The following is a 137,230-nucleotide window of genomic DNA, read 5'->3' as shown; positions in this document are numbered from 1 at the left end:
TTTCCTGTTATAATATATGGTGATCTTAAAAAATTAAATAAAATTTAAAAGGAAAAATGTTGCCATAATTAGTAAGAGTGTTGTTAGGGGTATCATAATTTTTACAACGCATTCTTTTAGAAAATGATGTGATAGTACGTACTTCATAATTTGTTAGATAGTATTTAAGCAAACAAAATCTAGGAATATGATCATCATCTTGATTTCAAATGAAAATAGAGATGAACCATTCTCTCTTAATTAAGATTCATTTCACAAACATGATGAATATGTTTCCACTTTCAAGTTTAAATGGTGTGCTATCATGTATATACTTACCATACGCTAGATTCAACAAAATAAAATCTTGACCATGAACTGACTCATCTTTACAATCAAACACAGGAAGTATAAACTTATTCATTTGGTGAGATTACAGTAATTTTGTTTGATCTCTTTAATTAGCTCTGTTTGGCTTGTCTCCCTTAAAAAAATCTTCTTGTTGTTGTTTAATTAGGTGTAGGCAGTACACCCCTACACCTCTGTTCTTTTTCACAGCCTCTGTTGTAACGGTTGACTGGTGGAGGCAAGCATTGCCCCCTCTTGCATTTGAGGAATCTGTCTTCTTCTATAGGCTTATATCCAATGAATCTAGCATTTGCAGCTTCAATGAACAGCAAGCAACCCAAGAGAGTCGCAATGCAGATAAGCAATAATAATGCTTTGGAGGTTGCCATCATGTACGTCTTTGAAGCTAGGAAGCAAGCAAATGTGGGAAGACCTTATGCATAAAGAGGCATATAAATAAGATCAAGTATGGAGGAGGTGGTGGCCAGAGGCCAGAGCAGTGGTGCTGATGCGTTTGAGGAAGCTGAAATAACTTGCGGAAGTTTGATATATATCTATTTTCGGGAATTAATCAATTAATAAGTTAATTTGTTAGAACTTAGAACTGAACTAGTAATTAATCTGCATTGATACTTATTTTCAAGCACATGTTTCCATTTCTGTTGCCAACAACTCCTTCACCTCTTCTTATTTATAGGCCTCATTGTGAAAGCTCGTCCAGCAACACATCATTTGCTTCAAAGACATAAAGTGCAGCCTAGTATTTCTACAAAGACATGGCGACATCTAAAGCAATATTGGTTATATGCCTTGCCGCTCTCTTGGTTTGCTCAGTTGTGTTTGTTGAAGGTAAAAGTATTGGATATGGGCCTATTAGAAGCGGCACGGTAGACCCTTGTAAGGGTAATCCGAGCTCTCTACCTCCACCGGCCAACCCTTATGAAAGGGGTTGTGAAAAACACCTGAGGTGCAGGGGTTCACCACCACCACCATCCATGGCGGCGCCCACTTGAAAAGGAAGACTACTTTAATGATCATTACATTATGATGCTTTGATATTCATTTTCATTAAATAAATTAGAGAAAGTTTTTACATTATTATATATTTTTTTACCATTTATCCCAGCTCTGTGTAAGTGTGTGTTCATTCTCTGTATTGCCTTTTCGGTTAGGGTTTTGACATTGGGGAGTCCACCCCATTTTGTTTGTTTTTTCCCTTGTAACCCTTGTTCCACTATTGAAAAAAAAAAAAGAAAAAAAAAGGGGGCATGTTCTGAGTAGTACTCCAGTATATGCATGGGTGCCTTGACAAACAAGTGCATATATAAATTTCTTGTATCACAAAATGGTAAGTAATTAATGAGGAAGCCTGCTGGGGCAAAAAGCCATGGTCCTGTAGGAGTAATTCTAGAGGTCCCTCTTGTGTCCCTCCAAAAATGAGGTGGCTCTTAAAATCTCAATTTCATCGAAATCCAATAATGATCAATTATAAGTTCAATTGTGATTTTAAAAGTCACATCATCTTTGAAGGGATACAAAAGTGACACAAGAGAAATTTGTAGCATTACTTGGTCATGTAGTAATGATGAAACAACACATGCATGCTTTAGGTCTTGAGAGCCTTTGAGCGTATTTGAGATTGCGTTAGATAGCTTAAAAAATACTTTTAGAATCTAAAAAGTTGTTCTAAACAAAAGCTAACATATTTAGTAAGAAAATTCTAAAAGTATTTTTTTTTGACTTTTTAATTATAAATATGGATAAAACACATTTTTGGTAAAAATTTAAAAATGAAACTTTTGCCAAAAAAATGATTTTTGACTTAAAAACTCTATTTCTCAAACACAATCTCAAACGTATTCTTAGATACGTATGAGATTGTGATTTCACCAGAATAAGCAGAGTTTTTGGAAGATATCGTAAAACGTAAGACGTTTGGCATTGCAATTTGAAAAACACTTAATTTAAAATAAGAAAAAAATCTGCGATTTCTATAAGCATGATAAGGGTGCTTATTTGAAAAAAAAAATGCGAATTTAAACCAAAATCACGATTTCCCATAACAAATATTTGATAAAAAAAAAAAAACTTTTTTTAACATGTTTTACCAAACGCCTTTGCGATTTTAAAAAGTATCAATTTAAAAAAACGCAAATTTTAAAATCACACTTATTGAAACCACAATCCCAAACGGACTATTAGGGTGCATTTGAAAATAATAATCTGTTTTTTTAAAGGATATCGCAAAACGTAAGGGGTTTGACATTGCGATTTAAAAAGTACTTAATATAAAATAGGAAACGAATCTACGATTTCTATAAGCAGGATATGGGATGCTTATTTAAAAAAACGCGAATTTAAACTAAAATCATGATTTTGCATAACAAATATTTGATAAAAAAAATATTTTTTAACATGTTTTACCAAACGCCTTTGTGATTTTAAAAAGTAGCGATTTCAAAAACGCAATTTTTTTATAATCTCAATTATTGAAATCACAATTCCAAATAGACCCTTAGCTCCAGAGAAATTTAGCTTATAAATTCCTCTTAATTATTTCACTATTTATAAATTACCTTATCAGTTTGTAAATTATGTTGTAATAAAAGTTTTAGGATGTAGCATTACTCAAGTTGTAGTGCCCAATCATTTACCCTAAATAAATTGTCAAGTCATATTTTTTGCTCAATTATTTCATTAATTATGGGCTGCCATGTCAAAAAAAAAAAAAAAAAAATTAGACCTACATCTTCTTTACAACTCTTTTGCAATCTGCTCATGTATAAGTATCAACGGATGATTGAAGGGTATAAAAAAAAATGGGAAAAGTCTACATACTCCCCTCAAATTACCACCTAATTGACAGTGTCCTTTCAAACTTTCAATTGTAACAATATCTCCTCAAACTTTCAATTGTGACAATGTCCCCCCAAACTACAAAAATATTGTCAATATCCCCCCAATGACGAAACTACCCTTAGTAATTTTTTTTTAAAATACTAAAACTTCTAAAAATAAACTAAAGTAAAATTTTAAAAAATAAAATAAAAAAATCCAAGGAGTGACCATTCCTTTTAATAAGAAAAAAAAATTAAAAAAATTTGATTTTTATAAAAATTGAAAATGTTCGTTTTTATTTTTGTTTTGTAATTTTTAAAATAAAAACTTCCGTTTTTTAAAAAATAAAAATTTATGTTTAAAAAAATTAAAAATTTTCGATTTTTAAACCAGAATTTTTTAAAAAAAATTTAAATAAAAATTTCCGTTTTAAAATAAAAAAAAAATTAAAATAAAAAATCGTTTTTTAAAAATAAATATATATTTTTTAATTAATTAATTTTTTTAATTTATAAGGGTATTTTTGTGTTATTGGGAAAGAGATAGGAACATTTTTATATTTTTGCCAGCCTTGGAGGAATATTGATAATGTTTTGGTAGTTTAGGGGGAACACTGTCACAATTGAAAGTTTTTGGGAGACATTGTTAATTGAGTGGTTGTTTAAAGAGATATGTGAACTTCACAAAAAAAAAAAAAAAAAAAAATTGTAACTGATGTGGCTTCAATCACAAATTAACATCAATAAGCAAATTGGGAAATAGTTATTTTGTTGGATAACTACAAATCAGTAAGTTTTATTTGTTAATTTTTAACTTTTTTAAATACATTTTCATTGTTAAGTGGTGATTGTACTCTCTTTAACCAAACAAAATAGACATGCAAAAGCAATAATAATGCTTTGGAGGTTGCCATCATGTACGTCTTTGAACCTAGGAAGCAAGCAAATGTGGGAAGACCTTATGCATAAAGAGGCATATAAATAAGATCAAGTATGGAGGAGGTGGTGGCCAGAGGCCAGAGCAGTGGTGCTGATGCGTTTGGGGAAGCTGAAATAACCTGCGGAAGTTTGATATATATCTACTTTCGGGAATTAATTAATTAATAAGTTAATTTGTTAGAACTGAACTAGTAATTAATTTGCATTAATACTTATTTTCAAGCGCATGTTTCCACTTCTCTCACCACCAACTCTTTTTTTTTTTTTTTTTGAGCAAGTACAAACATAAGGGAAGGGTTACGGGGATCCTTCCCACTATTAATTCTAATGGAATAGGAATTGGGAATGCTAACAAACACAAGGTTGGTAGCAGCCCACTTGGCGAGGTGGTGCGTACGAAAGTTTGTACTTTTAGAAACTTTTGTAGCATTCCAAACTTGAAATTGTTGAAGTTTCAACTGAATGTCGGCGATGATTGGAGCTATGGTCCATTCGGTGAAGAGATTCTGATTGTTAATAGCTAAGATGGAAACCAAAGAGTCACCCTCAATCAACAAATTGTTGCAGACTTGTAAGATAGCGAGATCAATCCCTATAAGAGCAGCCATGGATTTTCCCTTGTTCACGTCAGTGGAAAGAATTTTTTTGGTGAATGCTGAGATGATGTCACCTGAAGAGTTGCTTAGGATAGCAGCAGTGACTGAAAAATAAGCATTAGTAGCAACATCAAAGTTAATCTTTATAGAACCTGTAGAAGGAGGATGCCAAATAGATTGAACAAATGAAGATGTTTTCCAAGCCTGGAGATGCGTCTGGATGACATTAGAGATGGACTTCAAAGTGTTGGAGATAATCGGAGTGATATTTTTGTGAATCAATTGGTTACGGGCAAACCAAATTTGGTCTAGAACAATTACTGTAGTCAATTGGAATTCAAAAACTTCCTCAAAGGGGATGCCAAGCATAGAGTGTGGCCTATGCAAAATTCTAATCCAAGAGGGAATAGAAATATTGCTAAAGGCAGTAGTATCCAAGGGCCATTTTTGGTTTCTCCAAATAATCTTGGCAAAGGGACAATCCAAGAAAAGATGGTATTGAGATTCCACATTACTATTGCAGAGAGGGCATTCTCACACCTCCGGGTCTGAATGAGAGACAAATCTCCCAATGTTTTCTCTAACATAAAGGGCACTCCAACTCAGTTTCCATAGGAAGTGCTTGTGTCTATGTTGGAGTTTTAGGCTCCAAAGAAGGTTCCAATCATCATTGTCTAGGGGAGGAATTTTGGAATTTTGTGAATGAATAAGCAATTCATGGGCTAATTTGACAGAGAACTTTGCTGTGGGGGAAGGAGCCCAAATTAATTTGTCATTTCTAATGGAAATAGGGAGATGGATGTTGAGAATTTGGGAGGTTGATAATGGTTCGAAAAGGTCATGGATAACTCCTTCACCTCTTCTTATTTATAGGCCTCATTGTGAAAGTTCGTCTAGCAACACATCATTTGCTTCAAAGACATAAAGTACGGCGTAGTATTTCTACAAAGACATGGCAACATCTAAAGCAATATTGGTTATATGCCTTGCTGCTCTCTTGGTTTGCTCAGTTGTGTTTGTTGAAGGTAAAAGGATTGGATATGGGTCTATTAGAAGCGGCATGGTAAACCCTTGTAAGGGTAATCCGAGCTGTCTGCCTCCACCGGCCAACCCTTTCGAAAGGGGTTGTGAAAAAGGCCTGAGGTGCAGGGGTTCACCACCACCATCCATGGCAGCGTGTACTTGAAAAGAAAGAGTACTTTGATGATTATTACGTTGACGATGCTTTGATATTCATTTTCATTAAATAAATTGGAGAAAGGTTTTCCATTTTTATATATCTTTTTACCATTTTTCCCAGCTCTGTGTAAGTGTGTATTTATTCTCTGTATTGCGTTTTTCGTTTAGGTTTTGTCATTAGGGAGCCCACCTCATTTTGTTTGTTTTCTCTACTATAACCCTTGTCCCATTATTAAATAAAAAAAAAAAAAGAAAAAAAAAAAGGGTGTGTTCTGAGTAGTACTCCAGTATATGCATGGCTGCTTGACAAACAAGTGCATACATAAATTTCTTGCATGATAAGATGTTAAGTAATTAATGACGAGGCCTGTCGGGGCAAAAAGCCATGGTGTTGTAGTACTAATAAAACAATGCATGCCTGCTTCATGTCTTGGGAGCTTAGAACTAAATTGAGATTGCGTTAGCGACATTAAAAAATACTTTTAGAACTTAAAAAATTGTGCCAAATAAAAGCTAACATGTTTGAAAAAAAAAATTCAAAAATATCTTTTTTGGCTTTTTTATTATAAAAATAGCAAAAACGCACTTTTGGTAAAAATTTAAAAATGAAGCTTATGCAAAAAAACGATTTTTGAGTTAAAAACTCTATTTCTCAAACATAATCCCAAACATACTTTTAGCACAGGAGAAACTTGGCTTATAAATTTCTCTTAATTATTTCACTATTTATAAATTACCATATCAGTTTGTAAATTATTTTGTAGTAAAAATTTAGAATGTAGCATTACTCAAGTTGTAGTGCCCAATCATTTACCCCAAATAAATTGTCAATTCATATTTTTTGCTCAATTATTTCATTAATTATGGGCTGCCACGTCAAAAAAGAAAAAGAAAAAAAATTAAAATCTAAACTTACAACTTATTTACAACTCTTTTGCAATTTGCTGTATGTATAAACATAAACATATGATTGAAGGCTGTAAAGACATTTGTGATTGATGTGACTTCAATTACAAATTAACATCGTTTAACAAATTGTAAAAGAGTTATTTTCGTTGGATAACTATAAATCAGTAAGTTTTATTTGTTAATTTTTAACTTTTTGAAATACCTTTCCATTGTTAAGTGATGATTGTACTCTTTCTTTCTTTTTTAATCGAAAATCGTAAGTTAAAAAGACCAATTATAACTATTTTACCGAACATAACCAAACAATATAGACATGCAAAATTTTAATATTGAATATGACGTAAAAACATTGCTGCGACCGCCGCTTCATGTATTTGTGTGGCCTTGTTTGACGTACGACAGAGCCCAGTAACGACGACGGTATCACTGTCGTCCGTCGCTACTCTTTAGAAAGGAGCAAAGAAGTCTTTTCACACCTGTTTCCCCAATTTTGGGAAAAACTTGAAAAGGTGGACAATGGACGACCGGCGATGAAGCTTAAGCTATTAGCAAAGCCCATTGCTGTGATTGGAATCACCCTGATTGGCACCATTCTGTTCATACTACTCTCGCAGCCAAACCAACCCTCTTCAAAACCAGACCCAATGGCTCGGAGCTTTGTTCTGTGGCTGCATGGGCTGGGGGACTCGGGCCCTGCCAACGAACCCATCAAGACCCTCTTCAGTTCCCCTGAGTTCAGGAACACTGTTTGGTCCTTCCCTTCTGCTCCTTCCAATCCAGTCACCTGCAACTGTAAAGTCTATACCTTGTGTATTTACAATTAAGTTTTCTGTTATGGCTTTCTGTAGGTTTTGCTTTCTGGTATGTGTCTGACTGAGTTTGTGAATCTGGTTTGGTGATTTACTGTAATTTCTCACATGGGTATTTTCTGTTTTGTGGAATTGAGGGTTTTATATGCTTTTTGTCATGGATTTGGAGAGTAAATTCTTGTGGGGTTTGGCTTTGGTTTTTGTGTGTAATATGCTGTTTATGGCATTTTTTCGTTACCGATAACTTAGGCTATTTGTGAAATAGTCTGGCATGGGCTACAGAGTAGAATGTATATGGGTTTTAACATTATAATCGCGTTTGTTTTGTTTCAACCAAATACTTCTCTGGGGCTATAAGTTACATTTGTTAGGTGGATCTGATCTACCTTTCCTTGCTGGACCCTTGAATCATACTGAAAGCTGAACTGGTTTTAGTAGAACTCCAAACAATCAGTTGCTAGTCAATTTGTCTAAACCAAACAGTGCATGATATGATATACTGTAGGATATTTTTGCAGTGACAAATATTGGTTTGAACAATTGGAAATCTAGTTGAGTAGATGAGGGATCAAGTAGATAATATACAATTCTAATGTGACCACTTTTTCAAAACAATTAATTTCGTAGTCCAGTTTTTGGGAATATTATTTTGAAGGATTCCACAAAGGGAGCGTCAAGTTCTTTTTAGTCAGGTGGAAACATGAGGCATCATGATTTTCAATACATGACTTTCCTCACTTATACAGAGTAGAAAAATTCCGTACTACATTGAACTAGACAGTCAATGCTAGTTATGTGAAAGAAACTGATGTAAGGCTACAGTACATGCGTGTTTCAAAACTATGATACTTGGTGGTACTTGTTTATAAATTATACACATTCTTCCTTTCATGCTCTTTTGGTTGCAGACCTAAAAAATTTTGTAAATACTGATAGCATATTCATTTGGTTTGTTAATGGTCATTGTATTCTTAAAATGTGCAATCCTGATGAACTTCTGATGTTGCATAATAGAAATAGAGATAGAATTTTATTCGGACTAACTATTTCATTTCAAGCGGGATAGACTATCCCGCCTGCTAATGCTTATCGGTCTCAACTCTTACATGTATAATTTTCATCACCTTAATAAAGTGGTTGTGTGTTTCATCTTCTTGGGTTGGTTTTGATGGCCCATGGGTATCAATAATGTTTTTCCTTATTTTTTTTATTTTTTATTTTTTATTTTTTCATGTTGTTTTGCCTGGCATGTTACCTCACAATTTGGCAATCTTAGTTGCAAAATTTTCACAACAAAGTAGAGTAGCAAATACAAGGTCATCCCTGGAAACCATAAAATGCCCTTTTGGTCTATGAATTAAACGGACATAATTGAAAATAAATTGTACCAAATATTCAGAGAATTGTCTTAAACCATTAAGTTTCCATATAGTCTTGAAATACTCATTTCAAGACTCTGGGATGTCCAGCCACCCTGGTATTTTATCTTATTGAAGTATTTTTTTTTTCATGATTGATTATTCCCGTCAATTTGCTCCGGTGATATCATTGGGAGCACTTCCTTGCTCTGTGTGTTAATAAACAGGCTTTCGAATAAATTTCGGGGATGCTTCTTGTCTTGAGAAAATAACCTCACACTAGTGGGCATTCCTCAACATCGACTATAACAAGTTAAAGATTTTCTCATTCTGATGAAGATGTTTTAAAACTTCTCTTCATCTAATGCCTTGCTGTCTTTGCTTCTCTTTGTAGATGGTTCTGTGATGCCTTCATGGTTTGACATTCACGAGATTCCTGTGACAGCTGTAAGTTATGCTTCCCTCTTTTTTTTAAAAAAAGGGATGTTTGTATATAAAATTGAATTGAACCTTAAAATCGACTTTTTTTGGTGCTGATAAGGGATTTGATTGTTGATTCTTGTGTGAAGTAGAATTCTGTTCAATGGGTTGCGATTTACGTTTTTATTATACATATGGTAATTGATCACTTTTAATGCACAGACTCTTGTAAATGATAAGCTCATCTGATAGGCATTAGTCAATTTGACTTGGCATTCATTTATGCATCCTCAAATGGTCTAAGGGCCTTAATAGGATTAGGGGTTTAGGGCTCAGCCAACGCATCTGATTCACTCAACCTTCTGCCTTAGAGCTCAACCTTCTGACTTAGAGATGCCATAATCTTCTGGTACATTATTGTGTAGTGGGTTAGAAAAACATTGAAAATATGAAATTTTGGAGATTCTGTTATAATCATACCATTGATGTTTGATTGCATTATTGGCCTTTACTAGTATTTACCTGATCGTTAACTCTTTTCCTCTTTTAACTTGAACGCCAAAAATCTCTGTTGGTATAGTTTACATGCACCATACCCATGCATGTGGTGCAAAATTCATCTCCTTGTCTAAATATGGTTGACCTTAAGGTCCACTCTTTTGAGGATCACAAGTTTTTTGTAGGTTTGTGACACCATCTCAAGTATTATGTGACTTTTTGTGTATTAAGAGGAATAGGCAACCAGTGAGAAGGATAACTGTGTTGTCTAGTAGATACATTTTATTCAGAAAACTGAGTTTGGCTAGCTTTACAGTTTATCGGGATACATCTCCATTTGAACCTTTTATGGATTACCATTGGTCGATGTCTTTGGAATTTGTCAGTTACTCTTGGACAGTTAAAAGTGATGTAGCAAGTGCCTAAGGAATCTTCCAGAGGGGTTGTGAATTTACTTTAATACCATACTAGTTGATGATGCTGATTTGTTGAGCACTTATTGAAGATTATTCTGCTAACATTCAGGATTCTCCAAAAGATGAAAGTAGTGTGCTTAAAGCAGTTCAGAATGTGCATGCAATGATAGACAAGGAAATAGCTGCTGGCACAGATCCCAATAATGTATTTGTGTGTGGATTCAGTCAAGGAGGTTTCTCTTTCGCTCTCCCTCCCTCTTCAATACCCCCCCCCCCCCCCCCCCCCCCCCCCCCAAAAAAAAAAAAAAATCAACACGCACAGCAAAACATCTTTGCATTCATTGATTTTCATTAGTGCTGGTAATTTGAAAATTTTAACAATTCTTTTGCAGGTGCCTTGACCTTGGCAAGTGTTCTGCTGTACCCAAAAACTCTAGGAGGAGGTGCTGTCTTCAGCGGATGGCTTCCTTTTAATACATCTATAATAGAACAAATTTCATCAAATGCTAAGAGGGTACTTTCTTCAAAAATACTATGATTTCCAGTTTTAGTTTACAAACTTTATTTTTACTTTATAAATTTTTGGACCATAAATCTGGTTTTCCATTTTTTTTTTTTTCTTTCACTATATTTTCTTGACTTGCCATTCTATGAATATGAAATAAAGATCTTAATAAACATTTGTAGATGGACAGTCGACCATTGTGATGGTGGTGACATACATGTATTCATTACTCACTACAGCCTCCATCTTGACATATTTATCTCCTAAACTAGTTATGGAATTTGTTTTTTTCTATTTTTTGTTCAAATGAACTAGTACTCCCTGTGTGCAGGTTCAGTGATGCCATGTCAGATGGTAAGAAGCGTAATCTTGCTACTTGTAATGAGAATAATTTCTCATGTACAAGTTTTCATATTGTGTCACCAATAGTCGCATAGATTTAATTTGGTGATAGGTTCCATTTAAGTGGTGATAGATGGCTTGAAAGTCTCTGACTAAAACAAGTTGTATGCATCTAGTTCTAATGACTGACAATAACTACTCTTCAGACACAGTTCAATGCCAGATGCTTCCAAGAGATTACTCAGGTCGGAGGATCTGTATATCATTTCTAAGTACCTTCTAGTCCAAGGAAAAGATCTTGTTAGAATGAGCCAATATATTTGCTAATTTATCTAACTGTTAAAGTCCCACGGATAATCTCCTTTCCATATTCATAGGTTTGTATGTATACTTGTATCTGGGAACGTGCTTTAGGATCACCTAGTCATATCTACTAGAGAAGTGTTACACATCCCAAATTTTCTTCCCAAAAGCTAGTTCCAAAATGATGAATCACCATCTCATGAGATTTATTATTTTGGGAAGTGTGTCACCAACTCATGAGATGGTGACACATTATTTGGGAACCAACTTTTGGGAAGAAATTTTAGAATGTGTAGCATTTCTCTATCTACTAATAGGCTTCACTAGCATTGTCAAATATTCTGATCTTTTCGGGTGTAAAACCTTGAGTTGAAAAGGTTGAGGAGGCAAATTTGTATTATTTCTCTGTAAATTTTCTTGCAACTCTTCAACTTGCATATGTTTTGTTTCTGAACCTGAACGTTGCGCAGACACCAATTTTGTGGTCCCATGGGATGGCTGACAGAACTGTATTGTTTGAAGCTGGACAAGCCGGTCCCCCTTTCCTTGAACGAGCTGGTTTAAGCTGCGAGTTTAAGGTAATATATTTGTTAAAATATTAATTAAATAATTGAATTCAGCTTAAGCTTTTGGGATAATTGATGATTTGATATGGTATCAAAACGAAAGTCTTGAACTTTGTTGAGAAGAAGTTTAAGCTCACACGTGATGGAAAGTGTTAAAGTGTTTAATTAAATGATTAAATTTACCTTTGAGATAACCGATAATTTGACAATATCCAAATATTTCAGTACTTTTTTGAATGTCCTCTTCCTAAAAAATTTTGATTTGTCAGGCTTATCCTGGTCTTGGCCATTCAATAAGCCATGAGGAGCTGCAGTACCTGGAATCGTGGATCAAAACTCGTTTGCAGAGTTCTTCTTGAAGGCTTGGGTGGAAGAAGATTTTCACCTGATTACAATCATTGGCCTTTGATTTTCTGGTTGTCAAAGAACCAATATGTAAAGAGACAACATGATTGTCAAGCTACTTCGTATATTATGATGAAAGTAAATCTAAATAATGCTTGAATAACTTTTGTCTGAGGATTGTTCAGATAATGCAGAGAATAAAAACATGCTATTTAGATGAGCATGGACCTTACTTTGCTTTGTTCGTCACTGTTACTATAAACTATAAAGTGTGTGTGCATGCCTGTTGAGCCTGCTGTTCACTAATTGAAGATTAGACAGACAATTATTAACGGAGGGTGTTAATTGAAATTTTTTGAAACATTAGGGGAGTACATTGCAAATTTTTAAATATTGGGGTTCAAACTGAAAAGCACCTCAAACTTCAGGGGGTATAAAGTGAATTTTCTCTTCTATTTTTTTGGTAGAATTGGGATCCTTTCAATTGTCTACCCTCATAATTGGGGAAGCAATTGTGAGAAGCTCTCAAGAAAGCCCACTTATTTGAGTAGGTGCTCAGACAATCCGAGTAGATGAGGCACCTTAATAGGGCATAACTTACGTGTATGATGTGATGCTTATTGAATATTCTGATACAATATACTCCCTTTGCTTCCATCTTTTAAGGTTCTCTGCATGTGGCTTAGGTTCACTTTAACCTTAGTACCTAAGGAGATTCCTTCTTTAATCCATGTTTTGCATCAAGTAATTTGTGCAAGCTTTTATCATCATGGCCTTTCAAGTGCATGAGACAATAATTATTAGCTGCAATGTGGCATCATGGCATGAACTGTTGAATTTTTAACAGAAGGAAAATACTGCACAGAATTTCATAATGATCAAAGGATAATTGTTTTTTTCTTTTCTAAATTGGATTGAAGAACTTAAATTTTTTATTTATTAAATTAATATATGTCTTTAAAATGCGAATTCTCATATACACACACGCTCTAAAGATAAATATCAATTAATATTAAAAATACATACTCCAATCACAAGCTCTAAAATAACTAAATGATTTTCCTTACTCTTTTTGTGTGTCTATATGAGGTAGAGAATCCCCCTTGTCATTTTCATAGGACAAACACAAAAGTCAAAAGATTTTATATATATATATACAAAGTAGAGTACACATTACACATACCATTTGGACAAGTAATGTAGACCAAAGGGCTTCTAATCCAAATTAATGGCAAATTGAGGAGATTTGACTTTATCCAAAAAATCAAGCAGCATTTGATATTATAAATGAAGAGTATAAATTAGCACGCTCCAATTGTTTTTTATTTTATTGTATTTTACAATGTAAAAGAGTGTTACTCAATCTGCACTTAGTATATATATATAATTTTTTTCCTAAACCCGCTGATTACTTTAATCTCTAATGTCCCAAGCCCCTCATGTTGTCAACCATTATCAACTTTTCATGATCTTAAGAGAGAGAGAGAGAGAGAGCAATTTCAAACTTTATTAGCTTAATTTCAAACTTGACTGCAATTTTAAAGTCTTTATTTGCTTGGACAAAGTTTTTATACAATTGGATTCGGAGAAAAAAAAAATCACCATGATTATTAAATTGACATATGCCTTTAGAACATGTAATTCTTATATATATTTTAAAAAATACACATGATAATCACATATTCTATTAAAAATGCATGTAAAAATCACATATATCAGTTAAGGACAAATGTCAGTATAAACTCGATCCAAAAGAAAACTTCGTCTAATTTGCTTTGCCAACTCTCTTGATTTGACAAATTCCAACTCTCTCTTTTATCCTTGGTTCATTCAACCAAAGATCAAATAGCCAAAGCTTGTCAATTTAACTAATATGAGTATTTGGATTTAATTTAGTTATATATTGAACTCTAAAGCTCAGCCCAATTTATGCCCATAAGCCAATTTTTGTTTTTTCCCATTCTGGAGAGGGCAACATAAAAAAGAGTTTTCCTCTCATCCAAATTTTCTCAAATTTAGTTTATTAAGTTCACATTTATTCTTAAAACATGTGATAAATTCTCACAAGTTTTTTTTTTTTTTTTTTTAATTATTATTATTTTATTTAAATGCAAATGAATGACATGTTTTTATTAAAAATGTATGTGAAAATCACATATTTTAAGTGCGATATCAGTTTAATAAACTGGGTTGAAAGAATTTTCTCAAACTCAATTTGAAATAAAAAGCTAGAATTTAACTAGCTTCGTGTATAAAATTTTTTAAGGATGTGGTGTACGAAATTAGGGTTTACTTTATACGGGTGGATTCGAAGGACCCTGCCTTTGAATATTTATGCATTAATTCATAATGCTTCTCCACATTTTGGAAAGAAGTAATGTAAACTCAAATACATTTGGTTCAGACAATCAAATAGACACATTTTTTTTAAACAGTCATTTTACATACAATCTAAAATACAAGAGATTATGTCTGATAATTTTTGACATTACTTGCGAAGCCAACACAAAATAGACGGGGTAAAGATAAAGGATCCAATCAATTTGATTAAATAAATTTGATTATAATTAACATATACTTATATTTTAACACAATTAAAATTAGACACACGAAAGGGACAATGTGGATGGTCTGAAGGGTTAAAAAGACCAAAGTCAAAACAAAGAGTCCAGGTGGCCGGTGGCAAGGTGGCCGGTGGTCGATGGCACCTAACACAAGCCAGAGCAGTTGACTCGATTGAGTAAGCCGGAGTCCCGACCAATCCCCTCTCCCTACCCTAGCCTCTCCCACCAACCCCAACGTATGAAAAGAGGCAGTGAAATAAGTGCTAACGCTGACACTCAACATAGGGGAAACCTCACCATTGTACGTAGGTCCCATCTCATGATCACTGCGTTAATCTCAGTCGTCCAACGCAAAAATCATATCCAATTCATCATATCATCCATAATTCTATATTTTAAATTGGCTTATATATAACTCAATGATATATGTATAATTAATTAAATTTAAAAATAAAAATCTTAACAGTAAATATAATTATAAAATGTAAAAGAACTTAATGATTATAAAGCATATATCATAATATTTATTAATTGGGCTTACATTGATTATGAATTTTAATTTGTTAAAATGGGTTTAACATACAATCTATATATATATATATATATATATATATATATATATATTTTAAATGAACAAAAAATATATTAGAGAATGAGACCCAACACATTTTCAAAATTTAATAATTCAATAACATTTGGGCATATTATTTTAGATTGTATGTTAAACCCATTTTAACAAATTAAAATTCATAATCAATGTAAGCCCAATTAATATATATATATATATATATATATATATATCATTGAATAAGTAAAATTCACACGAAGATCTTACAAATTTAATAATAGATTTGCATATTTCTTATAAAGAGATGAACAAAAAATATATAAGAAATTATAATGAATTGAATCCGTGCTAGAGGTGAAAAATAGTAAACCTATATAACCCTATTAATTAATGTTAAAGTTTCATGGTAGGTGGGCTTTATAAATTTGTCTATATATAGGTTAATTAGGTCCCCACCTTTTTTTCAAAAGTTTTTTATTTTTGAAAAAATTACAGTTTACTCCCTTAAAGTTGACAGTGTTTTTCAATTCAAATATCAAAGTTTCAATTTTTGCAATCCACACTCACAAAGTTCCAATTTTTTTTTTAATTTGACCAATATTATCCCAAAATTTTTATATTGCTCATAATTTTTATTTTTTATGAAAAAAAAAAAAATTTGGAGTGCAAAAATGGCCCGATAGCCAAAGGGGTGGTTATGGCCGCCCCGAATTTAAAAATAAATAAATAAATAAATAAAAATTAGGGGCAATATGGAAAGTTTTAGATACAATTGGTCAAATTACAAAAATTTGAAACTTTGGGAGGTGGATTACAAAAATTGAAACTTTGGTGTTCGAATTGAAAAACGTTGTCAACTTTGGGGGGTAATCTATAATTTTTTTTTTTTTTTTGACATGTCCACACAAAAGAAGGATGTAGAATTCGAACTAGCGAGTTTCGCTTCATGAAGCATGGTCTTCAGTCGATTGAGCTACCTCTTGAAACACCGTTAATGGCCATGTTAAGAGAAAAACAAGGAAGGAAAAATCTGATAATTAATTTTGCACAGATTTATTATGTTTTATTTCTTTGCACGCTTTATTGTAAAGTTTGATAAGTCTCATCTCATCACTGCACTAATCTCAGTCGTCCAACATAAAAATCATGTCCAATAGATCATATCATGATTATTTTAATAGTTATTTTTTTAATTAAATAATTTAAATCTGACTATAACTTAATGATATATGGTTATAATGCACTAAACATTAATCATATCGGTAAAAATAAAGGGTTATTAAATCCTTTCTTTGATCGATTGTCACTAATTAAGTATAATACCTTGGAATGATAAATTTTTTAAAATTATTCGATTAAAAATAATCTGATCCGTATCTATGCGACTGTGTCCCGCGTCGCACGTGATTCTCCCCCCCATTAATCAGCAGCTATTATACGTCACCAACTGCGATGCTCTTCTCTCTCTTGCTCTCGGAGAAAAAATTATAACCTCATCAACCTTTCAAAGTCCAAAGTCCAAACCTAGTCTCTCTCTCTCTCTCTCTCTCTCTCTCAGGCATCTCTGTCTTGAAAACCTTAACTATGAAGAAATTGTACCGCAGAGGGACCGTCCACCCGTCACCGCCGATCACCTCCGACGACCTGTCCTTCCTTCCAGCAACGATCCTAACCCTCACGGCGGTTCTCTCGCCCGAGGACCGAGAAGTGCTGGCCTACCTCCTCTTCTGCTCCAACAGCTCCATCAACTTTAACGGCCGCCAGAGGAGCACCGCCGCCCAGAGAGGAACCTGCGCCGATCACCCTCCTCAGTTCAACTGCAACTGTTTCCGGTGCTACAAGAGCTACTGGGTCAGGTGGGACTCGTCGCCGAATCGCCAAGCGATACACGAAATCATTGATGCGTTCGAGGCGGAGCTCATGGCGCAGAGTAAGAAGGGGAAGGGTAGGAAGGAGAGGAGGAAGAGAGGGTGCAACAGCGAGTCGGGTGAGTTGAAGCGGTCGGAGGCGAGTTCCGGGAAGGACGAGTCGGGCGAGTTGGGTGGAGAGAGTAGCAACAGTGGGCATGAGGGTGGTGGTGGTGATGGGGAGGAAGGCTTGGATAAAGGGTCGGTGAGAAAGCTTGTGAGTTTCATTGGGGAGAGGATTTGGGGTGTTTGGAGCCAATGAATTGGTGGGGGAAAGTGAAGGAAAACCAGAGAGAAGTAAAAAAAAAAAAAAAAAGGTGGGTTTTTTGTTTTTCTATATATCATCTCCCTCTTAATTTTTGTTTTTTTTTTTTTAATTTTTCTCTTTTGTATATTACCACCCTTTTACAATGTAAAAATGGGTAGTGTAATTTTGGATCATCGATCAAGAACTGGTTTTGTTCGAACAAAGACATCCAAATTGATGTTCCTATAATTATTGTGGTTTTCTATCTTTTTCTGTGAATATTGAATAAGTTTAGGAGGAAGCCTTTGTCTGTAAATGGCTTTTTGTATAACTATTTGGACTAATTCCATCAAATATGGAAAGCTTTTGGTTGGAAGATCACCTTCTTGTGTAATCAGACATTAATTGTTGGGTTTTTGGCATTGATCAAGCACTTTTGCTCCTAAGTAGTTCATTTTTTGGTTAATTATGATTCCATACATGAACAATTTGAAGGGAAGGGGGGGTAGAAGAGAAACATAATATTAAATGGAACTTGCAATTACATTTTTCCAATAAAGGTGGAAAATGAGTTTTTTTTTGGGGGGTGGGGGTTCTTTTGATATAATTTACATTTCATGGGCTTTTTTTTTTAAAAAAAATTTTATTTATTTGGAAATGGAACATGACAACATGTTGCCAGGTGAAGTATCGTTTGGTGCAAAGGTAGGAAGAATCGGCGCGTTTCGTTGTTTTAGAGATGAAACCCTGTCGTTTTGTACTTTGGCTTGGCTTTATCGTCCTTGAAAAAGTCTGTCTCGGCAAAATGGTCCCTCAATTTTTGTCATAAACGCTGGAAAATCCCAGACATGCATAAATTTCCATTAATGTTCGCTCTGACCCATTCATTCATATCATGCCCCGACCCGTCACTGTCTTTAGTTTGTCTTAATTTCAGTGAAAAAAATTACTTATTTTCTTAAAAAGAATTAACTATGAAGATGGTCAGTGAAAAATTAACCAAAGTATTTATCTAAATTTACTGTTTATTTTATTTTATTTTATTTTTTATTTTTATTTTTTTAACTACAGAAAATCTCCATGTGTTATGTAGTTTATTCGTACCAACAAAATCGTTTCAATTTTCATTTCACTTGAAATGGGAGTCGGTCATGTCAAAGCAGGATATAAGATTAAGTTAATTAATCTATTTCATTAATTCATTAATTTCTCATTGAATTTATGTTGAGTTTGTAAATAATTACCGGTTTTAAATGTTGTGTGTCGAGTTTAGATCGTACTAAAATATTAGTATAAGACTATATAATTTAATACCAATCCGATTAAGGGTAGTGGTTCGACAGCACATGAAAATTTTCAAGTAGTCAAGATATGTATTAAGGCATGGACTTGAATCTCTACAATAAAAAATTTTCACATATGCCTGGCTGAAAGTGTATGCAGTTTCTACCGTCTATGTCTTTCTTGTGTAACTCTCAGCATGTAAGTGCTACTATTAATTTCTCCGATCAATCATTTTGCTAAAAAAGAAAAAAAATCCTATCGCTTAATCAAATAGTTCAAATTCTTTCACTACAATTCGTCAATTTTATATTAAATATGTATTAAATTTGCAAATCATATGAAAAATACATCAATCATAATTGTTGTATTGGTATTTTGTATGGTAGAGTAGACAAAAAAAGTATGTGATGGGATAGGTTGGTGTTGCAATTGACGAGGTCGGCAAAAGCGAGGCTTCGATTAAAGCAAAGGGAGCTGAAAAGTCCCACTAATGCTCGAGTCCAAACCCCCTTTTCGTTGTTCCCCAAGGCCATTTATTTATTTTTATTTATTTTCCCTTAAGTGTGTGAAATCAATTCAACCCCATTTTAAAGACAAAACTATTTTAATAACCAAATGGACCCAAACAAGCTTTATAGAGTAATTGGGTGTATGTGTTGTACCCCATAACCCCATCCAATGGCTCAATAGTTATTGAACACCCTATCTTGTTGCTCATGTTAGGTTTTTAGTGCATTGGTTACTCAGGTTTTGCTTTATGAAGCATAATCTTCTTAAAATATCTATGCTTTTAAGTTTTATATTGCACAATTGGGATCACGATCCTCTTACTAGACTCTTCGAATTTCAAATATATTTAACAGTTTAAGAGAAATCGCAGAACTCATTTAATTTTTAGAGTAAACAGAATTCACAATAATCATTTATATTCTGTACGTCAATTTAATAGACTGAATTTAAAAAAATTTCTCCGACCAAAATTTAGAAAACTTTGTCAAAGTGATTCTTATTGGAAGAATAATTGTTTTAATCTTGCATAAGCTATTGCCCTAACTCTATTCTTATAGCATTACCAAACAGTCCATACTTTCTACTGAACCATTTGTAAGCATATGGCCATTGTGCTGTCTTACGAGGCCTGCACCGTTCAGAACACAAACTTTTAAGAAAGGGTCTCTTCCTACCTGACAAAGGTTTTTGTTTCTTCTGTTTGTTTTTGTTTTCTTTTTCTGTTTCTTTTTCTTTTCAGAGTGGTGGAAAATTTTGCTTGTTATTATTCTGATGTGTCTTTGGAACTTCTAACATATACTTTTAAATAAAATTCATATGTCAAATACATGTCGGTTTAATTAGGAGTGACAAAATCCATATAAGACTATATGGATCAAATCTAACCCGATTTATTATATTAAACGTACTCAAACCTCTAAATCCGAACTTGTTATTTTTGTACTAGATTCGCGGGTTGTATAAAAAATTATCAGTCTTTACATTGCGTTTCGGGTTAGGGTCGTATTGAGACATGAGTGTAAAATTATATAGGTTAATCATATATTAAACGGATCAAGCCTCTAAATCCGAACTTGTTATTTTTGTACTAGATTCGCGGGTTGTATCAAAAATTGTCAGCCTTTACATTGCGTTTCAGGTTAAGGTCGTATTGAGACACGAGTATAAAATTATATAGGTTAATCATAATCTGATTAATTTAATTAAACGGGTCAAACCTCTAAACCATATCTCACTAATTTTGTGTTGGTATACAAAATTGTGAGCCCTATATTTAATAGATTCGATGGAAAATAAATTATTTGAGTTCATTACAGGTGAAGGGTGCATGGGTAATTTAGTCAAAAATGGAACAGAATATATATTTGTTGAGGAAATTTTGCACCCATGTCTTTATCTCTTTGTTCCATTACTTAAATATTAATATCTCAATTGAATTGGCAAGGGCATCTTTGAAATGTGGATCTCTGCCTGCTTTGAGTTAGGCCAATAAATACAGAAAGTGGGAACAATCGTCTCACTCTGTAGCCCTAGCACATATTCCCCTACCATAATCTCACCATACCAGACACGCAAGCATCTATTTGAGCACCACCGTACACGTGTCACTTGGAGGCCCTCATATATAGATCCTTGATAACCACCACTGTCTCCAATTATATATATATAATCATCTCTAAGGATTAAAAATATTTTAGAGGTTCTTTAGGTATCTTGCATTATCAAATCGCTCCCTTCATACTTCTTCGGTTAGGGTTTGTAACGATGTATGTACAACGTTCTGTAATACTATAGCATGTGTCCAACTCGCATAATGTTATTTTAACCATGTCATATTGATGTCAAGTACCGACACTCGCCGTGTCAATTAAAATGCCCACATCAATAACCAAGAAACGGGTAAAAAAAAACCTTAAAAAAAGATAAAAAAAATTGATGGATCAGCCCTGATGTGGACATACTTGAAAGAAAAATGTTACATACCATCCATTTATCTTACTATACTAACACGGGAACGCGTAGTAATTATTAGATCAACCTTTTCCGCTATTCAATAAATGGACATGTGGAGGGCTTAAATGGCTACTATTGGCATCCAAGTTGTAGGGGAGCAAGATGGGCAAAAGTATAAATTTGAAAATCTCAAGTAGAGTTTACAAATAAATTTGCTCTGCTTCTTTAGCTGTTGTTTGCTAGCTTAACAAGTCAATGCTTACATGACTGCACGATCAAACTTTTGTGTGATTCTACGCGTATTCGCCAAACTAATATCAATAAGTATTATTGCGCCTTTGATTAACTAATTGATTAAGCTTTTCCAAGAGATTATGCTAATCACTATCTTTCAATAATCTAAAGTATTAGGACTTTTTGCACACCACAAAATTTTTCTCTAAATTGGCCGGATTGAAAGAAATTCTTTTAATTTAGTCCGTTAAATTGATATTTGTTCTTAAAACACGTGATTCTTGCATGATTCTCTAATTATCTTATTAAAAATGCATGTGAAAATTACATGCTTTGAGAATAGATATCAGTTTAATAGATTGAATTGAGTGAATTTATTTCAACACAATTTAGACAAAAAACAAAAAAGAAATACTTGATTTGTTACTCTGTGTTTTGAAAAATGATTTTGTTTTTAGTTTGAATTAGTCAGAGATGAGCCAGACTTTAGTATGAGTAGGGGCCACAGGCTAAAAAATTTAGTGGGTAGGGGCCAATTTCCCTTCTTTTTTTTTTTTTTTTTTTTTTTCTTTGTACTAGGGCGGCGGCTATCCTAGCTCCGTCCTTGAAATTAGTGTTTTGATATGACATAAAAGTAAAAACTTGTTTCTAAAATAAAATGTTTTTAGGAATGTTTGCTTGAAAAGAAAAAACAAAAGACAAAAAAACAAACGGTGGAACGCGTCGGTGATTGGTTTTCAAATCATCTGATCAAGAATTGTCAAACGAATCTAAGCAAAGACAAAGCTCATCCACAATAACAATATGCAAGAAGGTCACTAGAGCTTTTGTTGCCACTTATTGCAACCTTAAAGCTCACGTTAAAGTGTGAGAGGCATTTAGAGCTTTTTTTTTTTTTCTCAAAATCAACCTGACGTGTTTGACTCGGTCTAGTGTAGATGGACCTAAAAAAAACAAGAACAGTTTTATTTCATGGACAAATTAACCTAAAGCAAAATGTTTTAACTTTAGTAAAAATGTAAAGTTTTCCCCATAGTGTATCGAAAGGTATAACTGCGGTGATTCTATCAACCCCGTCAGGCAAAAATACGCGCCTTGATTTGGCAAGGTGTCTATGTTCATGCAATGGTATAAAAATAAGTTCGATTCCGTTTGATCCGGAGATGGGATAGACACATTGTGGGCTGTGGTGGTTCGATCCGCAGGCAAAATTACGCAACTCGGGGCCAATTGCTTGGAAGTTGTCAAGTGGATCCATCATTGTCATGTTGCAAGTAGTTCTTCCAAATGGTGCATGATTCAAGCTCAACTTTGGCAAGGATTGAGGTTGAGATGAATGCTAGTGGGCTGCTCCTATTGTTGGGCCTCCATTCAACATATTAGCTTTTGGACACAGATTTAATGTTAGCATGGGCCTGCCAGATTTTTTCACCGATAGGAGGTGGACTTCGGATTGGAATCTCGTACAATTGGTGTGCACGAATTGTAGTATAATTTGAGCACCCCAATTGTAAGGGATCCTAATTCTCAGACTTTAGAGTATCTTCTTGCCTTGGAGAAGTTCAAGAAACAATTCACAAGATTGGTATCTCCAGCACATGTGAGAGAGAGAGAGAGGCCATATGGAACCCACCAACCCGGTCCAAAATTTATTTGGGCAAGTGGATTTTATATAAGCTCACTCGACATCTCAATTCAAATCAACATGGCCTTAAACCTCAACTTTAGAAACAAAATAGAGTATGCTTTAATAAAAGAACATACTTGTACATCATATTTGTACATTGCAATAACTAAAGTAAGGAAACCAAAATACTCTTCTGCATTCTAATAAGATTAGGGCATACCAACACGAATTAGACCCACCCCCACCCCCACTTGGTAGCTACTACTTGGGTGATGAAAGATGGTACATATGATAATATACCAATGCAGCATATTTACTCTTCTTTTTTTTTTTCTTTTTTTTTCTTCCAATTTTTTGGGTATATGAGCATATTTACTCTTTCTTTGTAATTGTACAGAAAAGCAAGCACATATAATCAACTTATTGAAAGTAGGGGAACTACCAAATGGGGGCCCAACAATCACTCCTTGTGGAGTAGACTGATATGCCTACAGTGGAACACCAACCTTATAATCTTCAAATACAGTCACAATAGCTAGTTGAAAAGAAATTTAGCTACTGTTTAATCTACTGACATGATTACCTAAATAGGGAGACAATAATAATACCTTCTAATGGAGTCAGGCATGTACAGGTATGGACGAGCTGCTCGTGGATACGCAGCCTTTCAAGCGTTCGAGAATGGCATTCCGGCTGACCAGCCTCGAGTGGTGTGTAAGAGGAAGGCCGTCCTTGACACACTCATCATACTTCTCCAAAGCAGAAACAATGTCACTGAAATCCGGCCGCTTCGAGGGGTTCGCTGCCCAGCAGCGCTTTATGAGGTGTGCAAGTGCAGGCTGACAACTAGCTGGTAATGGAGGGCGCTCATTCTGCCATTCAATGGAAACATTATAAAGAAAATTAGCATCTGTATGGCACATGTAACTGCATGCCTTTCCATTTTCTTAATAAATATAGAAGGAAGATCATGCCCATGTCTTCCTTTTGGTAAAATTTTAGGCCAGAAGAGCCCTATATGTAGCAGGCTACTAAAGGGCCACTCAAGAGACTTGGAGCAGAGCACATCAAACAACTTATGCCATGAAAAACTCGTCTTTCTCCATCTTTGGGTTAAAATGGTATGGCTTTAATAGCCATAGTGTTCAGGCTCTCAAACTACAGTAGACATAGACATAACATGACTAACTATGAAAACTAGATATGCCGCATGGATTTTTCCTCTGCCTTCAGTTAGTATATAGGCCTATAACAGCCTGCAGATCCCCTTTGCAGACAGCAGATTACATGTGCCAGTGCTAAGTAACTTAAATAACTTAGAGTAATGGTTACTAAGGTTTTTTTGCCTTGTTTAATTAAATACCAAATAGTAGCCACTCATTAATTTGGCAAACTTGATGAAAGCATTTAAATGGGAAATCCACCAGGTGATTAATGCTCTAACAGTCTAGCTAGTTTTACTATTTTGATCAATTCAACCAAAAGTATATAATGAACTAGTTGGACTTTAGCCAGAGATATGCCAATAAGAGTCCTTAAAGATAGACATCAGAAATTCAAAGGCAGAGAAGTATGACATTGCAAGAAAGCAAGCAAGTAGTTTAAATACTGCATAGAAGACTTAGAAGGAAGGATTTAGCATTTCGGATATAGCTAGCTGACCTTCTCAGCCACAGCAAATGCAGCCTGCACAGGAGTCATCCCTTGAAAGGGAAGCAAAGCTGTTGTGAGCTCCCATAGCACAATCCCGAAACTGTACACGTCAACCTTCCGAGTACAAGGTTTCTCCTTGATCATCTCAGGTGCCATCCAACGGTAAGTACCCTTGTTTCCCTTAGTTTCCTGGCACTGTGTCTCAAGACATGACGTACCAAAATCTGCCACCTTAACCCTCATTTCATCATTAAGAAGCAAGTTATTTGATTTGAGATCTCTATGGATCACCCCTTGTGAATGAAGATACTCCATTCCGCGGGATATGTCAAGAGCTAACCTCAGTATTGTTTCTGTTGAAAGAGAGTATGGCTCTTTCTTGTTAAGGTACATCCTCAGTGTTCCTTGTGACATGTACTCGGTGATAATACAATAAACAGGAGGCTTTTGACAAGCTGCAATAAACTGTAAAGAAGATGAATCAGCAATTTGAAAGGAAGATAAAAGGGGATGTGGATTGAAGTACTGAGAAAAGGCAGAGGGAAAGGTCTTTTTTTCATTAACTATGGCCCAAGATTAAGTGAAATCAGGAATTCTAGCTGACAAAGGCTTTGATGAACTTAGTAGGATACCCTGAAAATTTGAGGTTCTAATTGAGCATATAACAGAATTCCATAAGCAATTTCATTAGAACAAAAAAAATCAGTGAGAATAATTTTATATACACCAAACTATAATACCGATAAGAATAATGATAATAGTACTAAATTGTAATTTTGTTTTTTTTTTTTCCAACTTTAGCATGAAAGGTTACCTGCACTATATTTGAATGAAAGAGACGTGAAAGCAAGGCAACTTCAGACTTAAATTGCTGCTCCAATAAGGTTCTAGTCTCGTCCTTCTGGTTTGGAATCCTAACCATTTTTACAGCCACAGCTCTCTGCTTGTAAATTCCACGGTAAATTCTACTATGTGCTCCTGAAGCGAATTTGTTACCGATAAAGAGCTGTGAGAGATCAGCGGTCCATTCTTCCTGATCCTCCTTTGATACCTCCCAAGTCTCCACATTCTCTGAATCCAAAATCATAGACCATGAGTCCAAGCTATCAAATCTCCTTCTTTCCATGTTTTCCATGTCAGAATTCAACTGGGTCTTGGACGAGGAAGGTATTGAAAAGTGTTTGCTCTTCGACCTTCGAAGGCGAAGCATGTGGAAACACGAGGTTGCCATTGAAGCTGTTGGCGAGCTCCTCCAAAAAACTCTTAATATGAAATGGCTATGTGAAATTACAGAGAATTTTGTATCAAAGCAAACAATCCAAAGGAATTTTCCTTCTGAATGTGTGAATTGATTTGAGGAAATGCATGAACTGATTCAGAAACATGGGTTTCGAAGAGAAATGAAAAAGAAATATGGGTTTTCATGAATTATTATTAAAAAACTATGAGAGATCGAAGACTACCCACCGAGTTTTTCAGAAATAAAATACAGAGAGAACCAAAAAGACTTAGAGATTTTTATCCCAACCATTTGTACCAAAACGGTCATGAATGGGTGAAAAACTCGTGAAAATATATATATGGGAACGAAAAACATAGAGAGAAAGATAATGGGGTTTCATGGTGTCAAGGATTGTAATGGAAGGAAGAAGAAATTCATGAAAATGAAAATTTTCCAGAGGAAGCAGATTTTCACGGTTGGCTCTAATAGGGGGATCATCAAAAGGATTAGGTCCTTTGGCAGCAGAAAGATGAATTCAAAGGCACAGATTTCAGGGACCTCCCGTGATTGCTTGGTTTAAAAAGTAGACTTTTTTGTACACAGAGAGAGACAGAGAGAGAGAGGGAGCCTTTTTTTCTGGACCGAATTAAGCTCCTTCTGTTTCTTGTTTCTGTTTTTGTTTCTTTTTTCTGCATCATCAATGCGAAGTGGCCACAGTGGCAAAGGTTCTGAGGTTCATCATAGATTAAGCTTACTTTGCCCGCTTTCCAGTCTTTGCAAGCTTGGCATATATCCCCATCCTTTTAACGGTAACACAACATCGTCGTACTGGAAAAACAAAAACAAAAAAAAAAACAAAGAAAAAGTCGTACAAGTGGCATTTACAGGTGGGCTTGTTGGGTTGTTGACACCTGGCAAATCATTAGCCGTCTGCGATGAAGAACATGATTCTCGTTCTTAGTTAATCACCGCATGCATGCATGCATGCATATTAATTGGGTTAAAATAGTATGATTAAATGTCATATTAATCACAAAAAAAATAGTTAATATATTTAATTGGGGTTAAAATCTATAAACTAGAACTTTTATATTAGTTATAAGGATAAGTAATATTCTAAAATATAATTTCATAATCTCTTCCAAGACTCATATTATCTTATATCATCCTACTCTTTCATATATTGTACGTGATTTTGTTGGTTTCGGTTTTGAGCATAGGATTTATATTTAATTTTTTTTTTACAAACTGTTCATAATTGTTGAAATGATTTAGAAAAAAATATGACTTACCAATTTAATTAATTTGTAACATACTTATCAAACATTTTAGACTAAAAATGGAACAAAATAATAATAATAATCAAACAAACAAGTGGAACAACAAACCACCTATTGTTGTACGATAAGTGCTAGAGAGCCAAATAAATTAACCTAAAATTTTTTTAAACTGATGTAGCAGACCGTAAGTGGCAAATAAGGAAGAGAGAACTATTTTTTTTTTAATTTAAAAACTCTTGTTACGTCAATTTAAAAAAAAATTAAATTAATTTGTTTGGCTCACTATCACTTCTTTTATTGCACAAGTTGAGGTTCCAATCAAAATTATTTGCAATCCCTGTTCTGTGTCGTCTCTCCCAAGTCGGAATGCATTGTCTTTGTCAGCTATTAATTGTGCATTGGATAGCGTCCCTTATTCTTTACGGGTCCCTTGTTCTACAGGGTAATATTGATAGAATATATTTCCATATATATTTGTGAATACAATACAAATAAAAATAAGGTAATCAAATTACAAAGATTTGATTATCAATTACAAGGATTTGATATGAAATTATGATTTGGATTTGATTGTAATCACAAATATATATTAACAAATATTGTCGGCCAGTCCCTTACTTTAAAAGAGATAATATTGCCATTTCACTTTTAAATAAAACGGAAATGATACGTTTTCTTCATTTATCCTTTTTCTAGTATTGAATAAAAAAATAAAAAATAAAAGCAATGTGATGCAGTTTTATCAACTCCTATGAATATGAAACCAAACAGTAGAACTTAATTTTTGTAACGGGTCATACGTCAACAATGTTGGAAGTCCCACATTGCTTGAGTATTAAGGAGATTGTCAATTTATAAGGTGAGGGGAACCTCAACTCTTGAGCTAGCTTTTGGGTTGAGTTAGGCCCAAGACTCATTTCTAACATGGTATCAGAGCTTAACCCAATTAATTGACTGTGGCCCACCGTCACCAATTGTCACGTGTTGGCTTGGATGTTCTCCCGCCACACGTGAGGGGGCGTGTTGGCCACATTGCCTAGGTATTAAAGAGATTGTCCATTTATAAGTTGAGGGGAAACCTCAACTCTTGAACTAGCTTTTGGGTTGAATTAGGTTCAATACCCATTTCTAACAAACAAGAGACTTTGCTCAGAAGACTCTTAATTTTTGGCGCTTGTGACTTGGGCCTGACTTCTCAGGCTCAGGGCCGTATTCTTCACCTAGGCCGGTCGGGAGATTTCTCATTTCATGACATGAGATGAAGAGGCAGCTCTGATGGTGCTAGGCGGCCAATGCCATCTCCTCTCTCTTTTTGACTTGCTAAATGCCCGATTGTCTGCTACTTTCTCTGGTTTGGTGCTGGCGGCTACGTTCATAACTCTTTCTTCCACTTCTCATAATTTTGTGGGGATTCCTCGATAGCTGAGAAAAGGGAATGCACAATATAATAGAAGTTTGCAAACTCTCAACCAAGAAGGGGAATTTGCTGTGGTTTAATCTCTCACCAAGAGTAATAGTAAAAACTTAAGCTGAGAGATTAAACGTATGCGAATCCCCCTTCTTGGTTGAGAGTTTGCAAACTTCTGTTATACACCAATTCAACTATTTATAATGAAATATATATATATATATATTCTTCTAGTATCGAATTATAAACATAAATAAATAACAAAACACATAAACATAAAATATGAACTTACATCCAATCCTGGCGGTGGCCTTGATGGAATGGCCCTTGTTCTTATATGCCTCCAACACAATCATTCTCCAAGTAGCACCTCCGCTATCTTTTTGATCATAGAATGTGGCATTACCAATCAACCTTGACCCGTGTAGGTCTTTTCTTCTTTGACCAATAGTTAATTGTATCTAGTTCATCATCACGCGATATTTTTCGGCTAAAAAAATACAATCGATCGCACTTTTGAGGAATAGGGTAAATTTGCAAAACCCTATGTATATTCTTATTGAGGCTTCTCACATGCAGCACCTAAATTTTGGAAATAACTTCGCACCAACCGTGAAATTGGCTGATTCCGAATTTTTGGAATAAGGAAGTCTCGAATAAAAATGCCGTGAGGGGGATTGAATAAAAACCGAATGTTTCATTCACGGTTGTTTGAAAGACACACTATTACAAACGCTAACGCTCTACTAATGGCGACTGACGTAGCGATAGCGAAAGACTAATTTTTTTGATTTGATAATAATTCGAATGAGTGAGTTTTACATTACAAACCAACCTATTTATATAAGAGGAATACTTTTTTTATAAGAGAGTAAACAAACCTACTCCTCCTAGTAGTGAAAATAAACCAACTCCTAGTAAGAAAAGTAAACCTTTTAAACATAACCCACCCTAATAGGAAAATAAAATAATTTCTTAATGAAAAAAATCAAATAAAATCTTATTTGGCTTTAGTGGGAGACGTGTGAGTTGAGACACATTCAAGCTTATATAATAGTTTAAAAAGCTCTTCCAAAAAAAAAAAAAAAAAAAAAAAATAGTTTAAAAAGATTCTTTCAATAACAGGCAAATTGGTGGGAGATTCCTTGTGGCTTATCACAATATGGGGTTAAATGTAATATATTTATTTATATATTTATCAATACAATCCTCTCTCCAAATCAGATCTTCACTTTTTGCATTTTATTTTATTTTCTGGTTTCAAAACAAAAGCATGCATTAACAAAAAAAACACAAAAATCTTTATATCAAGTCAAAACATTTTTCAAAACCAAAAACAAAAATACCCCAAAACACATTAACAAACACAACTTAAGTTTTAAGGCTCTTCCCAAACTAAGAATTTCCAATACAATAATTAATAACCATTATAAATATAGAAATGTTTACTTAAAAGGAAACAAAATTCTATGAGTTGAAGCCGCCCTCTGTTCAATTGTCTTCGTGATATATTATTGCCAAGAAGGTGGATAAACGATGTCATATCTGCTCCAATTCTGTGGCATTCTTGAGAATATAGTCTAGGAGCTGCAATTAATTATTGGCTTAAGGAACAATGAATTATTTCCAAATAGGTCTATCCTTAGCATCACTTCAAAAAAAAAAAAAAAAAAAAAAATTGAATAAACATCAATTTTTGGAATTCTCAATATTTTGCATTAAATTTGGATGCCTTGATAGAGAATGATGATGTCACCTACTTTTTTTTTATATAAAATTTGGGGGGAGGGGGAAGCAGATAAAAAAAATTGGCACAATTTAAAAAGACAAAATATATATCATTAAGAGTTTGGAAATTAGCAAAAAAGAAAAAAAAAAAAAAAAGCTTGGATTTGGCAAAGCTTACATGCTTGTTTGTCATATAACCTAGAGTCTCAATTCACATAGTTAGGTACCACAAACTACATAAAAATAAAAATAAAAACAAAAACAAAAGATGGTACCACAAACTACATTGGAGAGGAAAGTAAACACCCCACCCCCAATATGAATATGTCAAACGTCAATCTTTTACACTAGAAAGATAATTCATTAAAAATAGAAAGGAATAACCATTTCTCTTCATTTGTTTGCTGACAACACATAAATGACCAATTTTTTTTAATTGAATTTTCAAAAATACCCCAACAAAAGCACAAGGGGTGGCCGGCCACCCTTTGAAACAATTTGTTTCCTTTTTTTTTTTTTTCTTTTTTTTTGGAGGGGATAAAATAGAAGGATTTTTGGGTGGAAAAAAAAAGAGGAATTTTGAAGCTATTATATTCCCCATAAATAGCTATTCATGCCCTTTTGGGGGGAATAAGTGAAGAATAATTATTCTAATTATTCCTAGGAATAATGGAAAAACCAAACGATAGGAATGAATATTCTATTTTATTTTTTTTTATGACGAGGAACTCCTCTTAAGCAGAATTACTTCGTGTACTCACCCTTGTTGGATAAACCTCGAACCCATGCATAGCGCCCCTCCACACAGATCAGGTTATATTCCGGCTCGTCGGCAGATTGACCCCAATAAATTGTTTGCACTCAAGTGGATTAGAACCTTAGACGTAATGGAAATGCCACCAAGACAAAGGGAAGGCCCTTACCACTTGAGCCAACCCCTTGGGGTTACAATTATTCCATTTCATTATTGTCTACCAAACGTGACCTAAACTCTAAGACTTTACCTTATGCTTCTCTCTTTTCCATTTAGTTCCTTAAAAAAAGAAAAAAAGAAAAAAAAAAATCTAATTCACAGCCACAACCATTTAATTTTAGAATCCTTGTTTACAAAAGCTCTAGCTACCCTTAAAACCACAATCCTTAGTGTTAACTAACAACCAACAAAGCTACCCCTCAGGGTGCAACCTATTGGTCAAAGGGTGCCATAGACTCGGATATCCTAAGTTCGATTTCGCACTAGGAGTTTCCTTGGATTACCTAATACACAATTCTTGCGAGTGGGATCATGTATTCGGGGTTTACTCCTTAAGGGTGGGTCCAAAGGGCCTTGCCTTAGAGAGGTTCCACGTCATTTAAAAAAAAAAAAAACCAACAAAACTAAAACCCCTAGCAAATAATTGAACACTTATTTCACACTACAATACAAATGACATTATTATAACCCACATTATTTTCCAGATGAGTAATGCCATACATCACTTTTTTTATCCCATAAAGCTGATTTGGCGTAGTTTCACATAGCATATGGTGCATGAAAATAGGTTTTTTTTTTTTTTTGGGGGGGGGGGGGAGGACCAAGCCACATCAACTTGGGAGATAAAAGCATGGAGTATAGAATTACTAATGAAACCACAAACCAATAGCATTTTAGATCTTAAAGTACTAGTTTTGACTACATCCTACTATTAATCTTTTTTCTGTATTCTGTAATAAATATGGTCCAAGAGTAACTATTTTAGATGATTTATTGCAACCATTGACTATGGAATATGGAAAAGTAGCTCCTCCTGGTTGATGAAACACTCCTTTGAATGGTACCCGAATGACTTTATTCAGGAATATTTTGGAGATTTAAATTCTTCCATTTTTTTGGGATGAAATTTCAATGAATTGATTAGCAAGAATTACAAACTATATTTAAGTGTATGCATCCATGTGGTCATGTGCAAGAGAGAGAGATTGAGGCACCTTTCCTCTGGAATATGCTTCGCATATATGAACAAGTCTCGTACATTAGGCACTCCTTTCTTAAGTAAGGCAAATGCTCGATATAAATCGTCATCCACATTATCTGGAGAGCTAAAGGTTATACACACAGTATGTAAATGCTTCAAAGGAATCCGCAGCATGTCTGCCTTAAATAATGCCTGCAATATTACGAATGTCAATAATTAGCTCCCCAAGGACATTAAGATGGAAGAGGTCATCATGCTCATAACTCCTAATTTCGAGATATTTTAGAGATGAGGACCCGATGTTAATGTTATTCACCCCTTCAACATCATCTAGGCATAACTTTTTAAAGGAGTTGCAGGAAGACAAGATCTGTTCCGCAAAAATCTCTTCAAGAACTCGAATACTTGTTAGTGATAACAATTGAAGCTTCATGAACCCAGTTGAGGACGGCAATTAGAGAACCGCTCCATGCAAATGCATTGTTAGAAACCTCAACGATTCACAATGCAAAACACAAAGTGGCATTTTAAATGTCCTTGGAATAACTATAAGGAGCTCAAGATAAAGCACTTCAACATTGCACCTTACTGCATCATGCAACTGTATGAGAAAACGATATTCTTCATAATGCCACTTAAGAAAAGTCCGGTGAACGCAAAACTGTACCATCTTCATTCCATTGCGTTGAATCATCCACCTATCAAGAAAATTCTGGAAGTGAAATAGTGAAAAATCCAAGAGCCCATATTGCATGCTGTCAACGGTCAAGGACGGAATAGATATGCATAACTCTTGCCACCACTTTGACACTAAGCTCAATCGTACAGTATCTTCCATCATAAGAAATGAAAGGATGTGATGAGCAATGTGGGCTGGAAGATTGCTGATTCTGTCACTATTCTCTACTAAACTTCCTTTAGATTGAGACAGAGAAGAACATGCCTCTAGTTTAGGCCGCTTAATTTTGACCAGCCATTTTCATGGAATAAAGTGACTCTCCATGTTTAAAAGTTCTTTAATTCTAGCCTACACAACCATTACCTAATAAAGCATGTTTTGTTTCATTGCTTAAGGTGTTAAAAACACAGATACCTTTTAACAAATAAACATATATAAGAAATCCAAGAGTAAGCAATTATGAAAAAGAGCAAGCAAAATTTCCTTTCACTGTTTTGGCTTAGGTTAAAATGAAACAGATAGCTATTCTAGAGTACAATGAACAGATAGCAATTCCATTAGAGTACACTCCCCACATAATCCCTTCACTTCCACGCAAAACCTCCAAAACAAATTTTATACAAATACAAAAGAAGAAGAAGTCACTCTCCATCTTAAGAACGTAAAATACTCCCAAAAGCAGAGTATTAATAGTTGATAGAACATACCTCTTTCAAATGCTGCCGAAGCTGTTGGATCGTAGGCTTTTGTAAACTCTGTAATAATCTATTGACTTTGAATCTCCACGAGTATCTTGCAAATTCCAGATCAAGGCTGCACTTACCTTGATGATCATACAAATCCGCCACTTCAAAACCTACAAACAATTAAACAATATAACATTTATTCCAATCTTCCTGAATTTTACTCTTTCTATCCAGAATTACCCAAATAAAATGGTCCAAGCGAATATAATCAGAATTCATCTCAAATTAAAGTACTTAGGAAATTGTCCACAATTATCCCATAAAGACAACAAAACTACTTATGGCTACGATAATTTCAATACCATAGATGCATAAACACGGTCCAGCACCGACAAAACTATACCTTTTTGTTTGTTTGCTGAGAAAAACATGGAAAAGAAAAAGGAAATGCAAAATTCAACAGAATTGTCTTATTATGATCATTTTAGCGGAGCTTTTGTTTTCTCAAGCCCCACATGCTAACAAGTGATAACTAAACAATCAAAATTTCATCCAAATTCCTTTCCTGCATTTTCCCAGCAAAGAAACAGAATCCCAGGATTTCTTTAAACTGAACACTCATAACCCAACTGTAATTCACTAAACAAACAATATTACTAATCAAAATCAGTAACTACTCTGAACCCAGAAATGAAAAGGCATAAAAAGGAACACAAACAGAAATTTTAAGAACCAAACGACACACCCGGCAACTTAAGCCAAAACTATCCTTGTGACTTAAGCCATGATCACATGATACTAAAGGGGTTCATTAATACTAGGACAGATCTTTATACTATCACATTTGAAAGCATAACTAGTTGATGCCATCAACTTCTGCCCTTCCTAACAGGAGGTGGGGTATCTGATCTGAAAGGGAGACTTGCATTGGAATATCTATCTAAACCGACCAATTCCTTATTAATTTTTGTAAAATTTGGTCAGTTTAATAACAAGGGTCTCAATCTACTAAAAAAGAGGCTAGAAAAATCAATTTGATTGATCTCTTCCAGCCACGAGTTTGTCACATTGTGTGTGAATGAAGTCAAATAAGGCACCCACCTTCATTAACATGAATAGTCACCACACACTAAGCATGCCATAGTTTTGGGTAGCAAGACACAAACCTAGTGTCAAGTCGGTTTTCTTGTGACACTTGCAACTTGATTTATCTACCAATCAAACATACAAAATACGGTGGTCATCTTTTAATGCTATGTGATAACTTGGTCGGTTGATCGATCAAGCATTAATTAAATAATAAAATCTATCTTTTCTATCAGTTTGAGATGAGATAGATGGTAATTAAAAGTAATGCTAAGAACCATCTTTTTATCCTCCTAAAATTGGTGTGACTTTTAAAATTACTATTAATTTTTAGATGAATTATACTTGAATTTTGATCTAATGGTGATTTTGAAAGCCACGTCAGTTTTAAGAGGATAAAAATAAGATAAAAAAATGGTCCCTAGTATTACTCGGTAATTTAACATTACTTGAAGAACAAAAATAAATACTAATTTAACATAATATCATAATCGAATTTTTGAGTTCGTGTTGTTTGGTCCCATTCGTGAGAGAAGTGTTCAAGTATTTAATTAACCAAGTACGTTATCTCTAATCAAAATTCTTGCGAACATGAATTTATTTTAAAGACAAAGGCACAAAAGAGAGGATTTTGGAAAACGTACATATAACATACCTCTTCAAATTAGCACTCGATTTGTAATATTTTAATGTTAGAATATTAATTAAAGGGAAAAATATAAAAAAGCTCTCCAAACTACCAGCCATTTGTAATATGGCCCCCCAATGTTCAAAAGGTACTAAAGTAGCCCCCAACTTACCAAAATGTATCAAAAATGCCACTTATTTTTTTTTATATTCTTATAATACCCATATTCTTTTAACAAATAAAATAATTGTAAAAAAAAAATCAATAGATGAATAAATACAAAAAAAAAAATAAATAAATAAATAATTAGTCATTGTAATCGGCCTAAATTACAAATTGCTTCATGTCGTATTAAAGTAAAATTAATTTGGTAGTTTGATGGGTTCCTTTTTTTTTTTTGGGAATATCTCAAGAACCGTACTTTTGATTTTACTTTAATACGACATGAAACAATTTGTAATTTAGGCCAACTACAGTGACTAATTATTTATTATTTATTCCAAAAAACTGTTTTTTTGTTTTTTTTTTCGCCCATTGGTTTTTTTGTATTTTTTAAAAATTATTTTTTATTTATTTATTTACAATTATTTTATTATTTTATTTGTTAAAAGAATAGAAGTATTATAGAAATATAAAAAAATAAAATAAATAAGTGGCATTTTTTATACATTTTGAAAGTTTAGGGGCTACTTTAGTATCTTTTAAACATTGGGGGGCTATATTGCAAACGGCTGATAGTTTGAGAGCTTTTTTTATATTTTTTTTCCTATGCATGCCCAACGTTTGCTGCATGTTTGTAGCTTATGAAAGCAAAAGATCACCCACCATCCTCTCCTTTGGAAAAGATCCGAAAGCGACGGGAAGTGTATTAAAGTTTCAAAAGCAATTCAAAGGGAGCCTCTTACACTCATCATATGAACCATTTAAATAATATAAGTAATAATTAATCAAGTTCAAAGGTGTTTCCTTAGTAGGATCTCAAGCAACTCTTTATGTCATTGTTTGAGTCCCATCCTTTGATAGTTTGATGATCAATCCATTTTATAGAAAGAGTGCTCCCCCTTTTCATAAATAAGTTCCATATATATATACCTTTGGCCCATTTAAGCATTCTATTAATTTCCCCATGCACTCATTAACAGTCACCTTCACACATGCAATCTCTAAATTACGAATTGACTAAACTTATGATTATATAAGTCAATTAGTTATGATGATCAGTCCAAGTTATCAATTTAGTAGACCCATTTGGAGATTAGGTTAAAATAATATCCCATTTAGCCCTAGAGAGAGAGAAAGAAGACTAGGGTACGCCAATGATTAGGTTGGTGGGTGGTCTTTATTAACTAAGAAACATGTGCTACAAAAAACATGATTATTTCCATTTTTAAGTGAAGTTAAGACGATTTATCGACGGGTAAAATTAAAATTGTAAAGGACTTTCTAAAATTTTGGGAGGAGATTGCCTCTAACCCAAAGACAAAAGGTGGTTCCGCTCCTGATTTCATGATTTAGATTTTGTTTGTTGCATTGAATGGTGTATGCGATGTCGTATCGTTTATAAATTTTGAATGATGTTGCAAATATACACCATAAAAAATATAAAATTTAGTTAGAACGTATAAAATGAATTATTTCGGATTGTAATTCGGGTTACATCGGGCGTTTATTGGCAAATTTTAGAGTGGTGGGCGTTGATAAAACAAGCTTTAAATCTTAAAGAACAAAAAGAAAGATGCAAAGGTAGCTATCAAGGAGACGTAATTTTCAATTTTCAAATGAAGAGAAGCAAACAAGAATCCTTTTGCAAAAAAAGAGAGAGGCTTTAGAACAAGCAAATTCTGCCCCACGAACAATCTAATGACGACAATACCCATGTAAAGTTTATAAGATTTTTGAAGTCCCAATGGGATAATCCACAAAGCAAAGCACTTTAGCTTCCGATAAAATCATCCTGCTCTTTCCTTTTCATAAACATGAAAATTCCTAAGTCCACGGACAACCTCAAATTTTAGCTTCAAAGTTCCAACCATGGACAACCTATCATGCTTGTCAAATTATAGTCGACAATTTGTTCCACGACATGTAAATTCAATACAAAATTAATGGATTCGAGTTAAGAGGTTTGACACTTTTAATTAAATTGATCGAGTTATGACTGACGTATATAACTCATGTCTTAACACGATCCAAACCTTATGCACAAACATAAATTGTCACTCATTTTTTTTAAATTGTTCTAAACTCCTTGGTAATGATCCTTGCCCTTGGCTACACTCACCTGATATCAGATCGCATCATTAATCTCATATGTACTTAGAGTGCTAACCTCTTTTCAAAATGTGCAAACCCTCGCCCTTATCTTTTTTGTATCGAAAATTAGCAACAATTGGAGACATTAGGCAGACTCTAGTGATAGATTCCGGCGAACTTTAGCGGTGGCAAAGAATGAATTTCAAAAAAGAACACGTGCGAGAAAGATAAGCTTAAATTCAAAAAATAGTTTGCCGTTTAAAAAACGACAATTTTCAATCGTACTAAACACTGAAAATTAGAAGAAACATATTAATTGATAGCAGACTAAAAAAAAAAAAAAAAACTAGCTCAGTGGTAGTTGGGACAGCTGTCTGCAATCTTGCATTATTGTTGTCAAACATATACTTCACAATTATATGTACATTGTGACTTTTTTTAAAAAGAAAAAAATTATAAGTACTTTGACCCTTGGGCCGACAAAAAGCATTTTTCTTATGGGTAAGCTTAGGTTTCATTAATTTAATAGAAGATAGATACCCATAGGACCCAACAAGTTTTCCACAATTGATACGGTGTTAAATAAATAAATAACCAAAAAAAAAAAAAAAAAAGAAGCTAGATAAATTACTTGATCCAGTAACTTTTTGGCATACCAATTAAGAAACGACTTATAATTTCTTCTAAATTAGATTTAGTATATGAAAAAAAACGAAAAACAAAATACTTTTTTACATGTTCAAATAACAGGTAAGAAGTAGGGTAGAATGTTTAGGTTAAACGGATTCATGACATAAACAAGAATTAACACAAACCCAACACGTGAACCCATTTTGCGAGCCCTAAGACACACCAAAAGATTTGGTTGAGACGCTAAAACTCACGTCAGCTTACCAATTCAACCTTATGTGACCCATTGACATGCTTTGCTCCACGTAGTAATTAGTAAATCATTAGAAGATACTTCAAATAGATTTTAGTGCGAAATCGGCCTAATAAATAATATTAATACATTATTTTTTGTCAGGATAAACAGTTTAATGGCAATTTAGTGGAATTTATATTTTACAAAATTCAGCTTAATTATCACTTGACTTATCCCATGAGATTTTGTATATTATAAACACTTACATGAGCTTTTAACATCCTACTTGAGCTAATTATTTATTTATTTATTTAAAAAAATAAAAAATAAAATGATTAAAGTAAAGAATAATAATTTGATTTATTACTGTTTGTCTGTACAAGGAAATATCAAATATTCCCCCACTTGGGGAGGCATCAATTTCACCACCGATCTTCTGGAAGAGCGGATTGCCAACATTGCCCTCCTGAGTATCCAATAACCTATTGACTGAGAAGTGTCAAAAAAGGGTCCGCCGACAGGGAGGGATCCTATGAAATTTATCCATCTTTGTCCTATATGCATCTGTTTGCCCTTGCCATCCACAAGTTAAAATTCATATTCTTTTTTTTTATATTTTAAGTTGATCGAGACATTTGCTTTTTGATAACTCAGGCCTGATTGGCACGATCACCGTCAGATTTGATGAAACAGAAGGGGCCCATTCTCATAATCGGTAGAGCATTTGATGTGGATTGTAGATCTACCACTCGTTTTACCAGTGAAAAAAATAAAAATGATTGGGTCCCATTTACAACCCAGATTCAATTGAAGGCTGTCGGATTTTATATATCCTCAACGGTCTGATTAGTAGATCCCATCGTTATGCAGAATGTAACACAATGTAGTTGCCAGAAATAAAGAAAAATACAATATAAAAGATTTATCTGGCCAGCAGATCTAGGCTGTAGGTCCATCAACCCACAACACTAACCTCCTAATGGGACCAATCGGATGACTTCGACCATGACACATGATAAAAGAAGAATAACTAGTTTTGAGTGAGGATAAAATTCCCACAAGTCTCTTCTTCTTCTTCTCTTTCAAAAAAAAAAAAAAAACAATTGTTAAAGAATAGGAAAAATTACAGTTTATCCCTTCAAAGTTGATAGTGTTTTTTAATTCAAATATCAAAGTTTTAATTTTTGCAATCCATCCTCACAAAGTTTCAATTTTTTTCAATTCAATCAATATCATCCCAAAATTCTCATATTGCCCCTCACTTTTTTTTTTTTTTTTTTTTTAATGAAAACGAAAACAAATTTGGGGGTGCAAAAATAACCAGATGACCAAAGAGCCACCCCGAATTTTTTTTAAAAAACATTTTATAAAAAATAAAAAAATAAAAAATAGGGGTAATATGAGAAGTTTTGGATAAAATTGGTCAAATTGCAAAAATTTGGAACTTTGGAGGGTGGATTGCAAAAATTAAAACTTTGGTGTTTGAATTGAAAAACACTGTAAACTTTGAAAAGGGTAAACTGTAATTTTTCCTAAAGAATATTAACAATATATTCCATTATGTTGCATATTGAAAATTAAAATCTATATATAATTTATTATTATAAATAATAATTATAATTTTAAGAATCCTAATTTGATAAGTTTTGACTGCCATTACTTCATTATAGATGTGTACTTACTTTGTTATTGAATAATTTATAAATGGGAATAATTTGGAAACTTAAGACTAATTATAACATTTAGTAAGGTCGGGACTAGTTCGAATCTTTCTTCCATTTTTTTCTCATTTTGTGCGGACATTTACAAAAAAAAAAAAAAAAATTACAACATTTACTAAGGTGATAGTCAAGTCACAGACTCTTTAAAATCCATTAAACCACCATTTAACGTAAAAAAAATTATTAAAATGCTTCTTAATGTAAGATATGTTATCAAATTACTCCCTCAATACATACATACATCGTTAGAGTTTTAAACGGAGAAAGGTAAGATGTAGGTTCGTGGCCACGCTAAAACCAATCACTTTCAACCACTTTCCTACGAAGAAAGTAGTTAAGTTACCGCCCATCAAACAAGACGTGAGTGGACGAACCACCACACTTTACCCTTAGGTGGTGGTCATGGAATGGTTCTAACTATTTTCAAAGGTTTAATTGTGTAGTTAAGTGACTTTTTAAGTACTAATTTTTCTTAGGATTTCATTTTCCCTTTAAATTATATGTTTGAATTTAAGTTTTTTGATGGGACATTTTTAAATGACAAGACATGTTGAAGATGATATCATGAAGTTGACTGGCGCATATCAAATCACCATGCACTTTCTCAAGGACCTCTATATTAATATTTTCTACAAAACATTGACAATATAAATAAAAGAAATTATAAATTAGATATGGGAGAATTAGTGAGATTTTATGTTTGTTTATGAGTTTTCGGTAGTATTTTTTTTTTTATTTTTTTATTAAAAAATTTATGAAATGATATAAAAGATAAAATCATATTTTGTATTTTATGGCAAAAAGAAAAAAATTATAACAAACATTTCGAAAATCCGTACTGTTTTTTGTTTTTTTTTTTTTAATGAAAATTAGTGAGAGATGATGGACAAAAAGGTAAATTGACTCACTCACTCATTCACTCACTCGCCAGTCACCAAAACAACTAATCAGCCCCCCAGAGCGGAACTGGTTCGGTAACGAACACTGTGCCGCAATATCAAGACAGGGATACAGGCGTCATTTTATCAAAATCCCAGTCCCATTTCCGCCATTTCATCCCCTAACTTCCCACCATCACCTCCCTTTCACCTCCTCTACCTACACACACACACACACACTCTCTCTCTTTCTCAACTCTCTCTCTCAGCTATCTCTGTGTACAGAAATGGGCAGCCGAACGACGTCGCACCAGCTGAGCGGTGGGCTCTACGTGTCAGGCAGACCGGAGCAGCAGTCCAAGGAGCGACCACTCACAATGGCGTCACGCGCCATGCCGTACACTGGCGGTGACGTTAAGAAGTCCGGTGAGCTCGGCAAAATGTTCGACATCCATCAATTCCTCGATCCATCATCCACTGGTCCTCCTCCTCCGAAGATATCCCGCCCCTCCTCCTCCTCATCCCACTCCCAGTCCCAGCACAACAGCGGATCCGTCCGATCCGGGCCCAACTCGGGCCCGATCCCCAAGAAATCCTCTGGCCCGATGCCTCTCCAGCCCACGGGTCTCATCACCTCCGGCCCCATCGGGTCCGGTCCGCTCGGAACCTCTACGGGCCGTCGGTCGGGGCACATGGAGCCGCCCGGGAAGGCCGTGTACGGGTCTGCGGTGACGAGCTTGGCGGGGGAGAAGAAGGTGCGGGCGATGAGGGTGCCGAAAGCGGCGGTGTGGGTGGTGGTGGTGGCAGTGGCGATGGGACTTCTGGTGGGCGCGTTCCTGATGGTGGCCGTGAAGAAGGCAGTGGTGCTGGTGGCGGTGGGGGGCGTGCTGGTGCTGGTGCTGGCGGCCGTGGCGTGGAATTGCGTGTGGGGGAGGAGAGGGTTGCTAGGGTTTGTGAGGGGGTACCCTGACGCGGAGCTCAGGGGTGCTATTGACGGACAGTACGTCAAGGTCACTGGGGTAATTTCACTCTCAGCACCTTTCTTTGTTGGAAATCTATTAACTCTTTTTGCTTAATTGAAATGAAGAGTAGCTGATCGTAATAATCGTTGTTCTAGTGTTTATTTCCGAGTCGTGATTAACGGATAGTGCTAGCTGGAAAAAAACAAAAAAATGGATTTTTTTTTTGAAATTGACATTTTGAATATTAGAATTCTGAATGAGGTTGAATGTGGAATTTTGATGAGTCTACTTTGACCCGGCTGGTTTTGATTGAGATTGACATTTTGGGTATCGTTCAGATTACGTACTTATCTATTTTATTTTATTTTGAATTATTTTGGATTTGTTGGGTTGATAAAAATGTTCACTAGGAAGGTGAACGAGGTTGTAGATAAAGTGTCCGTTTGGTTTGTTGGAGATTTGGTAAAATTGCGGTTCGGCCTTTAAAATGGTGCTAATGCTTTTTTAAGAACACACCCCTTGCTTGCTAAGCAAATTTGCCGTTTTTTTTTTTTTTTTAAATGCACTCCCAAACAAAACACTCCAATTTTATTTAAAAACATGCGTTTGACCTGCAAAATTGTGGGGCCAAATGCACTCAAAGTGCAAACGAAATTGAGTATTTGTTCTTGGATGTGAATACTTTACTTGCACCTTGGATGGTGCGGTTTACTTTGCAAGATACAAACTTGTTGAAGGTTTGGGTCCATGTGACCCATAGGATTCAGCAAGCAAAGTTATCAAGGATAGTGGCCAGGTTGCATGTGCTAGTTAGTTAGGCTTTGCGAGGGACCATATTTTGCTTCTCTAGGGGTTAAAGGATATTGAATTCTGTAAGGGGACCGTGAACTCGGCTTTGGGAATGGGTTCTGGTAGTAATCTTTTACCTTGATATTTTTACTGCCCCGATGCATGTAAACTACTTGGACGCCTTTAAAGGCCGCTGGACCTTGCCAATTTCTTAGGATGCTCCCCAAGGCTGATTTCAAGATGAGCCTTTTTAGGTGATTACCAGTCAAATCCCGAGGCAGATGCATCTGGGGTCTTCAGTTTTTATGTAGTCAAGCTGACACAATGTTTCAAATTTTGTCGGATGAGGGTGGAAGATATTGTTGAACATCCAGCTTCCTTATAAACTCTGGTTCGCTATTGAACTACACATTTCTTTTTCTTCTTTCTAATGTCATATATTGGGTAATCTCTTGGCTATTAATGTGGATGGTCTCTTTAATATTCATGTTGAATATATATATGCCAAATTCCTGGTTGAGATTTAAATGATTTTGGAGATTTAAGGGCATTGTTTTTTCGTTGGCTTGAAAATTGTTTGGGCTGGTGGCTAAGAAAAAGAGATACTGATGGGAAAAATATATTGAAGGTTTTAAAATCTCTTTATTGATAAACCTGGTTTCAAGGCCATGATAAAGCAGTTAGGTTGGTTGATAGAAGCAATGGCTGTAACACGCAGTTAAAGCAACAAATTTATGAGGAAGAGTTACAGTGAGTTGTATGAAAAATCTTGTTAAGAGTCTTGGTTTAGAGGCTGTTATTTAGCCTCATCATTAAATTTTACTGGATAGATGGAGGCTGAGTATTTATCAAAAAAGAAAGAAAGATGGAGGCTGAGATAGTCCAAGTGGCAGAAGAGTATTCTCTGAAGATGAAAAGAAGAAGAAGAAAAAAAAAATATTGGAGGTTTTTGATGGAGCTTTTACAGGCGAGTTTTATCACCACTGGCTATTTGGCGGCATCCACTTCCTCAGGCTATCCAAATGTTCCATTCTCTGATATTACGAAAGTGTTCTGCTCAAATAGGATCACTTTTGTGAAAGGGTTGACTCGCCTTTTGGAGTAATCTCCAACTTGAAGTGGAAGATTAGTTTTCAAAAGCATTTACAAGTGTTATGATGTAGTATGTAGTGCTTCTTGTTCTGATATATCTCTAAATTCATTTGTTACATCAGAATATATAAACTATTTTTGGAATTTTATTTGTTGTAGAGGTTCCTTATCAGACTTGCACAATTTGACTTGTATTTGTTTCGATAACTAGATCCTTAAAGTCTTTGAAAGTGGGGAGGAGAGGGAAAAAAAAAAAAAAAAGTGGAAAAATTCCGAAAGGATAATTGATCAGTTTTCCTGCACACTTTCATTTTTCTATACTTTTGATTTTCATCAGGAGTAATGTCATCTTTATCTCTTCATGTAGGTTGTAACCTGTGGCAGTATTCCTTTGGAGTCATCGTACCAGAGGATACCTAGGTGTGTATATGTTTCAACAGAGTTGTATGAATACAAAGGATTGGGTGGGAAATCTGCAAATCCGAAACACCGTTGCTTCTCGTGGGGATCCAGACACGCAGAGGTTAGTTTGTTGAACTAATTCTATTGATTTGCTCCATATAGTTTGAGAATCAAAGTTTGGTAAATGACAATTTAGTTTCTTCCGATGAACAGAAATATGTGGCTGATTTTTACATATCAGACTTCCAAACTGGGTTAAGAGCATTAGTAAAAGCAGGTTATGGGGCTAAGGTTGCTGCATTTGTCAAACCAACTACTGCAGTTGATGTATCAAAGGAAAACAGAGACTTGTCTCCAAGCTTTTTACGCTGGCTAGCTGACCGCAACCTCTCTAGTGATGACCGTGTAATGCGCCTCAAAGAAGGGTATGCCCCTAATTGTTCTGTTTCGAGTGTTTTATCAATACCATGACTTCTCAATGTCATATTTGCAGGATTTTGCATATATATGTTTTGAGAACGGTAGATTCGAAGCTCATGATTTATTAAATTTTCAGTCTTCATTCCACTTGCAATTGAATGCTTCATAGAAGATGTTTGTTGTATATCAGGTATATCAAGGAAGGGAGCACTGTAAGTGTGATGGGGGTTGTTCGACGCCAAGAAAATGTGCTTATGATTGTTCCACCAGCAGAGCCTGTCTCAACAGGCTGCCAGTGGGTCCGTTGCCTCCTCCCAACCTATGTTGAAGGACTAATTTTGACGTGTGATGAGAGCCAAAATGCCGATGTGGTTCCTGTGTAAAAATTTTGAATTTCGTCTTTATGTTTCGATGATGTCGCAAGTAAAATACTGGAAGGGTGGAACTGATGGAAATATGCCACGCTGCCCGACCACTCTGTTCTTTCTGTCCAAATTTGTAAGTGTATGTAAATCACCATAGAAGATGCATAGCAAGAAGCTCAAAACCGTAATAGTTAATGAACTCTACATGGGAGGTTAAGACGCGGTGAGGATGCTGATGTGGAGATAATGGGGAAAAAGGATTTCCTATATCAAGAAGCTAGAAGATGGTGTATTGTGAAGATGCACATTTTGATTTGTGCTAATTTATTATGTACATAAGTCGTTGAGTTGCCCTAAGCGGTTCAAAATGTTTGCGACTCCCAGTTCTACCACGGAAATTAGAATTATCAGTATGTATGTTTTACTATCTGATTCTAAATTTGTTTTTATTTGATAGTGTGAATTGTTTATGAGAATCTCATCAATGTTCATATTCTTCTTTCCATTATATGTAAAGAGAGCTCCCCATTGTATTTCATTATCCTAGAATGTGCACTGTAGATGATATCGATGTTCGTTAATGAGTCCTGAATTTGGCTTGTAGGTGCCGTTGAAGTGGCCAAACCATCCCTAAACTGATTGTTAAGTGGTTTAGTCATCCCTTAATAAGCTATTAGGTTTTGTTGAACCATTTGCGTTGGTAGTTCGGCTACCTCCAATGACCACTTTTTTTTTTTAATGCTGTCGCAATATGTAATGGCAAGAGGAGATCATATAAACCCACACACAATGTATTTGTACTGACGTCTTTCAATTAATTCATGTCTTCCATATTCAAGTAAATTATCTGGTTACAATGTTGCATTTTGAATCAAATTTGGTACAGAAAACTTAAGAATTAGACAATGAATAACTCAAGCCATTGGCATTCAAAAGAAACTTGTGCTCATCAGCCGAGGCGTATACCACAATTTGAACGCAAGAAGTATAAGAATCTATACTCACTGATGTACCACAATTTTCTGTAGTCTTCTGGGTGGAGCTTTTCACAATTCTGTACTTTGCTTCAACCTAATGCACAGGAATTAAAATAATTTAAAGGAAAACAAAGTAAATTATTTAACTTGTGAACTTACAGTTCTTGCATTCTAATTATCCCATTGAAAACAAGTAATTAAACCAATGGGGGGTTATTGAGATAAGAAGAAAGGGAACTAGAGTCTCGAGGGCGTCCCTCCCCCAACCACCAGAGTTTCTCCTGTTATATAAGCTGCATCATCAGACGCCAAAAACGCAGTAGCAGCAGCCATGTCTTGAGTGGTACCAAGCCTGTTAAGCAAAGACCTCCCCTCGATCTCCTGCTTCTGCAATAGATTAAACCCATATTTGATTAAGTGCAGTGATCAATGTTCACGATCTTCTCAAGGGGGGAAAAGTGCAGACAAGCAACTTGGGGCGAATATGAACTTACAGCAGATTCATTTTCTATAAGGGATGCGGCAAAGTACGTTGGCACAAAGCCCGGAGCAACACAGTTTACACGAGTGTCTGGGGCCATCTCAGCTGCGAGAGCCTAAATGAAGATCAAGAGAGAATAAGAGCATGAAAAGAAACCATTCATGATCTGAGAAGTTCTTGAATAAACAACTAATATAAAACAGGAATATGGGAACCAAGTCACACCTTGGTAAGCCCAAGAAGTGCTGTTTTAGTCACCGCATACATAGCCATGGAAGTTGGTGGTTGGTAGGCGGTGATAGAAGAGATTATAACCACCGACGATCCCTTCTGCAAGTAAGGAGCTGCATCCTGTAAAAATTAATGAAGTGAGTTTCAAAGCCTTAAAATTCACACAAAAAATGTCAGCGCATGAATACCACAAAGAGAATATCTACCAGCTGCGAGAAAAGTCTATGGAAAAGGTTAGCAAGGCCACCAAGTAAATAGACCACTGACATAGTATCCATAAGAACAAAAATATAGGTATCCGTAAAGGTGTAGCCTAGTGGTCAAAAGCCGGGCTTGGGATGAGCGGTAAATTCAGACATCTTAGGTTTGATTTCGCATTAAGAGTTTTCCTGGATCATGTAATATATGGTTCTGGCGGGAGAGGTCATGTATCTGGGATTTGCTACCCAAGGGGTGGGTCTAAGGACCCTGCCTTGGTGAGATGAGGTTCCACGTCATAAAAAAAAGGGAAAAAAGAGGCAGACATTGACGCTAGCCATATTATAGAAATTCAGTATGGATCTGCCATGCTTGCCCCAAAATGGCATTCTGCCATTCTTCCTTCCTACAGTGAAGAAAATTCTCCTAGAGAAATTACCTTTAAAATAAGTATGCAGGATTTGACATTTATCTCCCACAATTTGTCCAGGACAGATTCTTTCATTTGCAAAATTGGATCAATAGACGGATTAGCAGCAGCATTGGATACAACTACATCTACTTTCCCATATCTCTGCATTAGTAAAGACAGATATGCTTATTATATTAAACATGAAAACTTGCCCTCCAAAGAAAAGTAAGCACACACGGCCATATGTTGTGATCAAGAAAGCATGTATGTTAAAATATAGCAAGATGCTGTGATCATTATGGGAAGAACTTATCATTTAAAAAAGTGATTAGATTATAGATTTCACTAATATAGTATGATAGTTACTAAGCTTCAGCATGAAATAGCCACCCATTACTTATCATGAAACCAAAAGGCATTGGGAAATTAACCAAGTCCAGCTTTTGAACTTCTCTGACTTCCAAAGCAGAAAACCATATGCAAAAGATCAATTTGAGCCTTTCCTTCTTTTTATTTATTTATTTTTTTATAAGTGAGCCTTTCGTTTCTATACCAAATCAAAGCTAAGACTTTCTAAAGTTCATATATATATATATATGTATCCTTTTTTCTGGGTGATTCGTACAAAGATCTACTATTCAACTTCATTTCTCACCTGAACAGTCTTGTCTATGAGGTTCTTCCTTTGTTCTGCACTAGACACATGACAAACGACACCCAACACTTCGATTCCTCGAGCTTTGAGTTTTTCAACTGCCTCATCTACATTTTTCTGTAACAATTTCACCACAGAAAAAAAATCAACATAATATATCTATAACAAAACAATTCGAGACTTATTGCCTTGTTGCTAATATAAGTCGAGAAAAGAAGAAAATCAAATTATTTGTTTATTTTTCCTACCATCCCAGATTTCATTTTTCTTTTTTCTATCTTGAGTTCTCTAGGCATTAAACTGTGGCCGAAAGAAAATCCAACTTGAAAGCAATTTGGAAAATACTTGTTGGAATATTAATCAAATTATTAAACCAATCAATTTCTATTAGCTTAATCTTTTGAAATAAGTGGTATTTTAATATGGTATTAGAACAAAGGCATTGAATTCGAATATTTTCTCCATCATTTACCTCTCATTTTAAATAAATATTTCATATATTTAGCCTTACTTGTTAAGGGGGGAGTTTGAGCCTGTTAGAATATTTAATTAAATGAGTAAATCAATCATTTTCTATCCGCTTAAGTATTTGAGATAAATGGTAATTTAACAATACTCATTCTCACATATCGATCGCTTAAAATATTAATTCAATCATCTTAAATTCTTTAAATAAGTGATAATACTAATGATTACCCAAATCCCACCTTACCGTTCCTCTTACCAATTCCAGGCGAAATCAGCTCTAACTCTCCGTCCAAGTAAAAATGATACCAGCATTAGGTTCGTTGAGATAAAAATTCATTTTTTTCAAAACCGAAACAACATAATTCCTTTTACTGTTCTCAGATTTCAAAGCAATCAAACATATATTAGAAAGAAAAAAAACCAACTTTGGCTAGAAAGAGAAACCCCAGATGAACTAGAGCGTAATTACACCAAAATATGAAGCAACAACCGAAAATTGAGAGGGAGAGAATACACCCACGAACCTGTTTGCGAGAAGAGACGACGACAGAGGCGCCTTCCAGGCCGAGCCGCTCGGCTATGCCGAAGCCAATACCCTGAGTCGAAGCCGTTACGATCGCCACCTTTCCTTCAAATCTCTTCCCAATTTTCATCGTCTTCTCCATTTTCCCGTCAAATCTGGTACCGAGTTCTATCTCAGAATCAGAAATAGGATTTGTCGTCGGATCTTTGTAAGCATTTCTTGGGAATCACAATCGATACGCTGCCGATGGAAGATATTTTGGATTGTTTCGATGGGACCGGAAGATTTCAATGCGCGCGGTGTGCTTAAAATATTATTATTATTTTTACTATTTAAATATCATTTTAATAATATTTTAACACCGGCCTGCTCAAACACGCCAGTGTGCTTAAAGATAATTACTTACTCGGAACGACAGCGTTATTGAGGGTTCATTTGCTAAACTATTTTGTTAACGAGTTCGATTCAATACCGTAATAAAAATTAATTGATGTAAAAAAAAAAAAAATTAAAGAAAAAAGTAAAAGAGTAAGAATGTTTGGTATGAAAAAATAAAAGAAATTTATTTTAAAATAATTTTTTTATTTAAATAGTAATAAAAAATGACTAATGTGATATAAATAATAAGAGAATGTTAAAAAAATAAAAAAGTAAGATAAATAGTATTATGCTGAAATCATGTCAAAACCATTTATCGAACGAACCCTAAATATCTCATTGGTTTGCTTTTGCGTTGTTGTTGCTGCTAAAGTGTTCACATTTCAGTTAAAAAAATGCCACGAATATCAAATTTTTATTAAAAAACAATACTAAAATAACGGAAAGCTTATTTATCAATACACATAATAACTTTTATATTAATTATTTTCATTATCTCTTATCTATATATATATATATATATATATATATATATATATATTTTTGACATGTCAACATAAGAAAAAAATAAAAATTTAAATTAATGACCTCGACTTCATAAGACATATAGTCCATCACCTATCAATAAGCTTCCATCTTCATAATATTTTTCTTGATAAAAAATTTAATACCCCTAACTTTTCTCTTTCCATTAACATTTTTATTTTCAATCCAATACTAAGGAAATGAATACAGGAGATATAAGGAAAAAGATAAATAAAAAAAAAAATCAAGGTACAAAGATCCCAACAATCCTCAATTCCCCTTAAAGATGCATTTCAACATGCAACTCTCAAAAATACTAGACAAAAACAATACACATCAGAACTCTAAACATAGAACAATTGATCTGCACAAGTTTGCTACATAATAATAATAATAAACTATTTCAACTCTTTTCCTTATAGTACCACACAAGTAAGAACATTTTTAGTCATAAGGGTTTCTGAAATTCTTCAATAGTTCTGGGATTTCATATCCAAGCATATCATCTACCGCTTGAATCATTTTAGGCTTCAATTTCTCAAATTTGTCGATGCTATAACCATTCAAGACCTCCCTGAAGTGCTCGACATTTGGAAAGTCACCCGCGGGAAGATGGAACTCCCTCTGGACCTATTTTGCACAACCAATAATCATATCTTTGCACGCACAAGAGAGACATAACAAGAGAGAAATTAAGAGAGAGAAAGAGAGAGACCTTTCCAAATTCATTTTCCAGATTATCAGTAAGTCGTTGTTGGGTCTTAGCTTTGCCCATCATGGCAGGCATCTCCTTCTTGAGATGACTGATTATATAGGCATGAATCTTAGCAGCTCTAGCACGTTTTACAAATTCATTGATCTACAATATGGGCAATCAGACTAAGTTAATTAGCATGTAAATCTAACAAATGGGATTAAAGAAAAAAAAGGATTAGTGATAGCATACTCGACGGTCACAAGCCTTCTTTGGAATATCAATCAAATCTGCAAGGAGATCATCTTGTTCTTTCTCAAAAAGATCCCGCCCTATTGGGCCCACAGCTGCCTCATCAACTGGCTTGTCATTGAATGAGCTGCAAAGCAAGAAAGAAAGACTTCAACTCCAGAATATTGAAGTGAAGGTTCTAGAAACATACATACAAAAAAGAAATAACCTACCCAATATAAACACGCACAACCTCTGGAGTATTTAAAACTTTTCCAAGTGACCACATCAATGCCCCATAAACTCTCATCAGCTTAAATCATATGACATCAACATACAAGCAAGTCAGATTGAACTTATCAATGATGCCAACAAAAAGACCAGACAGCAAATGACAAAATGAAAGAGCACATATCTTACTTGTTGGGTATCAACTTGGTCAGCTTTATTTAGAACAACACGGATCTTGTCATCGTTACCGCGTAGAGATGAAATGACACGTTTGAACTCATCACTGATATCAAGTTTATGGGGATCAAATAAAAGAAGAATAAGATCACATTTTGCTGCAAACCATGATATAACACCAGTGAAATCATAACTCCTTTGTGTTCGTTGCTTTTCTCCAGATAGAACTCCAGGAGTGTCTACAAGTGTAATTTGATCTAACAACTATAAGCACAAGGGGAAAAGATTAGCTTCTTTAAGTGATGAGGATAATATTTATAATAAATATATTTGGATAAATGTTAATTAAATAACAATCATCGAGAAATACTTGTCAATTTATTACTCACAGGATGAGGCATTTGAGAACACTCAAATTTTGATAAGAATGCTCCTCCAAAAGTTGTCAACCCACCAAATGGCATCTCTGCATTAACAGCTATAGTGTTCCCAGGAATACTCCTCTCATCAGGTCCGGACTAGATTCAAGAAGATAATATGGTATTCAGTATTTGCAGAAAAAAAAATAAAAAAATAAAAAAGAAGAAAATTTTTTGACCCGAAAAATCTACACATAAGGCTACACTTATTTGTTTAGACACAATCTCTTGTGACAGTATGGGCGGGGAAAAAAAACACAATTCTAAGGTATGCAAAAAAAGAAAGCAAAAAAGAAAAAAGATAATTTGGAAAAATGAACATGTAATGTATTTAGATCTGCATTCAATGTCTCATCCAGGAAACAAAAAAGAGGAAAGGAGACAATCTTTGTCCGTGTTCACTTAGAAGTGATAAATCTAAAACAGTGAAATATTGGTGTAGCAGTGATTGAATTTACATCCAAAATAAGTCTACAAAATATACATGTAGATAACAACTATAGAAGCATAAATAACACACATATTACAGAAAACAGCAATGGTAGTTCCCATCATGAAAAAGAAAAAAAAAACATTTGTACAGTTCATATAACCTTAATTAGCCTCGATAATAACATGGGGAGATGAGGATGACTTATTATACCATAACAACAACAAATCTGTCAGTGGTAGGCTCTGGTCCAATGTGAGCTCCTGTTCAAAGAGAAGATTATAGTGAATCCGAGGCATTTATCATTATGATGAAGTCATATTAACAAACTAAAAGTGACAAACAGCAACAAATGAACTTAACTAACCTGGGTAGTTGCATCTTAGCAAATGTTTTATAAATGTTGTCTTTCCTGTTGAATATTGACCCAAAAGCATGACCATGGGCTTAGCATCAAAATCACTGTGAGTCTGAAAAAGAACAAATAAAAAATCAATCCTCAACGTTACAAAAGCTTTCAAACCTAGAGTCGAAAACAAGCTAGAAAGAGAAGTATACCTCCATTTGCCAAACCACAATCTCTAGTTTAAATAACAATAAACCAAACAATGATATCTAGTGTTGTATAAATTGAAGAATATGTCAAGTCTACTCACCATCAAGGGAGAAACAAAATCATTAAAACGATATGTGACTTCCAATGGCTTTAGCTTTTCAATGTACAATCTGTTCAACCCATCAATGATTGATGTAACTGCATTGGGAGGAAGCTGAGCAAGAGAGAATGAGGGATGCAACACATCAGGCAACAAACCCAAAAAAGATATACTCGTAAAAACAAGTCTACCTTGTATGCTACAAGAATATAATGGCAAAAAAATTTAAATATAAAAAAATCTTAATCTTCTGAAAAAAAAAAAAATGAAAAAAAAAAGAAGAAGATAAAATAATGAATAAAAAAAATCAACCATCAGAAGTATGGATCATTAACTTCCTACGAATTATTTGGCTTATAAATAATAACAAACGAGGTTGCCATTAAGTGGTAAACTCATCAATACTAAAGGGTAAATATATTTCATACTAAGCTCATGTTTGCATTAGAAAAGAATCATCCTCGCTAATACTAAAAAGTAAAGCAACAAAATGCTCTAGAATTTGTTTGATCGCTTCCTGTTCAGATTTTGTCTACGCACTACAAGCAAATTGCCAAATAGCCTTGCAAATCTCTTAATTAGTTCATACTTTGATTGATAAGAAGTCAAAAGAAAAAGAAGACCATTCAGCCATATGGAACAGACGGAAAGTAAACGCATCTGGTTAATCAATTCATAATAAATTACTAATAACGAAAGAAAAACACTAACAAATGTAAAAGGGAGCTTGTCAATTCTCAAGCAATTGTTATTAATTTGAGTTGGTAAAACAACAATATTGTATGCATCATTTAAGTAGAAATCTCAAACTCTTCACCAGAAAAAATCTTTCAGTTGCTCATGGGACCAATAGGTATATATATATATATATAGAGAGAGAGAGAGAGAGAGAGAGAGAGAGAGATAATAAAGAAAGAAAAAAAATCTTCACAGACCTTTCGAACACATACATAGGCATAAGGAAAACTCATAAAAGATAATACAAAGGTCATTGAATAAGAAATTAAGCTCAATTTCTATAAAGAATATACCAAATTTTGACAAATACAGATTTAAAAAAGCATGAAAGATAACACAAAAAAAAAATAAAAATGAAACATTTCAATTAAGATACCAAAAAAGTCTCTCAATGACAAATGGAAAAATGCAGATCCTACCTTCTTTGCTGATTTTGAACCAAACCATTGAGTTGATGGTGGTTGGGGCTGAACGTTTCCTATAACACATCAGTAAAACTAACATAGTGAAAGACTGGTTAAACTATGTCACTCATAACAATGACAAATTAGAAAATTCACGAACCATTTACTTCAAGGTGGCCATTTATCGTCAAAGCCTTAGTTTTCTGAAAAAAAGAAGAAAGAAACAAGAAAAGGAATCAATGGATTAATGATTTCAACCATAAAAGTACACCAAGGAGGACAAGGAAGACTCTTACAGCTATTAAATTATCCAAACCTTCCATCAATGGAGGTTTGATATTCTCGATGTCAGCTGTAATAAAAGAAAGGCAATGCATCAACTTAACTTGAACAAATAAAATACAAGAAAAGCAATGTTTTTATAAAATATGGAGCATAATATTTAAACTAGTCTAGAGGAACGGCTCATAAGGAACAATCCAAAGATCAAGCTTGGCGTCTCAATTCCTTGATGCTAATTCAGCAATACTGAATGGACTATGACATGCATATTCTTAAAGCTACATTTAAATGATACAAGAGAGGGATGTTTTCTAAACTCCTTACAATATTTGTTACTAAATGTTTTGCCTACATAGGGTTGTGATGCACAAGAAGGATGCCCATTAATTGACAGAGATGGGCTTAATCTATTCTTGAAGTTTTATCTCCCATTTCATGTTAAAAAGAAGGTTCAATGTGCATTGTTAGCTTGAAATCTAATGTATAATCCCAAAACTAAACTTTACCTCATCTTTTAATATCTAAATTAACTTTAATCATTTACAAGGACAGTGATGCCTACAAATTACAATCATGCTTAGAAGTACCATTAAAGGTCCTGTACCTTGGCACCTTCCATATATAATTTTACTAAAATATATGATAATGTGAGGTTTATGACGCCAGGAGTAACCCATCAGGTCCATGAGCATGAATTCTTCATTTACTAAAGTTAATGCAAGGAGTAGCCAATCTTAAAAATTGATAATGAATTTGTTAAGGTCATGAGTAAAAACTCCAGTGCATATGCGCTCAAGCATGTTGCTCTATACTACACGTATGAGAAAGAGCAAAGCTAGTGAAACATATTCTTCTACTTGCCTGCAGTTTTAATGATATCTGGGGTTAATTCGTGTCCTGCTTGTGCCAGGGATGCCAGCTGTACATTAAAACAATTAGTCAAAAGTAAAAGGTTTTATTATAAAATCCCCGAAACAATAGTTCAATGTACAACCTGCATTGCAGTGATGAACTCTGTAAAGCCCAGAAACCCTTGTCGCTTTGAATCTGCAATTGCCCACACCTTTGGAGACAAATAAGAAATAAATATGTGAGTTTCGAACAATCATATCACTAATAGTTGTTAAAGTCGAGTAAAAAGGATATGGTTAGTCAGAATACTTGAAAATTATAGAAATTTTGCATAAATTGATCATGATAGGAGTATGATTAATATCCTTGGTAGAGTTCTCCAAAATTTTTGACTAAATAATTTAAATTTTTTCAACTCGGATCCTCTAGAGTGGTAAATTCGAAGGTAGCAAAATCTAAAGTAGTTAAATAAAAATAATGATTCAAATTTTAAAAACTCCACCATAAATTTAGCGGAAAAAATCTAGGGGATCTTCATCCATAGAAGTAGCATAACAAATCAAAAAATGGAAGGCCAAATACAAACAGAATCGGTTTCTAATAATATATCTAATTGGACCAAATCAAGGAAAAAATCATCTTTTATTCTTTATCCTTCTTCAATTCAAAACTCAATAGGTGCAACCAACGGCAAGCTAAAGCACGTAGTAGTAGTATCGATCTATGCAAACCCCATTCTTCATACTAAGAAGCCTGATTACTTACAATAAATTCACTAAAACGCTTGGCGAAACACAATCTACTTGAAAAAATCACATAAAAACATCAACAAGGAAATTTCTGATAATACAACACACAATCAGCGCTCAACTGAATCACACCACACAGAATCTAACTAGACTCCACAGGTAATGGTAAATCTTATCCGACTTTCTATGTGTCAGTAAAAATACTAAAATACGAATCAAATCAAATCAAATCTACAAACCTAGATATAGATAAATTACTTGAAAAAAAATATCGACAAGCATAATCTACTTGAAAAAATCAACAAGCAACCATCGCTCAACTGAATCACACCACACAGAATCTAAACTCCGCAGGTAACCGGTAAATGTTATGAGACTTTCTATATGTCAGTAAAAACACTAAAATACGAATCGAATCAAATCAAATCTACCTGCTTGAGTTCTGATCGGGATAGCTTCGACATGGCAAAAAACTTCGTGGCGTCATTTCCAGTAATACGGCCATCTCCATCTAAAGGAATGAATATTAGCATATGATTTTTGAGATTTGATTCAACGAAATGAGTTTGATAATGATTAAGGCAGAGTGAAAGGAAAAGGAACCTGAATCGGCCAAGTTGAACCATTCCTGGTAGATCTTCTGGTCGTCTTTGGAGCACGAAGCAATCGGACCCGATCCTATCTCCATTTGCGAGAACCAAGAGAAGCGAAAAACCACTCGCTTGGAAGATTTGAAATTTTGAAAAGAGAGAACCTGGTTTTTATCAGTTTTTATGACAGTTTTGGCGCTTGGGGGATTTCATTTTGAGGTGTCGTTGTTAGGTTGTGGTGGAGGGACGTCGTCGTTTTATGAGCCGATTGCGATTGAGCTCGGCTCCTGTGCGGGGTCAAATCAGATTGCTTTGTATGAACTTTTGACGCCAGATAATCATGGCCGTAGAGACTGGCACTTGGGGTGGACCCCTTGGCAGTGGGGTATTTTTCTGTCGGTTTATTTTCGAAATTTTAAATTTAAGCGCCATTAGCAGGGTCCTTAACCAACAATAATAAATAAATGGGTAAAGTTCACTTAACTCTTTCAAACTACTACTCCAATGACAATTTATCCTCAAACTATCAATTGCGACAATTTACTCCCCAAACTACCAAAACAATGACAATGTACCTCCAATTTTAAAAAATGATGAAATTACTCTTACTAAAATAAAAACAAAAATACTAAAAATTAATTTTTTTTCAAAATTTTAAGGGCATTTTTGTCTTATTGAAAATTTTATAGGGGCAATTTTGTTATTTTGCTAGCATTGGGGGTACATTGTCATTGTTTTGATAGTTTGAGAGGTAAATTATTATAATTGATAGTTTGGGGGGTAGATTGTCATTGGGTTGTAGTTTGAAGGGGTTAAAGTAAATTTTACCCTAAATAAATAAACTGATTGGACAAATTATGTATGCTTTTGATAATATGTGAATTATGTGTTTTTTAATAGTATTGAAAGAGTTTGAAAAAATCATATTAAAAAATATGTGTTTCTCATGTATTATTAAAAATTGGATAGAGTTTTTCTCTAAAACTTTAAACTAAGTTCGAAAAACTTTCTCAAATTTAGTCTATGAAATTACTACGGGTCTCTAAACATGTATTTTTTACGAACTTTTCTTTTCTTTCAACACATTAAAAGAAGAACAAAATGTGCTTTTTATTTTTAAACGCTAATAGAAGAAGCCACAATTAACTTCAAAATTGTCCATCTAAAAAATCTTCTTCTCCAAAAACATGTGTGCAGTGGCGGAGCCAGCCACTTGAGGCTTTGGGGGTGCCATGAGCTTTTAAATTTTCCTAAGTTCCACACAGCACCCCCAAAAAAAGCAAAAGCAAAGCAAAAAAAAAAAAAAATAAATAATTATCTCCTACTTATGCAAGTTACCACTCAGCACCCTCAAAAAAATTTTAGCGGCACTCCTAATATCAATTGTCTGGCTCCGCCAGTGCATGTGTGAAGCACTTGTCTAAGATATATGGCAATTTTAAAGCAATCGAAAATTTTGTTTCTCACACGTTAACGTACACAATTTGAATGAAAACTATGTAAAAAAAAAAAATGACAGATTGTTGCATTTTATCGTCTATACTGGTCAAACTTGGCTGTGAGTTATTTGGTTCAAAAACTTGAAGAACAAATATGAAGAGGAGGAAGCTAGCTGTTGATCATGCCATCTTACATACTGAAAAACGTTTATGGATTGAATGATGAAAGGAAAACGATATTTCCAAATTAAATATCCTGTAGTTTCTTTCACAAAGCACATTGAAAGTCTCTCTTTCTCTCCCACTCACACAGCAGGGGTGTGATAGATTTGGCGAGAAAGAAATCAAAATTTGCATGGAGAAATAATAAAATAATTGATTGATTTAATTAAGTGATATAAAGTATAAAGTAGTTTTAAATTTTTTGCAAGAAAAAATGATAAAAATTGTTTGTTAATGTGAACAATGAAGTTGACTTTTTTTTTTTTTTGTTTGAGAGAAATGAGAAAAATGGTTTACACTTTTGAGGAAATAAACAAAAGATGATAATATCTTTTTTTAAGCATTTTAATGATTCCTTGATTCTCTTCTCCCGGCCCATATTTTTTAATTTAATGAATCACCTATGGAGCGGATTTAAAGCATGTTTGAGATTGCGTTTGAGGGGTTTAAAAGTGCTTTTAAAGCTCAAAAAGTTCATTTGAAGAAAAAAAATATTTGTTTTGTAAAAAAATTAAAAGCGCTTTTAAGGGTCTAAAAAGCATAAAAGTGGCCAACAAACACTTTTGGCAAAAACTTAAAAATGAAGTTTTTACTCAAAAACTCTTTTTAACTTAAAATGTCTATTTCTCAAACGCAATCCAAAACACTTATTAGTGAAATACCTACCTAAATGGATGAAAACAACAAATGAAATATATAAATGGCGATGATTTATTTATTTATTTTTAAATTAACCTTTAGAGTAGCCAAGAGTTATTATTCCGTAACTCTTTTGACAATGATTTATATTTGTCCTTTGCAAGATCATTGTTTTAATCAAATATTAAGCTAGGCCTAGGCCCTTAATATTTTGGTCGTGACATTGTTATATATAGTCAACCATGCAAGACAAATACCAATTTGGCAAACAGCCTAAGGTTCTTTAATTAATACTCAAGAAAACAATTACATATGAACTTTTTAATACAAGATAGATTAATACTTTGAGAAAACTAACGATCGAGGCGTACAAACACTCGCTGTTCACCCTTTTTTTTTTAAGGAAAATAAAACAAAACACGAGAAATGGACAACATTATAGAAATATGTCTGCTTAAATTAACAGAATTTGCCCCTATAACAAAATTGTACGCAGACTGCAATGGGCTCGGCTCATGCCAGGAAGCTTAATTTGCATTTGCTTTCACTTGCTCGTCTACCAAGTGAAAGCAAAGGCAGAGCCATGTAAATCACTGATCACTTTCACTTGAAAACAGACAGCAACATATCTGCATAATATCATATATAATTAGGTTATAATCAATATATAGTGATGAAATGTAAAAACGAGACTCAAAGAAAGAAAGCATATATATACAAAAGATAAATGCAGTATATATACGACATTTTTATCTCATAACACATTAGCAATATTATAAGATAATTATATGATAAAAATGTAATTTATACAAGATCATGGATTAAGGACGGTGTAAACTAAATTCTAGCTATGATTGGTGAAATTTGTAAAAGCGATAAAAGTAATTAATTACTTGCATTTATATACCTTTGATCTAGAGGAAGATCGTCCACGGCCATGGTCATTCGAATAATAGCTTGATTGTGTTGGCTCAGATGCGAACTGGGTAGCCGCAATCTGTTTTTCCTCTTTCACTTTGTTGAATATGACAGTAAATCCTTCTCCTGATTTAGGGTCCGATTCATCCCAAGCCCCAAATTTGGGTACGGATGCTACTTTATGATGCTGTTGATCACACACACACACATATATATATATAGGGTTAATCACAAATCAGTTTCATTTAGCAAATATATATATATATATATTGAGGTCTCTACTTCTGTTAAACAATTTATGTAGGGTTTTGAAACAGAAGACTTACAGCTGTGATGTGATCATTAGAGGAATAGCTTCCAGCTGTTCTCTCTCTACTAGTACTATGTCGGGTCCCTGACGTGGAGAAGCTATTACTTCCATGATCAGACGAAGTGTTCTTCTTCTTCTTCATGTCAGACCTCACACGTCGATGACCAGGCTGCATGAGTGAATAATCAGAGCCGCTTCTTTCGCTGCCAGATTCTGATGTGATTCTCCTGTGGCTCCCACTTTTTTGTTGATTCGAACTAGTAATAATATTGTTCCTGGGATGAGCAGGAGGCCTTGAATGCCCCCCCTTATTCTGCTGTTTTTCTGAAGAAGAAATTGAGTTGTTGGAGTTGACATTAACTGCCAACCCTTCTCTCATGCACATGAAGGCCTCTGGATTCTCCTCTGGATCGTTTGGGTTCATCATCTTCACCCCTCCCTTATCTTTCCGTGCATTTTCAAAGCAGATTGTGTAAGGTATGTTATCATTGTCGTCCCAGTTGCCAAATTTTGGGACATGTGAGTTTTGCTGCAGCCATATATATAGTCATTTCATTAACAAGATCAGCTGTGCATATATATAACATGTGAAGGAAAATAGAAAACTAGATAGATCAAGCTATTAACATAAAGAAAACTAGCTAGCTACCAATCTAATCCAAATACTCCAAAAATCAATGGCCAATGATAAAGAACATTCATGAGACCAGAAGTGATCATACTCACCGCCATTAATCAGGTTAATATTCTTGCACTAGTTTTGATTTTTGGAACAATGATCCTTGAAGAACACGTACGATCGATCGAGGAGCAAGGATTGTTGTTCTGTTGGGAATCCCAAGCAAATCACAAGAAAGCCGGGCTTCTTGACTCAATAAGTCGATGGCCACATTGTTTCCAACGCCAGTAAAAACCGTCTCAAAACCCAGCAGTATAGCGTTTGTCTTTTAGTTTAAAATTTTATACCAAATTCTACGGTGAATGGCATTTTGTCATCTTGTCTAAATCATTCTCTTTCTTGTCAGTATCCCCCACTAGAAAATTTTCTTCCAAACGCGTAATTGACAGCATTACATGAACTGTATATGTTTAAGCGCGTCTTATTCATTGGAATCCCAAATATTCCATATTTAATTGAGTATGTACTCAGATTTCTCATAAAACACGAAAGTCAAAATGGTTATTCCAATTCTATTAGCAAGGGAAACCATTCCTTGTCTAGGGGCGAAGGAATAAGATCCAGTGCAATATCAAGACAGTTTAGGGTGTAGGTATAGTAGAGTCCATCGATCTATCTAGACCGGTGGCTGGGGTTCACATTTTATTTTTCTTTATTATTATTTTTTTTAGATTATCTAAATTTTAGTGAAATTCAAATAACCTAATGGTAGTGAACTTCATTTTCAGCACATAAAAAGAGAGAAGAAATGAGTAACTTGCACCGCGTTGCAAGCCATATGAGTGGCTGGAGTGATTCAACTTTCAACCACCCATAATCTAACTAATGAAAGTGGTCAAGTCACCTCTAACCATGTCATTAAAGGTGACTAAACCACTCATTGTGAACAAAGGGAGAGATGGTTCGGCCACCTCGCCAACCCTGTGGCTTGGACGAGGTGCAAATCGTCTCTTCATTCTCTTTTTTGTATCATCACAATTTATTTAAATGAATGGGTAAGATTATGATAATTGCACGAGTGCGATACACTAGCTATTGCATGTGATCCCAATATGAGAATTCCTATTATATTGCAAAAATTTACAACCTAGACCATTAGAAAATAAAAAGACCCAATTCGTCCCCATTTGACTTTGAAAGTCCTCGTCCTAGCATGTAAGATGGGCCCATCTTCTTCTGGTCCTAGTCTTAGGTGCTAATGTGGAAAATGTAGTTGGATGAAGGGTCGGCAAAATGGGTTGGCAGGTTGGGTTTGGGTCGATATGCAAACTCTATAAGGGTAAATTCGAACACGACCCGTTTAACTAAATGGGTCAGAACCCTTAAACTCGAAAATGACCCACGAGTGACAGTACACACGCCCGATTGACCCGTTAAAAAAGTCTCATAAGTAGGTCACCCCGTTTTTAGACCCATGCGATATATTTAACCTGTTTGACCTAACCCAACATGACCCATTTCGACCCAAATATGACCCATTTGACATGTTTGGTCAGTTTCAACATATATTTATTATATAAAAAATATATGTAATTTTATAAACATGTCAAGCAGATCAACCCATGGGCCAAGCAGGTAAACCCGTTTATGATATAAACCGGTTTATATCAAATTTTGACCTTATAATAATTTTGTACCGGGTTCATATTGAGTTTGTGAATTGTGTCAAAAATTGCTGGCCCTAATTGAATGTAATGAATCTTACTAATTCTTTTCAATTCCTATGTAAAAGCATGCATTTGGGTTTGTTATTATTATTATTTTTAATTTCTAAAAGCCTTAAGGATCGCAACAAAAGTCATTCTCCGTTCAAAAAATTACAAAAAAAAAAAAGAAAGTAGTCATTTATATAAGGAGTTAAACTTTGGTCAGGAGGCTCTTTAAAACCCCTGTTTTACAGCATCCAATCCCTAACTGAGTCACTGCACATAAGCAAAAACTCAAAAAATGCACAAAAATAAAATGTACCACACCACATTAGATTTGAGCTCATTTTGAGCTCAAAAGAGAGAGAGGTTTAGAGAACCTCGTGGCTAGGTGGCCAGACCCAGCCACCCAGCCACTGCTGGGTCACGAATGGCTAAAGTGAAAGGTTAACTCTTTAGGAATTTTATCACCCTAAGGGCCAGAACCGGTGGCTCACAGCACCGGAGAAGATGACTCACGGCACCGGTGAAAGGTTAATTTTTTTTAAAAAAAATTAATTAGGTGCCACGTCATCACTGATGACGTAACCACTTATGCCAAATGTCAGCTTCTAATTGGTCCACGTGGAGTTTCGTTAGGTCAATTAACGGTCAATAGACGAAAAGATCAATTTTGTCTTTTACCAAAACTACAAAGACTTCCTGTGATACAAAATAAACCCTAGGGAAGGAAAAAATAAAAAAAGTAAAACCCTAGGGAGATTTTAGGTAACCTTGGCTTTAATTAACTAATATGTTTTCAATGGTTGCACGTGCAGAATCCAATGATGCTCTCATGCATGGGATCAGATATATTAATTATATACGACATCAGTGAAATAAACTTGGGAAAGAAGGAGCAATTTAATTTTCGAAATGTATCGTATTGAAAAAACATATGGAGCTGGAGTACTAGTACTGTTTTGGCTGTCTTAGCTTACATATTTATGAAAAATAGTAATCTAAATTAATTAATAAAATAATTCCTAGTTTCTTTGCAATGATTTCGACATATTTGGCGGCCTGATCGATATTGTTCTTTCTACTCCATCTTTTGGATGCATGCACCTCCATATATTAAAGTAAGAATGCAGGAGACGCAGTAGAAATCATGCATGTGCTAGATGATCCCACCATTACGTTAATTACTACAACCAAGCAAATTAAGCCAGGCAGTTTAAACCAGTGAATCACGGGAATTAACCACCTAATTAATTAATTACTTACCATTTACAAATATAAAAGTCATATTACTCCACCAATCATTCCATTCACGTGGATCATACGGTTGTTTATGAACGCGACTTTAAGGAAAACAAAAGACGACACAAAAGTTCACTTTAACACTTAATTATATATCGACGCATCTTTCTTTAATTTTTTAGTGCTTGTAAAACTCCGGTAAATTAAATCATTTGTAGGCGTTTAATTTTTTGGTGCATGTTTGTTAAAGACATTTTTTGGATTAAATCATCAATTAACATGCAATCATATAATATAAATTATATATTGATTTCGATCAAACATTGTCTTGGTAATTTACCTTATATTTCAAGTGTTGGTACTTGGTATATAGTGTCATTCCAAAGGCACGGGTGATACCTAACTACTAATATTAGAAAGCTATACTTGAGTTAGGGCGCGCAAGCCGTTTAAATTAAAGTCTCTCATGCGTGGATCAATCACAAGGGTGAGTTCTATGACTTAGATGCACCATTACACTAGCTCCATTAAAATATACATATACAAATACAGCACGTTTACTACCATGCAATACGGAGTTGTGCCTAAGAAATTAATCAAAATCAAGATATTTGCTTTTAGTAGCAAATATAAGGTGACTCATACAGTATAACAGATTACGATCGAATAATTTGTTTGTAAATCATCTCCCATTTTAATTAAGTATTTAATGTGTTGATAAATTGTCATTTCAAGGCTGATGATAATATTTGACTATTAGAAAGCTATATATATTTTAGCTATGTGTAGCTGTTTAAATCAACGTCTCTCATGCGTGGTCACACCCATGTGGATCAATCACAAGGGTGAGTTCCATGATCACCAGTGGCAGAGCTAGGATTTCAATTTAGAAGGGGCAAGATTAAGAGTTCGTATGGATTTGTGGTTTCAAAAATTGCCATTAAAAACAGTTTTAATACATGTTATTTGAAAACACAATTTTTAAAAACACAGATATGCATTTAATAAAATAATTGTTTGGCCCTTGAAATTGTAATTTACCTTTTAAAATTGTGCGTTTTTAAAAACACTACCCCTATATGTGATTTAAAAACTCAATTTTTTCTACCTTTTTTAAATCACAATTTTTTTTTTTTTTTTTACGGCATTCCTAATCAATATACTTCCTATAATTTGATTTAAAATCACACATTTAACATGTGAAATCGCATGCTGAAACACACTCTAAAAGATATATTGAATTTGAAGCTAGGATGCCGGTAAGGGCCCGTTTGGGAGTGCGATTTCAATAAGTGCGATTTTAAAAATTGCGTTTTTAAAAATTACGTTTTTAAAATCGCTACTTTTTAAAATCGCATAGGCGTTTGGTAAAACATACTAAAAAGTACTTTTTTTTATCAATTGAGTGTTTGGATAACATTAACATATAATTGCGGTTTCATGACCAAATTACCAATAAGGCTGAACAAGACAGAGAGGATGAAGAAAAAACAAAAAGAGAAAAGAAGGGTTTTAATATATTTTAGGTGGGTATTCTTGGTATTTTTTTCATTCTCGTTCTAAAAAAGGTAACTATTGCGTCAAATATCTTTTTAATAGAAATCGTGGTTTTGTTTTAAATTCGCACTTTTTCAAATAAGCACCCTCTAATCAGCTTATGGAAATCGCAGATTTTTTTGCGATTTTAAAATTTGCGTTTTTAAAATCGCAATCCCAAACATCCTAAAGTTGCAATTTGGTTTAAAATCGCAGATTATTTTTTTAAAAACGCACTCCCAAACGCACCCTTAATATATTGAATTAGAAGAGTTTGCATAAAAAATTCATCTCATAAAAGTTTAATAGATTAAGTTTATTAAAATGATTATTATGCTCATAAAAAAACTTAAATGGGAGAATACAATTAAGCTGTTAATGGAGAAAAAAGTATGGAATAAAATTAACAGTACTAGAGTGTGATGGCTTAAATTTATCTCTTAAATGAAAAAAGAAAATTAAAACAAATAAGTTGTCAGCTATCCAAAATCCTACGATGGCCATTTGTCTATGTGAAAAGTGTTATTTGCTTGTTGAAACACATGTGGACTTAGATGTAAAATAATTAAGTTACCTACAAAGCCTCCAGCACCACTAAGCTAATTACTATTTACTAAGATGTCTCTCTCTGGAGATAACCTGCACATTCACTTGAAGGGAAAATGAGGAAAAGCATGGATGAGCTAGCAAGATGTTGTTTTGCAGCTCTCTCAATTGTACATGCCAGGGAGAGAGATTATAAAGGAAAAAGAGAGAAACAGAGGAAGATTAGAAGAGAGAAAAAGGATACGAGCTTTGTGGGTTTTTTTTTTTTCCTTTCTTTTTGTCTTACTGAGCGTCGACAGCCAAACATAAGGGTGAGGCACTTCTTTCTCTGGGTAAGCAAGGTCTAAATGTATCCTTGGTTAAGGGTTTTTAAGGTAGGTGAGAGGAGGCATATGCCCCCTCTCAACCTCCCTTGGCTCCGCCGTTGTCCATGACTTAATTACATGCGTGCAACATAACCCTATATATAGCTAGCTCCATTGAAATGTACTTATAAAACACAATTACTAGTTAATCAAAATCAAGATATTTGCTTTCACTGGCAGAGCTAGAATTTGAATTTTCAATGGATAAACTCGAAAAAGAAAAAAAATATTAATTAAAAATATTAAAAACACAAGGGCTTGTTCAACTTCATATATTTTTTTTTTGAGAGATCTTCAACTTCATATTAAAACCTTAGAACGGAAGGTATCAATTAAACATTTCTCCTCGATAGGAAATATTTTAACTCTGATTTAATAGTTGCCATAAAAATACTCGTGACACATAAAACTTGCATTAGAGTCAATGTGTTTAAATGTAATCCCCCAGGTTTTATAAGGTAATTCCATGCTGGAAAACATTTTACACCGAATAACAAGTTTCAAAATCACATATATATAACAATAAAAAGATTTAAAGATAATTTTGGTATTAAAGATTAATTTCTATAGTAGATTTGTTTTTAACATAGAAGGGAATGAATTAACTTTCTTTCTTCTTTCTTTTTTAACCCTAGACGTGACGCGCTTATTAACTTCACTTTAATGATAATTATTAAGGGTACTTATGGCAGGGCTCTATAAATAGAGCTTGAACTTATACTCCAAAGCATGTTCATTTCATATTTGCAGAAAAGAAATTAACGATTAGTACTCTTTATATAGTTCAAAAGAGAATTAATGGAGAAGAAAATGATGGGTTGTGTTGTATTGGCCTTTGGGTTGATGTTTTTGGCCTTAAATGCAAGTGGGAGACCTTCGAATGACATATCATGCACAGATGCTGTAATAGATTTGTTGCCGTGCCAGTCGTTTTTGGTGAGTTATGGCCCAGCGTTGCCCACTGATGCCTGCTGTCAAGGTGCACAGGCTGTGCTGAACCAGGCTACCACCATTGAAATACGCAAATCTCTGTGCGAGTGTTTCAAAAAGGTTGGAAAAGATATGAATGTTAACCCTGAGAAAGCTAAACAACTTCCCTCTCTCTGCAAGATCGACACTCCCGTACCCATTGACATTGACCCCAATATGGACTGCAGCAAGTATATAATCTCTCTCTCTCTCTCTCTCTCTCTCTCAATTTGCAAGTGAAAATATGCATGTTTTTTATTCATTTAACTAATATGTTTTCCTTCGTTACACGTGCAGAATCCAATGATGCCCTCAAGAGAGATGTCAGTGAAATAAACTTGGGGAAGAAGGAGCAATTTAATTATCCAAATGTATCGTGTTGAAAAAAAACATGGAGCTGGACTGTTTTCGCTGTCTTAGCTTACACATTTATGAAAAATAGTAATCTAAATGAATAAAATAATTCCTAGTTTATTTGCAATGCTCTCAATATATTTGGCCTGATGTTGTTTACTCTACTCTTTTGAATGATCCCTCCAAATATAGAGTAAGAACACAGGAGATGGAGTAGAAATTAATCTGACACATGGTAGCTGTTCCCATTGGTCAAAATCATTTTTGGTTTCATCAGTTCAGATGAACGAGTAGTAGTGGATAGTCCTTCCATATATTACGTTACTACAACCAAGCAAAGACAGTTTAATTATTTAAACCAGTGCATTTTGGGACTTAATTTATATATATATATATATATATATATATGCATTTTAAAGGCAAATTTTGTGTTAAATCACTAATTTTATCATTTCAATTAAATATTTTATGTGTTTATCTCACTTACTAAATAAGAGTTTGAATCCGCATAAAAGAGGGAGTGTCAAAATATTAATTAAAATTAATGACTAGATTCACCATTTTCAATAAACTTAATTAAGCTTTTGGAATAAATATATAGTAATATAGCATAGTATCGTAGTATATAGAAATCATTAGTTCCAATATTCTCGTCTTTATAATTTCCTTTTAATTTCAATTAAATATTTCATATGTTATTAAGGTGTTATTCCAAGGAAGACGATATCATACCATTAGAGAGCTATATTTGCCCGAAGTTTACAAAATATTTATTCAATTGCTTTGTAATTGAATAAATATTTTGTAAACTTTCCATTTTCTTAGCATTTATTTATTTTTATTGTACGTTTTTCCATTTCAATTTTGAACATTGAACACAATCTTGGCTAGTGCAGCATAATTCCTAGAGAAATAATAAAAATCATTCTTCATTTCATCTTTCACTTATTTCTGTATAGTGAATAGGTGAATCCACCATTAAATTTGTTTGAGATCCATATGAATTAATAAATTCAATGGTAGATCTATTGGATTTGCAAAAAAGTTAGTTGAAAGAATATGCATCTAATTCCTATATTTTAAAAGTTGAAAAAAATACATTTTACCCTCTTGAACTATCCACCATTTGCACTTTTAACCCCAATGTTTAAAAAGTAACACTTTACCCCCGCCAAACTTCCAAATTATTACAATTCGACCATTCTAATTTTTTTTTTTTCCAAAATGCCCCAATTCCAAGTTTTTTTTTTTTAAAAAAAATTATAAAAAATTAAAATTAAAATTAAGAGCCACCCCAAGCCACCCCCAGGCCCAATGGGGGTGGCTTCGGCCACCCCTTAATTTTTAATTTTTTTTACTTGGAATGGGAGCATTTTGAAAAAAAATAATAATAATTTAGAATGGTCAAATTGCAACAATTTGAAAGTTTTTTTTTTTTTGGGTAAAGTGTCACTTTTTAAATATTGGAATTAAAAGTGTAAATGAGTAAATAGTTAAGGAGGTAAAGTGAATTTTTAGTCCGCACTTGGACATGTGTAACATAATTAGGATTGAATGTTGAAGCAATCTATGTCTCATGCAAAAGATCCAATTGGCATTTAATTTATTGATGTCCAAAATTTTGGCTACCCAATACTCATCAAAGGCAAAAAAAGATATCTACCCACAACGTTCGATAATGGAACATTCAAGATTAATGGGTTTTATTTAAGAATATTTTTAAAATTGTTTGATTCATTTATTTATTGCTATCAATTTTTTAAGCCTTATTTATTTCAAAATGTTAGAGATTAATGCTTCTTCTTTTTTTAATTACTGAATTACCATAATTAGGGAGCCTTAATTAAATAATATTTACGGTAATTAGGACTTTAATTTATTTTTTATGAAAATTGTTTTATTAATATTCATTAATTGAGTGCCTTATTTACTAAATTACAGGCATTTTTTAAATTACTTATTTACCATAATTATAATTAGAGTGCCTTAAACAGCATCCTACTCGATCCGCGTAAGGGTGGAGCTTGCCTTATAGAGGTACCCATGCAGTATAACACCCTTACAAGCAGATTCTCTCCATTTTTCTGTATCTAAGAAAAAGTCCATCTACAGTACTTCCAAAAGCTTAAAAAAGATGGAGCAGAAAATGATGAGTTTTATATATATATATATATATATATATATATATGGAGCTTGTCTTATAGAGGTTCCCATGCAGTAGAACACCCTTACAAGCAGATTCTCTCCATTTTTCTGTATCTAAGAAAAAGTCCATCTACAGCACTTCCAAAAGCTTAAAAAAGATGGAGCAGAAAATGATGAGTTTTATATATATATATATATATATATATATATATATATATATATATATATATATATATATTTCAAAACTGATAAAGGTTTGACACGAATTTTGCTTTAATTTTATCGTCTTATTAATGATGAATTGATGGAATAAAAATTATATTATCAAAGGTCTCTTCTTAGTTGGCTGCTGACGAGGATGGCGAAATCTGGAGAACTTGCAGTGTGTTTGGCGTGGGTGGGTTGGATTTTCATTTTTCAAGGAAAGATCTCTCTTTCTCTCCTCTCTCTCTCTCTCTCTCGTTTGTCTGTGTTTCTTGTCTTATGGAGCGTGGACCATGAATTAGCACACATACAAACACACAAATACATATATATTTATATAAAGCCTCACAATAATTATAATTCAAGCTATATTAATATATTGGGAAGATATTAAATATAGCTTAAAATGAAACTTTGTTAGACTGTAAATAAAACTATGTGTAGCCATTTAAATTAGAGTCTCTCATACATGTGCATCAATCACAAGGGTAAGTTCCATGACTTGCATGTAGTGCGCGCCATGCACCATTACCCTAGCAAAGCAAGAGCTGGGACAAAGTTGGGGAAAGAGGTGACAAGGAGGAGGAACTCCAACTTGAGAGTTTTTAATTTTTTCTAAGGATCCATGTTGAAAAGAAATTCAAACATTATTAATATTCTAAATGTGGCAAATAATGATGTGAGAACTTGAAATACAAAGCAGGCTGCGGGGTGCATCGATGACCGACCCCATGCAGCTTAGGGTGTTGAGCTCATTTACCACAGCCAGAGGACCCCACAACCTCTCTCGCTTAGGCCAAATTTCATAGAAATTTCATACCAAAAAAAAAAAAAAAAAATTGTATAAAATATTTTCTAAAAACATTTTACATAGAAAAAAGCTTTGAAATCACATATAACCTTAAAAGGGTTCAAAGATAATTTTGGTATTAAATATTTATACAGTACTTTGACAATGTAATAAACTACAAAGTGATTGAAATGTTGTTAAGCCTTACTCCTCGACTGAGTTATCTCTTTATAATATAACGGAAATTACATGTTTGAACTTTACATCTAATCTATACATTTAAACTTACTACTAATCTATGAGATAAATTCAAATACGTACAGATGAGAAGTTGGGTTATCATTATCCTTTACAGACCGCGACTTTGTTATAAAATGGAAAGTACGTAGAAACTTGGTTTTGTAGTTTTGTTTTTAACATATATACAAGGCAATGAATTAACTTTCTTTCTTCTTTTTTTACCCTAGAAGTGAATTGCTTATTAACTTTACTTTAATGATAGTCATTAAGGGTACTCATGGAAGGGCTCTATAAATAGAGCGTGAACTTATACTCCAAACCATGTTCATTTCATATTTGCAGAAAAGAAACGATTATTGATCTTTCAAAAGAGAATTAATGGAGAACAAAATGATGGGTTGTGCTGTATTGGCCTTCGGGTTGATGTTTTTGGTCCTAAATGCAAGTGGGAGGCCTTCGAATGACATATCATGCATGGATGCTTTAACAAGTTTGTTGCCGTGCCAATCATTCTTGGTGGGTTCTGGCCCAGCGTCGCCCACTGTTGCTTGTTGCCTAGGTGCACAAAATGTGCTGAAACAGGCTACCACCCCTGAAACACGCAAGGTTCTGTGTGAGTGTTTCAAAAAGGCTGGAAAAGATATGGGTGTTAAGCCTGAGAAAGCTAAACAAATTCCCGATCTCTGCAAAATCGATGTTCCTGTACCCATTGACCCCGATGTGGACTGCAGCAAGTAATCTCGATCTGTCTCCCTCCCTCTTAGTTTGCATGCACTTGAAGATATGTATAATATTCTTGATGCTTTAATCTTTTAATTAACTAATTAATATGTTTTCCTTGGTTCGACGTGCAGAATCCAATGATGCTCTCATGGGGAGATGTACGACGTCGGTGAAATAAACTTGGGAGAGAAGGAGCAATTTAATATTCCAAATGTATCGTGTTGAAAGAAATATGGATTTGGACTGTTTACATATGGACATGGACTATAGTCTATATAGTAATCTAAATGATCAATAAAATAATTCCTAGTTTCTTTGCAATTCTCTCTACATATTCGGCCTGATATTGTTCTTTCTACTCTTTTGAATGAACCTCAATATAGTCAATATTCTTTAATTAATTAAGGCTCTAAATTATGGTAAATAAATAATAAAAAAATGCATTAATATTGTTTGATTCTCTTAAAATTTTTAATATATATATATTAACTTTTTTGGCATTGGAAAGATATTGACATTTTTTTGATAGTTTAGCTAATTCGCTTTCATTGTAAATTATGATGGGAATCTATGACTGCTCAACAGAAGGGCTATAATTTTAAGATTTTTTTTAAAAAAAAAAAAAATTATGAATTATATTTTTGTCATGAGGGGGTAGGATATTGACACAATTGCTATTTTGAGGGGAGATGGTAGTTTAAAGGGGATATGTGGACAGCAATAATAATCAAATTGGATTAAATATTTCGTTTTATGTTTAATTTTTAAGAGGCAATGAAATAAAGAAGTTGCTATAAAGTACTGTGCGTGTTTTGTAGTCTAATGAAGGCAGACATTGCTGTAATAAAAATTATATGTGTGGAATTGAACTCTTTTTTCTCTTTCTCTCCCTTTGGCTTCTTTTAAGAAAAGACATGATTTTTATTAATGGAACCGAGCTTGGTTTGAGAGAGAGATTAGCTTGGAAGAAAGACGATGGCTTGATAGAGAGATTAGGTTAATTAGAAGAAGAAACGTTAAAATACAAGCTAATACTAGTGGAGAGCACGCACGTAAGGTTAGAACAAATGAAAAAGTCCATGGAAATGTCAAATTTTTATTAAAAACTGTAAAATTGAGTTTTACTCTATATTCTGATAAAAGAGACTCTCTTGATGAAATCTTACCTAGCTAAGACCAACAATATCACAAGAACGATTAAATGGATTGGTCATATTAAAAAACCTAATTAGTAATTTTGCATCTCAAAAAGCAAGAATAATAATTTTTAAATAAAAATATAATATTAATATTATTTAATTAATATTTAAATATAAAAAAAAATACTCCACTTAAACTTTTCACCTTATGCCTCAAAATATATCGAGCCCGTCCTGCCACAGCTCTTGTTACATTAGCACTTTGGCACTCCCAAGATAAACTCATAAAAGTATATTTCAGCGATTCATTCCATCCCATTGGCACCAGCAAGTAGTCCTGGATATATAGTGAGGAAATCCATTGGCATTCTACTAAAGCCTCTAGCCTTTCGGTTATAATAAATAATAAATTTGACCATTTAATACTCTTACCACTCTCTCATATTACTAAGAAAAATCAAAACATTTTTTTTTTCTATTTTTTTTTTTAGGGGAAACATTTTATACTTATTCATTGATGAAAAGATCGTGAGCAAAAGCTCTTACAAACAGAACAAAAAGTTTTGAAGCAATCATAGCCGAAGCTACGAGGTTACAGATGTCAAAGATACAAACATTATAATCTAACAATCAAGACCTATCAATGACATCAACATTCGCTAACTCATGACTAGTCTTCAGTTTTAACAACAGATCTGCTCCAGACAGATTCAATCCAATGCATAGGTAGCTCTTATTCCTCGGCCCTGAGAGCAGAAAACCCCCATGCCGAAACTCTTCCTCCTCGACTCGAAAGCCAAGATACCGTTTACATCCAACACCCAAGGGTCAGGACCAAAAGTAGATATCCCACATAACACCAAGCGAGCAGATCAAGAGAGAGGACAAAGCCTTATTACAAGCAGCAAGAAATACAGGCAGAAGAACGAACAGGAAAAAAACTAGAAAAGAAAACAACAAGACAAGAATTAGAAAGATTACATGTAAAAAATCAAAAAAACAAAAACCCCCAAAGCAAAAGCTACGTTGGAAAGGAAGGTTGCCGAGTGAAAACTGGTCGGAACACGAGGACACAGCCGCGGTAGGTGGTGTTGGACCCAGACAGAGCCGAAGAACCTGGTGATGGGGCGTACGACGACGTGACAGTAGATCAGGCTCTGAGCAAACCGATCCAAGAGCCTAAAAAAAAAAATTAAAAAAAAAAAAAAAAAAAAAAAAAAAAAAACAAGGGACAAAGGATGGGAAAGAGGCAGAGAAGAAGGGAAAAAACACTGGCTAAGGAGCTAAGGACTATCAGGTAAATATACTAACTCACAAGAAAAATAGGCAAGGGGAGGGGGGGAGGGGGGGGAGGGGAAGGGGAGGCAGCAAAGGATGAGGGGAGGAGAGCGGCGCTCTCTGCTAGAGATGGAACCCTAGTAGAGAGAGCGCTTGGGTAGTGTGATTGTTAGTTGATTGTGTAGGTTCCGTGTTGGTTTAGATAAATCTAAACTAAATCAATGTTCTTGCAATCCTATTAAAGTCTAACTTTAATGCAGCAATTAAATGGTTTTTGTCCTCTCAAAAAGTAAAAAAATAAAAATACCTCTAATATAACTGATTATAAATTATCCGGTTTAAATGAACTAGAGAGTATCATAATTTATAAAGTACTTTAGCACAACAATTAAGAAGTATATAATTAATTAATTACATCAGTCCTGCCGTGTCACAGTGGTTAGAAGAAGGCTGAATATTCATGACCAACTAGTACTTCTTCCACATAAATTCTCAAAAGTACCCTTAAATGGAGCAACAACCCTCACATTTTTTTTTTTAAAAAAAAAATGTAATTTATAAGGAGAACTCAATTAATGGGTTGGTGGCCCTTCATATATATATATATATATATATATTTTTTTTTCAAGCATTTAACATAGAGGGCAATGAATTAACTTTCTTTGTTCTTTTTTGCCCCTAGAAGTGAAGTTCATTAATTCCACCACTTTAATGATAGTTATTAAGGGCGCTCATGGCAGGGCTCAATAAATAGAGCTTGAACTTATACTCCAAAGCATGCTCATTTCATATTTGCAGAAAAGCAACAATTAATCTTTATATAGTTCAAAAGAGAATTAATGGAGAAGAAAATGATGGGTTGTGCTGTATGGGCCTTCGGGTTGATGTTTTTGGTCCTAAATGCAAGTGGGAGCCCTTCCAATGACATATCATGCAAGGATGCTATAACAACTTTGATACCGTGCCAGCCGTTCTTGGTGGGTTCTGACCCAGCGTCGCCCACTGCTGCCTGCTGTCTAGGTGCACAAAATGTGGTGAAACAGGCTACCACCCCTGAAGCACGCAAGGCTCTGTGTGAGTGTTTCAAAAAGTCTGGAAAAGATATGGGTGTTAAGCCTGAAAAAGTTAAACAAATTCCCGATCTCTGCAAAATCGACGTTCCTGTACCCATTGATCCCGATGTAGACTGCAGCAAGTAATCTCTCTCTCCCTTCCTCCTTAGTTTGCACTTGATTTTTTTTTTCTTTTTTTCTAATCAATTTGCACTTGATCGAAGATATATATGTATATTCTTGATGAGTTATTTTAATTAACTAATATGTTTTCCTTGGCTGCACGTGCAGAATCCAATGATGCTCTTATGGGGAGATGTACGTGAGTGAAATAAACTTGGGAAAGGAGCAATTTAATTTTCCAAATGTATCGTGTTGAAAAAAAAAATGGAGCTGGACTGTTTTCGCTGTCTTAGCTTTACATATTAATGAAAAATAGTAATCTAAATTAATAAAATAATTCCTAGTTTCTTTGCAATGATTTCGACATATTTGGCCCGATATTGTTCTTTCTACTCTTTTGAATGCACTTCCATATAAAAAGTAAGAATGCATGAGACGCAGTAGAACTCTGAACATGGTAGCTGTTACCACTGGTCAAAACCATTTTTGGTTTCAGTTCACCGTTACTTTACTACAACCAGCTGCAAGCAAATAAAGCCGAAAGAAACCAAGTTTCCCCCTTGCTGACCAGAACTTCACCACTCTTGGTAAAGCCTATCACCTTACCATGAGTCCCAACAAAAATATCATACAGCTGTGTCCACGATTGGACCGCTCTGTACTCTTTCATTACCCACACGGCGTAAGACGCATGGTTGAGGTATTCATTGCGGGGCAGAATTGCAATAAACCAATGGAAAATTAAGCCAAAAAATGTACGGCTAGCAAAGATCAGTAAAATGCCTTATTGCATTAATTAAGGAGCAAACGAAACACAAATAAACATATTAATTGTTGTCACGAATTAAATTCAGCACACCACAACAATAATAACAGGTGATTTCCATAGTTCAAACTTCACATAAAAATACAAATAAAGAAACTAAATTCTAGAGTCTGCTTAAGTTTCTTTAACTAGTAGTTAGAGGTGTATCATGCATGCACCAACAATAATGAAAAAGTCAGTGATAAAAAGCTTTTCTTGTATGCAGTGCCATGCCCCATTACCCTAGCAAAGCAAGAACTGGGAAAAAGTTGGGGAAAGAGGTGGAAAGGAGGAGGAACTCCAACTTAAAGTTTTTAAATTTTTTCTAAGGATCCATGTTGAAAAAAGAATTCAAACATTAATAATATTTTAGAAGTGGAAAAATGATGATGTGAGAACTCGAAATAGAGAGTAGGTTGCGGGATGCACCGACCCGGCCCATGTAACTTAGGGTCTATGTTGAGTCCATCTACCATGGCAAGAGGACCTCACAACCTCTCTCGCTTAGGTTGCCCAAATTTCATAGAAATTCGGATAGTAGTCTAATTCTTGGTGATTCTAATCCCTCCCCCACACCCTCAAAAGAAAGAAAAAAATAAATAAATAAAAAGAAGCAAACCCTCTAAAAACCTAAATCATGATGAATAACTTCTTTTTCTATGCAAATAATTATATATAACTTATTTTTTTAAAACAAAAAAGAAGAAAGAAGAAATCAAATATTAAAAAGCTCTAGATGATCACTTATGTTTCGTTTGTTTCAATGTAAGATGATTAATTTATAAGGAAAATATTTTGAGTTGAAAATATTAATGGAAAAAACCATTATTTTTCATCAGTTTAATTGATTGAGAGATCCTAAAAATACTATGAAAAATGTTTTCCGTTGCTTAATTAGTACACAAATATTTTTCTACCGTAAGTGAAAAGGCACAATAGGAAAGGAAACTACTCAATTATACATCGCTAAATACCCCCTCCAACAATTCAAAAAATAAAGTGATTGAAATGTTGTTCTACCTTACTCCACCGAGTGATAGGCTGTATCTCTTTATAGTAATCAATATAACGGAAATTACAAGAGTACATTTAAACTTACTACTAATCTATGAGATAAATTCAAATGTGTACAAATGAGAAGTTGGGTTATCATTATCCTTTGTTATAAGATGGAAGGTAGAAACTTAATTGGTTTTGTAGTTTTGTTTTTAACATATATATATACAAGGCAATGAATTAACTTATTAACTTTCTTTCTTCTTTTTTTACCTTAGAAGTGAATTGCTTATTAACTTCACTTTAATGATAGTTATTAAGGGTACTCATGGCAGGGCTCTATAAATAGAGCTTGAACTTATACTCCAAACCATGCTCATTTCATATTTGCAGAAAAGAAACGATTATTAATCTTTCAAAAGAGAATCAATGGAGAACAAAATGATGGGTTGTGCTGTATTGGCCTTCGGGTTGATGTTTTTGGTCCTAAATGCAAGTGGGAGGCCTTCCAATGACATATCATGCATGAGTGCTTTAATAAGTTTGTTGCCGTGCCAGTCATTCTTGGTGGGTTCTGGCCCAGCGTCGCCCACTGCTGCTTGTTGCCTAGGTGCACAAAATGTGCTGAATCAGGCTACCACTCCTGAATCACGCAAGGTTCTGTGTGAGTGTTTCAAAAAGGCTGGAAAAGATATGGGTGTTAAGCCTGAGAAAGCTAAACAAATTCCCGATCTCTGCAAAATCGACGTTCCTGTACCCATTGACCCTGATGTGGACTGCAGCAAGTAATCTCTCTCTCTCCCTCCCTCTTAGTTTGCACTTGATTAGAGTATCTATATTTATTCTTGATGAGTTCTTTTAATTAACTAATATGTTTTCCTTGGTTGTACGTGCAGAATCCAATGATGCTCTCATACGGAGATGTACGTCAGTGAAATAAACTTGGGAAAGAAGGAGCAATTTAATTTTCCAAAAAATTATCGTGTTGAAAGAAATATGGATTTGGACCGTTTACGTATGGACCTGGACTATAGTCGATCCTTATAGTAATCTAAATGATCAATAAAATAATTCCTAGTTTCTTTGCAATTCTCTCTACATATTCGGCCTGATATTGTTCTTTCTACGTACTCTTTTGAATAAACCTCAATATAGTCAATATTCTTTAATTAATTAAGGCTCCAAATTATGGTAAATAAACAATAAAAAAATGCATTAATATCGTTTGATTCTCTTAAAATTTTTAATATATATATATAACTTTTTTGGCATTGGAAGGATATTGACATTTTTTTGATAGTTTAGCTAATTAGCTGTCATTGTAAATTATGGTGGGAATCTATGGCTACTCAATACAAGGACTATAATTTTAAGAATTTTTTTAAAAAAATTATGAATTATATTTTTGTCATGATGGGGGATCCGAGGATATTGACAATGAGATGGTAGTTTAAAGGGATATGTGGACAGCAATAATAATCAAATTGGATTAAATATTTAGTTTTATGTTTAATTTTTAAGAGGCAATGAAAATAATTAAAGAAGTTGCTACAAAGTACTGTACGTATTTTGTAGTATAATGAAGGCAGACATGGCTGTAATAAAAATTATATATGTGGAATTGAACTCTTTTTTCTCTCTCTCTCCCTTCGGCTTCTTTCAAGAGGAGATGATTTTTATTAATGGAACCGAGCTTGGTTTGAGAGAGAGATTAGCTTGGAAGAAATAAAGTAGATAAAAATTTTAAATTTTTAGTATGTGAAAAAAAAATTTTGTGTTTTAATTATTCTTTTAAAATTTAAATAGTAATAAAAAGTGATTGATGTGATATATATATATATATAAAAGAATATTGAGAAAGTTAAAAAAAAAAAAAAAAAAAAAAGGGCACAACCCAATATAGTTCTGTGTCTCCCTCTAAATAAATGCAATTTCAATCATTTTTTCTCATTTTCTCCTTCACCATGTTTCATCTGATTACAAATTACTCATCACCAAAGATTGAGAGACCAAAAAAATAAAACCATTCGCTACAATATTCTTAAAGAAACCACAACAGATTCAACCTATCCGTAATGCTACAAATCCTAAGTTGTCATGCCGAGGCTCTCATTTTGATCCTACTCCTCAACTCCACCGGAAGCTCTTTCCCATTGAGAAATTGAGAGAAATATATATTGGGTTTTGCTTGGACTTGGGTGGGAGGAAAAGGACTTGGGTTTTGCTTGGACGCGCGTGAGGAGAAAGAACACGAAATGCCAGAAGTTTTCAAAGGCAGAAGCCACGGGATGAGCTTGTTTAAGCATGTTTTAATCAAAATATTTAAAATCCGATCCATATTTTTGAATACGGATATGACTCTCCCTATCAATGGTCCATCAATCAGCTCTACCTTACGCTCGTCATAAATCTATTGGTTCACGTCATAAATCCGAGCACATACAACACATCAGATATTCGGTCCATGCTCTTTGTAAGCCAGATTCTTGAACAGACCTTCTACAACCTCTCTAAGAGGAGGTTTAGTCTCGATCTATAATAGAAAATAAGTCTCCATACATCTTACTTATGAGCTTGTTGAACTTGCCCTATGCATCGGCCACTTTCTTCAGTGAATATTGATCATCGTCCTCTTTTAGAGCACTTGTAGCTTCCCAACTATTTTTCCTCAATTTAAGAAATAAAACTACTTTTTTTTCCCTATAAAAAAACACTTTATAATAGATTCTCTTATTTTTTCCTATATAAATTAAATACTATTTCTTTTTATCGTTGCAACTAATTAGAGAGGAGAGAGAATCAATTTTTTTATAATTTAATAATGCATTCACTACAAAAAAAACAATTTTTTTCTTACTGGCGTTTCTGACGCGAGTTGATTGTCAAAAGCATAGGTGAAAGGAAAAAAAAATTTCTGACGTGTCAGTGGGTAGAACGTCAGAATTTTCTAACGTTCTACTGTCTCACAAGTCAGAAAATTTTCTGATGTGGTAGTTCTGACGCGCATCATAAAATTAAAAAATTAAATAAATTTTTTTTTCTTTTTTTTTTTTTAAAAAAATTTTCTGGAATTTTTTTTTGAATTAAAAATTTATTAATTTAATTTATTATTTTTTTTTTGGGAATTTCTCTGCACCGTAGCTCCCTCACGCTGCCGTGCAGATCTGTGTTTCTCAACACAGCTGCACCATGGTGCAGAGATCGATCTCTGCACACCATGGTGCAGAGATGGTGCACGTCCATGCTCTTCTTCTTCTTCGATCTTCTTCTTCTTCTCTTCTCCTGTTTTTTTTTTTTTTTTTTTTTCTTCTTCTTCTCTTCTCCCTTTCTTTTTCTTCTGCAGCTTCTCTTCTTCTTCTCGATCTTCTCCCTTTCTTTTTCTTCTTCTCTTCTCCTTTTCTTTTTGTTCTCCTTCTTCTGCCTAATTTCTTCGATTTGCCGTGGAGAGAAGGGAGAGGAGAGAGAGAGAGAGAGAGTGTGGGAAAAATAAATGAGGAGGGAAGAATAAAAAGAGGAAAAAAGTGGAGGGAAAATAAGAAAAGGGAAAATTTTCAAAATTTCGGCTTTTTTTTTTTTTTTTTTTTTAATGACACGCAATATTTAGCACGTCAGAAATTTCTGCCGTGCTATTTTTTAGCAAGTCAAAAAATATTTTCTGACATGGCAAAAATTATGTACTGTTTGCCACGTCAGAAAATAGCAATTTTTTTGTAGTGATTGGGAAACACTGTAGATGCCCTTTGATGTTGTTATATTTAAGGCTTCTGATGTGGGTGATTTTTTGTGGTTTTTTTTTTTTTTTTTTTTGAGATTTTTCCTAAACATAGAGTAGAGAATGAACTATAGGGAGTCTACTACTAGTGATCTTAGAGAGGGTATTAATTGGTACCACTGTTGAAAGAATATTGTCTTTTAATGTACTACAGCATTCGTCACCAGGATGTTGAGAACTATTAGGGTAGAACTTATTTATATAGAAGATAGATTTGCAGATATCCATAATTACATTGCAAATCAACTCCACCAGAAGCTCTAGAGTGAGCCTTCAGAAGCTCTAGAGAGCCTAATAGTAAAGGATTGAACCCAGCAATGATAGCAATGTAAGAGCAGCTACAGATAGCAATTTAGTTAGTGTAGCTCCAACAGCGAAAACAACTCACAATAATAATAATTCAAGCTATATTAATATATTGGGAAGATATTAAATATAGCTTAAAATGATACTATGTTAGATTTTAAATGAAACTTTGTTAGATTGTAAATAAAACTATGTGTAGCCGTTTAAATTAGAGTCTCTCATGCATGTGGATCAATCACAAGGGTAAGTTCCATGACTTGCATGCAATGCCATGCTCCATTACCCTAGCAAAGCATGAACTGGGACAAATTTGACAAATATTTTTCTACCGTAAGTGAAAAGGTGCAATAGGAAAGGAAACTACTCAATTATACATCGCTAAATACCCCCTCCAACAATTCAAAAAATAAAGTGATTGAAATGTTGTTCTACCTTACTCGACTGAGTGATAGGCTGTATCTCTTTATAGTAATCAATATAACGGAAATTACAAGAGTACATTTAAACTTACTACTAATCTATGAGATAAATTCAAATGTGTACAAATGAGAAGTTGGGTTATCATTATCCTTTGTTATAAGATGGAAGGTAGAAACTTAATTGGTTTTGTAGTTTTGTTTTTAACATATATATACACTACAAAAAAAACAAGGTTTAGCGACATGGTTATTTGGGGCATTTTTGGCCAAAAAACCGTCCCTATTGATTTCGCAACGCTTGATTAGAGACACTTGGGACACGTCGGTTTTTATGGCGACTAGAATTTAAGTTTGAGACGTTTTTTTACTAAAAAGCGCCTTAAAAAGGGGACGTTTGGAATAAAGCGCCCCCTTTTTTAAAAGGGGGCGCTTAGTGGTGAAAAACGCCCCCTTTTAAAAAAGGGGGCGCTTTGTTGAAAAACGCCCCCATTTCAAAAAGGTGGCGCTTCCTAGGCAAGCGCCCCCTTTTTTAAATGAGGGCACTTCCTAGGCAAGTGCCCCCTTTTTTAAATAGGGGCACTTCCTAAAAAAGGGGGCGCTTGCCAGGTAAGCGCCCCCATTTAAAAAAAGGGGCACTTCCTAATCAAGCGCCCCCTTTTGAAAATGAAGGCGCTTCCTAGGCAAGCGCCCCCTTTTTTAAAAGGGATCGATTGCCTAGGAAGCGCCTCCTTTTTTAAAAGGGGGCGCTTGCCTAGGAAGCGCCCTCATTCTAAAAAGGGGGCGCTCAGGTGTGCAAGTGCCCCCTTTCATAAAAAGGGGCGCTTGCGTGTAAAGCGCCCCTGTTTCTATATGGGAGCGCTTGCATGGTGCGAAACGCATCCAATAATTAATATATAGAAAAAATATTTTTCCCATGCAATCCATATATATTTTTTATTTTCTCCTGATATACAATACGCAATACAATATTGTATTGCGTATTTTCTCCATAAATATTAGATTAATCCATAAATATTTTCTCCATTCATCAATCTCATACAATCTTATATATATATATATCTCACAATACATATCTAATCCATATATACAATCTTGTATCTCATAAGACATCTAAATTCAAAATGATGATATTATAAACACAAAGTGTACCACATCTTAAAGAGTTAACAAAAATTGTACCATACATATGAAATAAAATATCCAAAACGATATCATAAACATAAAGTGTACCACCTCTTAAAAGAGTGTACAAAAATTGTATATTGCATATGAAATAAAATATATCAACGAGTTCGCTTAGCATTTGGTGTCAAATACATACCCAACCTAAAAGGTCAAGTATACGTACGTCACTTAACGATTACCTGTAAATGATAAAACAAAAAAAAAAAAATTAAATTACAAACCTATATCTAACTATTTTAAAAGTGCAAACCTATATATAATTAGATTATATTACAAGTGACTAAGATATGAAGATCTACTACACATACTTTGTGATGATCCACAATGGTCGCCTTCTGCATCAGCTGCATGCTCATCTTCATTTGTTAATTCATTCTCACCTATATATAAATAAATGCAAATGTATATTATGCAATCATATATATGTTCTTTAGTAACATTTTTAATCATGAAAATGTAAATATAACTAATATAATGTAATTAAGGTTAATTAATTACCCGGTCGATTACCGACTGATGATCCTGCTCTCACAACACCGGGACACTCGGTGTCATGTGGAGTACACATGTTTATGTTGCTCGTTCTTTGGCTCGCAAAACAATTTTCCATAAATTTCTTGACGTCGACATAGGCAGATGTTAACATGGCAATCTGTTCGTTTTGTTTGGAAATCTGTTGCTTTTGTTCATTTATGCGCTCAAGTAATGCGGGGACTTGTGCAGCTGAGATCGATGATTTATTTGCATGTGTGCTGCTTTTGACTGGTAGATGCCCAGGTCCCATTCCTCGTAAACGACCAGTATATTTTGCATTCTCCATGACCTTGGCATAAGCGTCGTCAGTTGCCCAATTTATTGATCCCTGTGGGTTGAGTTCATGTTACCGAATGGATTAAATCCATCTGATGTTAGTCCAAGCCTTACATTGCGTGGATCTGATGCAAATTCTGGGTATTTCTCATCAAATGACTTCCATGCTTCACCGTCCGCCGGATGCCTCAACACTCAGTCTTTTGTGCGCCCATCAGCGTGCCATCTCATATGGATAGCGGTGTGCTGCGACATAAACAACCTTTGCAAGCGTGGTATTAGTGGAAACCATCGCAACACCTTAATGGGCCGTCTTTTAGATGGTCGAGATTGCCCATCTCTAATATCGTCCTTCCACTTTGATAATCCACATTTTGTACACAAATCTAAATGCTCAGTATCCTTCCAAAATAACATACAATTATTTCGACAAGCTAAAATCTTCTCATATCCAAGACCCAAGTCCCTCAAAAACTTTTTGGCCTCATATGTATTTTTTGGCAAGGCTTCACCATCCGTCGGAAGCAACTGATTGATGAACTCAAGCAACGATGTGAATATAGTGTTACTAATTCCACCCATACACTTTAAATTATATAGATGTATAATAGCACCTAGCTTGCTATGTTTGGTTTTATCATGTAGTGGCTTTTCTGATTCCATACGCAAGTTGTAGTATTTTCTCGCACTCTCATCATCAACTGCATCCTGCACTGACTCTACAACATTAGGTTGCGCTTCCATGTGACCAGTAAATTCGTCTGTTATTGACGGGTGCATGCCAAAAACATCACGGAGCATGGCATTCATAGTTCTCGACTCGTCAGGTACGGGGGTTGAAGAAGATCCTTTAACTGTTGGTTCTCTTTGAGTAACAAGATCACACATCCTTTCTCCATGGAGCACCCATTCGGTGTAACCAGGTATAATTCCTGTTCCATCAGTTAAATGTGTGTAAACCAACTCTGGACTAAGACTCTTGTTGAATTTACACTTCTTACATGGGAAGATTATGTACTCCTTATTTGTAGACTTGCTAACTGCAAATTCTACAAATGATTTGGCTCCATTCATATACTCAACGGAACCCCTAAACTTTGCCATCCAACTCTTGTCCATAGCGTGACTACATTATAAAAGATTTATAAGTTATAATGATAGATCGAGGTATTAAATTTTTTTTATTAGAGGAACATTTTTAGTTTTTTTTTTTAGGGGAAACTTCACTTACCCCCCCTATACTTTCGTGCTTTTTGCAGACACCCCCTATTGTTCAAAACCTCTTACTTTGGTGCATCAAACTTTCGTTTCCTTTCAAATACCCCCCTACCGCTAACTTTTGACCTTTCTACCCCTAAATTTTTTTTAAAAAAAAAATTATTTTTTAATAAAAAATAAGGGCACGATTGTAATTTTCCACCTTTTCCGTTAGGATTTAACAGAAAATCCTAACGAAAGGGGCAAAGTGAATGGAAACGAAAGTTGGATACACCAAAGTGAGAAGTTTTAAACAATGGGGGAGTGTCTGCAAAAAGCGCGAAAGTAGAGGGGGGTAAGTGAAGTTCCCCCTTTTTTTTAAATAAACAAATAAAATTGACATAATATTAGAATAGAAAGGAAAGGGAAAAAAAAGTCATATTGCCAGGGACATAAAGTCATATTGCCGGGGCCCTAACATAAAAAATAGCACTCTTATAAGGAATTTGATATTCTTTGGGCTTGCCAAGGACCCCCCAAGTGTTGTAAGTGTAGGTCCACCCCTGTTAATGGCCAAGCGATGTCTAAAGACCAACTTAATCCATGGTTCCAAAGATTTCAAATAATGTTGTTTCAATAGATGGAATGAAAGATATATAAGGATGAGAATCTGAAAGTCAAATAAGGCAACTATTTAAGTATGAGAAAAACAATTACACTAAAAAGTGCAATGATCAGTACCAATACTTATATAAAAGCTATTAACAAGAAACTCCCAAACGTATGCAATATCATTGTCAAACATGATATGTCATGAATATAGCACATGATTCGGTTATCATAAAGAACTTTATTTCAGCTAATGACATGTAAAGATCACATACCTAGGCAATGCAGCTCAATATCATAAAACTTGAGGAATAAATAAATATATCTAAGCATACACCCTACATCACAGCACAAATACTTGAGTTAATCAATAATGCAGAGAAAGCAATATTGAATAATACAAAACCAATTCAAACATATAACAAAGACAATTTTAAAAGAAGTTCTGCAAAAACCAACCTACCAGTACATGTTCAGAATTATTGTGATTTGCATGTACATATATGTTTTTCAGCTTAAAATGAAAGAAGGCTTGCGCACAATAAAATAAAATAAAATCTAAAGAAATAAGCAAAAGAAAATCTATTGAACAATGAGCAGACTTGCACACTTTCATTGGCCATAAGAATAAATTCCAGCTCAAAAAGCACTTGCATGGCATAAATTGCCAAATGCAAAACATATATAATCAACGAAGAACCAAATGCAAACACAAGCAACAAATATTTGGAATACAGAGTGAGAAATAAAAAACCAAAATCGTTAGGATTTACAGGGCTTTAGTTAGTATAGCAACTATAGATAACATAGAGGCTGCATTATACTTAATAACTAAATAAATCATTCATAAACTGTTCTCAGCCCATTCAGTAAGATATAAGGATCTTTTAGGATAGAAAAGCTAAAAGATTCAAACATGATTGACCCTTGTAATGAATGCATCCTACATCAATTACAAAAGCAACTAAATTAACTGGTCAGATAGTTCAGATGAGCCAGCAGAAGTTTGCCTCCAATGTTATAGAAAAATGTTTAAGTTTTGGAACTCCAACAGAACGCCAGGCCCTGGTTAATGAGATGCTTGGTTCCACTGATGAAAATGAGCCCCTTCAGGTTTGTTAATTGTCCAAGTCCTACCTATCATTAAATATGACAAAGCCTGTTCAAGCTTTTTGTTACATATATTTGTCAAGGTGAATTAAGTTCTTTTAAATAAAGCTCTCGTATTAATATTTGAAATAGAATAGGCTGGTATCAGAACCCCATCCTATCTCTCTTATTATTCTTTTAAATAGAATAGGTCAGTATCAGAACCCTGCCCTTCCACGCCTCTCATTATTCCATGGTGTACATTGTTAGTTTGGGATACCCCTGTATTTCAACAGATATTTTCTGATTTATGGGGCCGAACATGCCAATTGGAATTGTGAACCTTAGATTATTGAAGGTTTCTGTAAATATAGTGTTTGTCTCTTGGCATCACCAAAGCTTCATCTCAAGTGTTCTTGTAGTTATGCCTAATTTTTTTTTCAAGTGAATTGGGTATTTAAATTTTTAGATCAGCAGTTCATAAGGTTTCCTAACTGTACAGTTTTTGGCCGTTCTCTGTGTCTGCAAGGTAGTTCATTTGCTAATGTTTTTTCACCCTGGTTTCATGGTTACGTGAACTTTTCTGACCCATTCTTCTTTTCTAGGCGATGATGAAAGATCAGTTTGCAAACTATGTTGTACAGAAAGTGTTGGAAACTTGTGATGACCAGCAACTTGAACTTATACTTAACCGAATAAACCAACTACACCCTAAAAGCAGAGAAAACTTTGCTGAATTTAAAATCCCTAATTCTCCTAAAAATCATAATAAATCAAAAATCTAACTATTAGAATCCCAAATTAACAACTTAAAGAGACAACAGAATCAAAGAAAAACAGAGACAGAGACAGAGAGAGACTCACCAGTACAGGAACGTAGAGAGAGGCCGGCTGGTTTCGACTGGAGAAGAAGGCCGGTGGGTTGGCCAACCGTGCGGGTCACTGGGCGCCGGAGAGAGATAGGAAAATCGAGATTGAGATTTGGAGACTGGCGCAGTAGAGAGAGATATGAAGCGATATATATTGAGGGAGAGGGGAGAGGCTAGGGATTGAAAATATATATCACGTATATATATATATATATCTATCCTGATGCAGAGAGAGGGGGGGGGACTGGCGGGGCGCGCGGGGAGAGGTTAGGAAAAATATATATTGAGGGAGAGCGGGAGCTGAGGAATCATAATTATGTTCCCGCTCACAAAAACAAAAAAATATAAATGTATTAAAATTTAAAAACACTTATAAATTTATTAAAATTAGAAAACACTAGCTTATAAATTTATTTATAAAAATAAAAAGTAAATACTAAAAATTAAAAAACATTTAAAAGAGACTTAAACTAAAAAATATATAAATGCAAAATCAGTTAATGTGGTTGTCTAAATTAAAAATTCATCTATGTGATATAAAAACAAAAATAATACTAATTCAAAAATTATCGGGATAGGCCACAATAATAATTTAATTCTTGTAATTAATTAAATTCTGTCAAAATAGCTAACGGATTCCATTAGAGCATCTACAGCAGTAAGAGGTATTCTACCTAGTCAAAAAGCACAATTCTCTATTTTAGCTATACTCAATTTTTAATACCAACTCCAATAGATTCTTTATATCATTCTCTATTTTTTTAAAAAAATTTATATTTTTAATCTTTATTTATTTTATTTTTTTCACTTTTCTCTCTAGACTCTCTCTCTCTCTCTCTCTCTCTCTCTCACTCTTCCCTCTCAACCCAAACCCAAACCTCCCATGACCAGCTATTCCCTCTCAACCCAAACCCCCCAAGGCCAGCTCTGCAATTTTTTTTAGGAAGTTTTTAGTGATTCAAAATATTTGAATTTGTGTCATAAATTCATGAACAGAGAAGAGAGAGAAACGTTGAGGGGGGAGAGAAGAGAGAAGAGAGAGAAACGTTGAGGGAGAGAGAGAAGAGAGATAAAATAATGTGGAAATAATATTATATATATTCAACAATCTAGTGTGCTACAGTGAATAGCAATATGAAACTATTCACTGTATTAGTTAAGGTATAATAGCTAATATGAAGTTATTCTGTTGGAGCAAAAAAAATGGCAAAAATAGCTAAATGTATAGCTAATATCTCAATTTTAGCTACACTGCTTGAGATGCCCTTAGTGTATCACGTCATCACCAATAGAATGATGATACATGTCATTCTTATTTAAAAGTAAATAAATATATTAAATATATAAATTATTTTTAATATTAAAAAAAATGAGGGCGGGGGAGGGGGTGGCCGGATAGAAATAGACACCAGGGTGGCTCCTTGGCCACCCCTTCCCCCAAAGGGGGTGGCTACCAACCGGCAACCAACCCATATTTAAAAATTAAAAATAAAATAAAAATAAAAAATAAAAAATTAATTTGTAAATTTTATGGGTAATTATCATTTCCGCCCAATGAATTGCGACCACTCGATTATCATATACCTCCATCAACTACTAACTTTACATTACGACCACGGCCATCAAATTAAACTATATCCTTTCGGTACCAAAACCCACATTCCGTTGGTCAAGGTTGTTTAGTCGGACGGGATCAACTGGCCATCACGTACGTGTGACTAGTTCATAGGTAGGGATTCGGTGGTGAGTGGGTGGGCGTTGGGTTAGAATTAACAAAAAATTTCATAAGATTTATTTGAATTAAAGACACTGTACAGGGAGAGGGAAAATATTGAAGGGGAAAGTATTAGGCGAGAGCTAGGAAAATTAAGCTCGCGCACTAACAAAAATAATTTTGGTGCGCTTGCTATCCAGGCACCCTTATTTAAGTGCGCCTGGCTGGCAAACACCCCTAATTAAGGGCGCTTGCCAGCCAAGCACCCTTAATTAAGGGCGACTAGCTGGTAGGCGCCCTTAATTAAGGGCGTATGGCTGGCTAGCGCCCCTAATTAAGTGTGCTTGCCTGCCAGGCGCACTTAATTAAGGGCGCCTAGCTGGCAGACACTCCTAATTAAGGGCGCCTAGCTAGCAGGCGCCCCTAATTAAGGGCGATTGGATAGCAGGCGTCCCAAATTAAGAGCGTTTGCCAGCCAAACACCCTTAATTAGGGGCGCTTGCCAACTAGACACACTTAATTAAGGGTGCCTAGCTGGCAGGCGCCCCGAATTAAGGGCGCCTAGATAGTAGGCATCCCGAATTAAGGGCGCTTGCTAGCCAGACGCACTTAATTAAGGGCGCTTGCCAACCAGGCGCACTTAATTAAGGGCGCCTAGCTGGCAAGCGCCGCTAATTAAGGACGCCTGGATAGCAGGCATCCCGAATTAAGGGCGCTTGCCAGCCAGGCGCCCTTAATTAGAGGCGCTTGACAGCCAGGCACACTTAATTAAGGGCGCCTAGCTGATAGTCGTCTTTAATTAAGGGCGCCTGGATAGCAGGTGTCCCAAATTAAGGGCGCTTGCCAGCCAAGCACCCTTAATTTGGGGCGCTTGCCAGCCAAGCGCACTTAATTAGGTACGCCTGGATAGCAGGTGTCCAGAATTAAGGGCGCTTGCCAACCAAGCGCCCTTAATTAACTAAATTGGGGCATGCCCTATTGGAATGTCCCAAATTAAGGGGACGTGTTTTTGGGCAGGCGTTGCTAATTTTATTTTGTGTCGTTTACACAGTAAAACATCCCTATAAGGGGATGTTTTATTAAAGCGCCTCTATTCCAAGCGTCACTAAACCTTGTTTTTTTTGTAGTGATATACAAGGCAATGAATTAACTTATTAACTTTCTTTCTTCTTTTTTTACCTTAGAAGTGAATTGCTTATTAACTTCACTTTAATGATAGTTATTAAGGGTACTCATGGCAGGGCTCTATAAATAGAGCTTGAACTTATACTCCAAACCATGCTCATTTCATATTTGCAGAAAAGAAACGATTATTAATCTTTCAAAAGAGAATTAATGGAGAACAAAATGATGGGTTGTGCTGTATTGGCCTTCGGGTTGATGTTTTTGGTCCTAAATGCAAGTGGGAGGCCTTCCAATGACATATCATGCATGAGTGCTTTAATAAGTTTGTTGCCGTGCCAGTCATTCTTGGTGGGTTCTGGCCCAGCGTCGCCCACTGCTGCTTGTTGCCTAGGTGCACAAAATGTGCTGAATCAGGCTACCACTCCTGAATCACGCAAGGTTCTGTGTGAGTGTTTCAAAAAGGCTGGAAAAGATATGGGTGTTAAGCCTGAGAAAGCTAAACAAATTCCCGATCTCTGCAAAATCGACGTTCCTGTACCCATTGACCCTGATGTGGACTGCAGCAAGTAATCTCTCTCTCTCCCTCCCTCTTAGTTTGCACTTGATTAGAGTATCTATATTTATTCTTGATGAGTTCTTTTAATTAACTAATATGTTTTCCTTGGTTGTACGTGCAGAATCCAATGATGCTCTCATACGGAGATGTACGTCAGTGAAATAAACTTGGGAGAGAAGGAGCAATTTAATTTTCCAAAAAATTATCGTGTTGAAAGAAATATGGATTTGGACTGTTTACGTATGGACCTGGACTATAGTCGATCCATATAGTAATCTAAATGATCAATAAAATAATTCCTAGTTTCTTTGCAATTCTCTCTACATATTCGGCCTGATATTGTTCTTTCTACGTACTCTTTTGAATAAACCTCAATATAGTCAATATTCTTTAATTAATTAAGGTTCCAAATTATGGTAAATAAATAATAAAAAAATGCATTAATATCGTTTGATTCTCTTAAAATTTTTAATATATATATATAACTTTTTTGGCATTGGAAGGATGTTGACATTTTTTTGATAGTTTAGCTAATTAGCTGTCATTGTAAATTATGGTGGGAATCTATGGCTACTCAATACAAGGACTATAATTTTAAGAATTTTTTAAAAAAAATTATGAATTATATTTTTGTCATGATGGGGGATCCGAGGATATTGACAATGAGATGGTAGTTTAAAGGGATATGTGGACAGCAATAATAATCAAATTGGATTAAATATTTAGTTTTATGTTTAATTTTTAAGAGGCAATGAAAATAATTAAAGAAGTTGCTACAAAGTACTGTACGTATTTTGTAGTATAATGAAGGCAGACATGGCTGTAATAAAAATTATATATGTGGAATTGAACTCTTTTTTCTCTTTCTCTCCCTTCGGCTTCTTTCAAGAGGAGATGATTTTTATTAATGGAACCGAGCTTGGTTTGAGAGAGAGATTAGCTTGGAAGAAATAAAGTAGATAAAAATTTTAAATTTTTAGTATGTGATAAAAAAAAAATTGTTTTTTCATTATTCTTTTAAAATTTAAATAGTAATAAAAAGTGATTGATGTGATATATATATATATATATATATATATATATAAAAGAATATTGAGAAAGTTAAAAAATAAAATAAAAATAAAAATAAAAAAAGAAAAAGGGCACAACCCAATATAGTTCTGTGTCTCCCTCTAAATAAATGCAATTTCAATCATTTTTTCTCATTTTCTCCTTCACCATGTTTCATCTGATTACAAATTACTCATCACCAAAGATTGAGAGACCAAAAAAATAAAACCATTCGCTACAATATTCTTAAAGAAACCACAACAGATTCAACCTATCCGTAATGCTACAAATCCTAAGTTGTCATGCCGAGGCTCTCATTTTGATCCTACTCCTCAACTCCAACGGAAGCTCTTTCCCATTGAGAAATTGAGAGAAATATATATTGGGTTTTGCTTGGACTTGGGTGGGAGGAAAAGGACTTGGGTTTTGCTTGGACGCGCGTGAGGAGAAAGAACACGAAATGCCAGAAGTTTTCAAAGGCAGAAGCCACGGGATGAGCTTGTTTAAGCATGTTTTAATCAAAATATTTAAGATCCGATCCATATTTTTCAATACGGATATGACTCTCCCTATCAATGGTCTATCAATCAGCTCTCCCTCACGCTAGTCATAAATCTATTGGTTCACGTCATAAATCCGAGCACATACAACACATCAGATACTCGGTCCATGCTCTTTGTAAGCCAGATTCTTGAACTGCCCTTCTACAACCTCTCTAAGATCAGGAGTTTTGGACTCTATAATAGAAAATAAGTCTCCATACATCTTAGTTATGAGCTTGTTGAACTTGTCGGCCTATGCATCGGCCACTTTCTTCAATGAATATTGATCACCGTTCTCTTTTAGAGCATTAGCAGCAGCTTTCTAACCATTTTCCCTTAATTTAGAGAATAAAACTACATTTTTATTTCTTATAAAAAAAATATTTTACATTAGATTCCTTTATTTTTTTTTATATGAATTAAATATTATTTCTTTTTACCATTGCAACCAATGAGAGAGTAGAGAGGAGAGAGAATCAATTTTTTATAATTTAATGATGCATTGGGAAACACGGTAGATGCCCTTTGATGTTGGTTATATTTAGGGCTTTTGATGTGGGTGATTTTTTGTGGTTTTTTTTTAGATTTTCCCTAAACATAGATAAGAGAATAGACTATAGGAAGTTTGCTGCTAGTGCTCTTAGAGAGGGTATTAATTCGTAACACTGTTGAAAGAATATTGTCTTTTAATGTATTACGGCATTTGTCACCAAGTTGTTGAGAACTATTAGGGTAGAACTTATTTATATAGGAGATAGATTTGCGGATATCCTTATTGACATTGCAAATCAACTCCACCATAAGCTCTAGAGATCCTAATAGTAAAGGATTGAACCCAGCAAAGATAGCAATGTTAGAGCAGCTACAGATAGCAATTCAGTTAGAGCAGCTCCAGCAGCGAAAACACCTCAGAATAAAAATAATTCAAGCTATATTAATATATTGGGAAGATATTAAATATAGCTTAAAATGATACTATGTTAGATTTTAAATGAAACTTTGTTAGATTGTAAATAAAACTATGTGTAGCCGTTTAAATTAGAGTCTCTCACGCATGTGGATCAATCACAAGGGTAAGTTCCATGACTTGCATGCAATGCCATGCACCATTACCCTAGCAAAGCATGAACTGGGACAAAGTTGGGGAAAGAGGTGGAAAGGAGGAGGAACTCCAACTTAAGAGTTTTTAAATTTTTCTAAGGATCCATGTTGAAAAGAAATTCAAACATTATTAATATTCTAAATGAGGCAAATAATGATGTGAGAACTCGAAATGAAAAGCAGGCTGCGGGGTTCACCGACCCCATGCAGCTTAGGGTGTTGAGCTCATCTACGTACCATGGCCTGAGGACCCCACAACCTCTCTCACTTAGGCCAAATTTCATAGAAATTTCATACCAAAAAAAAATTGCATAAAATATTTTCTAAAAACATTTTACATAGAAAAAAGCTTTGAAATCACATATAACCTTAAAAGGGTTCAAAGATATATAATTTTGGTATTAAATATTTTATACAGTACTTTGACAGTGTAATAAACTACGAAGTGACTGAAATGTTGTTCTGCCTTACTCGACTGAATTATCTCTTTATAATAATCAATCAATATAACGGAAATTACAAGTTTGAACTTTACATCTAATCTATACATTTAAACTTACTACTAATCTATGAGATAAATTCAAATGTGTACAGATGAGAAGTTGGGTTATCATTATTCTTTACAGACCATGACTTTCTTATAAAGAAGGTACGTAGAAACTTGGTTTTGTAGTTTTGTTTTTAACATATATACAAGGCAATGAATTAACTTTCTTTCTTCTTTTTCCACCCTAGAAGTGAATTGCTTATTAACTTCACTTTAATGATAGTTATTAAGGGTACTCATGGCAGGGCTCTATAAATAGAGCTTGAACTTATACTCCAAACCATGCTCATTTCATATTTGCAGCGAAATTAATCTTTCAAAAGAGAATTAATGGAGAACAAAATGATGGGTTGTGCTGTATTGGCCTTCGGGTTGATGTTTTTGGTTCTAAATGCAAGTGGGAGGCCTTCGAATGACATATCATGCACGGATGCTTTAACAAGTTTGTTGCCGTGCCAGTCGTTCTTGGTGGGTTCTGGCCCAGCGTCGCCCCCTGCTGCTTGTTGCCTAGGTGCACAAAATGTGCTGAAACAGGCTACCACCCCTGAGGTACGCAAGGTTCTGTGTGAATGTTTCAAAAAGGCTGGAAAAGATATGGGTGTTAAGCCTGAGAAGGCTAAACAAATTCCCGATCTTTGCAAAATCGATGTTCCTGTACCCATTGACCCCGATGTGGACTGCAGCAAGTAATCTCTCTTCCTCCCTCTTAGTTTGCACTTGATTAGAGTATCTATATTTATTCTTGATGAGTTCTTTTAATTAACTAATATGTTTTCCTTGGTTGCACGTGCAGAATCCCATGATGCTCTCTTGGGGAGATGTACGTCGGAGAAATAAACGTAGGAGCGAAGGAGCAATTTAATTTTCCAAATGTATCGTGTTGAAAGAAATATGGATTTGGACTGTTTACATATGGACCTGGACTATAGTCTATATAGTAATCTAAATGAATAAAATAATTCCTAGTTTCTTCGCAATTCTCTCGACATATTTGGCCTGATATTTCTACTCTTTTGAATGAACCTCCATATAGTCAATATTATTTAATTAAGGCTCCAAATTATGGTAAATAAATAATAAAGATATACATTAATATCGTTTGATTCTCTTAAAATTTCTAATATTCTTAACAAAAAAAAAAAAACCCTTTTTGGGCATTGGAAGGACATTGACATTTTTTGATAGTTTAACTAATTAGCAATCATTGTAAATTATGATGGGAATCTATAATTTTAAGATTTTTTTTTAAAAAAAAAAAAAAAAATTATGAATGATATTTTTGTCATGAGGGAGAGAATATTGACACAATTGCTAGTTTGGGGGGAAATTAACAATGAGATGGTAGTTTAATTTTTGTTTGAAAGTGTACGGACAGTCTAGTGGAAACGTGCGACAATTTTTATGTGGCAACAACATTTTTTTTTTTTTTTGCAACAAATTACAATCAACTAGCCCATAATCCGTGCAATACGCATGATTCTTCATTATGATTGGTGTCAATATTTTTTTTTTATATTTTTAAATCAACTATTAGATTTGTGGACTTATAGCATTCACATCCGGCTTAACAAAATAGCATTTTTACTATTTTATTGAGCCATTGTGTTAAAATCACTCTCCATCTAGCTCAGCAAACTAGCCAAGAGTTTGCTAACGAGCTACAATGCTCAACAGCTTTGTTGAGCGTATTGTAGCTCAACAATGTATAATTTTATTAATAAAAAAATCATTTCATTACCTCTCCTCTAATTAAAAATCATTTAAACTTCTCTCTCCTCCCTCATAGAACTACATAAGAATAAAAAAATAATAAAAATAAAATATTTTTAATGAAATATTAAAAGTTGATAGTTAAAATGCTAAGCCGGATGTAGGTATTTTAAAAAGTTGATAGTTAAAATAGAAAGAAAAAAAAAAAAGGAAAAAAAATGATATTTTGACTAAATTTAACTAAATTTTTACTGAGCCGGATGTGAATGCTCTAAGTACTTAGATTTGTGGATTTATTTTACAAATCAACCATTAGATATGTGGACACCAATTCTGCAAATCTAATGATTGATCTATTGAAATATTTATTGGAGAATATGGAAGAGTGGGCAAATTATTGATATCAATCATTTCTCTAATTTAGTTACAAAATTTAAAAAGTATTATAATTGTACTTTTCATTATTATAAGTTAAAAAAACATGTTTTTATTGTACATTTATTTAATGCAATCAAATAAATCTACTTATGTTAGGTTCAATGCTTAATTATCTCTTTGATGTTTTTAAGTGTTTATGTTCATTTTCTACACAATAATCAAATAAGTTTTTACTTCTTTTTTTTTTTTTTTGCTCTCAAAAGTATAAAAATCACTTCCAAAAATCATACAAATGAAAAATAAATCACATAAAACATTCAAATGAATTAAACATATTACCCTTAACTTTAGTTTAATTCATATGAATAATAACTTGTTAAAATCTTTGTTCCCATAGAAGTAGTTTAAAATGAAAAAATTTAAAGAAAAACAAAATTGCAAGAGGAAAACTTGAGTTCTACCTAATCAAAACATGAATAGAAAGCTAGCATGAATCTCTAATATTGTTGATGTTTTCAATACAAATAAAACTCATAATTATGAACATTCGAAAAAAAGTACAAAGAAAAATAAACAAAATCTTTTTTATGAATAAAAAATAAAACAAAAATTTTCACTCAACATTTAACGCAATCAAATAATGGTGTGTTTAGCATTGCGATTTAATAGACAAAAAATGCGATTTAAACCAAATAGCAAAAAGTTGGTTGTTTGGGATTGAAAAAACTGTGATTTGAAAACACAGAAAATATGCATTTTTAAATCGCAAGTAATGAGATGCTTTTTTGAAAATGTATAATTTTAAAAGCTAAATTGCACTTTTAAAGGCCAAATTGCGATTTTGCTAAACACTTAACTGCTTTTGTAAAAATCATATTTTCAAATCGCACATTCTAAAATCCCAATCCCAACATTAGGTCCAATGCTTAATTATCTCTCTTGCATTTTATAAAATTTGTATTTGTAATTATAAAATCACATTTTGTATAGTTGTTTTCCGATTTCTTTCTTTTAAAAAAAAAAAGAAAAAAAAAATTCTTATATGATTTTTTAAGGGTTTTAAAGTAACGTATTAACATATATATATATAGCTCTTGATTCTATATACTATATATGATTTTCTTTTAAAATCCTATATATGGTTTTTTTTTTTTTTTTTTTAATCTAGCTATATATGGGATTCTATATATCATAATTCATAAAAGAGTTTTTAAGTAACGTATTAACGCACATCTAACTCTTGATTCTATATATGAGTTTTTAAGTAAAGGTATTAATATATATTAAATAGACTAGTTCAATTTTAGTCAAAGCCAGTTCACTACTTAAAAAATCAGTTCACTTACTATATATATATATATATATATATATATATATGATGCTATAATACCAAATTGTCACACAATATATATATTATAAGATTCCCATCCTAAAAAAGAAGTTTTAACTCCGGTCAATGGTTGCCATATGATATGGGCACCAATTAATGTAGCAGATTCTCTCCGTTTTTCTTCTTCTTTTTTGAATCCTGTATCTAAGAGAAAGTCTATATATATAATCCGTTTTTCTTCTTCTTTTTTGAATCCTGTATCTAAGAGAAAGTCTATATATATAATCCGTTTTTCTTCTTCTTTTTGTATCAAAGAAAAAGATGGAGAAGAAAATGATGGGTTTGTCTGTATTGGCTTTAGGGTTGGTGTTTTTGGTGTTCAGTGCGTGCCCTTCAGATGGCGCCATAACATGTCCTGATGCCGTAAAGAGTTTTAGTCCCTGCAAGGCCTTCTTGGTGGGTTCCGGCCCTCAACTGCTGCCAAGCCATGAGTGCTGTGTCGGCGCACAAGGCGTTTTCAAACCGTCCGCCAGCGCCACCCAAACACGCAGGGCCCTTTGTCAATGTCTCAAAAACTTCGCCATACAAGTTGGTGTTAAGCCTGAGAGAGCTAATCTCATCCCCCAAGCTTGCAAAGTCGACAATCCTATACCCATTGGCCCTAATGTCGACTGCAGAGTGTAATTTCTCTCTCTCTCTCTCTCTTTGATCTCAAAGTGTATTCTTGATATACAGATATACTCTCTTAACTGATTATATGTTTTTCGTTGGTGATGTGCAGAGTTTCATGATGTTCTAAAGGGCATTGAAATAAATTAACTTGCTGGAGGGACAGTAATAATCAAATTGGATTAAATATTTAGTTTTATGTTTTATGAGACTATGAAATAAAGAAATTGCTATAAAGTACTGTATATGTTTTGTAGTCTAATGAAGGCAGACATTGCTGTAATAAAAATTATATATGTGGAATTGAACTCCTTTTTCTCTTTCTCTTTCTCTCCCTTTGGCTTCTTCTAAGAAGAGATGATTTTTATTAATGGAACGGAGCTTGGTTTGAGAGAGAGATTAGCTTGGAAGAAAAACGATGGCTTGAGAGAGAGATTAGGTTAATTGGAAGAAGAAACGTTAAAATACAAGCTAATACCAGTGGTGAGTGTAAGGTTAGAACAAATGGAAATATCTATGGAAATGTCAAATTTCTTTTAAAAGTCTATGGAAATGTCAAATTTCTATTAAAAGATGTAAAATGGAGTTTTACACCATATTCTAGTAACGGAGAGGCTTATGCGGTAGTTCCAAATGGACGGCTAAGATCGTCCAACCGCAATAAAAATTTAATTTTTTTAAAAGAAATAATATAATATTAATTAATTATTAAAAAATAAAAAAATTAAAACTATTAAAAAAAGAAAATAAAAACTAAAAGGGGTGGCCCCAGCCACCCCTTGGCCAAAATAGGGTGGCCGGACCACCCCATTTTGGCCAAGGGGGTGGTTTTTTTTTTTTTTTGGCCTTTTGGGGGTGGTCTTAGCCATGGGGGTGGCTCAACCACCTCCATATCGGCGGTATGGGGGTGGCCAAAACCACCCCATGCCCTTGGTGGTGGTCCGGCCACCCCCAAAACCTTTTTTTTTTTTTTGGCCTTTTGGCCTTTGGGGGGTGGCCGGACCACCCCCTTGGCTATGGGGGGTGGTTCGTCCACCCCCAGATCGACCATGGGGTGGCCCCTTTGAATTTCCTTTTTCTTTTAATTTTATTAGTTTTTTAATATTTTTATTTTTCTTTAAAAAATTAATTTTTTATTGTCCAATGGGGATTGTTTTGAACTACTGCACTGTGCGGTAGTTTTGAACTACCACACATAAGCCTTGCCCTTCTAATAAAAGAGACTCGCTTGGATTAATCCTCAACAAGGCTGGTATAATGTGAATTGGGATGCAGCGGTTGGGAAGCAAATGGAGAGGATAGGATTGGGTGTGGTCGTCCGAAATCATCAAGGCGAGCTAGTGGCAGCGAGGAATCTCACGCGGGTGGGCCTACTCGAACCAGCAGCAACTAAAGCTTTAGCAGCTACCATGGCCATTCAACTAGCACATGAAATGGGTCTCTTGCAGATTAATGTGGAGGGGGATGCAAAGGTGATCATTGAGGCAGTAGTGTCTACAACACTAGATTGGAGTCGAAGGGGCCATCTGATTGAAGATATACGGTCTGCCTTTCAGAATTTCCTCCATTGGACAATGACTTACGTAAAAAGAGGTGCAAATCAAGCTGCTCACATGGTGGCAAGGTTGGCAACAACACAGGTCATGGAAAGTACGTGGAAATGCAATTTTCCTGCATGTATACGTGAGATTTGTGTTTTAGAGCGAACATCATTGAACCTATGTTGAATATTTTCTTGAGAATGAGATAATATCATGTTTTCCATAAAAAATAAAAAAATAATAAAATAAAATAAAAAAGAAAAAAAAAAGAGACTCTCTTGATGAAATTCTAGCTAAGACCAACAATGTTACAAGAAAGATTAAATGGATTAGCCATATTATCAATTGAAAAGGGGATGTTAGAAAATCTTGAATATAAAAACCTAATTAGTAATTTTGCATCTCAAAAAGCAAGAATAATAATTTTTAAATAAAAAATATAATATTAATATTAAAATAAATATTATTTAATTAATATTTAAATATTAAAAAAAAAATACTCCACTTAAACTTTACACCTTATGCCTCAAAATATATCGAGTCCGTCCTGCCACAGCTCTTGTTACATTAGCACTTTGGCACTTCCAAGATAAACTCATAAAAGTAAATTTTAGCGATTCATCTCATCCATTAGTACAAGCAAGTAGTCCTCGATATATATTGAGGAAATTCATTGGCATTCTACTAAAGCGTCTAGCCTTTCGGTTATGAGGAAATAATAAATAATAAATTTCATCATTTAATACTCTTACCACTCTCTTTTCCTGCTATGATAAATCTAAACTAAAAATAAATTATAGCTTTAATTACTTAATCAATGTTCTTGCGATCCTATTAAAGTCTAACTTTAATGCAACATTAATTAAAGGGTGTTTGACAGTCAAACTGCCCATTGTTTAATTTGCTTTATTAATTAGAAGCGGAAACTATGAACTTATTTTATTGGATTAAGATATACTGCAATTTTAAAGAAATTGTAGATTTTAAAATGATGTGAATTCAAAACCCTTTTTTTTTGCATCAAACGGCTCGAAAAATGCTACCTATTAAAAGGGTGGCATGTTACCGAGGGAGGCAAATACAATTTTCCTTCCAAAAAGCTTTTTATTTACTTTTGAAGAAACGTTTCTTCAATAAATCAAAAGACAATTTTTTGCTCGGAGTTTTTCTACGACATGAAGCACAAAAACTTAATGAAAATATACTCAAATCTCTTGCTAACATGTCACATTTTTAATATGTACCATTTTTCATGTTGTTTGATGGCCCCCCCTCCCCCCCCCAAAAAAAAAAAAAAAATCACCTTAATTCACATCATTTGAAAATTTTACAATTTATTTTTTGAAATTGTAAAAGAAATAAGCTTTTCTTCATAATAAGAAGTGCTTTAACTCGACTTTAATGATGGGCACAAGGGCATTGTTGGCACATCACTATAAGAAAAAATAGCACCAAATGGTTCATTTTGAGCAGCGCAATAGTTCATAGTCCAGAAGAGAATGGAGAAGAAAATGAAGGGTTGGTCTGTATTGGCTTTGGGGTTGGTGATTTTGGTGTTTAACGCAAGCCCTTCAGATGCCACAATTACATGCCTTGATGCCATTGTAGCTTTGATTCCCTGCGAGCTGTTTTTGGTGGGATTTGGCCCAGCGGCACCAAGCCGCTCTTGCTGTATGGGTGCTGAGTATGTGTACAAACAGGCTAGCACCACCCAATCACGCAGAGTTCTCTGTGAATGTTTCAAACAGGCTGCAATAGATATTGGTGCTTTGCCTGAGAGGGCCCAACTGCTTCCTCAATTGTGCAAAATCCATATTACTGTGCCAATTGACGTCCATGTGAATTGCAGCAAGTAATCTGTGTGTGTGTATGGGTGTGCCTACTGTGTCTGTGTGTGTGTGCCCAAAAACATGGTTGGAATGTGCTTTGATGGCTCAAAGTAGGGCGGTAATTGATGTTGTCGTGTCGGTTTCGGGCATGTCAAGGTATAGGTAGCCTATGTAGGTCAATTATAATCCGACCCATTTAATTAAATGGGTTATACCCTTCAATTCTAATTCACTAATTTCATGTCAAGTTCGCGGGTTATATAAAAAATTGTTAGCCCTTATATTGCTTGTTAGGTTCGGGTTGTGTCGAAACATAGGTTAGCCATAATCCGCTAATTCAGTGTTGGGTTTATGCCAATATTTCTGACCTTATTTGACCGCTAGTGTTCATAGAATAAGCCATCTTTGAGCATTTTCTTTCCTTCTCTAATTCATAAGTTCATATTAAGAAAACATCATATCATTTATTAGACACCATGAATGGCTTTTGAATTCTCTCAGCTAATAAGTTTTTTTCTTTTGTGATATGCAGACTTTCTAGATGAAATGGAGTGACGAACATGGGGAAGGACTTGCAATAACTGAAAAAAGTATGATCTGATAATGTTCTAGAGCTTGATTCCTTTCTGCAATCTGACATGCATATATGGGCAGCAATTATATGAATAAAGGGATCTGTCTTGTATCACATGAAAAGTTTCACTATATTTGCATTGTGTGCAATAGCATTATCAATCAACATGGAGCTCAGTTGATGTGTTTTCGTCTAGTGAGGCCAATTTCAAGTTCTTTAAGTGTTAGTCAACAGTATCACACTATCATAAGCGATTGTGCGCCATGGCTGTCTCTGATGACAATAGTTGGTTTTTGGTAATTGGCAGAGGAAATATGTAATATTTCATTGACTAAAACTACATTATCCAGTTATAAAGATTCACTTAAACCAGCGCAAGCCGAAGTAAAAAAATTTACAATTTTAGCTAATTACATTTAGGATCCATATGTATGCATAAAACTCTCTCTCTCTCTCTCTAAGTAGGAAAAAAAAATTAAGTTACACCGATTGTCTTGTTCAGCATCCAGAGCAGAAGAGCCAGTTGAATCACGAAAATGGAGTGAAGCCATGTTCTGTCCAGCATGAACCCATACAATGTAATTCCAGCTTTATTGTTCTCCAAATATGTCACTGGGAATTTAGCAAGCAAAACTCAGGATCCATAGTTTACATGGGAATTTAGAAAGCAAGAATAAAGCTACATGTTGTTTTGCTACATTTAGATCCTTCATGTTGTTTAGATTGAAACTTAAATCCTACTTGATGTTCACTAAAATGAATTCTACATTTCATTTAGAAAGGAAAACAAGAAGAAGTGCAAAAACAATAATCCTAGATGTGGTTTAGAGAAAAAGGAAATCAAATAAATTCCACATATTGCTTATGAGAAAAATTAAATGCCACATGCCATTCTCTGAAAAAAAAAAAACTATAGGTGATTACAAAAACCTTTTCCAATCCTACATGTTGTTTATAAACATTGATAATCTGATAACTCACCTAGAGCTTGCCTCTTCTGGATTGAAACTGTATGCGCAAAAATTGGCACCAACTTGGTATTGTCAATATCATCATCTCCATCTCCTTCTTCATTATCTGATTCCCAATCCACTCTAGTTGTAGGAAATACTTGTGCTGAAGTAATATGATCCCTTGGAGTCTCACAGTCCGCATTATCAAAAGAGTTTATTGTGGCGCAGACGTGCCACTTTGCAGCCAGACTTGTAACAGAATATGCTTTATGTGTAATCTTTGTTGCACTGCGCAAGCATATGAAAAGCCCAGTCACCAGGCTAATGGAGCATATCTGCACCATTACAATTAAGCAGAGTTAAATTCATTAATATATAGTTCTATGTTTTCTCACATATTATCTTGTAAGATTTTTATACTCAATGGTTCGGAAGACTTATTATTACCCTGTATCTGACTCTAACATTGCGTCTGAGTACACTTTTTGAGGCGAGTTTGAGAGTTCAGTGCTAACCATTCTCTCTTTTTCACAATTATTTAGCAAAAGAAAAAAGACGTGTTTGATGCACAGCCCTTTAAAATGTTTGTATCACTTGTTATTATCTATAGCATTAGTCCAATACATAATTATCAGCCTTTTAAATCTATATCATATTGTATATCACTAAGAGAAAGAATGGGAAACAATGCTTACTGCAAGTTCTCCAGCCTTGTAGATATTGACTTTAGCACTAGACCGTGTTGTCATTAGAAGGGAAGCGAGCTGACTTGCCGTGACCAAAACCAGAGAAAACAAAATGAATGCTCGGAAGCGATGGCTAATGATCCGTAGATTTCTTCTGATTCTGAGGTGGTCCATCAATATTGATCCCACCTCAGTTTCTTTCTGAAAAGATTGAGCAAAGTCTTCTAGTCTGAGTATTTGAAGATAGCAAATAGTTCGGAAGAGAATGCATACGAGGAAGAAAATTGCCGTCCGATAAATCCATGAACACAGCTCCAATGTGCATAAAATAGTGTCACTGATATAGATGTTACCATAATAGGGAAGTTCGGTGGATCCTGAAACATACCACCATACTTTGTAGGCACAAATGGCAACAAGACCTGGGAGGGTAAAAATCAATAGGAGCTTCATTGACCTCTGCAAGAACAAGAAAATAAAATTTTCAATCATTCACATATTTTCATGAGTTGTGACATGCGAAGTGATCCAAGCACTAGACTTCCAAATCATATGTAATATAGTGAACAGGAAGAAAAATAGAGATTGGCTATCATATTTGAACAGTACAGAATATGTTTGCTTTATGGGTGATTTTCATTTGAAAAACAAGTGGCTTGGTTTGGAGTCACAAACACTGAGATGCTTCATCTGTCTAAAATCATATACCAAGAAAGCAATGCTAAATGTCCTGTTCGTGAAATTGAGTTCAAAAGGTAGTTATTTCCTCAAAAGTCTTCTACAGAAAATGAGAAAGTTGTCGCAGTATTGTCTTGTTGCCAAGGAAGTTGGAGCCAAAACAGAGAAACAGGGGAAGGAGTTTACTGCCTAACTAGATTTGCCAGGAAACCTTGCACTGAAACCATAATCTCGCAATACATGTTGATATAATCTTGAGATGGCTGAATTTGTTTTTAACAAAGTTACTTTCTTTAAACATAAATAACAAAACAAGGCCTAAAGTTTACTGGATTTGCAATACAATATGTATGATTCAAAAATTGTATTCACATACACACGAAAATTTGAAGGAAAAGCTAATGTACATCGGATTTCTCAATTCTACATTCTTTCCTTTTGTCCCAATATGCAAAATGGTTGACTCAAACGATGCACAAACACTTAAGAGTCCAAGAAACAAGATTGGAAATGTTTGGAAGAAAAGTGCACCTGGAGCTGTTCTGCATACCCCCGTTGGATTTTGTCGCTGGCGTCACATAATTTATCGAGGAAGAGAAACCTTCTCAAACCATATTGACGAGACCAGCGAGAGAGACAGACGAATGAGAGCGTCGCGAATATGGAAAGAGAGAATTGGACCACTGCCCGGTATGGTCGGCTATGGTTGTCATCGCAGCTTGAGCATGAAAGGGCAAAATGGGATACAATTGGAACGCCGATGGTGAAAAGGGAGAAGATAAACCATGAGAGACAAGCTCTCCAAATATTGGATTGATCAAGGCACACCCATTTGAGGCATGATCTAAACCTCTTCAATTCAACTCCTTCCTTGTCTAAGTAGCCTGAAACTTGGGTGACAATCTCTCTTTCATCTTCCATAGTTTTGGGAATTTTGTCAAACTCAGAACCAGACAATTGGAAGAATGCATATAAAGAATGGGATTTTGAGATGGGAACTTGAAAGCTAAGAGAATGGTTGTTTTGAAGTCCTTCTCTCTCTCTTTCTTCCCAAAACAGGCTTGATCAAGGTGACAGGGTGCCATGCCCACACTGATATTTTCCACGTGTAAACTTTCATGCCATTGTTAAATAACTTTTTTTCATCACTATGAATTTGGTTTAGGTATTGCTAAAAAAAAAAAAAAAAAAAAAAAAGTATTTTTTAAGATTTAATTTCAATTTTTTTTTTTTTTTTTTACCGCAATTAAGCCCAATCCGTTTAGAGAACTTTCTTCGTCGATTCTCTATAATGAAAATGTCTTTTCCATGTCGACGACTTTCAAGATTATTGTTAGAAATACTACAACATTTACTAGAATATGTTTACAAATGTGCTTCATTCTTGGAAAGAACTACTAAATATGGTCGGGTATGCACAAATGTAGATGAAGTTAGTCACAAAAGCGGTGTCATCCCTGTAAAATTAGAGAGGTGGTTGCCCGACTACCATTAAGAAGGGATTTGTTTGTAAGGAGTTAAATGATTAAGAAAAAAAAAATTGACTTGTTAAATTCAATTAGTTAGTGATTGATATAGTAAATAGCAGTTCGGTTGCTTTGTGATTTTGTAAGGGAAAGAAGTTGTAGTAAAAGCTGGCATTTTCTAAATTTAAATATTAAATTAAAATGACATATTACTGTATTATCTCAAACCTTATAAATTTCTTTCCTAATATATATATATATATATATATATATATATATATATATTTTGATTATTTTCCCAAGTCTTTATCAAAGGTCACCATGATCATGTGTTTGGGCAAAAGGGAGTAGTCTGTTTTGGCAGAAACCCCGTGGAAAAAGGCGGTGGTTCTGGTTCACTTGCTTAAGGGACTTTCTACAGTGGCGTGCAAAGCTAGAAAACTGAGATGTAGACCTTTAAAGGTCAACGCACGGTGTCCTGCGTGTAAGACAGTGATTGGTGGAGACGTGGAGTGTTGTTTGAGGGTGTTTTAGAGATCTCAATAGTCGTGAACCATGTGTATTGGGCCTATTGGCAGCGTTGGGCTGGCTTGAGCCCAGTGCAGCCCAAGAACCTGGCCCGTCAGTAGTCCTCGTATCGCACGCGAGTGTGGTGTCAGGTGTGGTCTGTGGGCACACACGTGACACGACAGCAGAGAGGAATCTGCGGCAACCCAATTTCCCCAGCCGCCCTTCTTTACTAAACTCATAAACGACAACGACGTCCACAACGACAAAGCTGATCACTTTCCTTGGCGGTTGACGCTGTTCCTTACTTGGAGTTCCATTTGCCTTTTGATTCCTCCACAACTCTACGGGAGCGACACGGCGAGACGACGATGACGACGAATTTATCTCCTGCGGTGTTTGCAATCTCCGCCTCGTCCTGTGGGCCGTTGAAAGCGAAGCGGCACGGCAATTCGGCTTCCTTTTACTCGCGGAACAACCCTTTAAGTTACAGCCCCCTTTCTACACGCCCATCAATTCCCAGGTATGTCGGTCTAATCTTGGTCCAAATATGTGACATCAATGTGGTTGCTGTTATATTTGTAGATGTTGAAAGTAGAGATTTAGATAAAGGGTTATCAATTTCCGATGTAAAGAATCAATTTTCCGGTGTGATTTGCTAGGAAGTCGTTCTGGGTCCGAGCAACAGTTTTGCAAGAGAATGAGGAGAAAGTGGTAGTCGAGGAGTCATTCCCGCCGAAGACTTCTCCTGATGATGGGGGGAAAGGAAGTGGCAACGAGCCACCGGAAAGCTCATCGTTGGAGAGATGGGTTATCAAGGCTGAACAATCTGTGAATATCTTTCTCACGGTATGGCTTGTCTCCTCTTTCTCTGCCGAGGTGAATTTAGATCCAACATTGATTTCGTGAAATGAAATGCTGTTTTGCTGAACTTTTGCCAAAAAGTTTGCATACTTCTTTGTTTAGTATTCTGTTCATTCTTGAATATTAGTGGGAAAAACAATTAACTATTGGCTCGAAATTGGGTAATCTTGATTCGACATTCGGCTGATCCATGTGATTTGCAGTATATTATGATAGAAAGATGCAAAGCAAGTGTTTTATTCTAAACTTCTTTTTTGTTTTATCAGCATGATCTCTATTCTAAAGTAGAGGCTGGTTAAGATTTATGCATCTATTCTGAGCAATGAATTATTCTCATGTTTAATCAGATGCAATCTTGTTGATAATACCATGAACCCTTTGATTGTGATTCAAGAGTATGAAGTTGAGATGATGAAAATATTCTAAGGAACAGGCAGAATATCTGTATCCTTTCTCACATATATAAAATTTCAATTATATAAAAGCTGCTCCTGCCATAACTTTATACTAAGACACTGGAAAATTGAGGAGTTCTGCTAATTGCTATTTTATGCTTGTTATGCTGTATAAGAATTATTGAGTAGCTAAGGAACTTCTGTCTCAAGAGGTTGATACCATTTTATTATAACTCAACTTACCAATCATTTCAGGACTCAGCGATAAAGATACTCGATACCTTGTACCATGATCGAGATTATCCAAGGTTCTTTGTACTGGAAACTATTGCAAGAGTTCCTTATTTTGGTGAGTGCTAAAGTTTGTTTCTACTCTCTTTTGTTAAATCCTCAAAGTGGGGATTTACAGCCAATGCTTTTACAAACTTGAAAAATAAGTACTTAAATTCCTGTAAAATGTCATAGATACCTTTTGAGCTAGGCATATATGTATGTTATAAGAAATATGTCAATTATTTACAACCACATCTATTATAATTCTCATCTGCTTGGAAAAACACAATACACCTTAAATAGATTTTATTAGTTTGTATGGGATTCATGGGAGGGTCCAAGGAACGGTATGCTCAACTTGTTACATACACAGACACGTGCAATAATTATGAATTGTACCCATTTAGGGAAGTAGAAAGTTTTATAGAACTTGTTGACTTGATCTTTGGTTTCGGTAAGTTGCTAAAAAAGAGTTTCTTGTCCAACCATATTGTAGGCTACTGAGTACTGTGATTGCTATCTCTGGATTCTGACGTTGTTTTTTTTTTTTTTTTTTTTTTTTCTTTTTCTTTTTGCATGGAAGCCTTTATATCTGTTCTACACATGTATGAGAGTTTTGGTTGGTGGAGAAGGGCAGATTACATGAAAGTGCATTTTGCTGAGAGCTGGAATGAGATGCACCACTTGCTTATTATGGAAGTAAAGATCTTTCTTCAAAAATTCTTTGAGATGTTTTATCTTTAATATCTTCTATTTTTTGTTCTTTCGATAAGACAAGTCACCCTGAAAAGGTTTTCACCATTAGACATGTTTTGAGGGTGACGGACAAATGATTGCAGGAATTAGGTGGAAATGCTTGGTGGGTCGACCGGTTTCTTGCTCAACATGTCGCAGCTGTTTATTATATCATGACAGTCCTTATGTATGTGATAAGCCCAAGAATGGCATGTAAGTACACGTATCTTGTTTTCACGGTATAAGAACTTGTTTTCTATTTGAAGCAAAATGAAGCCATATATTAATTTTTTATTTAACTTGTAAGCAAGTGAAATGATTCTAAAGAAATAGTCCTATGTCTTAGAGCTTATAAAAAGTCCAAATTCATTGTAGTCTCTGTTTTTGGTTGAGTTAGGAATTTATTGATCATAGATTGGTGTTATATGTTGCAAAGTTAGTGGGGAGTTAGATGATCACCTTTTACACGATTGCTTGGTTTTACTTCCTCAGCATGATATTAAATTTATTTTTAAGATTACTATACCATTTAATGATTTCTTAGGTGGTTTCTATTCCACAATTTATTTATTTATTTTTTCATTTTAGATTGTATTCTTTCGGAGTCAATGAGATCTCACATGGCGCATTCTCCTCTCATAAAAATGGAGTTAAGGATGAGGCCATGGGTTCAAGATCTACTAAGTGTGTTAACTTGTCAATAAAAGAAAATATTATAAATTTTTTAGTAGTAGGTTCGATATACTTCCTGTGTGTTTGAGTTTACTCCTTTTTGAATGAAGTTATTTTTTACTTTTATATATATATATATATATATATATATATATATATAATTTAATTATCTCATATTTTGGAACTCTTTATTTCCACTTTTTATTTTTCTATCAGGTCCCTATATGTTTGGATTCATCTGAAATGCTGATTTTTGCATATTTGGTTTCATCACTAGTGCAGATCACTTCTCTGAATGCGTAGAGAGCCATGCATTTGAAACTTATGACAAATTTATCAAGGCCCAAGGAGGTGTGTTGAGAGTTCTATTTTTGATAATGTTAGCCTGGTTGCACTTGCACACATATACTATGGGCATAAAAGTATTCAATGGCGTCAGATTATAATTTTCTTGCTTATACTTATTTTGCTACATGAACTGTATGTGGTGTAACTTCCTAAAACCTAATACTACCGCTCGACCCTAACTTGACTCTTGGTGCTCTTGATTTGTAAGATCTCACATTGCAAGTACTCAGGAAACCAACGGATCCTATTGACCAAGAGTTCTCAATTGTATTCCATCTTACTTGTACATGTAACTTCCAGTTATTCTGATGGTGCCTGTTCTTTTGATTTCTTTGTAGAGGAGTTGAAAAAGTCACCTGCACCTGAGGTTGCTGTAAAATACTACACTGGAGGTGACTTATACTTGTTTGGTAAGTTTGTCATTTTACAAGCTGTTGTTCTGTCTACTGAGATGCCACCTAGGTTTTGACATTTCCTCTAAATTCTGTGCAGATGAATTTCAAACTGCTAGAGCTCCAAATTCTCGAAGGCCTAAAATAGGTAAGATTTAAAATCTGAATTTGTATTATGGTTCATCACTTCATTGTTCATTATGATATTATCTACCTGCCCCCATTATGTTTTTCAGTTCATTTAACTGCTTTGCTGACTTTTGGAAACATTAGAGTTTCACTTACACCCTGTCTGTTGTAATTGATTTGGAATGCCAAGGTTGATTTCTCGTATGCAGCATCTAAGAATGTTGTTATTCTTAAGACCAATGCAAAATAAGATGAAGAAGTATACTAATCAAACGATCGTTTCCTTCTGTTATTGTTGTTCCTTTTTCTCCAGAGAATTTGTACGACGTGTTTCTGAACATTAGAGACGATGAAGCTGAACATTGTAAGACGATGAAGGCCTGTCAGACTCATGGAAACCTTCGGTCGCCTCACTCATATGCAGAGGATGCTTCTGAAGATGACACTGGGTGCGTCCTTCCTCCAACAGATTGTGAAGGTATTGTAGATTGTGTAAAGAAATCCGTCACATCACCTCCCGCAAAGCAAAACATATGAATGGAAAAGTAGCTAGAATCCATTGTATATGCAATTGATATAGATCCAATAGATGTCATTGGCTGCTCAATGAAGGTTGTTGTCTAGTTTTATTTTTTGATGTTAAATGGAGCAAATAGAAGGAAATCATACCATCTCTGGTTTTTAGAATTGTCATTGAGAATTTCATCTTAACGGTGATCTGGTGCACACAATTGGTAACAGGCTAACAGTTTTGTGTACTTGAATCCGGCCATTTATTGTAAAAAAAAAAAGATGGTTAAGATTATGTTAAGGGGCGGGGGCGGGGGCAGTCGACCATCTCCATAACAGGTTGAGATTGGCCTGACCTAGACCATTCCTAAACAAGCTAGGAGTGGTCTGACTCCCAAAATAGGTTTTAGGGTTCTTTTGAGATGGTCCGACCACTTTCGAACCTGTTATGGTTAAATCGCATCGAGGTGAAGTGTCATGACTTGAGTAAAAGCATTAATCACATCTCTACTGTTACTCTAAAATGACTTGTTAAAAGAACCTATGTCACATTGCTTTGTCTACGCACCAAATGAAGTCACTAAATAGAAAAAGAAAAAGAAAATATGTTATGATACCTTTTGTCCCAATTCAAGGGAAAACACGCTAACTACATTTCTGTTATTACTTTAAAAAGACTAATCAATGTTACAATTAGAGTTTCATATAATTTATAACGCTTAGTTCCACCTCTTACAATTCATGTACCCATGTAACACCATTACAATTCACTCACTCAACCTAAAACTTAAACTTTTTTGGCATCCCCTTAGGGTTTTCTTCTTTTTCTTTGTAATGATTACCTGGCATAATATGTTGTTCATTTATAGTGAACAACCTGAATGGAAAGAATCACTTACCCTGAAATTCTTAAGAGACCTTAATCGAAATGTTTCATAATTTACAACAAATTGCTTTTGTCTCCACTATCGTACATTCATGTTTTTTGGATAATGGCTTCCCAGACGATGTAGTAGAGCACTGTACAACTAAACTGACATCTAAATATGAACCATTTATCTAGCATGGTCAAAGACTTGAAAGGAACGAATGGGAATGGCCCTGTCTAGATATCAAGAGCATCAATAATCTATTACTTGTACAAGATGCAAATTCTCGTGTATTTTCTTTCTCTGTTTGCTTGTATTGTATAGGATTGAGATTCCTCATTATTAAATAGCTAAATTTTCAAATTGCATAAAATCGTGCAATCAAACAGAGTGGGAATTGCAAAAGGCAAGTGGGTCGTTTATCTTAAGCTGTCTAGGGTAGATGAGTCTCGCAACCGCGCTCTCTTAGGCTGACTACATCTTTGAAAAAATCGCTTAGCCTAATAACAAGAATCCTTATTTGAATTTTATATCATCTTTGTTTAGATTATATATTGTCATTAGTTTTCAATATATTTTTAGTACAAACTTAATCCTTAAGGTTTTTATTTAATTATTAACAAATAACGAAAAACGATATTTCAAAGGACCAAAACTTATTACGTACATAATAGTCATTTTCAATTGATTTTTTTTTTTTTTTTTGGCAGTTTCTGTCTTATGGGACCTGTGTGAGAGAAAGACAAAAGTGGGAGATATTTACTATTTAGTTCCACAAGTTGACTTTGATGAATTCTAACTGTAAAAACTAAAAAGAGAGTCCTACTATGCGGCTGTCCTAATGTCGGACATGTATTAAAAAAATATATAAAAAAATTTTTAGTTAAATTTTTGTATGTGTTAATATTTAATTTTTAATGCTTCAAAATTTATTTTTAGATTTAAAACTAAAATTTAGGGATAGAAGGTTAACCTTTTAGGGATTGTATCACTAAAGGGATTCGATCATCCTAAATTTGGTGCAAATGCCTCAAATTTGGTGCTAATACCTCAAATTTAGTGCTAATACCTCAAATTTAGATTTCCTTTTAATATCTCTCTTCTTCAATTTTTTTTTTTTTTTAAATATATATCTGACGTTATTTAAAAATAAAAATTTGGCCACGTCAGACTTTGGCAGACGCTGAAATGACCTTAGGCTGTCAAAAATCTCTACTCGTAAAAATAACAGTGAAAAAAAATACAAAATTTAATATATATATATATATATATATATATATATAATGGTCTCAATAAAATTTCCAAAGTGATTGAATATGTATTAAGGTGATAGTTTGACTTCTGAAATTAAAATTCTCAATCTTATTAGCATTAGTCGCATTAGGTCCCACTAATGCCTTGTTGAAGATTTATGCCCCAGTCAAATTTGAAAAAGCGCTTACAATTTTTACTGTTTAGACCTCTTATGTACGACTTTAAGTTCCTCTCTAAAACTAGTTTTTGATAACAAAGAATTAGTAACATCTATATTTTAAAGATATCATATCCGTATAATTTTATTTTCAAAAAATCTTAACTATTATTTTCTAAGGAAATTGCTTGGACATTATAGCTTTTTACTACAAGTCGATAACCTTTTTGCAAATTCGGGTGGTAGTTCATATTTTACAAAAATGGCTCTATTTTAATCTATTACATTGTAGTCTATATTTTAGTGATTGGTATAATAAGTGTCATATATATTAAATAAGTTTATAAATATGATAAGTGCTACATTTTAGTTAGGACTGGCAATTTTGACACAACCCACGAACCCAACACAAACACGACACGAAGTTAACGAGTTATGGGTTTGATCTAAATGGGTTCGGATTATAATCGGATCACCCGTTTATGACCTGTTAATTTTTCGTGTTTGGCGGGTCAACCTGGTGGGTTAAGAGGGTGACTCGCCAGACCCGTTTAAAAAAAAAAGTCTCTAACTGTCATCTGTCGCACCGCTCTTCACTCTCTCTCTCTATCTCTCTTCAAGTTCTCTCTTCACTCTCTCTGTCTCTCAGGCAAGCTGCAAGTCAGGCCTCACTCCTCAGCCCCTCACTGTCGCGCCTCTCTCTCTCTATCTTCTCTTCACTGTTCACTCTCCCTCTCTGGCTCTCTTTTGCATCTCAGATCGACGAATTCTCTGTGCTTGTCTCCCTCTCTCTCGCAATATCTCGAATTCTCTACAGTATGCACTCTCTGTTGGAGGCTTCTTTGCAATCAAACTATTTTGACCGATGTCTTCCGTCTTCCTTCGGAACAATACAGACAAGGAGGAGTAATTCAGGATGTGGGCAAAAAAGAGCCAAACGAAGTTACTGTTTCTTGTAATTACTCTTTTAATTTCAAGGTTTAAGAACTCTATGTAATAATTGGTCCAAGAAGTATTTGTGAGATTGGTATTTTGGTGTTTTTGTTTTAACAATGTTTCTCAAGTTCTGTTATATGAACTTGTATGTTTCATGTTAATCAAATTTGGTTTGTTATTATGATTTTTATTGAGTTATTGTCATTAATTAAACTTCTTCAAAATTATAACCTCTCGGGTTGTGTTGGGTCGTGTCAACACGATATGACCCCGTTATTTTAAATGGATTGTATTGAATTATTCGGCAATTTTTCGTGTCGTACTTGTTTCAAACCTGCCAACCCGTTAGTTAAACGAGTCGTGTTCGTGTATAGGTTAATTGAGTCGCATGTCATTACAGGTCGTAATCGTGTCGACCCGCCAACCCGTTTTGCAAGCCATCTGTAGACTGTGATGTGATAAGTGTTACATGAATTATTATATTAATTTATAAGAAACTTGTAGTAAAACGTATAGTTCTTATCGACACTATTTTTAAATTAAATTATGGTAATATTGCCACGTCAACATTTATCACTTTATTTACATTTTACAATGAGTAATTATATTTAATAGACACTATCATATAACTATCCTTGCTTTTTTTTTTTTTTTAAGTGTCGAGTAAATTATACAATAATTATATACAAAAATCTATTAAATAACGTACATTACTCATTTCCAATTAAGATTCCGTTTACTTCGACGTAAAATAGTTTCCAGAAAATGATTTCCGTATTTTACGGTGTTTACTTCGACGTAAAATAGTGGTCAACGGAAAATATTTTCCTTTTGACCGAAAATTCTTCTTTAATTTTAGGAAAATGGTTTACGGTTTTGAAAACCGTAAACCATTTTCCGACTATGAGCATCTCATTCTTAAATTGATGAATCTTGCCAAGACCCGCCTAGAACCTCGTCGGGACTTGACCGGGTCCCACCCGAGACTTGACCGGGACGCACCCGGGACCTGAGCGGGACTTGACCGGAAATCGCCCGGGACCTGCCCGGGACTTGACCTGGACCCGCTCGGGACTTGCTCGGGACCCCGGAGTGACCTGCTTGGGACCCGCCCGGGACATGACCGGGACCCACCCAGGACCTACCCGGGACTTGACCGGGACCCATCCGAGACTTGACCGGGACTCGCCCAGGACCTGCCCGGGAACCGCCCGGGACCTGACCGGGACTTGACCGGGACCCGCCCGGGACCTGCTCGGGACTTGACCGGAACCCGCCTGGGACCTAACCGGGACATGACCGGGACCCGCCCCAGGACCTGCCCGGGACCTAACCGGGACATGACCGGGACCCGCCTGGGACTTGATCGGGACATGAACGGGACCTGCCCGGGACTTGCCCGAAAACCGCCCGGGACGTAATTTCTATCGTAAAGGGACAATTAAGTCCCGGACGGGTCCTGGGTAGGTCCCGGGCGTGTCTCGGTCAAGTCCCGAAAGGGTCCTAGTCAGGTCCCGGGCGGGTCTCGAGCGTGTCTCGGTCAAGTCTCGGGCAAGTCCCGAGCGGGTCCCGATCAAGTCTCGTGCAAGTCCTAGTGGGGACCTTATTGGAAAAAATATATATTAAAAGAAAAAAAAAAAAGATATTAAAAAAAATTATTTTCCATGTGCAAGGTAAACGCCGTAAAATGTTTTCGACGAAAAATATTTTCAGGGAAAATAATTTCCTGAAAATATTTTACGAAGGAAACCATTTTACGTCGAGCCTAATTATCTAAATAACATTGGTCCCTGACAATTAGGCATCCAAATCAAAATGTCACCGTTGACAGTTGGTAGTATTAAATGACATTCCAACAACCGCTTTGATCTGGCAAATCAAAATTAAACACTAAACACAACAAGTCCAACACGACGCCGTTGTTCGAACAAAAAAAAAAAACGAATGAAGAAAACGCCCGCCTAACGTGGGTGGTTTTCACCCTCACAAACTATCTCGCTCTGTTCACAGGACAACGTTTCATTTCCTCTCTTCTTCCAACGACTTTTATAACTCACACTCTGCTCACACGATTCACACAATTCCAATTCTAGAGAAAGAGAGATTGACTCAGAAAAAAAGAAAAGAAAAAGAAAGAGAAATTGAAGAAGACAAAATGGGAGAGAGCGCAGTGGGAGAACTGGTCCCCTCCGTGAAGGACGAGCCCTCACTGGACCCCGCGGCGGAACGGCCGCCGGTGCCACCTGCTCCTCCGAATCCGGAGTCGGAGGACGCGGGACCGAGTGACATGGACAAGGACTCGCTTTGCCCGATATGCATGCAGATCATAAGCGACGCGTTCCTCACCGCGTGTGGCCACAGCTTCTGCTACATGTGCATTGTCACGCACCTGAGGAACAAGAGCGACTGTCCTTGTTGCAGTCACTACCTCACTACCGCTCATATCTTCCCTAATTTTCTACTTGATAAGGTGTGTTAATTATTATTATTATTATTTTTTTTTTTTTTTGGTTTCTTCTGATTAGCGCTTTTTTGGAATTTTTGTTTGTGAATTTTGTTTGCGGATCGGTTTCGTGGTGCTCCGTTTGTTACCAGAGAAAATGTGGGAGAAAATGAAATGACGCATGTTGAATTGAGTTCTTCATTGTTGACGATCTGAAAATGCATGTACAGTTGGAAATCAAAGCAATCAAAATAATAAAATTCAACTTTATAGGAAGGAGAATTTAATAATTTAATTAATATTTTAACACTTTCGCATCTCTTTCATCGCGCCAAATATTTAATCAAAAGGAAGAGTGAATTATTCGCTTTAATACCATGTAAATGACTACTTCTCTTAATAAGTTAAACCAATAAAAATTGGTAAATTTAATTATTTAATTAATATACTAAATCTTACTATTTTTGATAACCTGAGTACAGTTTGTTTAGAAATCTGTATTGAACCTTGCAGTTATTAAGGAGAACTTGTGCTCGTCAGAAAGCAAAGTCTGCGTCCCCTTTTGAACATCTTCGTCAGTCATTACAACAGGTCAGTTAATATAAAGAAAATTTCTGTCTTGCCTGCAGATTTTTCATTTCTTTTTTCCAGTTGGGATTTATTTTTAGTTAGTCAGTTAAATTAGTTTTGAAATGTATCAGTGGATGTTTTAATGCTAATTATCTGTATGTAATTACTTGTTATTTAGAATGACTCTTTCTTGAGGATCTTAGACAGGGTCGTGAGGTGTCAATTAAGGAGCTAGATGGCCTGCTGTCTCTCCTCACAGAAATGAAGAGAAAAATGGAGCAAGAAGAAGCTGAGAAAAATATGCAGATTCTGCTTGACTTCTTACATTGCCTGCGGGAGAAAAAGACTGAAGAGCTGAATGAGGTCTTTGCACCTGATTTTATTTATTTCTGCCTTTGAGTCATATTTTATTTCCTTCGTGTATGCCAACACTTTCTACTGGAAATATCTGCTTGTATAACTATTATGATACATGGGATTATCCCCCCGCTGATGGAGTAATAATGCGGAGTAAAAAAAAAAAACAAAAAACCCTATTTTAAAGTCATGAAACAGTTATCTGAATACACCTATAAAAACCAGAGGCATCTGGAACTTCAAACGAGCGAACCTTGAGGAGAACCCTTGACTTCCATGCTATGATTGTCAGTCCTCAGGATGTCTAGTTTACTTCAAGTTGCATATATCACTGTACATGTTAATTGTTTCCACTGTGCCCTGCGGGGAAGGATGCATTTACTTGCAAGTGCTGTAAATGTATGTATTGGTTCATTGTTGGATGACTGCCAAGGGGTTTAATGAAGAGTTAATGTTTCTTTTTATTAAATTGCAGTTCATCTTTAGTTTCGGAGCTGATATTCTTCTGTTTCCATTGTAGTTACAAGCTGATCTCCTGTATATCAAGGAGGACATAAATGCTGTACAGAGATATAGAACAGGACTGTACCGGACAAAAGATGGATTCTCAGTAAAACTGAGGATGCTTAATGGTGACTCCATTGCAACAAAAGCGTGGGCTTCGTTGACTGATAAGCATGAAAGTGGCATTATGTGCAGTGCACGCTATGCGCAAGGGCAGATGGGATCACAGAACAAAATTGCTGATGTAATGGATCAAGCGAGCTCCCACGTACTCCAAAGGAGGGATGCTTGTAGTGGTTCAGATTTGCAATCTGTTGCTCCATCAGCACTAGCTGTAGCAAGAAAAAGGCAGGTCCATTCACAGGTTTGTGATCTTACAAGAGTTTTATTTTATCCTTATTGTACATTGAAATTGAGTTGCTATTTTATCATGTCCTTTAGTGAGCAACAGCTTCCTGGCTGTGATGTGGTGGTGTTGTCCGTGTATTATCTTATGTTGACTTTTTGTGTCATTAGGCCTTCTGTCCTTTCTGATGGCACAAAACTATATAGCCCAAGGGCCAAGTTCCTTAAGCTGCTTTATAGATGCTATATTCTGTTTGCCAGCTACTGTAATTATATGCTATTGGAATAACTCCTACTGAAGTTGAGACCTCCTAGAAGTTAGGCTGATATTACTCTGAGAAATTGTGCAAATTGATCTGTGGTTGAGATGAATAGGCTATTGAATTAGAGCTTATTATAAGTATATTTTAATTATTTATATAGTTAATTGGTTCTTATTATCATCTCTTGCTACAGTTCAACGGCCTACAAGAGTGTTATTTGCAAAAGAGGCGGAATTGGAATGGGCAGTCTCACAAACAGGATAGAAGGGACACAAATACTGTAAGTAGAGGAGGTTATAATCCAGGTCTTGATGATTTCCTATCTGTGCTGACTACCTTTACCCGATACAGGTACTGGATTTTTGAGGTATTGATTTTAGTTTTTCATATTCAGTCCTTTTTGGGAAACATTATTTGCTAAATTGCTGATATTATCTGGTTGTTGCTTGATATAGTCGATTGAGGGTCATTGCTGAACTTCGGCATGATGACATTTTTCACACTCCCAATATTGTGTCAAGGTGAGTTGAAATTTCTTGCATGTTGTACAATTTCATTTAACCAGTCAGAAGCTCTGGTGTGATTCTCTTTATCTTCTAGATTTGCTAACAATTTATCATATTTATAATATGTTGTAAATGTTGTAAATTATAATGCACCCATGGCAACCACATTTGCCAATGGCAATGCAAATGACCTACCAAGTCATGTAAAAAGGAAAAAACAATCAAACAGAGTTCTGCAATTTCTCTGTGCAAGCCATGCAACTTAGTTATTGTTATTTAGCTTCTCTTAAAGGTCAAAACCATTGAATTTCAAATCCCATTGTATTTGCTGCAGTATAGAATTCGATCGTGATAATGAGTTGTTTGCTACAGCTGGTGTTTCACGGCGCATCAAGGTTTTTGATTTTTCCTCAGTAAGTGTTTAAGATAATATTTCTGGTTTTGATGGAGTCTAGTTTCTTTCTAACAGCAAAAAATGACTTGGGAGGAATATGAAAGGCAATCTTCCATACCATTTCTTTTATAGCTTCTTAAATAACATTCTTAAATATGTGATCTGGATCTACTTTATACTACCATGTTTTAGCTGTTTCTTGAGCATTTTACTTAAATGGTGCGTTTATTATGTTCTAATAAGAAATGGAGACAGCAATATACCATTTTATTTATCTTTCCTAAGACATTATTTATGCCACAATTTTTTTTTTTTAATTTTTTTATTTTACTGGTAATCTATTGCCTTTGTGATTGCTTCTAGGTGGTGAATGAACCTGCAGATGTTCACCGCCCTGTTGTAGAGATGCCCACACGATCCAAACTTATTTGCTTGAGCTGGAATAAGTACACAAAAAACCATATTGCTAGTAGTGATTATGAGGGGATAGTGACTGTTTGGGATGTAAACAACCGCCAGGTAGTAACTCTCTTTTTTTCTCTTTCAATCACTGGGTAGCGTATGCTCTCACAAGTTTATCTGCATACACAAATACACTGTCATAATCTGGTCATCCTTCTAATCATCTAGTCATAGAAATTATTTAACAGAACTCTTTTCTTTCCAGAGTGTGATGGAATATGAGGAGCATGAAAAGCGAGCTTGGAGTGTTGATTTTTCACGCACCGAACCTTCAATGCTTGTATCAGGCAGTGATGACTGCAAGGTAGTTGGAAATGGAAAAATATGGGGTATACTGTATGACTTGGTGAGCCGTATATTAATATGAGTTGAAAAGAAAAGAAAAAAAAATGGACAATAGACTGGTTCCTTATAGGTGTGCAGTATTCAAGGTTGCACGGATGAAATAGAGATATCCTTAGTACCTCTTGAAATTAGAGCCTTAGAATGTGTCGGCTGTCTTGAGAAATCAAGGATCTTATCATGACATTTGTAAGACACCCCAGGGGAGTTTCTTGAAATAGTGTACTATTTGTCAACGGACCTGGGCACAAACAGTTCATCTTTTTCAGAGCCATTATGACAGTATGTGCTCGACCCAAATGTTCCAACTTGTTTACAGCCCAAGTGGCCCCTAAATTATGGTCACAATTTCTTGACCACTTTTCCTTTTAGATTTCAGAATTTAGTCAATTCTCGTGTCATCTTCATGGAAAAAGTCCTGCTTTTGGCCATGACATTGCCTTATTGTCTTTTAAATAGTCCTCAGTTAAAGTATCAATGGTCAGATTTCCTTGCTTCTTTTTCTTTTTGGTAAGTGGATTCTTATTTGTATGGCATGATAAATGCACCAAATCTGCAAGCAAGTCAAGCCAATTTTGTCAACGTGGAAATTGTTTTCTTCTGTTTCATGATAACTAATATTTAGAAACACAATAGTCTGATTTAGTGTCCTTAATCAGAATATAAGCAAGCTGCATTTTTCTGGATCATCCATTTACGTTGAGACATATTAGTGCTCTTGCCATGCCCTTATGAAATCTCAAGTTGGGATTTTTTTGGGTTACCTCATAAAATATTGATGTAGCTTATTTTGATTGAGTTCATGCTAAAAAGTAGTCTCAGCTTGATTTTTTTTTTTTTTTTTTTTTTTGTCTGTGAGTAACAGGTCAAAATTTGGTGCACAAGGCAAGAAGCAAGTGTTCTTACAATCGACATGACAGCGAATATTTGTTCTGTCAAGTATAATCCTGGATCAAGCATTTATGTGGCAGTATGTTTCCATCAAAGCTTTGCTGCTTGAGTCATGTTTTTATCTAAAATACAAATGTCTTGAAATTGTTGATACTAAAACTCTACTTTTGTCTTTATCTTTTATTTCAATAATTGATGAAAGAACAGTAGTTTGTGATGCAGACTTCCCTTACTCACATCCATTGAAATTTAGACTTCGTAGAACTCATGGCTCAACTTCGGCTATCTATCTGGATAAAATCCAGATATAAGCTCTAATACTTGGGAGTTTTTCAGGTTGGTTCTTCAGATCGTCACGTTCGCTATTATGACTTGAGAAATATCAGCCAACCCCTGCATGTGTTTAGCGGGCACAGAAAAGCTGTTTCATATGTAAAATTCTTGTCTAACAATGAACTTGCTTCTGCATCTACTGACAACACATTGCGCTTGTGGGATGTGAAGGAAAATTTACCAGTAAGTATTCACAAGCCAAACGGGGCCTAAGTGTTCTTGGTAACTTTAATGGGATTGTGAAGGGTACCAAATATTTTACCAAGAGATGAGTATCAAAATGATGTGGAGTTTATTGATTGGAGAAGATTTAAACAATTAATTATGACAAATGCTACAGGTACTAATAAATAAGTTTCACATCATTTTGGTACCACTATCTCATTCTTTTGGCAAAAAGTTTGGTACCGATAGAATTTCTCTCTCTCTCTCTCTCTCTATATATATATATATATGGCTCAATTATGATACCCTTTTGTTTATATGGGAATTCAAAACTTCTTTCTTTTTTCTTTTCTTTTTTATTTAAATGATATCCAAACTAACTATGCATTCATAAATTATTTCTCATTTGCACAGCTGCGCACGTACAGAGGCCACGTGAATGAGAAGAATTTTGTGGGTCTCTCGGTAAATAGCGAGTACATAGCTTGTGGCAGTGAGACAAACGAAGTGTTCGTTTATCACAAGGTTAAGAAATATCTAAATGAGTAATGCTACATCTACATCTTTTTTTTTAAAAAAAAAAAATCAAAAAAAAAAAGTAGCAAGTGTCAGCATGTAATTAAAACTATGTAAGTTATAACACTCTCTAATTACATATTAACACATGTCAACAAGTTTTAAAAGAATTAGTATGAAAAGTTACTTAAAATATGTCACGTCAGTCAGTGTGAAGAGAAGTATTACTCTTTATAATTCTATCTTGTAGAAACCTGATTTTGATGTCTACTTGAAGAAACCTGATTTTGATGTCTACCTGCAGGCTATCTCTAAACCAATGGCTTGGCATAGATTTGGTTCTTCAGAAGGAGATGATGAGAATAATGTAGGACGTTACTTCATCAGTGCTGTTTGTTGGAAGAGTGATAGCCCAACAATGTTGACTGCAAATAGTCAAGGAACGATTAAAGTACTAGTACTTGCAGCGTGAAGGGTAGGGCAGGGGGAATAGTTGGTGGAAATTGAAAATTAATTAAAATCCTCATTATTTAAAGTCCCATCTCTCCACTGCTTGATATTTGCGTATGTTATTGAGTATGAAATGGGCAGGTAAGGTTAGGATTGTCGGCCCCATTGAAGTTTATATCCACGTCATTGAGCAGAAAAGCTGCAAGTAAACTCGTACACGTAACATTATTCTACAGACTACAGGTGATCTTTTGAGCCTAGAGAATATATTAGTTTGGACATGAAAAGATTTACACAGCATCCAACTCATTTCAATATAATCCCATCACCCGTCTAGTTTTTAATGGCTTATGTCATATTTCCAATACCAAACACTGTAATCAGGAACATTTTTTTTTTTTTTTTTTTTTGGTAATCAGGAACATTAATGGGTTCGTTTGGCAAAACTTTTTAGGAGGAATTTGTTTGGGGTTTTTGTTTTTGTTTGTTTTTTTTTTTTTTTTAAATGTTCTTACTTTTCGCTTTTGCTAAAAATAAAAGAGTAACCTTAAGAAGCATTACTAAACAATTTGGAATTTTATAGTACGTGTCAAAGATAGAGAAGCATATTATGGTAGGTTTTGATTTGGAGCTTTACTACGAAAATGAGAAGTTAGTCGCTAGGCCTCTTAACGCTCGTCAGACTAACCAATAAAGAATAATGTATTAGTAATATTAAAATATTCAATTTTGGTTAAAGGAAAATATTTGTTGTATACCATAAAGATCCTTCGAATAATATAGATCCAACGTACCTCCCGAACTTCATTGAATAACGACAATTTGGAATTTTATAGTATGTGTCAAAGATAGAGAATCATATTGTGGTAGGTTTTGATTTCGGATTTTTACTACGAAAATGAGAAGTTAGTTGCTAGGCTTCTTAACGTTGATCAGACTAACCAATAGAGAATAATATATTAGTAATATTAAAATATTCAGTTTTGGTCAAAGGAAAATATTTGTTGCATACCATAAAGATCCTTCGAATAATATAGATCCAACATACTTCCCGAGCTTCATTAAATAACAACAATTTGGAATTTTATAACATGTGTCAAAGATAGAGAAGCATATTATGGTAGGTTTTGATTTAGAGCTTTACTACGAAAATGAGAAGTTAGTCGCTAGGCATCTTAACGCTGGTCAGACTAACCAATAAAGAATAATATGTTAGTAATATTAAAATATTCAATTTTGGTTAAAGGAAAATATTTGTTATATACTATAAAGATCCTTTGAATAATATAGATCCAACGTACCTCCCGAACTTCATTGGATAACAACAATTTGGAATTTTATAGTATGTGTCAAAGATAGAGAATCATATTGTGGTAGGTTTTGATTTTGGAGCTTTACTACGAAAATGAGAAGTTAGTTGCTAGGCTTCTTAACGTTGATCAGACTAACCAATAGAGAATAATATATTAGTAATATTAAAATATTCAGTTTTAGTGAAAGGAAAATATTTGTTGTATAACATAAAGATCCTTCGAATAATATAGATTCAACATACCTCCCGAACTTCATTAAATAACAACAATTTAGAATTTTATAGTATGTGTCAAAGATAGAGAAGCATATTATGGTAGGTTTTGATTTGGAGCTTTACTACGAAAATGAGAAGTTAATCGCTAGGCCTCTTAACGCTGATCAAACTAACCAATAGAGAATAATATATTAGTAATATTAAAATATTTAGTTTTGGTCAAAGGAAAATAATTGTTGTATATCATGAAGATCCTTCGAATCTTGTCGAATGCCCACTCCACATGTAAGTGACCCTTTTAAGGCCCAGGTGAGTTGCTAAATCTTAATCATTGACCATTGACCATAAAAAAAAAAAAAAAAAAAATTATAATAAATAAAATATAAAAGAAATCATTTCTCATCCATTTTCGTTTTATATATATATATATATTTTTTAAATTCATCATTAAATTTATAAGACCTACATAAAATATTCAAAAAGAATATATAATGTGGTCGAATCCTTTATAATTGGAATGCTCAAATTTCACTAAAAATTGAACATTCCACAAAAAAGAAGAAGCGCTACATAATTAATTATTCTAACTGGATTAGGGTGTAAAAGGTCACATGTTCAAGACAAACAGGTGCCGCAATTTGGATAGAGATTTTTAGCAATTTTATTGTTCAAATTGCTATCAATTTAGGTTACAAATGTGAAAAATTTTGTATGAGATTTGTTTGCCCGAATAGATTTCGAATAGTCCGTCTACATGTTGCGAAAAGCGAACATCGTAGAGACTCCTATTTTCTAAAATCTGAATCCGCCTCAATCCCTCTATGTGTGGGCTATCAATTTTTTTTTAACAAAATTAGAATACTCTATGTTAAGAATTATTTGATATTATTCTTGAGTTATTGCTTGCCTTATGTATTCTAGGATTTCTTTAGTCTACTAGGTTTACTAACACTCCAATCATCATCTGCATCTCCCCCTCCCTTCCAAAAAAAAAAAAAAACTAAACCCATGTAAAATAGTGCTAAGTGTCCATAAACATTTAAAAGACACATTAAATTCTTAACCTCATTAATAACAGTTTACTAATTTAAACTAAATTTAATGTATCTTTTAAATATTTATAAACACTTGACACTATTTTACATGAGTTGAAAGATATTCCTCCATACCAGTTTGAAAGAAATTTTTGTCAATTTTCTTTCCCACCTCTAATTGGATCTAGAATTATGAAATTGAATAAACAAATTATTGAGCACAAAACTTAATTAATTTGTCCACAAAGCAAGGAAAGTGATTATTATTTCTATAAACTAATTTTTTGAGATAATTAATAATTTAATATGATATTAACCTCCACAGTAAAATATTTTATATGTAAAATGTCAGGAGAGTGTTAATTAAATATATTTTCTCAACTATTATATCCCAGTCTCCACTATATAACTCTTTCTCATTATTAAAAAAATCTACAAGTAAAGTAGATATTCATCAGGCTCAGCCTTTTTCCCTCAACTCTTCTTGGTCTTTGCTTTTTATGTCCACGTCTCTATCGTACAAGGCCAATACGAAAACCAACCGGATCACAATCCCATTCCATCGTCCACAGCACGATTCATCATCACGAGATCCTTTCTCTCTCACTTTTTCCCTCTTTCCCACCGAGAAAAAAGAAGAGAGAAAGAAAGAAGATTTCGAAAAGCCTCTCAGATTCTCAGAATCGCTTTGTTTCAAATTTTTGGCGCCAAATCCATGAAGGTTGAGAGCTTTGGGCCGGAGATGTGTACAGCGACCGAACCCTCGCAGTCGTTGACCTTCGGGAACTCGACGGCGGCGAAGTCTCCGCCGATTGTCGTTGAAGATGGCGAGCGGGAGGGGGAGGAGTTGTTGGTTCCGCCGCTGAACTTCGCGATGGTCGATAATGGCGTGTTCAGGTCCGGTTTCCCAGATTCCGCTAACTTCGGCTTCTTGAAATCCCTAGAGCTCCGTTCCATTATGTGAGTGTGTAATTTTTCGATAACTGTTTTCTTCTTCGGAAGTTTTGGTCGCTATGAGTGATATTTTGGGGATTTGATATCGTTGTTTGTGGTAGATGTTTGTGCCTGGAGCCCTATCCGGAGGCGAACAATGAGTTTTTGAAGGCTAATGGGATTAAGCTTTTCCAGTTCGGGATCGATGGCTGTAAGGTTCGGTATTGGATTTTTAGGCTTAATTCGTTCATGTAATTTGATAATGATCTGATTTTTTTTTTATTTTTTTATTTACTGTGGAATTGTTGACTCTGCTTCCTGAATTTATGTGCGAAATTGTTAGAAATGGGATCAAACAACGCGTTAACTATGATAATTGAAATGGGACTAATTGAGTAAGGTTCAGAACGGACCTATGCTTTTTATTATTATTAATATAATCTATTGGCCATTGTTTTAACACTAAGATGCAGATTTCTATTTTGGTAGCTATCAAGACTTGCGGCCACATTGCTGTGCGTTTTTGAGACACTGGTTTTTCTTGTGGCTGATCTGCTGAAAAAATCTTCATGTTGACCACTAAATATTAAACAGATCCATTTTAAAAATTCTTGAAACCATATTTTTATCCCATTATTCTGTCATGGCAAAGTGGCATGAATCAGCCCTCTTCTTGAAAGGTTTTCATGGGTTGAAGTTTTCAAAAGAAACTGTAGAAGAAAAATCGACTGTTAGTAGGGAAACCAATTTTGACAGAGGTAGATAGTGGATCATAGAATTGTAAATTGTGGAATCCTAGAAACAGGGGAGCTTCTGGGTTGCAAAAGATTGGCTATGCTTTGGATATATTTATGTAAAAGTAGTAACCATATTTTGTGCAGGGTTACCAGAGATGTACTTATCCCTTTAGGGGTTTTTGTTAATGTTGTTTCTTCCTTTGAGTGAGTAGTCATTGATCACAATTGCTGATATCAGTGGAAGCTTTGCCTCATATAGTATGTGATTGTGTATGGTTGTTGTACTTGCATCCGAAACAACATTTGACATTGATAACCAATGCCATGGGCAGGAGCCTTTTGTAAACATTCCAGAGGAAACAATTCGCGAAGCACTGAAAGTTCTCCTTGGTATCATACAAACTTAAACATTATGCCCAAATATAGGATAACTTGACTCTTTTGTGCAACCTGCTAATGCAAGTTTTTTGCTTGTCTGCCATGCCAGATGTGAGGAACCACCCACTTCTAATTCATTGCAAACGAGGGAAGGTACTGTGATTATTTTCTGTTTTCTGCTTTCTGCTTTCTTATATGATTGAAATCTTCAAACAATCTGTGTATCATTCGATTCGACTGTGCAGCACCGCACTGGTTGTCTGGTGGGATGCTTGAGAAGATTGCAAAGATGGTGCCTGTCTTCTGTTTTTGATGAGTATCAGAGGTTTGCTGCTGCTAAGGCCAGAGTGACAGATCAGAGGTTCATAGAATTGTTTGATATTTCTGGCTTGAAGCACTTGCCAATATCATTTTCATGTTTAAAGAGATAGCCTATAATACAAGGAAGAAAAGGCATTTGCTTTCACATAAAGCAGAAAAGCATGGAGAGTGGCCATTGATTGAGATAAGCCGAAAAGAAAGTGAAAGTAGTGGATGTCGGATAATAATATCATTCCTTTTTCTTTTCTTTTTTTTTTTTTTTTTTTTTGAATCCTCCCCGTACACCCTTAGCTGGTGTTCTTGCCTTGGTTTCCTTGTTAATTAGAAATCATAAATATAGGTCTTCGCTTTTGTATGTGTGAACATTTCATCTTCTTCGTTCCTTTGTGAATATTCCTATGTTATTGTTGAAGGTGTTGGTTACCCTTGTCTTCTTCAGTTTCCTCACTTCCTCTTGTGTTTGTCATATCACAATTAGTAGTAAAATTTGATGGATAAATTTACTTTTTTTTATTTTAGTAATTAATGACAAAAAGGTAGACTTTCAAGTCGATTTAAGTTCCATAAACCCACAGCCTGCAGAGCTATTTAAAGAACTTGGGGACCTATAAGTTACACACATTGTTTGTATGCATAGCCCAAAGCATTTGATGCACCCCAAATTCGGCAAAGTTGTGTCCAATTAACTTCTATCCCAAAAGATAAATATCTATGACTAGTTATTAACTAAATCTATTAAAGGGACAATCGTTCTTACAACTTATATGTGATTGTCTAATCATATGCGAATTTAGAAAATTTTCCCCCAATGAGGAAAACCTTGTCCGATAATGGGTATATATATATATATATATATATATATAGCAATTTTATTTTACAAATTAACCATTTGTGAATTTATTTATTAAATTTATAAGAGAATATAAAAACCGGACCCGGTCCCTAATTCATGTCCTGGTTGAAAACTAGACCCGGCCGGTCCCTTATTAAAAGGTAAAATGGTTATTTCCTTTCTTTTCAGGGTAAAATGGTTATTTCCTTTCTTTTTTTTTTTTGTTTTTTTTTTAACCATTTGTAAAAAGGACCGGCTTCTCTCCATCTCTTTTGCTTCTCCTTTGAAAACTGTCAGATTCAAACTCAAAGAAAAGATAGAGAAAAAGGAAAAAAAGAAAAGAAATGAAATAACAAATGTGGACGAGCAACAATCGAATCGCCAATACAATATGACGACTGAAACGATATCTCGGCCGTTGATTTTGTTATACCTCGCAGTTCTTCTGAACACAGAGACACAAACCGTCTCCGATTCTCTTAAACAGAACAGAGGCTTCGATTGAAACAAAACAAAAAGAAAAACCCTAAAATATGAATGGTTTATCAGACAAATCCAAGAATGATATAACACCCAAGTCTTAAACCCTAACCCTATTTACCAATTCGCTCGAGCAGATGAAGGGAAGCGCCGAACCTTACCAGTCCTGCAATTTTTGAGGTCTTTATATAGAGTGCCTGAGATCCCAATTACCAACCCTAGCCACTATTCAATGCTGAATTACCACAATACCCTTGCCATTCTAATATTTGGTTTTAGAGAAATACTAGTACACTCTTAATTGTACTCTTTAATGTGGAGTGAAATCCCCATTAAATATAAAATTTACTAATAATTCATTCAAAATTTAATGATAATTTTTATTATGATATCAACAAGTGTATTTGGATGTCTTCAAGAGGTAATTCAATCGACTGTAACCACGTCTAATGAAACAGATATCACTAGTTTGAATCTCTTTTTTCCTCTTGTGCTGACATGTAAAAAAAAAAAAGTATTTGGAGAGTGAGCGTAAGAGTTGATACATTACTCATTTCAAATAAATAATGTTATTTTTTATGTTCATTCATTTATTCATATGAAAAATTATTTAAAATACGTCACGTTAGTCGGCATAAAATGAGTGTAAATAATAATATTTTTCTTTTCAATTAGGTAAATATTATTTAGTAACTATCATATAATTATAAAACATTTATCAAAAAAATGCTATTTATAAAAAATAAAAATAAAAATGCAAAATCAATTCAGGACACGCGCAATTATTTAAAAGAACGATGATTCTAGAAAACATTTTTATATCTGCCACGCGTCGCATTTAGGTACAGGGATTCATTTGGATCCCCTGGCCCCTGTTTGAGGTGATAAATATCCAACATGAAGGGTTTGAAGTAGTCAAGGACGAAACAACATTCTACAGATCGGACGGTTGAGGATCACCAAGTAGAAGTAGGCTCCATCTTAGATTGCCAAAATCCTCCCACCATCTAGGGTTTCATCCCAAGTGACTTCCCAAAAACCCCATTTTCCATTTCCATCTCTCTCGTACACTGAGCACCCAAACATTTCTCCAAATACCCAACCAATCCACCTTCTTCCCAACCGATCTTCTGGGGCTCTTTTGGGACTCCACAGGGCAAAAAATCACACAGAAACAAAAATCTTCACAGAAAGCTTCCAACTTTGAGCTTCTCATTTGTAATTGTAAGTACCCCTTTTTCTCTCTTCTTGTTCATTGAACACAGATTCTTCTTGAAAATTCTGGAAGCTTTCTTCTGCTTTATCTTTCGTTTACATAAAATAGATAAATTTATATTTGTGTGTGTTTGAGAGAAAGAGAGGAAGGGGGAGAGAAAGATTTATATTTTATATGGGGAAGTCAGGGAATAAGAAGAAGAAGGGTGGTGCAAACCAAGTGTCAGGGGATAATTCAACACCAAATGTTAATGGTGGTGTTGATTTGGACTCTTCGGTCTTTTTGAAAAGAGCCCATGAGCTCAAAGAAGAAGGGAATAACAGGTTTACAAGTAAGGATTACGTGGGGGCTCTCGAGCAGTATGATAATGCTCTTAAACTTACTCCAAAAACCCATCAGGACCGAGCCGTGTTTCATAGCAATAGAGCGGCTTGTTTGATGCAAATGAAGCCTATAGACTATGAGGCAGTGATTGCTGAGTGTACTATGGCGCTTCAGGTCCAGCCCCGCTTCGTCCGGGCTATCCTTAGGAGGGCTCGGGCATTTGAGGCAACAGGGAAGTATGAAATGGCGATGCAGGATGTGCAGGTGTTATTGGGGGCAGACCCAAATCATGGGGATGCTTTGGAGATTGCCCGGAGGTTGAGGGCAGCATTGGGTCCTCGCCAGGAGGCCCAGCAGGACCTCCAGAGCCGCCCGTCCCCTGCTGCCCTCGGGGCTTCTGCAGTTCGTGGTGCCCCAGTTGGTGGCTTAGGGCCATGTTTGCCTGCCCGACCGGTACCAAAGAAGGCAACTACTACAGCAGGGGGATCAGTCATATTACCAAATAATAAGCCAGAGAGGCCTCAAACTGTTTTTCCCACAGAAAATGGTCCAGAGTCTAAAGCACAGTTGCCCAAGCTCGTGTTGAAGCCTTCTAGTGGTTCTTCAAAACCTGTCAATCCAAGAAAGGATAACCAGAAGGAAAATTCATCGTTTTCATTAGTGTCATTGCGTGGGCAGACTCCAGAAGCTGAAATCCAGTGGAGGCCATTGAAGCTTGTTTATGATCACGACATAAGGCTTGCCCAGATGCCAGTGAAATGCAGTTTCAGAGTGTTAAGGGAGATTGTGGGCAAAAGGTTTCCGTCATCAAAGTCAGTTTTGATCAAGTATAAGGATAATGATGGTGATTTGGTGACCATAACCTGTTCAGGGGAACTTAGATTGGCAGAGTCTTTTGTGGATAACCTCATCCCAAAGGATCCTGAAACAGATAAGACAGACTCAATCGGGATGTTGAGATTGCATATTGTGGAGGTGGGTCTTGAGCAGGAGCCACCTTTATTGGAAGAAGAGGATGAGAAGGATGTGGAGAGCGAGGGAAACAAGGGAGATGAAAGTGGCTCTAATTCATCACTTGGTGAATCTGTGTTGGAACCTGCTGATACAGGAATCAATAAGATAGAGAAAGAGGCTCAGAAGGAGAAATTGGTAGCAGAAGATCCTGAGGGCAAGGAGGTGGAGATGGACGATTGGTTGTTTGAATTTGCTCAGCTTTTCCGCACTCATGTTGGCATTGACCCAGATGCTCATATTGACTTGCATGAGCTGGGGATGGAGCTTTGTTCTGAGGCACTCGAGGAGACGGTGACAAGTGAGGAAGCCCAAGGTCTTTTTGACAAGGCTGCCGCTAAGTTCCAGGAGGTAGCTGCTTTGGCTTTCTTCAATTGGGGAAATGTTCATATGTGTGCAGCAAGGAAACGCATTCCCTTAGATGAATCTGCTGGAAAGGAGGTAGTGGCAGCAAAACTTCATGTGGCCTATGACTGGGTTAAGGGAAGATATTCTCTGGCCAGAGAGAAGTACGAGGAGGCTCTCCTGATTAAACCAGACTTTTATGAGGGGTTGCTGGCTCTTGGGCAGCAGCAATTTGAAATGGCCAAACTTCATTGGTCATTTGCACTTGCTAAGAAGATGGATCTTTCTAGCTGGGATTCTGCCGAAACTCTTAAACTTTTTAACAGTGCAGAGGAAAAGATGAAGGCTGCAACAGAGATGTGGGAGAAGCTTGAGGAGCAGAGAGCAAATGAGCTAAAAGATCCAAGTGCAAGTAAGAAGGAAGAGTTATTGAAAAGAAGGAAGAAACAAGGAAGTAATGCTGAAGGCGAGCCCTCTAGCCTTGGCAGTCAGGGTGAAGTTTCAGCAGATGAAGCAGCAGAACAAGCAGCTGTGATGAGATCACAGATACATCTCTTCTGGGGTAACATGCTTTTTGAGCGATCCCAAGTTGAATGCAAATTGGGGCTGGGTGGTTGGAAGGAAAACCTTGATGCTGCTGTTGAGCGCTTTAAGCTCGCTGGAGCTTCTGAGGCTGACATTTCAACTGTTTTGAAGAACCACTGCTCTAATGGAGATGCAGTTGAAACGGATGAGAAAAAGGTTCCAAGGCCGGACACTGATGTGGCTGGGGAAGCTAAGAATGATGTAGTTGATAAAGCATTGGGAAAGTGATATGGAGAGAGATTATCCATCTGCGTCACAGCTTACATTCAGATTTTCTCATTTAAGCATGAGCATGAATTGGAGAAATGAAATGCTTCTTTTCTTATATCAAAATGGTGGAATTCTAGAGTTATTTTCCTTTGGTTCTGAAAAATCGGGTGCCAACATTAAGTATCTGTTTACTCCAAAGATTTTGTGCTTTGAGTTCTCCGTGATAATTTTCTAGGTGACGTTTAACATTGTTTCTTCCAATACTGATGAGTTTTCAATAAACAATTTATTTGCCTAGGGTCTGATTTTGGCCTTGCCATTCCGAAGTGGGACTTGGTCTGTATCATTGTTTGGACTTATTTCATTCATTGCATTGCCCATTCATAATTTGTTTTCATCATCTAGTTTCATTAGTGATCTGTAGCACTCCGGATCTTGTTCTTTTTAATGCATGGAAAAAGAACAACATAAAGCACACAATCCCCCCATTCCCACCATACCCCAAACAGAAAAGGGTGGGAAAAAAAAAAAAAAATCTCTGCCAACACCCATCTTCTCAAATCCATCTACTTGCTCGTCACTTGAAAATGAGGGGAGAGGCACCAGTTGGTTGTATTGGCTGGTTGTCCTTACCCATACATTTGAGTTCATGAATTTTTAAGCTGCCGGGGGCAGTGATCCATCATCTTTGCACTTACAGATGACGGTATGGAATAATGGGACCTAATCCATGAAAGTGACTCATAATGCTAAGAAAAGACTTATTGGTAGAATGATGGCCTTTTTTATGGTTACTTCACTTTCGGTGCATACGATGTGTTTGTAGGTGATATCACTAAAGCAGCAGCACTCTTACATTGATTCAGATATTTTGGGTTCTGACATGTTCGCATATCTGTGTGGATTGTGCATTGAATTAGATGTTCTCGCATTTGTCAGTTAAAAAAGAACCTATGGATCCTAAACCGTATTGATTTTTATTGATTGAAATATTTAAAATACGCAAGTATGTTCAAGCTAGATTGTGAGTGAGAACATGCTAAGATCATTAGATACAAGCAGAGCTGGATTGAACTGTATTCAACTATGTGCCTGCTATCTGCCATTCCACTTTATTGCGTACCGGATATTCTGTTAAGTCACATTCTTCACTGCTTATGAAATAAGATTTGTCACTCCTTATTGATGCACTTAGTGGATTTTTTTGCACATGATGACCAATCTAAGTCCTGCCTTTTCTCATCTTAACTTCGTCCAGTTTGGTCTCTGATGGAGTTATCTTTGTATTGGTGCTCAATTGTTACATGACTATCCTTTCATTTGTCACCAATGGAAACTAAACTAGTTGAGTAATACTGAAACAGGGTGTTGATAGTTCCTTGCTAAGAAACTGTAAACAAGCCTTTCATACAGCTGCTAATTTTAATTTATATCTTCACTATTACCTTGCAAATCTGCATATATTCCTTTGATATGACAATCTATATACCTTTCATATCAATCATGCAGCATGATATTTGTATCACATTTTACACCCTCATAAGCTAAAGCCTTGGGGCCGGTTTTTTGAATAGCTGTTGGTGGCTTGCTGAGACAAGATGCAACATTGCTCATGGTCATATACTATTGTTTAGTTGTTTGCGATGATTATTTCTTTTTGAGAAATAGAATAGATATACTTTTCAGTTGTGTTTAGTGTATTCTGATAGTTATGGTTGAAAAGCAGTAGCAGTAGTTCTTTAAGTCACCTGATCCAGAAGCATAATTTTCAGTTGTGTTTAGTGTGTACTAAGAATTACGGTTCAATTGCTGTGCCTTTAGTGTCTCTTCACTGCTTCCTTTAAAGTCTTTGATTTCTTTATACTATCTGGTTTCCAGGTGTTTTTCAGTACAGCTGATTCGGGGTTCAATTTTTTATTATTGTCCGAAACCTTTCGGACACAGAGGAGAATACTTGATATTCTAAGGATACTGAAAACAGACCACTATCTACTTCTTTACATCATTTCAATTAATAATGACATACTGCTTTCTGTATCCTAAATATCCAATAGCATGAGGCTTACAAGAACATGGGCCCCTTGTATTGGTGGGAAACTGTAACCAATGATTTAGTGGTATCAATAAAATTTACATACTTGTGTGCCTTTAAGTGTTACAATATCATTACTTCCGTCGAGGATCCCGTTATTAGGTTGTTTTTTTGTTATTAGAAAATTCGAACAGCTTAAAAGAGGAGTTGTCGGTTTCCAAAGTAGCTTAGAATGCAGAACTTATCTACTCGGAATAAGTGGGCTCTACAATTTTCTCTCTTTAAGCTGAGATTCGGGCAGCCGAATAAAAGGCAATTCCAATTCATGGCACTTTCTTGAGTTTTGGTATGTAAACATTTTATCAGTACTCGACTTTCATAATTTTTTTTTAATGTGGATATTGAAATCTAACGAGGAAAACACATTTATGGGGGAATATCGAGAACAGGGGTTTCTTAATGAGGAAGTGCAGAGAAAAGGAGAAATGCTGACTGATTATCCTATTGTCTACACTTCATTGTCCAGAAATGTCTTTTTCTTTTATCTGTTTTTCCAGATCAGAGCTTCTTTAAACTCAATAATTCCACGTTTAAGATTCTATGAATGAAAATTAGATAGTCATTTTAGGCCAGCTTTAAGCTTGGAACCAGTTTTTACCCTTAATAGATGGTCAACAATATTTAATTTACACGTTCCCTTTGTAAGGCATTGATTCTGATTTATATTCCAAGAATATGTTTTGAATTAAGCATAATACCCCCAAGAGAATCTTAAGACAATTCCTTACCAAAAGGGATGATAAGTCACTTCTAAACAGTACATCTGATCAACAGCAGAGCAGCACATACATAACACCACAGGAACTATTGAAGAAGCATATAGCAAAGCACACCTAAATTAACCACAAGCTTAAAACTCACTCAACAGAGAAACAGTAAGACTCAATAGCTAGGACTCTATGATAATTATTCACAGCAACACACACACAACAAAACCCTTTTTCCTATCTTTCATGCACGAGAGGTGGACTGATCAGGCAGTGGCAATAGGACCCAACTTAACGGGGAACTCCATGGCCTTCATGGCCTCAAACCTTGGCTCCTTGGCCTGGAATTTCAGGCCGGCATAGAGCTTCATATAGTCTTCAAACACAAACTTCGGGTATACTTGGCCTTTCTCATCGGCTTCTTTCTCCACCAATGCTGGTGCCGGATAGATAACGGCATCACTGCCGGGGTTGTAGAATGATGCTATGGACATTCTGTTACCATCTGGTTGAACATTCACGCGGTGCAGCACACTCTTGTATTTGCCATTGGTAATGACCTACACACAAAGAAAAAAAAAATCTTAATTAGGAAATGCTAAGACATCCCAACTACATTGTTTTAATGCAATATTAATGGCCCTTGCAAGTATATATACCTCAAGTTGGTCACCAAGGTTGATGACGATGGAGTGGCGCATTGGGGGAACATCAATCCATTCGCCATCCTTGAGAAGCTGAAGGCCACTGACCTTGTCATCTTGGAAGAGCAGGATGAGGCCGCCGGCGTCGGTGTGGGCGCGGAGGCCCTTGATGAGCTCTGGTTTGGGGCAAGGAGGGTAGTTGCTGACCTTGGTGCCAAAAGTTGGACCTTTGGAGCCATAAAAGGATTTCTTCAGGTATCCTTTCTCCAGCCCAAGATTCTCACACAGCAGGTCCAAGAGTTGCTCAGCCAGTTTCTCTAAATCCACTACAAATTCCTTCATTGCCTTCCTGAAATTGGTAACAGAACAACTATAACTCATGGTTTCCCTTAACATATATACACACACACACACACACACAAGACAACTACTTTCAGAAAAAAAAAAATAATAATAAATAAATAAAAATAAAAATTGAGTTATATTTGTAACCTATAATCTTCATCAAGATCAGGGATTTCGGACATGTTCGAGGCAGGAAGGTGGCGCAAGAAGAAGGTGCTTTCCCAGTCGATGTCACTGACTTCGGACTGAGCAGCCTCTAGACCCTTACTTGCCACCATTTCCTTAAACCTTTCCTCCATACACTTCCTGTAATGCTCCTTTGTCAGCTTCTCCACAGAGTCCATCAAATCATGAGAAATCCCATGATTCACCAACTTTACAGAAAAAACCACACGAGAAGTTAGCAGAGGTTTCAAAAACGTACATAATTGCTTCAAACAAACTTCAAAAAGAATATTGGCAGATATATATATATATAGTAATTATATCTAACTATTCTAGTACCTCAAAGAATCCCCAGTTCTCACAGGCATCTTCTATCAATTCCATGGTTGCACCTCTCTCTTCGCCATTAAGCTTCTCCATGTCAATAACTGGGAAAGTCTCCATTCTCTCTTTTCTTTCTTCCACCTCTTGCTCTCACTTTCTTATGCTTTGTATTGAAAACAGGCTACTTGGTGTGGCAATTTATAGGCCCTGGAGGAGTGGCAAAAAAGTAAAACAAGCTTAAGTGGTGGGGACTTACGAAGTACTTTCTCTAAAAAAAAAGATTGCCCAATCAGAAAAAAAGGAAGAATTTTAATTAAATAGTAATAAATGCTTTCAAGACAAAAAAATAAAAATAAAAATAAAAAAACCGACAATTTTCCTTGAAATTAAGTTAGAATTTTTTTTTTCTTCTTAATTTAGTAGATTAAACTAATATATGTCTTTAGAGCGTACATGCGATTTTTACATAAATTTCATATGCTTTAAGAACAAATATTAGTATAATAATCTGTCCAATTAAAATTACATCATTTACATGTGATAATCAAATATTTTAAAGGTAGAAGTTAGTTTAATATATAGATTGAATTGAAAAAAAAAATACATTTAATTCAGTTTAAAGGAAAACTATATCTAAAACTTATTTCAGACTTTTGATCATATAAATTCGTAAATTTATTTTTGAGAGCATCACTAAGAAAATAAATAAATATACGAGAGCGATGGAGGATTTGAATATCACTTCATCATTGCTTT

General features: G+C 35.0%; 20 protein-coding genes, 1 non-coding gene and 4 pseudogenes across 22 annotated transcripts; 16 read left to right on the top strand and 9 right to left on the bottom strand.

Moving 5' to 3' along the window:
* The first annotated feature begins 7,218 nt into the window (after nucleotides 1-7,218).
* LOC132173018 (putative carboxylesterase SOBER1-like) lies at nucleotides 7,219-12,639 on the top strand. The gene is made up of 6 exons (XM_059584581.2): nucleotides 7,219-7,579; nucleotides 9,349-9,401; nucleotides 10,398-10,521; nucleotides 10,681-10,802; nucleotides 11,909-12,016; nucleotides 12,274-12,639. The coding sequence occupies exons 1-6, from the start codon at nucleotides 7,318-7,320 to the stop codon at nucleotides 12,361-12,363; spliced, it is 759 nt and encodes a 252-aa protein (XP_059440564.2). The 5' UTR covers nucleotides 7,219-7,317; the 3' UTR covers nucleotides 12,364-12,639.
* A 4,359-nt stretch (nucleotides 12,640-16,998) lies between these two features.
* Nucleotides 16,999-18,016, top strand: LOC132171672 (uncharacterized). Its single transcript, XM_059583048.2, has one exon. It carries the CDS (start codon nucleotides 17,066-17,068, stop codon nucleotides 17,648-17,650), a length of 585 nt encoding a protein of 194 aa, XP_059439031.2. The 5' UTR covers nucleotides 16,999-17,065; the 3' UTR covers nucleotides 17,651-18,016.
* Nucleotides 18,017-23,595: 5,579 nt separating this feature from the next.
* On the bottom strand, nucleotides 23,596-26,747 carry HT1 (Protein kinase superfamily protein). Its single transcript, XM_059583454.2, has 3 exons — nucleotides 25,711-26,747; nucleotides 24,906-25,361; nucleotides 23,596-24,115 (listed from the first exon to the last, which is right to left on the bottom strand). The coding sequence occupies exons 1-3, from the start codon at nucleotides 26,125-26,127 to the stop codon at nucleotides 23,864-23,866; spliced, it is 1,125 nt and encodes a 374-aa protein (XP_059439437.2). The 5' UTR covers nucleotides 26,128-26,747; the 3' UTR covers nucleotides 23,596-23,863.
* Nucleotides 26,748-32,670: 5,923 nt separating this feature from the next.
* On the bottom strand, nucleotides 32,671-35,687 carry LOC148589967 (F-box/FBD/LRR-repeat protein At1g16930-like; annotated as a pseudogene).
* Nucleotides 35,688-41,394: 5,707 nt separating this feature from the next.
* On the top strand, nucleotides 41,395-45,853 carry LOC132170249 (Ubiquitin-specific protease family C19-related protein). The gene is made up of 4 exons (XM_059581152.2): nucleotides 41,395-42,304; nucleotides 44,496-44,651; nucleotides 44,744-44,955; nucleotides 45,141-45,853. The coding sequence occupies exons 1-4, from the start codon at nucleotides 41,573-41,575 to the stop codon at nucleotides 45,331-45,333; spliced, it is 1,293 nt and encodes a 430-aa protein (XP_059437135.1). The 5' UTR covers nucleotides 41,395-41,572; the 3' UTR covers nucleotides 45,334-45,853.
* Nucleotides 45,854-46,085: 232 nt separating this feature from the next.
* Nucleotides 46,086-49,551, bottom strand: IBR1 (indole-3-butyric acid response 1). 2 transcript variants are annotated; one of them, XM_059581154.2, is made up of 6 exons: nucleotides 49,262-49,551; nucleotides 48,270-48,386; nucleotides 47,642-47,776; nucleotides 46,999-47,124; nucleotides 46,787-46,888; nucleotides 46,086-46,679 (listed from the first exon to the last, which is right to left on the bottom strand). In XM_059581154.2, the coding sequence occupies exons 1-6, from the start codon at nucleotides 49,400-49,402 to the stop codon at nucleotides 46,530-46,532; spliced, it is 771 nt and encodes a 256-aa protein (XP_059437137.2). In that variant the 5' UTR covers nucleotides 49,403-49,551; the 3' UTR covers nucleotides 46,086-46,529. The 2 variants fall into 2 exon arrangements, with proteins under 2 accessions (XP_059437137.2, XP_059437138.2); XM_059581155.2 differs by lacking the exon at nucleotides 48,270-48,386.
* Nucleotides 49,552-50,412: 861 nt separating this feature from the next.
* LOC132170652 (EH domain-containing protein 1) lies at nucleotides 50,413-56,818 on the bottom strand. The gene is made up of 16 exons (XM_059581709.2): nucleotides 56,630-56,818; nucleotides 56,458-56,537; nucleotides 55,420-55,488; nucleotides 55,287-55,344; nucleotides 54,440-54,495; nucleotides 54,304-54,346; nucleotides 54,159-54,217; nucleotides 53,002-53,115; nucleotides 52,713-52,815; nucleotides 52,559-52,608; nucleotides 51,886-52,014; nucleotides 51,509-51,760; nucleotides 51,322-51,401; nucleotides 51,110-51,236; nucleotides 50,879-51,022; nucleotides 50,413-50,793 (listed from the first exon to the last, which is right to left on the bottom strand). Exons 1-16 carry the CDS (start codon nucleotides 56,712-56,714, stop codon nucleotides 50,608-50,610), a joined length of 1,635 nt encoding a protein of 544 aa, XP_059437692.2. The 5' UTR covers nucleotides 56,715-56,818; the 3' UTR covers nucleotides 50,413-50,607.
* Nucleotides 56,819-59,392: 2,574 nt separating this feature from the next.
* On the bottom strand, nucleotides 59,393-61,056 carry LOC132173093 (RPM1-interacting protein 4-like). The gene is made up of 4 exons (XM_059584669.2): nucleotides 60,871-61,056; nucleotides 60,161-60,673; nucleotides 59,824-60,021; nucleotides 59,393-59,545 (listed from the first exon to the last, which is right to left on the bottom strand). Exons 1-4 carry the CDS (start codon nucleotides 60,874-60,876, stop codon nucleotides 59,507-59,509), a joined length of 756 nt encoding a protein of 251 aa, XP_059440652.2. The 5' UTR covers nucleotides 60,877-61,056; the 3' UTR covers nucleotides 59,393-59,506.
* A 5,855-nt stretch (nucleotides 61,057-66,911) lies between these two features.
* On the top strand, nucleotides 66,912-67,495 carry LOC132168682 (non-specific lipid-transfer protein AP10-like). The gene is made up of 2 exons (XM_059579695.2): nucleotides 66,912-67,318; nucleotides 67,425-67,495. Exons 1-2 carry the CDS (start codon nucleotides 66,957-66,959, stop codon nucleotides 67,432-67,434), a joined length of 372 nt encoding a protein of 123 aa, XP_059435678.1. The 5' UTR covers nucleotides 66,912-66,956; the 3' UTR covers nucleotides 67,435-67,495.
* A 3,710-nt stretch (nucleotides 67,496-71,205) lies between these two features.
* Nucleotides 71,206-71,598, top strand: LOC132168416 (non-specific lipid-transfer protein AP10 pseudogene; annotated as a pseudogene).
* A 3,178-nt stretch (nucleotides 71,599-74,776) lies between these two features.
* Nucleotides 74,777-75,199, top strand: LOC132173098 (non-specific lipid-transfer protein-like). Its single transcript, XM_088512406.1, has one exon. The coding sequence runs from the start codon at nucleotides 74,840-74,842 to the stop codon at nucleotides 75,197-75,199; it is 360 nt and encodes a 119-aa protein (XP_088368532.1). The 5' UTR covers nucleotides 74,777-74,839.
* Nucleotides 75,200-77,405: 2,206 nt separating this feature from the next.
* LOC148589966 (non-specific lipid-transfer protein A pseudogene) lies at nucleotides 77,406-77,765 on the top strand (annotated as a pseudogene).
* A 5,898-nt stretch (nucleotides 77,766-83,663) lies between these two features.
* LOC132167953 (uncharacterized) lies at nucleotides 83,664-84,587 on the bottom strand. The gene has a single exon (XM_059579009.1). It carries the CDS (start codon nucleotides 84,585-84,587, stop codon nucleotides 83,664-83,666), a length of 924 nt encoding a protein of 307 aa, XP_059434992.1.
* A 5,656-nt stretch (nucleotides 84,588-90,243) lies between these two features.
* Nucleotides 90,244-90,641, top strand: LOC148589965 (non-specific lipid-transfer protein A pseudogene; annotated as a pseudogene).
* Nucleotides 90,642-94,180: 3,539 nt separating this feature from the next.
* On the top strand, nucleotides 94,181-94,842 carry LOC132173030 (non-specific lipid-transfer protein P3-like). The gene is made up of 2 exons (XM_059584592.1): nucleotides 94,181-94,553; nucleotides 94,661-94,842. The coding sequence occupies exons 1-2, from the start codon at nucleotides 94,198-94,200 to the stop codon at nucleotides 94,668-94,670; spliced, it is 366 nt and encodes a 121-aa protein (XP_059440575.1). The 5' UTR covers nucleotides 94,181-94,197; the 3' UTR covers nucleotides 94,671-94,842.
* Nucleotides 94,843-97,605: 2,763 nt separating this feature from the next.
* Nucleotides 97,606-98,076, top strand: LOC148589964 (non-specific lipid-transfer protein-like). The gene is made up of 2 exons (XM_088515926.1): nucleotides 97,606-97,965; nucleotides 98,067-98,076. Exons 1-2 carry the CDS (start codon nucleotides 97,607-97,609, stop codon nucleotides 98,074-98,076), a joined length of 369 nt encoding a protein of 122 aa, XP_088372052.1. The 5' UTR covers nucleotide 97,606.
* Nucleotides 98,077-99,243: 1,167 nt separating this feature from the next.
* LOC148589963 (uncharacterized) lies at nucleotides 99,244-99,681 on the top strand. The gene has a single exon (XM_088515924.1). It carries the CDS (start codon nucleotides 99,244-99,246, stop codon nucleotides 99,679-99,681), a length of 438 nt encoding a protein of 145 aa, XP_088372050.1.
* A 1,295-nt stretch (nucleotides 99,682-100,976) lies between these two features.
* On the top strand, nucleotides 100,977-101,351 carry LOC132172243 (non-specific lipid-transfer protein 1-like). The gene has a single exon (XM_059583712.2). It carries the CDS (start codon nucleotides 100,995-100,997, stop codon nucleotides 101,349-101,351), a length of 357 nt encoding a protein of 118 aa, XP_059439695.2. The 5' UTR covers nucleotides 100,977-100,994.
* Nucleotides 101,352-102,205: 854 nt separating this feature from the next.
* LOC132172242 (uncharacterized) lies at nucleotides 102,206-105,184 on the bottom strand. Its single transcript, XM_059583710.2, has 4 exons — nucleotides 104,747-105,184; nucleotides 103,547-103,996; nucleotides 102,880-103,186; nucleotides 102,206-102,510 (listed from the first exon to the last, which is right to left on the bottom strand). The coding sequence occupies exons 1-4, from the start codon at nucleotides 105,134-105,136 to the stop codon at nucleotides 102,374-102,376; spliced, it is 1,284 nt and encodes a 427-aa protein (XP_059439693.1). The 5' UTR covers nucleotides 105,137-105,184; the 3' UTR covers nucleotides 102,206-102,373.
* Nucleotides 105,185-106,388: 1,204 nt separating this feature from the next.
* Nucleotides 106,389-110,687, top strand: IM (Alternative oxidase family protein). The gene is made up of 9 exons (XM_059581780.2): nucleotides 106,389-106,711; nucleotides 106,851-107,037; nucleotides 107,703-107,796; nucleotides 108,304-108,419; nucleotides 108,560-108,668; nucleotides 109,410-109,478; nucleotides 109,814-109,885; nucleotides 109,968-110,015; nucleotides 110,310-110,687. The coding sequence occupies exons 1-9, from the start codon at nucleotides 106,560-106,562 to the stop codon at nucleotides 110,531-110,533; spliced, it is 1,071 nt and encodes a 356-aa protein (XP_059437763.2). The 5' UTR covers nucleotides 106,389-106,559; the 3' UTR covers nucleotides 110,534-110,687.
* A 5,108-nt stretch (nucleotides 110,688-115,795) lies between these two features.
* LOC132170510 (E3 ubiquitin-protein ligase COP1) lies at nucleotides 115,796-122,583 on the top strand. The gene is made up of 13 exons (XM_059581513.2): nucleotides 115,796-116,192; nucleotides 116,679-116,756; nucleotides 116,943-117,098; nucleotides 117,613-117,960; nucleotides 118,398-118,555; nucleotides 118,660-118,725; nucleotides 119,045-119,123; nucleotides 119,468-119,623; nucleotides 119,772-119,870; nucleotides 120,774-120,878; nucleotides 121,136-121,315; nucleotides 121,712-121,822; nucleotides 122,118-122,583. Exons 1-13 carry the CDS (start codon nucleotides 115,878-115,880, stop codon nucleotides 122,283-122,285), a joined length of 2,019 nt encoding a protein of 672 aa, XP_059437496.2. The 5' UTR covers nucleotides 115,796-115,877; the 3' UTR covers nucleotides 122,286-122,583.
* Nucleotides 122,584-125,284: 2,701 nt separating this feature from the next.
* On the top strand, nucleotides 125,285-127,393 carry LOC132170485 (inositol diphosphatase DSP4). Its single transcript, XM_059581479.2, has 5 exons — nucleotides 125,285-125,785; nucleotides 125,881-125,974; nucleotides 126,828-126,885; nucleotides 126,983-127,026; nucleotides 127,119-127,393. The coding sequence occupies exons 1-5, from the start codon at nucleotides 125,541-125,543 to the stop codon at nucleotides 127,302-127,304; spliced, it is 627 nt and encodes a 208-aa protein (XP_059437462.2). The 5' UTR covers nucleotides 125,285-125,540; the 3' UTR covers nucleotides 127,305-127,393.
* Nucleotides 127,394-128,382: 989 nt separating this feature from the next.
* LOC132173199 (small nucleolar RNA snoR111) lies at nucleotides 128,383-128,509 on the bottom strand. The gene has a single exon (XR_009439290.1). It is a non-coding gene; the product is annotated as a small nucleolar RNA snoR111 (small nucleolar RNA).
* A 951-nt stretch (nucleotides 128,510-129,460) lies between these two features.
* PHOX2 (Octicosapeptide/Phox/Bem1p (PB1) domain-containing protein / tetratricopeptide repeat (TPR)-containing protein) lies at nucleotides 129,461-132,516 on the top strand. Its single transcript, XM_059582832.2, has one exon. The coding sequence runs from the start codon at nucleotides 129,897-129,899 to the stop codon at nucleotides 132,213-132,215; it is 2,319 nt and encodes a 772-aa protein (XP_059438815.2). The 5' UTR covers nucleotides 129,461-129,896; the 3' UTR covers nucleotides 132,216-132,516.
* Nucleotides 132,517-135,013: 2,497 nt separating this feature from the next.
* Nucleotides 135,014-136,639, bottom strand: LOC132170670 (1-aminocyclopropane-1-carboxylate oxidase). Its single transcript, XM_059581734.2, has 4 exons — nucleotides 136,490-136,639; nucleotides 136,133-136,359; nucleotides 135,656-135,989; nucleotides 135,014-135,556 (listed from the first exon to the last, which is right to left on the bottom strand). Exons 1-4 carry the CDS (start codon nucleotides 136,592-136,594, stop codon nucleotides 135,263-135,265), a joined length of 960 nt encoding a protein of 319 aa, XP_059437717.2. The 5' UTR covers nucleotides 136,595-136,639; the 3' UTR covers nucleotides 135,014-135,262.
* Nucleotides 136,640-137,230: the final 591 nt, after the last annotated feature.

This window comes from Corylus avellana, chromosome 1 (assembly GCF_965113065.1).
Source record: "Corylus avellana chromosome 1, dhCorAvel1.hap1.2, whole genome shotgun sequence".
NCBI lineage: Eukaryota > Viridiplantae > Streptophyta > Magnoliopsida > Fagales > Betulaceae > Corylus > Corylus avellana.
Note: the sequence above shows the minus strand (reverse complement) of the source record. Positions and strands in the feature narration are given on the sequence as shown.

What these genes read in the sequence shown, in the direction of transcription:
- LOC132173018 (XM_059584581.2), top strand. Translation starts at nt 7,318, where the DNA reads ATGAAGCTTAAGCTATTAGCAAAGCCCATTGCTGTGATTGGAATCACC. An exon ending in TTTCATCAAATGCTAAGAGG is followed by an intron (nt 10,803 to 11,908) that starts GTACTTTCTTCA and finishes AACGTTGCGCAG; the next exon opens with ACACCAATTTTGTGGTCCCA. An exon ending in GTTTAAGCTGCGAGTTTAAG is followed by an intron (nt 12,017 to 12,273) that starts GTAATATATTTG and finishes TTGATTTGTCAG; the next exon opens with GCTTATCCTGGTCTTGGCCA.
- LOC132171672 (XM_059583048.2), top strand. Translation starts at nt 17,066, where the DNA reads ATGAAGAAATTGTACCGCAGAGGGACCGTCCACCCGTCACCGCCGATC.
- HT1 (XM_059583454.2), bottom strand. Translation starts at nt 26,127, where the DNA reads ATGGCAACCTCGTGTTTCCACATGCTTCGCCTTCGAAGGTCGAAGAGC. An exon ending in TTCATTCAAATATAGTGCAG is followed by an intron (nt 25,362 to 25,710) that starts GTAACCTTTCAT and finishes TCTTCTTTACAG; the next exon opens with TTTATTGCAGCTTGTCAAAA. An exon ending in CATTTGCTGTGGCTGAGAAG is followed by an intron (nt 24,116 to 24,905) that starts GTCAGCTAGCTA and finishes ATTGAATGGCAG; the next exon opens with AATGAGCGCCCTCCATTACC.
- LOC132170249 (XM_059581152.2), top strand. Translation starts at nt 41,573, where the DNA reads ATGGGCAGCCGAACGACGTCGCACCAGCTGAGCGGTGGGCTCTACGTG. An exon ending in AGTACGTCAAGGTCACTGGG is followed by an intron (nt 42,305 to 44,495) that starts GTAATTTCACTC and finishes CTCTTCATGTAG; the next exon opens with GTTGTAACCTGTGGCAGTAT. An exon ending in GGGGATCCAGACACGCAGAG is followed by an intron (nt 44,652 to 44,743) that starts GTTAGTTTGTTG and finishes TCCGATGAACAG; the next exon opens with AAATATGTGGCTGATTTTTA.
- IBR1 (XM_059581154.2), bottom strand. Translation starts at nt 49,402, where the DNA reads ATGGAGAAGACGATGAAAATTGGGAAGAGATTTGAAGGAAAGGTGGCG. An exon ending in TCGTCTCTTCTCGCAAACAG is followed by an intron (nt 48,387 to 49,261) that starts GTTCGTGGGTGT and finishes AAATTGTTACAG; the next exon opens with AAAAATGTAGATGAGGCAGT. An exon ending in CCTGCATACTTATTTTAAAG is followed by an intron (nt 47,125 to 47,641) that starts GTAATTTCTCTA and finishes TAATTTTTACAG; the next exon opens with GATGCAGCTCCTTACTTGCA.
- LOC132170652 (XM_059581709.2), bottom strand. Translation starts at nt 56,714, where the DNA reads ATGGAGATAGGATCGGGTCCGATTGCTTCGTGCTCCAAAGACGACCAG. An exon ending in ACAGATTTGTTGTTGTTATG is followed by an intron (nt 52,015 to 52,558) that starts GTATAATAAGTC and finishes TCTTGAATCTAG; the next exon opens with TCCGGACCTGATGAGAGGAG. An exon ending in GTTGTGCGTGTTTATATTGG is followed by an intron (nt 51,237 to 51,321) that starts GTAGGTTATTTC and finishes CTTGCTTTGCAG; the next exon opens with CTCATTCAATGACAAGCCAG.
- LOC132173093 (XM_059584669.2), bottom strand. An exon ending in CTAATGATCACATCACAGCT is followed by an intron (nt 60,022 to 60,160) that starts GTAAGTCTTCTG and finishes TGTGATCAACAG; the next exon opens with CATCATAAAGTAGCATCCGT. An exon ending in GATCTTCCTCTAGATCAAAG is followed by an intron (nt 59,546 to 59,823) that starts GTATATAAATGC and finishes GATATTATGCAG; the next exon opens with ATATGTTGCTGTCTGTTTTC.
- LOC132168682 (XM_059579695.2), top strand. Translation starts at nt 66,957, where the DNA reads ATGGAGAAGAAAATGATGGGTTGTGTTGTATTGGCCTTTGGGTTGATG.
- LOC132173098 (XM_088512406.1), top strand. Translation starts at nt 74,840, where the DNA reads ATGGAGAAGAAAATGATGGGTTGTGCTGTATGGGCCTTCGGGTTGATG.
- LOC132167953 (XM_059579009.1), bottom strand. Translation starts at nt 84,587, where the DNA reads ATGGACAAGAGTTGGATGGCAAAGTTTAGGGGTTCCGTTGAGTATATG.
- LOC132173030 (XM_059584592.1), top strand. Translation starts at nt 94,198, where the DNA reads ATGGAGAACAAAATGATGGGTTGTGCTGTATTGGCCTTCGGGTTGATG.
- LOC148589964 (XM_088515926.1), top strand. Translation starts at nt 97,607, where the DNA reads ATGGAGAAGAAAATGATGGGTTTGTCTGTATTGGCTTTAGGGTTGGTG.
- LOC148589963 (XM_088515924.1), top strand. Translation starts at nt 99,244, where the DNA reads ATGGAGAGGATAGGATTGGGTGTGGTCGTCCGAAATCATCAAGGCGAG.
- LOC132172243 (XM_059583712.2), top strand. Translation starts at nt 100,995, where the DNA reads ATGGAGAAGAAAATGAAGGGTTGGTCTGTATTGGCTTTGGGGTTGGTG.
- LOC132172242 (XM_059583710.2), bottom strand. Translation starts at nt 105,136, where the DNA reads ATGGAAGATGAAAGAGAGATTGTCACCCAAGTTTCAGGCTACTTAGAC. An exon ending in GGTATGCAGAACAGCTCCAG is followed by an intron (nt 103,997 to 104,746) that starts GTGCACTTTTCT and finishes TTGTTCTTGCAG; the next exon opens with AGGTCAATGAAGCTCCTATT. An exon ending in CCAGAAGAGGCAAGCTCTAG is followed by an intron (nt 102,511 to 102,879) that starts GTGAGTTATCAG and finishes CTAAATTCCCAG; the next exon opens with TGACATATTTGGAGAACAAT.
- IM (XM_059581780.2), top strand. Translation starts at nt 106,560, where the DNA reads ATGACGACGAATTTATCTCCTGCGGTGTTTGCAATCTCCGCCTCGTCC. An exon ending in TGCAAGAGTTCCTTATTTTG is followed by an intron (nt 107,797 to 108,303) that starts GTGAGTGCTAAA and finishes TTTGCATGGAAG; the next exon opens with CCTTTATATCTGTTCTACAC. An exon ending in GATAAGCCCAAGAATGGCAT is followed by an intron (nt 108,669 to 109,409) that starts GTAAGTACACGT and finishes TCACTAGTGCAG; the next exon opens with ATCACTTCTCTGAATGCGTA.
- LOC132170510 (XM_059581513.2), top strand. Translation starts at nt 115,878, where the DNA reads ATGGGAGAGAGCGCAGTGGGAGAACTGGTCCCCTCCGTGAAGGACGAG. An exon ending in AGGTTTTTGATTTTTCCTCA is followed by an intron (nt 119,124 to 119,467) that starts GTAAGTGTTTAA and finishes GATTGCTTCTAG; the next exon opens with GTGGTGAATGAACCTGCAGA. An exon ending in CAGGCAGTGATGACTGCAAG is followed by an intron (nt 119,871 to 120,773) that starts GTAGTTGGAAAT and finishes TGTGAGTAACAG; the next exon opens with GTCAAAATTTGGTGCACAAG.
- LOC132170485 (XM_059581479.2), top strand. Translation starts at nt 125,541, where the DNA reads ATGAAGGTTGAGAGCTTTGGGCCGGAGATGTGTACAGCGACCGAACCC. An exon ending in AGCACTGAAAGTTCTCCTTG is followed by an intron (nt 126,886 to 126,982) that starts GTATCATACAAA and finishes CTGCCATGCCAG; the next exon opens with ATGTGAGGAACCACCCACTT. An exon ending in TTCATTGCAAACGAGGGAAG is followed by an intron (nt 127,027 to 127,118) that starts GTACTGTGATTA and finishes TCGACTGTGCAG; the next exon opens with CACCGCACTGGTTGTCTGGT.
- PHOX2 (XM_059582832.2), top strand. Translation starts at nt 129,897, where the DNA reads ATGGGGAAGTCAGGGAATAAGAAGAAGAAGGGTGGTGCAAACCAAGTG.
- LOC132170670 (XM_059581734.2), bottom strand. Translation starts at nt 136,594, where the DNA reads ATGGAGACTTTCCCAGTTATTGACATGGAGAAGCTTAATGGCGAAGAG. An exon ending in GATCTTGATGAAGATTATAG is followed by an intron (nt 135,990 to 136,132) that starts GTTACAAATATA and finishes TACCAATTTCAG; the next exon opens with GAAGGCAATGAAGGAATTTG. An exon ending in ACCTTGGTGACCAACTTGAG is followed by an intron (nt 135,557 to 135,655) that starts GTATATATACTT and finishes CTTTGTGTGTAG; the next exon opens with GTCATTACCAATGGCAAATA.